The 111,917-nt window shown below is 45.8% G+C and overlaps 3 protein-coding genes across 8 annotated transcripts; 1 reads left to right on the forward strand and 2 right to left on the reverse strand.

Annotated features, from left to right (window-relative positions):
- Positions 1 to 42,506: 42,506 nt before the first annotated feature.
- Positions 42,507 to 45,992, reverse strand: AGTR2 (angiotensin II receptor type 2). Its single transcript, XM_009965934.3, has 2 exons — positions 45,762 to 45,992; positions 42,507 to 44,110 (listed from the first exon to the last, which is right to left on the reverse strand). The coding sequence occupies exon 2, from the start codon at positions 44,035 to 44,037 to the stop codon at positions 42,919 to 42,921; it is 1,119 nt and encodes a 372-aa protein (XP_009964236.3). The 5' UTR covers positions 44,038 to 44,110; positions 45,762 to 45,992; the 3' UTR covers positions 42,507 to 42,918.
- An 8,731-nt stretch (positions 45,993 to 54,723) lies between these two features.
- Positions 54,724 to 56,068, forward strand: LOC104360057 (nyctalopin-like). The gene has a single exon (XM_009965935.3). It carries the CDS (start codon positions 54,724 to 54,726, stop codon positions 55,984 to 55,986), a length of 1,263 nt encoding a protein of 420 aa, XP_009964237.3. The 3' UTR covers positions 55,987 to 56,068.
- A 6,806-nt stretch (positions 56,069 to 62,874) lies between these two features.
- Positions 62,875 to 110,420, reverse strand: PLS3 (plastin 3). Of its 6 annotated transcripts, none has more exons than XM_042807241.1 (16): positions 110,324 to 110,420; positions 85,001 to 85,087; positions 77,412 to 77,575; positions 74,844 to 74,973; positions 74,264 to 74,396; positions 72,868 to 72,949; positions 72,038 to 72,203; positions 70,781 to 70,923; positions 69,226 to 69,321; positions 68,509 to 68,704; positions 67,800 to 67,878; positions 67,015 to 67,129; positions 66,762 to 66,895; positions 65,780 to 65,903; positions 65,074 to 65,198; positions 62,875 to 64,247 (listed from the first exon to the last, which is right to left on the reverse strand). In XM_042807241.1, the coding sequence occupies exons 2-16, from the start codon at positions 85,065 to 85,067 to the stop codon at positions 64,115 to 64,117; spliced, it is 1,887 nt and encodes a 628-aa protein (XP_042663175.1). In that variant the 5' UTR covers positions 85,068 to 85,087; positions 110,324 to 110,420; the 3' UTR covers positions 62,875 to 64,114. The 6 variants fall into 6 exon arrangements, with proteins under 6 accessions (XP_042663175.1, XP_042663172.1, XP_042663174.1 ...); XM_042807238.1 differs by lacking the exon at positions 110,324 to 110,420 and adding an exon at positions 100,889 to 100,992; XM_042807240.1 differs by lacking the exon at positions 110,324 to 110,420 and adding an exon at positions 99,292 to 99,407.
- Between the last annotated feature and the right edge of the window lie 1,497 nt (positions 110,421 to 111,917).

Below are 111,917 nucleotides of genomic sequence, written 5' to 3' on the forward strand. Positions count from 1 at the left end.
CCGCCGCGCACCCGCCCCCTCAGCCCGGGCCCTCCTGGCACCCTTTTTGCCTGCCCACCTCTTTGTCCCCCACCTTCCCCTTCTAAAGTGCCCCCCACCTTCCCCTTCTAAAGTGCCCCCCCACACACTCCTTGCCCCTCTTCCCCCTCAGCCCGTGCCTCTGCCCCTCCTTCCTTCTTAACCCGCTCCACGCTGGAGTCTGGGCTCAGTTGATGCACCGAAGCAAAGGGCACAAGGGGGTTAAACAGTATGGACGTGTCAGCTCCTAAACACACCTTCCACATACAGGACCGGCTCAGAAAGGGCAGGTCATAAAAGCAATGCCATCACTAGCGGAGGAATTTAACGAGCAACGACTTAAAGACCCTTTCTGAAGCACTCCGAGCACTCACCCACCAAAGTGACCTTCCCCAGGCATCCCCTAAGGACATGCAGGAGGACCCTGGCCAGATACGGGCACAAGGGGCCACTGGTTGACTGGCTGCTTAATTGCTCTTCCTCCATTTCTAATTGCTCTCCTCCCTGGCTCTTTCAGAGCCACACCGTGAGAAACACACTTTCTGTCCTCAGGGGGACATTCTGTTGAGTAAAGTGCTACCCAGCATGGCTTGATCTAGCCATGGCTGAGGTATACCAGGAGTAAGAACTGTGTGGGACAGCCTCTGAAAGGTAGGAAGGTGAAATCAGACTGTATTTTAAACAGCACCGGTCCCAATACCACCCCCTCTGGAATGCCACTCATCACTGGGACATCGAGCCGTTGACCACAACTCTCTAGTGCGACCATCCAGCCAATTCCTCACCCACCGAGTGGTCCATCCACCAAATCCACGTCTCTCCGATTCAAAGACAAGGTTGTTGTGTGGGACAGTGTCAGACGCTTTGCACAAGTCCAGGTAGATGACCTCAGCTGCTCTCCCCTTACCCACCAGCGCTGTAACCCCCTCGCAGAAGGCCACCAGATTTGTCAGGCATGATTTGCCCTCAGTGAAGCCATGGTGGCTGTCACCAATCACCTCCTTATTTCCCATGTGCCCTAGCCTAGTTTCCAGGAGGATCTGCTCCATGATCTTACCAGGCACAGAGGTGAGACTGACTGACCTGTAGTTCCCCGGGTCTTCCTTTTTTCTGTTAATGATGGGGGTTATGTTTCCCCTTCTCCAGTCAGCAGGAACTTCACCAGACTGCCATGACTTCTCAGATATGGTGGATAGTGGCTTAGCCATTTCACCTGCCAGTTCCCTCAGGATCTGCAGATGCATCTCATCAGGCCCCACAGACTTGTGCACCTTCAGGTTCTTTAGATGGTCTCAAACTGATCTTCTCCCACAGTGGGCGGTTCTTCCCTCTCCCAGTCCCTGCCTTTGCCTTCTGCATATTGGCTGGTGTGGCTGGAGCCCTTGACAGTGACGTCTGGGGTGAAAAAGTCATTGAGTACCTCAGCCTTCTCCATATCCCGGCTATCCAGGTCTCCCTTTTCCTTCTGCAGAGGGCCCACATTTTCCCTAGTCTTCCTTTTATCACCAATGTACCTACAGAAGCTTTTCTTGTTTCCCTTGATGTCCATGGCCAGATGTAATTCTACCAGGACTTTGGCCTTCCTAACCTGATCCCTGGCCACTCAGACACTTTCTCTGTATTCTTCCCAGGCTACCTGTCCCTGCTGCCACCCTCTCTAGGATTCCTTTTTGTGTTTGAGCTTGTCCAGGAGCATCTTGTTCATCCGTGCAGCCTCCTGGCATTCTTACCTGACTTCCTCTTTGTCAGGATGCATCGCTCCTGAGTTTCAAGGAGGTGATCCTTGAATATCAACCAGATTTCTTGGGTACCTCTTCCCTCTGAGGCTTTATCCCATGGCCCTCTGCCAAGCAGATCCCTGAAGAGGCCAAAGGCTGCTCTCCTGCAGTCCAGGGTAGCGAGCTTGCTGTGCTCTCTCCTCACTGCCCTAAGGACCTTGAACTCCACCAGTTGATGGTCACCGCAGCCAAGGCTGCCCTTGAGCTTCACATTCCTCACCAGCCCTTCCTTGTTGGTGAGGACAAGGTCCATCACAGCACCTCTCCTCCTTGGCTCCTCTATCTTGGAGAAGGAATTTATCATCAATTCATTCTAGGAACCTCCTGGATTGCTTATGCCCTGCTGTGTTGTCCCTCCAACAGATATTGGGGTGGTTGAAGTCCCCCCTGAGGGCCAGGGCTTGTGAACGTGAGGCTGCCCCTGTCTGTCTATAGAGGGCCTTGTCTGCTCCTGGCCGGGTGGCCTGTAGCAGACCCCCACTATAATGTCACCCGTCCCTGCCCTCCCTTTAATCCTGACCCATAAACACTCGGTCGGCTCCTCACCCGTCCCCAGGCAGGGCTCCCTGCGCTCCAGCTGGTCACTGACATAGCGGGAGACCCCCCCTCCCCTTGCCTCCCCCGCCTGTCCTTCCTAAAGAGCCTGTGCCCTTCCATCCCAACACTCCAGTCACAGGAGGCATCCCACCACATCTCCCTGATGCCAATAAGACTGTAGCCCTGCAGGCATGTGCACATCTCTAGCTCCTCTTGTTTATCCCCCATGCTAGGTGTGTTTGCATAGAGGCATTTAAATCAGGCCCCCCCCCCGATGAAGCTGCCTTACTGGCTGGACTATATCTCCCTGTGCAGCAGTTTCTCTAGGAGACTTCTATTTTAGAAACTGAAAGGATACCAGAATACTCTATCTTTGGAACCAAAAGCAAGTCCAAGTGTAGTGTCCTGGCAGGGCACAGGCTTTGGGGAGAATAAATATACATAAATTTGAGAAAAAACTTCTTCACAGGCTGTCTGGGGATTCTGCACTCAAGCAGGCAAGCCCCAATGTCAAACAGAAACCTTCAGACTGGTTCTATATGAAACAATACAAAACCAACCCACACCGAGGACACACTGAGAGATCAGTCAATATTCTTCCAAAGCCTACCCAAACTATACATAAACTAAAATAACCTTTTTGGCAATCCTGATCTGAGTTTAATATTTTAAATAAAATGAGATAGCATGGTTTTGGTTTGGATTCTGGGTTACTTCAGTATCTGTGGGTCACTATCTCCCCACAGGGAAACAAAAATGTTCCTGTAAACAATGCTGGGTCTGACAAAAGCACCGAGTTCTCTTCCAAACTTGTGATTCAGAACTGGTTATCAGCTTGTTTAGAAATGAAATGAGATGAAAAACAACCTGTTAGCCACAGCCTCTCCCTCCTTATTAGGATTAAGCGCATGTTGTAATGTAGCAGAGTCACTGACTGTGGCATTCTCTCTGTGTAACTCAAGATGACTAAGAGTAGAACTATACTGGAGGTACCACTCCTGGGATGCATTCTGTTTATGGCCATGTGAAAGTTTCATTTATAATGCATTTTCTGTAGTTAGAGAGGAAAATAAAAATCACAGCAGTCAAAATTCCAGGGGTGAGCATGGAGAGAGGAGTACCATTAATGAGGGAATTGTGCCTGAAGCAGGGCTATATTTTGCCTTTGTGTTAGCTATGCAGCTGAATAGCACAGCAGTTTGATTTGCATTCACTAGAGGTTGAGTCCATCAGGTTTATCCCTGAAGGCTGGTTCCTCACAGCTAGCAGAGCCACCCATTAGCCAAGCATCCTGCCAGCCACTTACCGCTGGAATGTCTCAGCTAGAAATACAGAGATAACAACCAGCAAGCCAAAGCCAGCTTAGCTCTGCCATAGATGAGATGTCCCATCTCCTGACCATCAGTGCAACTGAAGTATCTAAGTAATCTTTTTTCTTTGGAAAGTACGCCAGATTACTATGAATTCCATTTACTGAACACTCTGTTAATCCAATGGAGGAAAAAAAAAAAAGGAAAAAACCACCAAACCCGACCATTAATGATAACCTTAACATGCTAACAGCAGAGCAAACAATTCTGACATTTCCTAGGAGCAGTGAGATATCCATTTTTCCATTTGGTTGTACCAGTGCTATTATCAGATATTTGGTATTGCCTTTAGCTAACACAAATACAGCTATGGCAATGAAGTAGAAGTCTTTGTTGTGCTTATTTAAGAATATGTTGAGTAAATTCTGTTTCTTAATCTATATCTTCTGTAATAGTAGTGGTTACTAATATTGCACTTGGCACACACATTCAAAACTGATTCAGCAGACAAAGCCAGGACTCATTTCCCTCACCCGTTCCCAGCTGGCAGGAGCTAGAGACCAGAAAACCCACTCTGCAAATGGGAGAAACGGCTTTAGAATAGCACTAATCCTGGCATTAAAGCAATAAAAGGAAATCACTGATGTGTCGACAAGGCAGGCAGTCCTCTCTAGGATAAAGTGATCCAGAAAAGGAGCAAGAATGAATGCAAGAGGTGCCTGCAGCCTTCCCACCACTAACATGCATGAATCCTGGAAAAAGAGTCATGATTCCTAGAATTGGGTCAGAAGGGACCTCAAAGCCCCCCCAGTGCCCCCCCCCGCCCCGGGCAGGGCCCCCTTCCCCCAGCCCAGGGGGCTCCCAGCCCCATCCAACCTGGCCTTGACCCCTCCCAGGGAGGGGGCACCCACAGCTGCTCTGGGCACCCTGGGCCAGCGCCTCACCCCCCGCACAGGGAACAATTTCTGCCTTAGATCTCACCTAAATCTGCCCTCTTTCAGTTTAAAACCGTCACCCCTCGTCCCATCCCCACCCCCTGACCCAGAGTCCCCCCCCCCCCTCTCCTGCCCCCCCTTTAAGCCCTGGGAGGCCGCTCGAAGGGCTCCCCGGAGCCTTCTCTTCTCCAGGCTGAACCCCCCCAACTCTCTCAGCCCGGCCCCCCAGGGGAGCTGCTCCAGCCCCCCCAGCATCTCCGTGGCCTCCTCTGGCCCCGCTCGAGCAGCTCCGGGTCCTTCTGCTGTTGGGGGCCCCCGAGCTGGCCCCAGCACTGCAGTCCCTTGCCCTTGGCCTTGTTGAACCCCATGAGGTTTGCCCGGGCCCCCCTCTCCAGCCTGCCCAGGTCCCTCTGGGTGCCATCCCTGCCCTCCCGCCTGTCCCCCACCACACAGCTCGGGGGCGTGGGTGAACTTGCTGGGGGTGCATCGATCCCACAAAACAAATTAATATCAAAATAAATTAAGTTTTCTCCCATCCAGAGTAGATCAAAGCAGCACTGGCAGCTGCACGTGGAAGTGTTCATCTACCAGCCGTGAATCACGTTGTTCAAAATAACGTTTGCCCTAGCTGAGAGCCCAAAATAAGAGCCCAAGTACAGGAGTAATTATTGGTGTTCTGTCAAGCCCACCATCAGCACACAAGGATGCCACACAAAAAGCTGATGGAGCTGGGCCTGACTGCCTACAGATTAATACATTTTATCTGTGTAGATCCCTGCCACGGGAATCAAACTACACCGAGCTGCCATTCTGGTATTCCTGTGAGCACAGCTGCGACACTTGCCCCATAGTACCCAGTGCGGTGTTATTAACCTGCTCCCCACCTCGGAACAACAAGGCATGTGCCAGTGTGCAGGAGGTGGCCACAACAAGGATGTTGGTACCTTCCCACAAAGCCAGAGATGTCAGTGAGGGACTACATAGCTGTATTTGCTGGCTGACAGAAAGAAGCCTCCTCACATTTTATTGCAACATCAGCACAGCAGCTTCCCTACAGCTACAGACAAACATCAGGTAACCAAATGGCAGTAAACCAAGCAATCAGAATAAAAGAAAAAAAAAAAGGCATGCCCCAAAAACCAACCAACTAAACAAAACCACCACACCATGTTGGCCTTCAGGATCAGAGGAAGATGCCTTACCCCATCTAACCATCCCTCAATAGCCTGCAATTACTCTCACACAGCACTCCATGTTGCACTCTCCCTAGAAGAGATGATCAGAAATCCAGAAGAGACTGCTATAAACTGAGAGATGAAGCAATATAGAAAATTTAGGCTGTTGGCTCCTGCAGCAGCAGGAATTATCCTCTCCTCTACAGGTGAACAGAATCAAGCCCTAGACTTCACATTTAAATTAGTGCTTTCTACTTAAGAAAGCATCAGCCTTGGTTTAAAGACAAAGTGATAAAGAGTAAGCCAGTGTCCTTGGTGGTGAACTGAACTACAGGTGATCTAGAACAAACCTTTACTACTAAACAAAAAAAAAAAAATCCCACAACCACAGGTGATTTAGAACAAACCTTTAGTACTAAACAAAAAAAAAAAATCCCACAACCAAACAACAACAAAATAAATCCTTGGTCACATAACCCATGAAAGCAAGGAATCATTCCCCATCTGCTGAGAAATGTATTATTTCACTGTGCGTCAGATGTAAGCAAGGTGGAAGTGTATCTAGAAGGAAGGCATAGCAAGAAGTGGCCCTCCTGCTCAGAAGACAGGATGGAGAGGCAATGTTGGTATTGTCAAGGGCACAGGCAATGCAAATTACAGAGACAAAGGCAATTGTTTCTTGAAGTAGCCATCTGTGGCTTCAGAGGTACTTATGGAAGCAGACTGTCAGGGTTTATAGCAAAATACAAAGAGGGTGGGAAATAATTACTTAAGAGGCCTCATGACAATACTGGCTTGCCTATTTCTAATGGCATCCATCCAACAGTTTGTTCGGCTCAGACAACTAAGATATGAAGTAGATTCTGCTTCCAACCCTGCTGATCCCTTCATGGTGAGGGGTGACATTTTGCTCATGGGAAAAGGAGATGATCTTTTATACATCCTCCTCCCTGGATCTATTTTCCTTCTTTATCAGTTTTGTGCCTTTTCTGCATAGCTGGGATGTTCATTCCCGCTGTTCAACAGGCCATCAGGAAGCATGCATCTATTCCATGCAGATCTCAAGCCATGAGTTAATTTTCATTAAAGGTTTAATGGAACGGAAATTCCAAGAAATTTTGATTCAGAAACTTAGAAGAGTGTCAATGAAAGTTTTCACTAATGCCTGAAGAGTTTGGTTCACTAGTGTAATACTAAATAGTACACTCTATTACACATTACGTAGTCATATTAAAGACCTGTATCAGCCTAATCTCAATGATTGGTGCTTGACCAGGTTTTGCCCCAATTTCAGCACTTTTGGAGTGATCTATGTGGCCATTTCAGAGGTGAGAAGTGCAGTAAGGTCACTCCTGCTGAGCTGCTTTCCTCTACGGACAGTCTGCTATCATAACCCAAAAGAGGCAGCTGACAGCTCACTCACTCATCTCGTCACAACAGAACAGTTGCAAAAGCACTGTAAATGCAAAATGCATAAGCCAGCTAAGTCATGCTCCTAGGAAAACCCCTTTTTTATATTTGAGGGTGGAGACTTGAAACTACATGGAAAGCAAATTGGCCTTTGGGCATTTTTAGCAGGCTGCAACCTGCAGTTAACACAATACATGCTAATCAAGTTAGTGATGGGGAAGTTTTACATATGCATGTGGGAAAAATTTATAAGGCAGAAATAAACTCGCTCAAATATACCAGTAAAACTGAAAGGTTCTACAGTAGTGTTCTCCTACTACACTGAGTCTGGAAAAAGATTTTACTGTCTCAGCCACAAGTCTCCATCCACAAAATTAATCAAGGTGTTTTCAAGACTAGTTGCAAGATTGTCAGTTTTGTATCTATGGTAGTTGGTCTCCACATTAGTTGATTTTATTATTTGTGACTTATAATTGAAGGGAACCTGAGAAGAGACTCAAGTCTCATCAGGAATTATCGGATGGAATGTGTTTCTCAAATCTTTTGCTCTCTTGAATGGAAGCCCTTTCCAGGATAACACAGCCTTCCTTTTAGTGCTGGCTGTCTTCAGTCCCTGAGAACTTGTCGATTTGTCAGATATTACTGAAGTTACCATATGGGACTATACAATAATTCTCAAACACAGAGCTCCATCTAGAATAAGGAGCAAAGCAACCAAAACATGACTAAGGTGTTCGAAGTAGGATTAAATAGAGACTAGGTGTTTATATCAACTGCACAAACCTCTGAGAAAACTCTGATGAAACACTGACTTGCATGAGGGTTACCAAAGTGCAGTGAACAACTGCATTTGTGGCCCAGGGCTCCTAATTCCTCCAGTTCTGCTTCTGCACGTGGTCCAGAGCATCTAAATTTTCCCTGGACAAAGCAGCCTGGTGCCAAACAGATATCCAAGACTATCCAAGACTCATCAGGCAGGTCTCACTCCACCTGCCCCCTCCCTGACCACCCTCCGAATACATTCAACTTGTCTTTGAGTGCCTGAAACACTGTGTAAGTGCAAAACCTCAGGTATTGTATCATGGAAACTCTATCAACAGATACAACTAATAAAAGGGAAGAGATAAAGTACAGGAGGACTAAAACCTGGGAGCGTGTGATTATCAAAACTTAATGATCGGGAAGTGCATAGGTGTCGGAATATAATGACTTGCCTATTGGGAAATATTTCAGAGGCGTGGCCAGTAGAAACTAAGGAGTCATTTTTAATTGAGTAACATAATGCCTAGGAATGAGTACAATACTATTTTTCAAATATGTTGAACTGAATTCATCAATCCCATTAACAGTATAATTTTCAAATTCTTCCCCAGTATCAAGTGCCAAAATTTGCAGAGTTCAGCAAAGCCAGCATATGATGAAAGGTGATTTTTTTTTTTTTTTTTTAGTTCTATAACTTCTTGCTAGTTACACACAGACAGTTTTTCACAGAGGATGGCATAAATGCGTATTCTTTAGAAACTTTTGACTAAGAGTAAGGCTTTGAAATACAGGCATTGACTACCACATTGCAAAAATAAAACCTTTCAGCTCAGTCCACCTTTCATTGAGGTAATTTTATATATTAACATGCAGTCCTGCCATGTGATCTCCAAGAGAATTATCCTTGTGATTGTCCTCCTTCACAACAGGATAAAAGCCAGGCTGTCAGCCCTACCCGATATCTTAGAAAGGGAAATAAATACCTCTGTCAACACTTCCCTTTGTGTGATACCTTTTCCTGCAGGTTAGAAATTGGTCTCAGAAATAGCTCATCCAAGTCAGTGGGACTTCTCACATAAGCAAAAGCAACCCCACATCAAGTAACAACACTGTAAAATCACCTGTTACAATAGCACAGTTCTAAGTCTAAAAGGAAAAAGCAGGATTTATACATTAATATCCACTGCAATATAGTACTTCTCCATGCCCCGAAGCAAACAATGTTACAGGGACACTAGAACAGCAATTACTTAGATGAACTGCTTCAGAATTAAAACAAACAAAACCACACGCACTAAAAAAGAAAAAAAAAAGGCACAGAAAACAACATGAATGATAAATGTGTTATTGTTATTATTCCTACTACTATCTAGTTCTTCTACAGCTCTTTCATTCTCTAGACTTAAAAAACCTCTCTAACAGAAATTGGTCTTTTTAGACTCTTTTTACAAAGAGAAGAGCAGAGGTAGGGTTGCTCAAGTATTTTGTGCAGCACCTGTTTAGCAAGGTGGTGCAAGGCCTGAACCCCATGAATCCCAGAACCCCAGAACCTAGAATTTCCTTTATCCTCACCACGGGATCTCCTCCTCTCTAAAGCCAGGGAACACACATTTGTATTCCCCTCAAGCAGGGAAAAAAAAAGGCTGAGCACCCTCCAGATAATCCATAATTGATTGGGAAAAGGTTTAACTAGAAACACCACAAGTTATTTTAAAACCCACAATGCACGCTCAGGTTGCCACAAACCTGGCCACTCCCCTGGCTCTCCTCTCCAGGCCACGAGGCTCTCTCCCTCTGGCTCAGGTTCTTCTGAGCAGCCCATCCTCACAGCCCAGCACCTCCTCCAGCAGCATCAGGAACAGCCACATCTGGCCCCAAAAGCCCAGTGAAAGGGCCAGAACCTTAGCTGGGTGAAAAGGGTAAAGGGTGTGAAGGCAGCTCCCCCCTTCACACGGCCATGCCATTAGCAAGGCAGCAGTAGCAATACCTGCTTGGAGGTACAGCCTCTTAGCACAGACCCAGAGCACCTGCCCCAACAGCCAAAGGGATGCCATTTTTCTGATGAAACACTGATTTGAATCAAGCCACTCAGAGCTGCCAGCACTGAGGAACCTCAGGGTCTTCTGGGTTGCCTGACTTCCCATGCTTAAACTCAGGGCCCTCCGTGTTTAAACATGCTAGGGGTAGGCAGCATCCCAGCATGAGGCTTCTAGGATTACAGTTCTGGTTTACAGTTCCACCTAATTGCCACTCTGGGCTGGTAATTTATTTTGGGGAAGGGCTAAACTCTGTATCAGACTTCAAGGAGTCTCAATAGAGAAAGACAAGGGACTGAGTACAGTCTTGGTGTGAGGTCTCAGTGCAGATGTCCATCTGAAAGGCATTTCTCAGAAGATGCTTTGCTATTAGTTATGCAGAGTAAGAATTCATCTTTCCTGGCAGATCAACTCATTTAGGTTTCATTTCAGCATTTCAGTGTCCATGGTTCATATGGGATCAGGGCTCCAGGCGGAACAGTTTTTTCTTTTCTCCCTCCATGGCAAGCATCACTGCACAATGAACAGAGAAAGCTTTTTTTGTCCTTCTTACTTCACATATAAGAAGAGAGTGAAAGATACAGTTCTCCTACAGTTAGCATAAAAAAAATGTATATCTACCATTCCTAATTTTTGGAAAAAGTTTACAAGAATTCTGTCACTTTCTATTCTGCTGAATTGCTAAAAGTATTAGTATACCCGATATTAACAACCTGCTTCCACCAGGTTACAGCTGCTCTGCAGTGTAAAGGATGCCCACTTCTATGGATGTTTCACTCCAGAGTATAAAAAAAACCACACTCCACTTTCCTCAAAGCCAAAGAGGTTTCATTTTCTTCATAATGTGCTGAGTTTTAAAATGTTATTTTTTTATTCTCTACAACCTGCATTTTCTGTAGCTGATGTTAATGTTAAACTGAAAAAAGTGTTATGAAGGCACGTTTTTTCCTTCAAGCTGGGGCAATTACAAAACATCTGATGGCAATCATCCAGCTACTTATGGATTGTGAAGCTTTGCAAACTTTTCTTCAGTCGTGAGTTTCTTTGCATAATCTTGGTCTGGCAATCCTGTGAACTCCTGCATTCCTCATTACAAACCTCTCCCTGATGGGCAAGCAAGGGAGTAAAGTTTGCACGGGAGTGCAGAAATGAGAAGTAAGAAATTGCACCGACTTCCTTTCCATGGGATGAAGCAAGACACAAGAACCTGCGCTTATGCACCTGGCAGGGAGCACCACCAGGACACATCACAGCAGCAACGACTACTGAAGAAAGGGGATTGAGCCGCCCCTGGAAATTTAACATATAATCTGTGATGGATAGTAAATATTGATCCATAGAAGACTAGCTGTGAGAAATGCTCCGATTTATAGTGAAAATCTGGTTGTGATAGATGTACAATGTCCACTTTCATATTGCCAAAGTCTCATCTTCTCTGTGGGTTCTTTTACAGACAGTTGTAAAAGCTGAAGAAGAGAACCAGATTTTCTGTCTGTGGTGGTGAAATCTCCAGGACTGTTTCATGCAGCACTGAGCATATGAAACTGCTTTTAGGACCATATAAAGAGGTCTGTACAGATTTAGTGTGGAGTTCTGGTAGACAGTAAGAAGTTACAAATAGTAACAAGCCTCAGAGTTTACAGAATGGCTACTTCAAAACCAAGAAATGGGCACAGACTGTATTTGTTTGCATATTCAGACACATGCTTTGCAGCTCTACCTACCATGCCAGCATAGGTAGGCATATTTGTCATATTATAGCAGCCTAAGGTATGCAGTTAAAACACATTAGATTTTCAGGCTATGGAAAGGGGAGGACCTGCCTCATTTAAAAAATTTAAATATGTGATGCCAATAGGTGCTTTAATCAAAGCTAGTCCTGCTCTACTGAAAATCACGTAATATGATTGTTTTCCCAATTGTACAATTCAGTGCCAGAAGGCCTGGGAAACCTCCCTCCGTTATTCCATCCAATTCCAAGCACATTTGAGCTGATACTCCAAGACTTAGCACAAACAGTCCTGAGCTGTTGCCAAACAGAGAAATAAGATTAATTTGAAACAATAATGTTTGAGTCTTAATTTTAATTTAAACATTGATGATCCATGTCCACACTGCAAGGTTCTATGTTTACTAATCATAGCTTTGCAGAATTTCATTAACTAATCCCATGTCACTTAATTATACAGATGTTTCAAGTTAACATTTCATTTAAGCCATTCTAGTGCTAGATATCAACCAAATGGTAACCTTACAAGCACTGTTTCCAGCGGTGCTTGTTCTGGTGCCAGCAAACATCTGGTTTTGGAAAGACATGCCAGTCTTGCTTATAACAAGATTCTGTGGGTAGGGGACACCCCCCCGAGGCAGAGCTTTGTCAGTTACGTGAAAAATCGCTTTCTGCTTTGGAATGAGGGGTATTTTTGTTGCTGTTATTTTTTATTTGTTCCCTGGAAAATGAGCTTTGGTGTTGGAATGTGGTTCCAGAAAGAAGGAACTGTTCAGCATGTAACTTGGTCACATCTATTCTGACATGTGTACAAGGAAATAGAACAAGATGTTAACTGAATCTTCCTAAGGTATAAATCATGGTTGCTTTCTTTTATGAGGGTAATGAGGAAGGGCTCCAGGTATGTGTGCAGCATTAAGATGACACTGATATAAAACTAGGCAGTGGTAGTAGAAGGGGCAACACTTGGAGGTGAGTCTTTCCAACAAGGGGTTAATACTGGTTGGCCTTCTTTTGCCCATATATACTGTTGCTTTACAGGCTAAATTACAAAGTTTTGTGTCCAAACTTCTTTAACTATTATCCTTCCTAAGTGAATGTTGAAGGGGCGGGGGAGGAAACATAGTGATAGAAAATAAAGTTAAACAATGAGGGCTGCATTTTCCCACTCAGTTAACTGATAAGAAGACAATCATGTTTTTTGATGTGCATTCAAATGACATTCAATTGGGGCTTATTCTGGGGGGGTGTGAGGTACTGGCTGAGACACTAGGCAAACAGATTTTCTCATTTGTCAGCCTGAACAAGATTACAAGGAAGTTGGCGGTGTTGTGAAAGAAATATTTTCCCGTCAAAGACTATAAAGACTGCTGGTGATACCAATTTAATCAGAAATTCTAGTACATTTATCTTGACTGTTTCCTAAGGCTTTTCAGGGTTCACTGGGTCACTTGACAATGCTTTCTGGATGGGTATGCGTTGGCTGTTGGAGAGGAAACTGAACCCGAGAGAAGAATTCAATCTGCCACACTGGCATACAGATTTACTGCTATACTGCTGGCTGTTTATATAAAGATTGAGGTCCCGTCCTTCCTTATCTGCCTAAATCAAGGCCAGATAACATCTCCACTGGTTTTAATATTTCAAGCACAACATTTAATGACATGGACACCTGTTTTAGGCCTTTCACTTAGATAAAGACTGCAAACAGAAGAATACAGTCACCACGTGGCACTCTGAACAAGGTCAGGGGTTTCACAGGCTCACTAAGGTCACAGATGATAAAACAGACTGAAAATGGATACCTTGCTAGCTTTGCTCCAAAATAGTATAGCTATTTTACCAACTTGGCACTTGGATCTTCTTTACCAAAAGAAGGAATCCTTAGTACAGGGTCAGGGAAAAAAAAAAAAAAAAAAAAACCAAACCCAAATATTTCTATAAAGATTTGTTAGAATGGATGATCTGAAAGGGTTTCCCCTAGTCAGGTCTTTAGTAGGAAGGGTAACTGTGGTGTCAGAAGGCACAAAGCAGGAGTTTTGGGAAGGGCAGATCTAGGACATGCAATCCAATATGCAATGGATAATAGTGTCATTACATTCCCCTCTGAAATCAAACCTCAATTTAACCTCAGTTTCACCAGTTAAATTTTTCACTGTGCTGCTCCAGATAAAGCATTGTTCCACAGTCTTACAGCTCTGAAGATCAAACGTACTTTTTTTGACAAATGTACTTGTGCTTAATTAGCCTTCTTTTCTGCTATCGCCCCCTTCCCCTTCTTTCCTCCCATCTTTCCTTTTGCCCTTGTCTGTTGAGACTTATCATATCTCCTCTCAGTTTTTGGTATTTCTAAGGTAAATAAATGAAATTCCTCTAGTCACATCTCAGTTCCTCTGGTCATTCTGGCATCCCTTCTCTGCATCTCTTCCTGCCTGGATTAAGCTTTTCTGAACATGGGGAACCACAGGCAGGGACAAAGAGCAAGGAGCTTGTCCTCTAAGGTTGCAACCTTTGAAGACAATCTAAGCATCATGTTTACCTGAGAGCCCAAACAGAAGAGGCATATTCTCCAGCCGTTTGTAAAGCTGTTGATCCTAACAGGTTGTTTCTTTGGTTAATGTTTGAAGGTAGTTTCCTGCTGGAGACAAAAAAAGCTAAACCGTATTTGCAGAAGATTAGATCATATTAGTCTGTTGTATAATGAGAAAAGTGTCTGGGGTGAAGTCACTGGAGGTGGGACACATGTCTTTGTTAAATAGCAAATTCATCACAACTGATTTTCAAAAGGACTAAATAGTCTCAAATTCATAAGAAAAGAAAGAAAAAAAAAAGGAAGATGTTGTAACATAATTTTTAAACTTTTATTTTCAAAATTTAAAAAAAAAATTGTTGTAATTACATTTTTTTTCTTTCAACTTAACTTGGGTGTTTTTATTAGTTCTGCCACAGAACTGAGAAATACACTATTTAGAATCACAGAACCACTTAGGCTGGAAGCTACCACTAGCCCAGCCCCCTGCCTATGAGGTGAATGGGCTTTTTGCTTTTTTCATATGAAATGAAGTAAACCTCTGCAGTTGGAATATTGTTATGCCACTGAAGAGGAAGGAGATCTAGGCTAGGAGATCTAGCAAGGACTCAGGTCTTGCTTTATCTGGCCCTTCTGCTGAAACTCTCTTTTCCTTTAAAAGCTAGCCAAGAGGAATAGCTTATCCTTGTCTCAGACTGAACAGAGGCAGTCAGAGGTGGCCTGTTTTAATATTGTTAGTACAAACACCTCTGCTGAAAGTCCTGAGATCTACTTTAATGAACACCAGCAGTAATACAAGTGAGACTCCTGAAAAAGAGAAATTCAGAAAATTTTTCAGTGCTTAAAAAATCAACACCAAAGCAAAAGCCTGCTGGAGATGAGAGAAAGAAACAATAGTGAAATGGAACAACTAAAAGCTTCTTACACCTAAAATAATTTAAAGTTATGGAAAAAATAATTAAAACAAGGCTTGGACAGCCATAGAAAAGCAATTAAACAGGAGAAGGCAGATAAAAGATACTAATGTTTCTGAAGCATGGAGATGCAGTTTGGATCTAGCATGGCACTTCACAGGCTCAGCAGTTAGAAAGCAGTACATGGTTCGTGTCTTCAGGCCTGTGAAACACAAATTCTTGCCAGACTAATGCCAGGAAGATAGAAGATACTTTTTTTCTGAGAAGAAAACAAACCTAATACAGAACCCAAGCATTTCCCCGCCTCATATCTTCTGTTGAGATGACATGGGAAACTGAAGCCTTGACAGGAGCCATTAAAACAAGAAATCACAGCAACTATTAGCTCCAGAGTCACTGCTGTCTATCCCTTGCCTAGACAGTATGGTGAGTCCATCACATACACAAATGTCAAGATGATGCTATGAAACCTTACAATATTGAAATAATAAAGCTCTGTGATGTCATCCAAACCTTGCAGTTGTTCTCTGCAACTATCTCTCTATAAGTCAGTCTGCTGTATCTAGCCTCATTGGATTTAAATATATTTCAAAATCTCTTCTGTGAGATGGCAATTTATAATTTCTCACCTTTATTGAAATCTGTCAGCCCCTAAGGTTTTTGACCACACTATATTTTGTGTCATGAATGAAGAAGAATTTGTAAATGCAGTAGATAAGGTGTGTTTGTGTGTGTGTTGGCTATTTCCTTTACTCTCTTCAACCATTTCTTTGTGCATCTGCTCCTGTTTCTTCCAGTTTGGACCAACTGATATGTAACCCAGACACCATTTAACCAACATACACAAAACTTAAGCCACATGCAATCACAACAGAAATTCCAATTTCATAGCAGGATGGTGAGAAAGAGACAAAGCTCAAGCTTAATTGTGGAAGAAAGATAACAAGTGTAACTTGTTTGTTTAACACTATCTCCATTCCCCACCGCCCTAATGAGATGCCGGGTTTAGCTTGTGTACATGTAAAGCTGAGATGATCATGAGCCTTAGAACCTGTGTCAGTCACGTTGGTCAAAGACACTCAGATGACCTCCAAGCCATTTCTATAAATGCCTACTTCTTCCTCTTCCAGAAGCTCCATGACAACTATTTTCTATAGAAGGATTACTCGTGTTTACAGTTGTTGAAACCGAGCTGTTTTAACAGTACTGAAACACCTCAGGCTGGTTTTCCTGATGATGGGACCAATCCCCATCTTTGGCCAAGTTTTCAAAACTCAGCAGTGATCTGGGGCCTTTTTTCTTGAGCATATGAGTGGAAACACCTTGGGCTGGTTTTCCTGATGATGGGAACAATCCCCATCTTTAGACAAGTTTTCAAACCTCAGCAGTGATCTGGGGCCTTCTTTCTTGAGCATATGAGTTGAAACACCTTGCAAGGGAGTTTGCTTTAAAGATTGCAGTACCCTCCTGCCAATCTAAGCCAAGTATTTCAGGTTGCAAATTGAGAGGCTAATGTCTTCTTGTTTTTCCAAATAATTTTATTCCTGACTCTGTCATCAAGTCCTGAACACAGGAAACCTTAAAAGCCTCCTCCCCTGCAAGTCCATGCTGAGCTAAATGAATCAAAGAATATCTCAAGTTGGAAGGGACCCATAAGGATCATCAAGTCCAACTCTCTACTTCGAGCAGGACTACCTAAAACTAAACCATATGACTAAGAGCATTGTCCAGATGCTCCTTGAATTTTGACGGGCTTAGTGTTATTACTACTTCCCTGGGGAGCCTGTTCCAGTGACCAACCACCCTCTCAGTGAAGAACCTTTTCCTAATGTCCAATCTGAATTTCCCCTGATGCAGCTTCATGCCATTCCCTCGTGCCCTATTGCTGGTCACCAGAGAGGGGAGATCGGCACCTCCCCCTCCTCTGCCCGCCTCGAGGAGGCTGGAGACTGCGATGAGGTCTCCCCTCAGCCTTCTCCAAGCTGAACAAACCAACTGACCTCAGCTGCTCCTCAGAAGTCTTGCCCTGGAGGCCTTTCACCATCTTGGTCACCCTCCTCCGGACACACTCTCACAGTCTGGTGTCCTTCGTATAGTGAGGCGCCCAAAACTCCACACGGTGCTCGAGATGGGGCCGCACCAGTGCAGCGCAGAGCGGGACAGTCTCCTCCCTTGACTGGTCAGTGATGCTCTGCTTGGTGCACTCCAGGACGCAGCTGGCCCTTCTGACTGCCAGGGCTCTCTGTTGGCTCATATTCAACTTGTCATCAACCCAAACCCCCAGATGGCTTTCTGTGTGGCTGCTCTCCAGCCTCTCATCCCCCAGTTTGCATGTCTAACCGGGATTATCATGTCCCAAACAGAGAATCCGGCTCTTGCTCTTGTTAGATTTCACGTGGTTGGTGATTTCCCAGCCCTCTAGTCTATCCAGATCTCCCTGTAAGGCCTCTCTACCCTGGAGAAAGTCCTTTGAGTTTAGTATTGTCAGCAAACTTACATTTGATTCCTGTGTCCAGATCATTTATAAAAACATTAAAGAGCATTGGCCCGAAAACAGCCCTGAGGAACCCCACTGGTGACTGGCTGCCAGCCTGACGTAACTCCATTTACTATACCTCTTTGAGCCTGACCCATCAGCCAATTGCTCACCCAGCATATTATGGACTTGTCTAGCTGTGCGCTGAACAGCTTATCTGGACAGATACTGTGAGAGAAAGTATCAATAATCGTGATCCTCCAAAGCTTTGGTTTTATTTAGGCACATCAGGCATTAACACCTCTCTCAGCTTCATGCTGTCAGGCGGGAGGAGATGGCAGGAGATTGGCGGCATCCAGCATCCCAAATGCACTCCCTGTCCTTGCTCGACCGTGCCTTCTCTGAAATTCAGTACAGCCTCCCGTGCTCCCATCCGCACTTCAGCTATGGCTATCACCTCCACACACACTGCAGTTCTCAGGAGTTAAGATACTCAGAAAATGAAGGGACCGAGGAGCAGGGATGCCTAGTTAGAGAAGTTGATTTCACTATGCCACGAGCTGTATTTGTTCATGCTCACCAACCCATGGAACAAGAGACCCCCCCCCCACAGGAAGGCATTAAATGCATACAGCACACCTCCTGCTGCGGCCCCACTTTGCTTTTCCCTGCTCACAGATTCCCAGAACCACAGATCACGCTGCGAAGCCACGGCAGGTGGAAATGTCGGAGGCTTTAATACCTGTCACGGAGCTCTGTAAAGAGGCAACACCCAGGTATTACCAATTGTTTGTCTCTGTTTTTGTCTTCTGGACAGTTTGTTTCAAAGGCGTGAAGTTTATTTTTTAAACTTTCCTTAAAGTTACTTGGCCTGGCATTGAGGAAGGTAATTTATTTACATAGAAGTGGCTGGAGTTTAGACACAAAGATAACCCAAGATAAACTTCGCTTCTCTGTTTTACTCAAAAGGAGTTTACTCAAAGCCTTTATCTAACCCTCTCCTCCCATACACTCACGAGCAGGAAGACGGCATAAATGGATTAGCGCATAGTTCCACCTGCAGCAGTCACGGAGTAAAGGCCAACCAGTGAAAAGTTCAAGAAAGTAGGTAACTTTGTCATACCACAAAGGTCTGGGGTTCAGGTCAACAGAGTCTTGTGAAACACAGGCACAGCATGGGGCTGGCCCAGCCTTTAAAGTAAAAAGCTGAAAACAAGATTGAGTCTGACACTGCAATGAGAGGAAATACTCAAGCTCAGTAAGGAGAAATGTGCTGTATTGCTAACTGCAAGGGTTTATTGTACAGCTCGCTTCCAGTAAAAGTACAAGTGGGACCCAGGAGGGTTGGGTCTGACCCCACTCTTAGCACAAGAGGCAGCTCAGCCCTTCAGTTCTCTGTCTAAGACTTTGCTGTAGCTCTGAGTGACAGAGGCTGTGAAGAGGTCTGTCCTGTACCTGTTTGTACCATTTTGTACTGCTGGTGACCTTGGACAGGTAAAGAATTTCCAAGTCTCTTCCTAAGGCAAAAATACTGGACATTTGTTTAAAGAAAACACTGAAAAGCTTTAGCATTGAATTGAAATATTATTAAAATTTTATTATTTTTTTTAAGCTAAAAAACCTTATTCAAGCCAACAGACAAAATAAATCAAACGAAATGGCAATGCTAGTTCAACTGGCATTGAAATTTGGCTGGAAATTGTTTTCAGCTCTCCTGTGTGAAAACCAATAAAATGAAATTCTCCACTGAATTTTGAGATGATGTTTTCCATCAGAAAACATCTTCAACTATCTTGGACACTCTCTGAGAAAACCCATATTAAATATCCTTGTTTATTGGTCACTTCCGATGTTAAATAATTTCATGTTTCCTTCTAATGATGATGAAGTTAAAAAAGCGACAACACCTATCTTGCCTTTGTTAGACTTGAACTCTACTTTTATCTGGTAACAAACATCCTGTGGCAAGCTGGTATAAGCATCTGCTTGCAATTTGTAGCACATCTTAAGTTATAGCTTCATTTGTCACATTCATTAATACTTCTACTACTACAGAATTACTAGGCTAGTGTAGTTACTCTGTGTCTTGTTCATCTGACTTTCTTTTTCTTAGCTGACTTTCTATGTAATTATGTTTTCTAATGTTCAACAGAATTTTGTGAGTGCTCAGTTTCAGCTGCTTTTTATTAATGACATTTTCAAAATCATAAAATAGCCCCTTGTTCAAAGGTAGTCTCCTCTTTAATGGGGCATCTTTCTGCAAAAAAGGTACTCTGCAGGTGAAGAACAGTGTCATAGCATCAACAATTACTGCAGAAGGCCATTATTTCACCCCACTCAGAGACAACCTCACCGGGGCTAGGCTGTATTGTAGTAACAAAGTTGAAAGTGTATATGTGTCTCATAGCTCATTCTGTGTCTGTTTATTACTTCAGTCCAAACTTGCTTCTAGTTCTCTGTAGCTTAGTTGTTTTGACTGTTTGATGCATTCTTCTTCAAAAAGGGACAAAGAGATCATGCCTAAATTTGAATCAGATAGAGATTACAGTGCTGAGAATTAGATTCATCTTAGTGTAATTGGAAGATCATACCAGCACTCCAAGTCTGAAAGCAAGACCCCAAACCAGTCATTTTTCCGTTTGGATTCTGCTCAGGAGAATCTAGGCAGACAATCCCACAATATAAATAAAATTTTGACAACATTATAAGCATCTTTAACAACTTTCTACAGCTCTCTATTTCAAACACCAAACTGCAATATGTTCTTGTAATAACTCCCAACTGCCTAAAGTAAAATGTTTCCAGTGTCAACAGGAACATGCTGAAAGATCTGCGAGAAATAGCAATATTTTTTTTTTCAAACAGGATCTGATTGGTGTTTCATGAAGATTCAAGATATAGAAGTCTCACTAACTTCCCACCGGCCTAGAAAATCCTGTGCATTTATGGAAACGACATGCACAGAGAATGGGATACTCTGTTGACTTAAGCAAGGTGGGACTTCACCTGCTGCTCAGGTCTGTCTTCCTTGCAATTTCCTTCTCTTCAGATAAGATGAAGCTCCTGTATTGATTGACACAAGGAATTATGTCCCACATCTGCAAAGAATTCTCTCCTTGCGCTCCCTCCAGCAGCCTCCTCTTCCCACCCAGCACTGTCTTAAAGCCCTGTAATGTTCTTCCATAAACAGCAGGGTTCAACCATTTTTCACTTTCATTTTGGTCTCTTCTCTTCCTGCCTTTTCTATGGCCTGATCTGGCCCTAGGATTTACCACAAGTAAAATCTGTTTCTTTTTTGTAAGTAACTAGCCTACGATATTAACGTAACTATTGCTGCTAGAGAAAGACTGCGTATGGAAAAATGACGTGTCCAAAATCACACTGAACACAAAAAAACTCAGCAGTCACATGCTTTGGGATGCAGACACCACTGAAGCTATCATTTCTCCTTTACAGTCTGCCTGGACTTGGACACCTTGGCAGCGAGTGTGCAGGAGCTGGACTGGACAGCAGCTGCTGCCTGAGAGTGCTGAGAAGCTGGCACCTGGTAGAAGAAATTTAATATCTGGCACAAAACACTCTTTTATCTTGGCCCCAGAGCAGTCGTCCCTTTCCCCGCAGAGCCCTTTATTTGCACAGACAAAAACTTTCCATGCATGTGTTTCTGCAGTGCCTAGAACACTGACCTGAAAAGCTCAACAATATCATGGTGACAACCAGAGCGTGAGAGCATGTAGGAAATGCTGTTTACACCCGACAAAGCACACAGCCATTGCTAGGATCCCTGGAAGGAAAAGGGACCACAAGGTCATGACTAACCAAGGAGCAAGAACCTTTGAAGTACAAAGCATCATCTTCCAAAGTACCCAAATCAGAACAGTGTTAGGTACCACATATGCACACTGAGATGAGAGATCCAAGCCGCACTTCCCTTGCCAGAGCAACACTCATTTATTTAAAGGCTCATTTATTACACTTTCGTGTGCAGCAAACATGTAATAGCTGGAGAAAAATACACAGGACTCTCTCCTGCAGTAGCTCCCTCCCTCTGACATGTCTCCGTCAGAAAGCCTCCCCATCCCGTTCTTCACCTATGCTATTCCCTGCCCTTGTATTTGTCACTAATTCATGCAGGTTGTTAGAAGACTTATATTTAAGTAACTCCAGCTACAAAGATGTATGGGTAGGATTTCACCATTATCATTTTATTGTTATTTGATTGGTATGGTAATGGTGGTTAAAGAGACTCAGCCCATATGCCAGTTGTACTGCAGGATGGTCCTGATCCCCAAGAGCTTGCTGGACATGTTGACTAAAGGCAGACCCCCATACAAAAAACTGATTTTTGGCAGAGCAGGCATTCAGTCAAAGTGGTGGTTCAATTGGCAGAGGGGGAATAAAATTCAGGGGAAGGAGATAAATACTGTTGTAAAGCACTCTAAAAAAAGGAAGGTAATGTACAACTACTGAAGTGCATTACTCCCAGCTCCTTCCAGGTTCTTAAACTAACCAGTAAAAGATACTTTCCACTCAAAAAAAGATGATATCCTGAACTTCTCAAAAGAAAGCTTACTCTCGGAAAAACTGCAGCCAATTATCATCTAAGGATATAGAGACTTTGAAAAGATATAAATGTTTTGGGGTGTTTACTGCCTATTTTTTAGAAAATGCTGATGCATATATCATGCACATCAATTCCTGCATGCTCTTGACAGCTCTGCAGTGACATTGCAGTTGATGAAACAAAAGGCGTTCTTGTAAGGAGAAAAATAGCTCTGTGCTGCTAAAGAAATATGGACATCAGAAGCAGATTCACTACAGAAATACAGAGGTGGAGGGACTGCCTGGCAGTGTTCAGTATCAGCTCACATGGGAGCAGCACCCATTCTTGTACTGCCTTTGATCACCATCACTGTGGCATTCAGGTCAAGGTTGGTATGCATCTCGATCTTGTCTTACGAAATGTTATGTGAGTTTATCTGTTTGCTCTTTTAGTTCCATTTCGGCTTCTGCCATTGATTTTTGTTTGTACTGTATGTACGTGTAGGAGGGAAAGCATTACGTGAATTTCAATGGTGATGTCAGTGCAATACAAAGATTGTGTAAAGTACCCTAAAAATTATATGAGATCACAGAAACACACACTGTTGAGAGTAGAACGTGTAAACAAAAAGCATGCCTTGTATAAGCTGCTATAATGTTCTTATTCAGGAAGTTTTCCTTGCTGTCAAGCTTAGTTAGTCATTAAGTTCACTGTTAATTATAACCCTCCCAAATTTTATTCCATAGGATTCTCAAGATACAGGCTTTCTGACTGGGACAAGCTCTGGCAGCAACACCGTCAGAAATAAACCTCTGAGGTAGAAGACCCTGACCAAATCATGAGGTACATGGAGGTCAGCACATTAGCCAGGTACACATCACTGAGGACCTGGAATCTAGCAGCACGATCAACTTAATAGGTAAAGGCTCCAACAGCTCCTAGTAACTTCAATTTTAATATCTTGTTCTAATGCAAAGGTACTGCTTCATATTATTTGTAAATCTTATTATTTGTAAGACAGATGAAAATTCTCAAGATTTAGTAAAACTTTAAAATGATATTTCACTTTTGCTGCAGGTACAAGGGTCTAGACTAGGAAATGGGACTGGGCATTCACAATACACAATGAACAATTTATTCAAGCAATGATTTACAATCTGTGAAAAACACTAATGAAAACCCCTTCTTTCCTGTGATGCAATGTCTATGCTTCTGCCTAGGTCTTACATACATATAGATCTTTTGCTTGCTGATTACAGGGAAGTCTGCCCATATTTCAGCTTTCAGACTGAAGTGTACTTTGCCACTGAGTACTTGTTCTTCATGTAAATAGAGCGTGATGATTTGTGAGTATGTTGCGAAGACGTTTTATACTCATTATTAATACATCAGTATTTGCATACTTTGAACATCTTCTGAACAGTTTTCTTAGTTAAATGTGTAAAAAAAAAAAAAAAAAAAAATCCATCACTCTTCCAAGATTTATTGAGTACAGAATTTATTATTGCTTATGTACAATGCTCCCTTTTCCTCTCAAAAGCACTCCAATAAATGTCCAGATTCCTTAGAATGGCTGTCTGGACTATAAAGTTAAGCTTTGGATTCAAAAGCTGTTCTTGGGACTGCACACAGAGGAAAGACTGTAAGATCCCTTATTCTCCAAAGGACTGAAATGCTATAGGAAGGCCAGTTTATCTGAACAACAGCTAGGAAACAAGGTCAAGTTCAGAAGTGGAGCCACGGGACAAATTCACAACCAGAGCTCTGAACTGCAACCCAGAGCTTGGGGCTGAATTTCAATATGGTTTAGATAAAATACCATGACCGTCCACAGAATATGTTGATTAGATTAGAAATCTTGTAGGGAATCATATTTGATCAAGAATATTGTATGAAGCCATGTACAGAGTTATGGGCAGAAAGCAGCTGAAAAAAGCCCTGGTAATCACTACTGCCTGCCTAAAGCGCTGCATTGACTAAAGAAATTGTTACTGAACTTGTAAAGAGAATTTGGTGTGGCTTTTGGCAAGGAAATACTTCTAAAGGTCACAGATAATCACAGGACAGATGCCAAAGTCAGGGAGAGAGCAAGGTGAGGGGTTCCAGGAAAGATATGGGGAGAGGACAAGGAATAAATGTCAGGTCAGAACAATTTGTTCTCCTGAGAACTGGAATTCCCTAGTGTAGTAACAACCTGACCTGATTTAGTGGAAATTACTTAAAGGCTGGGGAATGGCAAACAAGAGCACACACCAGAAAGCTGCAAACAGAACTGGCACTGCAGGATCAGGATTTCATCACCTCCAGGAAAAGACAGTCTGAGCGTTCCCACGGGGAATACCAAAACAGTTCCCCTTGCCCTACAGGTGCCTGACTGGATCCAAAGCCATTGCAGAGGACAAGAGAAACCCATCATCTGCCCTTCCCTAAGTGGCACCGTCAGCTCCTGGTAACACCATGCCCCCAGTAGTTTCAGGGGTTGAATTCAGAAACTAATCTAAAAATATTTGTCAGTTGCCAAACAAAATCCTCTGAACTAAATGTTCTGCTTGTTTCATAATTTTATGTTTGTATTTACCACATTGCTATGAAAAGCTGTGGCACTTCTCTTTAAAAGATGCTTGCAATTCTATATTCTTATAAAAATTATTTGCCTTAGAGACTTAGGAATGATGGAAAAAGCCCACCAGTTTCATTCTTGCAATTGCCGTTAGAACTGGCGGGAAATTTACTCACAGAACAATTCTCCAAAAGAGCAGTAACTTGGTATAGTTGTGTAATGGGTCTTTGGCAGCATTAATTTTGTACTCATTCTCTACAGATGTATTTTGTTCGAACTTAAATAAATTCAATTTTAATGTTTCTTTCAGTCCAATAGAATTAAAAATCTTGATCTTAACATTGTTGCAATGATAAAGTCATGAAATGCCTTGATTTAGTAAAAAAAAAATTATTTTAATCAGGTTGTTTTGATCTTTTAGAATTAAAGTCTACTGGAAAAATTTTATTATAGTAAACTAAAAAAATTCAGCTTTTCAAAATGATTCAAAAGAAAAGAATTCTCAGAATTTCTAGGCAGACAAATTTTCCTTTTTTATTACATTGTAAAAGCAGGTGAGATAAATGGAATTACTGTCATCATTTCACTTCCTTGTGGCTTATAGTGCATTCTTACAAATTTTAAAGCAGAGACCCTATAACTTGCCAGACAGAACAGGGAACTCGAAACTCCGAACATCCATCCTGAGTCTGACACAGACTCACTGCTGACCAGCTTCCACCTTCTTTCTGACCCCCAGCTGCCAGGGAGCCTGTGGGAGGCTGGGGTATGCCTGGAATGCAGACACACAGCTTGAGAGGACAATTTCAACTTTCTGTTTCCTCCTATAGAAAACTGGGATAACTACTAAGCTACGCATATAACCTAAGATGATCCTTGCGCATCATTTTGTAGTGCAGAGCAACTCAAGACCTTGTACCTGTTTGATTTATTAGTAGGACTAGTACAGTATTAAAGATAATGTGTGGTTATTCCAAAAAGCTGTGAGTATAGACGTGTGTGTTCCTCAGTCCTGATGGCTGATGTTCCCCAACACGGGCAGAGCCCAGAGCCCTCGCTCCATCCCTTCCAGGATCTGAGTGCAGTGAGGAAAGAGGCAGCTGTTCTCCATCATACGACCAAAAGCTACATCTCTTTAACCTCCCTCCTCCCCTCACCCACCAGCCAATCTGCCTGGGTATTTGTAATTTCAGGCCCAGACTGGGAGCAGATACCCAGTCTGCTCTGAGATGCTGGCACACATTGCAGAACACTGTCTGAAACCAAACCTTGACCAGGTGCCAGCTTGTTCCCTGACGCCTGCTCGAGCATCACACAGGATAAATATATCAAGAACATGTACAAGGGGAATGTCCATGGACTCCACAGCTCTTCAAGACTACAAAGCTGAACTTCTGGCAGCCTCACAGAAGATGATAGCAGACCCAGACTAGACTGGGGAGGAGTACTAGCAAGAGAAGATACTGTTTACTCTTTCATTAAATTATCATGATACCAGCAGGTGACATGCTATTAAGTCTGAGGACAGTGTAGGCTCTAAGGGTTATATTTGGGTGTGGGAGAGAGGTGTTTTTCTCTCTCCTAAAACTCATGTACACATTCCTCAGCTACAGTGACCTCACTGAAAGGGTGGAGGAAGGGGAGGAGGACTTCACCTCAAGATAAAGACGTTTCTGCTTCTCCTGGTTTCGGCTGGGATAGAGTTAATTTTCTTCTTAGTAGCTGGTATAGTGTCGTGGTTTGGATTTAGTATCACAGTAATGTTGGTAGCACACTGATGTTTTCAGTTGTTGCTAAGTACTGTTTATACTAAGTCAAGGCCTTCCCTGCCTCTCAGCCCAACCCACCAGCGAGTGGCTGGGGGGGCACAAGGAGCTGGGAGGGGGTGCAGCTGACCCCAGGGACATCCCAGACCATAGGACATCACACCCAGTATATAAATCTGGGGGGAGAAGAACGAAGGTGGGGACATTTGGGGTGATGGTGTTTGTCTTCCCAAGTCACCGTTACACATGATGGAGCCTGGCAGTCCCGGGGATGGCTGAACCATGGGAAGGGGCGAATGAAATCCTTGTTTTGCTCTGCTTGCGTGCTTGTCTTTTGCTTTCCTTATTAAAATGCTTTTATTAAACTGTGTCAACCCATGATTTCTTTCACTTTTACCCTTTGAATTCTCTCCCCCATCCAACTGTGAGGGGAGTGAGCAAGCGGCTGTGTGGGGCTGAGTTGCCACCTGGGTTTAAACCACAACAGAGCTGAAGCAGAAAGTAGAGATGAGACTGAGATTCCTCCTTCTTCCCAGGCCCCTTTTCCTCCATATTCACACTCTCTCAGGACTCCTCTCTGGCCTGGCACTTCAGGAAAGTTAAAACCCCGGAGCCTGCCTTCACCAGACTGGAGCTCACCCACACAGGCTGCGTCTGATGCCGCGCCGTATGGCTGTGGTGCAGTTTGGCACGGCGTGCACCCCGAGTGCCAAGGCACAGTAACCGCCCCACTGCAACGCAACAGTGAGGACCTGGACAACTGCCAGCCCGCGTAGGGCAGTCCTTCCCCGAAAGGCTTCTCCCCTCAGACTGCTCAACTAATAAGCACCCGTAGGATCTTCTTTGGCTCGCGTATAGCCAAGTGGGAAGAAGCGTTCCCACTCGCCCTGTCTAGGAATCACACCCAGTCTGGTCAGGATGGGCTCTGCTTTCCCAGCACCAGGGCTGGTGAGCACAGCTCTCGTTAACTGGTGTTGGAGACGTCCCAGCTGAGCAGTCAGGCGTGGACGGAGGAGCCAGCCCCTCCACTCTGCTCCGAGCTGGTCTCACTGCGGAACAGCCCCAGGCAGATGTCAGATTTGCAGTCCCCTGCCCTGTGGTTACTCTGTGCTCCAGCTGGACCTATGGGCTCCAGAGGAGGAACAAAACTGTTGCTCAATAGGGAGAGTTTTGTGATTGTTTGAGACAAGGTTTTAAAAGAATTGGAACAAAACCAGGAACCCGTTGGCTGCCAGATCAAAACCAAACACTGACCAGTCCCTCTCCCTCCCTCCATCCAAAAGTAAATACAACAGGGGCCTTTTTTTTTATCACCAAGGTATTCCCAGCAATGGTTTCCATCCCATCAAAAAAAACAAGTGACAGTAAAACCTCTGACCTGCTGCTTGTTGAGAGAAAGAAAAGGAAGCACTGTCACTGACTGTGTTGGATAGTGTCACAAAGTACATGACTGAGAATTAGATAAATACCTGTTTAGAGGATTAAGGCCTGCAGGAAAAAGTTTAGAGGATTACATTGAAGCAGTACTTGACCAGTTCTTCAGAATGTACATCACAGATTTTTTATATCATAATTTTGGGGGACAGTTTTTCTGTGCATAGACCCAGAAGAACATTCAGACATTTACACCTACACAAATAATTGCTTTTTATGACTCACACAAGAAGTTTAGAAGGCTGTGAAAAAAAGAGCTGACCCTTAGAAAGCTATTAATAAGATCAAAAATCTTGGACAAACACCACTAGGCTTCCTACATCAGGCAGTGATTAAAAAAAAAAAAAAAAAAAAAAACCAAACAAAAAACCAACCAAACCCAAAAAACAAGAAACAAAACACTGAAAGACAATTAGGAGGAACTAAAGAAAGATCCTCTGGGAGGTATCTTCTTCTCCAGTACAGAGACTACAACAAATTTAGATTCAGGTATAATTACTGGTTGCTCAATTTAGGGTTTTCCTTAGATTTATCTCAGTGCAGTAGTTTAAAGAAATGTATTTGCTAAAAAGTAAGAAAATTCCCATTGCAAGTCTTTTGGAATGGATCCTCTTCCCTGAGGAAGCTCTGTTATAAGCCCTCTTTGTACATGTTGGAAAAGGGAGAAAGAGGGTTTGATGCTGGATGTCGAAGGCGACTTGACAGCCCACCCACAGCCTTTCTTCTAAAAGAAGACACACTGGCTTTACTGCTGTTAGCAAGCACTCCCAACAGTGAGTAACGTCAGTTTCTGAAGGTGAAATGAAGAGAGGAGCTAAAGGAAAGCAAGAAGTCATAGCTTCCTGCTTTGCAAATCATACAGCAAACTTGAACAGCCAAAAAAGATGAAGTGCTTGTTTATTTAATGGAGTACAAAGCAGGATTCCTGTACTAAGTTCTGTAACAATTACATATGCTAGGAGCATCCCAGCACTACTCTGGTCATTTGTGTAACGGGGTTTGAGGGAAGAAAGAGGACAAGGTCAACAAATTTGGAAGGAACTCAATGTAAACAACCAACACTTGGGTCTGACCGTATGCAACTTGCTACATTAAAAAATAAAAATCACTCGGCAAAACATGTTTTCTATCAGAAGAAAAACAAAATAAAGCTTTACCAGTTCTACTGAAACCAAGGAAAGTCAGGAGAATAAAAGTAACCATGGCATAAGAGACAAAAGACAAGTAAAATCAGACACAAGATCTAACTTCAGCTCTGAGGAATGCAGTGCTAAAGCTCTGTGAGAGCTGTGAGCCAGATAGGAAGGTGTGTGAGTAGAGATGGTTGGAGATTTGCAAAATAGAAAAGGTAAGCTTAGAAAAAGGAAAGTAGAACCCATGAGATCTCTATGAACAAGGATGACTGACTCCAGCCCTACTCAGGGCAAGGACGGTCAGGTTCAGCTCTAAAATGCTGACCTGACAGCTTTTAAAAGACAGCTTCAGTAGGTTTGCACAAAAGCAAAGGGAGAAAAGGGAAAGCAAAGTTAAGTTAAAAAAAAAATCTGGTAGAATCTTGTTAAAAAGAACCTTACGGAAGAATGTTCCCTTTGAGCTGAAACATGGCATTTTTGTCTGTGTGTTCATTCTGTATGCAATTTTTATTTCTGTTATTTCTTCAGGTTTGGAAAGTTAAGACATTAATACTACCAGGTAATTTTGAAGCTCATCAGAAAAGCTCTGGGGCTTTCCTTCAGTTTTTGTATCTTAAGGGTTTATGAATATTTCCTCAGTTGCACGAGACAGAAAACCGTGGAGGGCTGCAGGCAGAAGTTAGTACTCTAAAAGGAAAGAGAGGTGCTGCTAAATCTACCAAGTGGTATTTATTTACTCAAGTAATCATTTTGTTTCAGATAGAAGAGGGAACAGCTTTTGTTAAAGGTACAACAGGACGCAGCAAATCTGCTGCTTGTGACTGCATGTATTGCAAAGAGGACTCCACTATTTAGTTGCAGCCCAGAAGTTCCCCAGAGGGACAACTGACCATTGTAGTGACCACACCATCAAGCACACCATTTGTAGACTCTAGTTATAGTGCACTATTCCAGGTCTGTGTTTGGGGATGGGACATGAAGATACAGTCTGCTGCTGCCTTCAGACCAAGTTAATGAACCACCAACAAGATTTCCTACCAGATAGATCATCACCAGCAAAGAATGCTGTATTTGCCTGAAATATTTTCTGAGACCTTTTGATGACCTCCACTCAGTGAGTGTTTTCCTTCTTCAAGATCAGCCTAACTGGTTTGTAAATAATACTGATATCAATGGCTTATGGGTGGAGGCAGTGCTCTGTAGACATAAGAGGATCAGCATTAGTGCCTATATCTTTTGACTTAAGAGCACGTGAGCTTAAATGTGTATACCTTGGCACATGCACATTTGTTTTCAGCATGTTGAAATTGTATTCAATCACATATGTCATGGTTTTCCAGTCAGTTAGAAAATACAGCTCAGTGGTTTGCAGTTTCTTGTCCCTCATCTCTGCAGACTAGTAGACTACTTCTAGACATCTACAAAGAACAATTATAAAACAACAGCCTGCTAGTATTTTCTTGGGCTTGCACATTTGTAGGACCTTTTTTTTAGGATTCATATATCCAAAGAGATAGAAAACCACTGATTAAGTTCAACTACAAGGCCTAGCTGAAACAAGATTTAATTCACTAGGATCCTGTGCAGGAGATAAGAGTAGAAAATTATAAACATCCTTCCTGTCTTAAAATATTGGAATTTCAAATATTAGACAGGTACAGAGAAAAACCTAAGCTCTCTTTAGCTGACATGAACTGTCCTATTCATGAACAGAAGACATATGTAACAGCACACCTGGAATAGACTTGTTATGAGCCAAATAACTGGGAGGGATTAAAGCCAGCCATTGAGAAACTTATGTTGCTATTAAGTTATGACTAACTTAGATTCCAGCAAATAGAAAACAAACTGCTTTATTCTGAAATTAATTTAATACCCACATAGGTGCCAGACTGAGTTAGAGCTTCTACTGAAATATGTAAAAGGCCTGGAAATGCCACAACCATTTTCTTTCCAAATATATTAAATATTTCATTGAGGTATAAAGTCATTTTCATATCTGTGGAGTTTGTCACATTGAGTCCTCTAAATGCATTTTTTTTCTCCTGAAGTTATGCAACTTTTAAAAAATTATTATTTTTGCTATTCTCATCTAATCTGGAAAACAATTTATGCCTGCAGAAAAATACCTTAAACACAGAACAAAGCTGATTTCATCGGTGTGTAATCTTAGATGGAATCTTACCTTGCCTTCTGTTTTACACTTTATTTCTACGTAGAATTTTTTGGGGAAGTCATGTACACCAGAACTCCACTCTTATTATAGCTATGTGAAAAACAAAACTGACCTTACTGAAATTCCATGCCACCAGGGACCATAATACAGGCAACATATGATAACTTGTGAAGTCCCATGCTAGCATTCCCCGTGCTAGTAAAGTCCTGACATGCATAGTGAATATTTGTAGGAAGGGAGTATTTTCACAATACTTCTTGAATACAATAAAATGGGCACAAGTGCACACAGACATTGATTTGGGGCACCTTCATTTCTAGGTGCGTCAAAGAAGATACTTAGGGTCTAATTTGGATAGTACTAACCTATGAGAAGGTTCCAGCTGCTAGTGACTAACGAGAGAAACTAAGCACCAAAATATGACAAATATAAAATTTAAGAACTTTAATTGTTTCAGCCATCTTTTTGGACAGCACCATGGCTCAGAAGGGAACATGGAAAAGTGGTTTTTATTCTCCCTGGGAAATTTTTTCATGTTGTATGCACAGACTTATTCCAGATGGATACTGGCATTTCCCTACAGTGGTTGTACATATCCAGATTATCCTGAACTCTCTGTAGAGTAGATTGCATTTGAAAGCACGTGTGTCACTGGAAGCCTGGCTGAACACCTAAATCATGCAAGACTGATACTTAACAGAGATGCTTGATACATGCCTTGGAGAACTAGTCACATCATCTACATTAGTCATCCAGGCGAGATTAAGCATAGCCAGCTGAGAGCCCAATTTCCGTGTGCAGACAATGTACAAAAAGCTAAGTATCTCCAGAGAACAACAAAGGGCCATCAAAACCCCCTAAATTTAGTCCCTCCTCCAAACATACCAGTAACTCTACGGACCTTTAAAAGTCAGTGCAGAAAGAGGAGCAATGCCAGCAGGCAACTAAGACTTACAAGACATGAAACAAACTGCTGGGGCACCTTTTTTAGCACTGAATATAAAGGAAGGCAGAGGTCCTGCTGCGCCAGTGGTACCTCTGCTCACAGATGAGAGCAGCCCACAGGGATTTTCTGTAGTGCCCTATAGCAGCTGGTCTGGCACCATCTGTTACCTTTCATGAACCTGTGTTCAATTATCCTTCACCTCTCCCAGCTTTGATAGTATTCTGTGGGGTAGGGTGGGTTTCACAAATATGTCAGTATAGTTACCAAACAGAGTGGCACTCTTCTTCTTCTGAGTGCTGCAGTGAACTTTCAGTAACTTAAAGACTTCCAAATCTCACTCTTTTTAATGATAAGCAGTAGATGCACCTGTAAAATAGGCATGATGAACTTTCTAAAGTACAGCTGATTTTCAATGTCTAACTCTATTTTTTACAAAAAACCCCACCAAAATAAAACAAAAAACCCCAAAAAAACAAAACAAACCAAACAAACAAACAAAACAAAACAAAACAAAACAAAACAAAACAAAACAAAACAAAACACGAATAGTATTTTTATTACACTGGATTTATGTTTTCATACCTTCCAAGCAGACAGCTTTCTGCATCAGCCTATAATTTGGCACTAGGTGGCCTCTTTCATCTTTCAGAGAAGGTCTGATATGTCATTATATCACTTAGGGACCTACCCAAAAGTAAAAAAAAAAATCATTAAGCCAATCTACAGAACTTTGTTCAGTAGGGTTTTAAGATTAATATTGCAAACCAGCTCATTGTTTCTTAGCTGGAATGCATTCATGGTAACTCAGAACACAGAACTGAGTATCTGTAACTTGGCTTGCAGCCTGAATCTTGAACAATGTTTTAGCCACACAACAACCTCCAAGGAGGTACACATATTATTTTATTCCTGAAAAAAACCCCACGGTGTCCCTTCATCCAACATATAGATGCAAGAGCATACAGAAGGGAAGAGAATGGGAAGCTAGAATAGTTACTTTTCTCTACTCTGCTTAGGTTTTCCCAAGTGAGATCCAAAAAAGCAATCAGAGCCTCACTTCCCTCTTTAGAACAAAGCTCATGCACTCCCGTAGTGTGTCCTCTTGCTGTCAAGGGGGCTGCAGAAGCAGAAAATGCTGATGAATCATGGAGCATTTAAGACACTTTCATGGATGGTAAAAAATCTAATGGGATTGAGGTTTCTAACACAGAGACCAGCACATAATAATTGAATTGGATCATTTAGCTTTCTTGAAGAGGCTAACGAGGAAATGATGCATTGCCTACAGCAATCGAGCACTCTGGCAGCATGGCTTCAGGACAGGGGTTCTTAATTTGCCTTTCAGTATTTCCCAACCACAGAAAGCACGATCACTTTATTGCAAAACCACGGTGCTTCTGCCGGATAAGCTTTGTGCTGAACCAATGCCTGCAAGCACGTTCAGCCTTTAGGGCAGTATGTGCTGTTATGTGAGATCATATGAGGAAATAAAGCATGTTTTGCCATGGTGTGGCTGAGCAGCAACTTCCTCCATCAGTAGAAATGGGCTCAACTTGTTTACAGAGCAGGTAACTGCTTCATGCTAGGCAGAGAATGAAGACTGGAGCCTGCAGGGCCACGAAGTGAGAGCCAGCACAAGGGTGATCTACAGCAGGCTGCTTTTCTGGGGAGTCCTGTGGACCCCCCTGTGAAGAAGAAGGTGGTTCATGTCTTCTTTTGGTCACCGCATGAAGGAGAACACATAGCTCTCCTTTTGTCCTGCTGTACCTCTGACTTAACTCCACTGCTTCTTTGGAGTATTTTCTTTCTTGAACCAGTGACAGGGAGGGTTTAAGACGCCAATGAAGCTGAAGACAGGTTTCCTCTATGTGCTCTCATTAACTATTGAGTCTATAAAGAGCTTGGAGACACAAAGGGAGCAAGGGCAAAGGAAATGCTTTGTACGACAACTGTAAATGTTAACTGTCAGCATTACTCTGCGTTGTTATGAGCTGTTCAGGGAGGACGATAAATGTTACTGAATTTACTGTTATATTCTCAGCTAGTCTAACATGTGGAGCTACAGTAATGCTATGACAAAGATTATAGGACAGGCACAGGCGGCAACGTGAACACAACAAAGATTTATGACAGAACCCACAGTAGGAGGGAGCTCTGGGAACAACCTCGCAATTCTTCATGTGTCTCCACCCGCATCGAGCTTGGTTCACTGGGACATGTGTTACCGGTGTCTCAAGGCACCAGCACAAGCCCTCGGCGCTGTCACCTGCTCTGCGACCCAAGGAAAACTTGTGAACATTCCTCAGTAATTATTCAGAGGCTTTCAACAGCCCCTCATGCTGAATCCACCCTGTTCGTTCCACATGAACCTCTGACATTTTTTCAAATGGCAGATTTTTTTTTTTTTTCCAATGGTGTGCCTTAGAAGAGTGTTGCTTAACCCAAGTGCTGTCTTAGAAATCAACAAGATGATTTCCCACCCAGTTTGGGTATGGATAAAATCTGCTCCTGCCTTCAGCATGAAGTCTGCTCTGGGTACTCTTGCATCTGAATTAGCTACAGGATAGCCAAACATTAAGAACTTTCCTATCTGTTTTTATTACCTGTTCATTTTTTCCTGTTCATCCTAGAGAGAGTTACCTACAAATTATCAAATCTCAGCAGAAAAGTAGCTAATATCTAGAAAAGCAGCTGATTGTCTTGTAGTTCAGAACCATATTGGACTCAGACCTGAAGGAATAAATATTCCTGAGTTTTCTGGGTAATTTTTTTTGGGGGGGTGTTTCAGTGAATGAAATAAAGATCTCTGCATTCCTGCAGGGGATGAAAATCAAAATAAAGTCAGATGAAAGACTGCCAGATCCCAGGCTGAGAGCCAGTGATGTCCACATGGCTCTCCCAAGTTAATGCAGCACACTTAGTATCATATCTAAAGTCTTTTTTCCTGGGCTTGTCCTTGAAAACTACTCCCTTGGGTTGTATCATTTCCCTAATAAAAGCCCATGTGTTCCAAACTCCAGCAGTCTATTACCGCAAATTTGAAAAAAAAAAACAACAAATCTTTTTACTATTAAACACGTTGATTACATTACAAAGTCTATCTGGGTCAGAAAGTACATTCTTAAATAGATCTTTGTCAAACATATTTACTGCATACTGCACATGGAGGAATCCTCTTCCAAAGAAGTACAAGAACTTTGAAGAACAAATTCTGCACATCATACTCATCTAAAATGAGACAGTTAATACAGTAAAACAAGGACATTCAGCACTTTATGATAAAAAGGGATTCATGATGCTCTAAAACCCTGGAGTTCACAAGGGTAGAGATTTGTATAGAGTCAAATTGCGCTGTCCTCACTTTGGAAGAAGCCTTGCAGTGTGTGGTCCGTGGAGGTATTTTCCTGGTAAGATGCTAGCAACATGAGGATCGTGAGATCTATTTCATTATGTGTAAAATTCCTTAAAGCACTTACCAGAGCAAGTCAAACAATACAGAGTAATGCTGCTCAGCATCTGCAAAGAAAACCTACCATGTTCCCCTGCAAGCGAAGACCCTAAACAGTTGCATGCCACATAAACATCAGCTCATCAGAGATTTTGGGAAGCAACAGATTTTAAGACTACAGATGAAGCTCTTCGTTTTTCTCCAGAGAGAGTGGTGGTTGCTACATTTTTCTACTCTGTCATGACACAGCTGCGTGCCTAGCACATGCTGTATTCATAATTTTCGCTTTCCTGTCATTGCGAAAGAGCTGCATGTTTGGATGATCTCCCAACACTTAATGCAGATGTTTTGCTGTGTTTTTTGAAGGAGGCTGTGCATTTCATATGGCACTGCAGCCCAGCTAGCGGGTGAAGTGGTTTAACCCCGGCCAGCAACTAAGCACCATGCAGCCACTCGCTCGCTCCTCCCCACCAACCCTGGTGGGGTGGGAAGGAGAACTGAAAGCAAGTAAAACTTGTGGGTTGAGATAATAAAAGTTTAATAATAGAAATAAAAATAAAATATAATAACAACAATAAAAAATATAATAATAATTGTAACGAAAAGGCATCTAATAAAAAAGAGAGAGAGAAATAAAACCCAAGAAAAGACTAAGGATGCACAAAGCAGTTGCTCACCACCCGCTGACCGATGCCCAAGGAGTGACCAGCCCCAGTTTCCATACTGGCCATGACACCCTATGGGATGGAACAGCCCTTTGGCCAGTTCGGGTCAGCTCTCCTGGCCACGCTCCCTCCCAGCCTCCTGTGTACCCGCTCGCTGGCAGAGCACGGGGAACTGAAAAGTCCTTGGTTTAGGATAAGTGCTACTTAGACACATCAGTATGCTACTGATGACATTATTCTCACACTAAATCCAAAACACAGAACTGTACCAGCTACTAGGAAGAAAACTAACTCTGTCCCAGCCGAAACCAGGGCAGCAGGGCACCCCAGAGTGCCTGGGGCGGTGACGGCGTCGGCTCCCCACTGCCCAGCCCCAGGGCTCTGAGCCAGCTGCCCGCGTGCCATCTTGCAGCAAAGCACAAAGGGGCAAGTTATTTCAGAGCTCAGCCCAATGCTTCCAGCTCAGCAAACACCTTTACATGCATGTACTTCCTCCACAAAGAATGAACTGCATTATGTGTGGGCAGATAGCTTCAGAGCACAGCCTCAGAAGCATCCCTAGGGAATGCAGGAGACACTGTTAAACCAAAAATTAAACAGCAATAACAATGTGCTGTTTCTGCTTCCTTATGGATATGTTATATGAATGCGACATCTTTCTGTTTCATTGCATTAAGTCTCAGCAAGCTCTCCCACACATAATTCAATGGTAATCGTATCTTACATATCAAATAAATCTCTGTCTAAATGCGTTTAACGATTATACCATTTTTCTTCCTGCTAGAAAGGCTTCTTACATTTGTTACAAGGTGAATCTGGTTTCTAGAGACAGACTTGTCCTCTGTTTCATTTTAGCTGTCTGTCATGTTGACTTGGCAGCTGTGTTGGATAATTCGCATTTGCACTGGTGCAGTTCATTGGGTTGGGTATTGCTGATTTCCTTATTTGATGTAAAAATAATAAAATATTTAAATTTTCAGTTCTTAAAGCCAAAACTCACACTGGAGCCTGGCTTCCTGTAACTGTCTTATAGGCATGGAGTGGAGCTTCACAAGCTTATGTTTGCTTAAACTGAAGAGCTACTGGTTGTCATCAGGGGAGAGAGAATAAGTTCAGAGGTATCTCATGGCAGAGAAATTAATGTCTTGACCCTCATCCACTTCCATATTATTCTGCTTTGTGAAATATTTTGGGGATTAACAGAGTTCTATTCAGAGTTTATAGTGTCAAATTCAGATTCTGCCTCAACTGAAGAGGAAGTGGAAAGTAAACATTTGAAAGCGGCAATGAGAGAGGCTGGCTTGTTCCCCGTCCCAGGGCTCTCCATTCCAAGACCAAAGTCCAGAAACGTTTTAGCCAGGCCTGGGCAATTGCCTGCTGGCTTCTTGCCCCACATCAGACCCAGAGGCAGACATAAAAGCTAAAAAAGCTGATTTTGGAAGCTGAAGGAGTTACACCACCATCTATGGTCTTTTACAGATGTAAGGGCTGACATTGGAAGTGGGCAGGATTACAGCTTGGGCACAGAGAGGGAGGGATAGAGGGATGGATGGACGGATGGACGGATGGATGGATGGATGGATGGATGGATGGATGGATGGATGGATGGATGGATGGGTGGATGGATGTATGGCCTATGGGTTATCAAGGACAGGAGTGCTGTGGGGAGGTGCCTCTGGGCTTCCCGTGCAGAAGAGGCGTAGGGCCCCCTGGTTCCCATCGTTACTGTCCCTGGCAGCGGGTGTGCCCCCATTGAAACACAGGGCTGGCACCCACAGCCCTGCATATCAGTGACAGCAAAGCTGAGGGCACCGCAGTACTGCAAAGTGGTGATTACAGATGTGGAAATTCCCATGTAAGAAAAGGTCTGCAAGCACCTCTTTAGGTGAGGTGAAGGCACACAGGCTTGCCACTGGCAGCTGGGTATCCCACAGGGTTAGGCATTACTTCCCTTTAAACAAACACACACAAACCTGCTGTTTTCAATAAACAAATCTCAATTTTTACTCCAGAGTTTGTTTAGTTTTTGATTTGTTGGTTTTTGTTTGTTTGTTTGTTTTATCTTTCCTCTTTTGATTCTAATGAAACCTATCATAGAGAGGATAACGTTGGCTCTCAGACGGGTACCTCACTGGATGCTCTGTCAAACAGCAAGGTGATCATCAGCTGACTGCCATACCCAGACCAGAGCATATGTGATGTTGACAGCAGCCCTGGGCTCCTTCTGTAGACACATATCTGGTAAGACAAAGCCATAGGAGGTTCACAAAGCCTTCCTGGCAGAGCCTGTGGGCTGGAGCAGCAGGTCCCTCTCTGCTGCACCACAGCAGGCAATCCTGAGGAAGGCACATCCCAGGACCTTTTGCTGAATGGAGCAGCCCTGCCCAACAACAGCAGTCATTTTCCTCCAAGGGAAGGAGATTTGAGATGAGAGAAGCAAGCCTGCCAGCGTGGAGGAAAGGCTGCCAGACCACCTCCATCCCCACACTTCAGGTTTCCTGCGTTCCTGCCAGGACTACTCAAATACAGTATTCAAAAGGCCTCATTTCCATGGGGAAATGTGAGCAGTTCACGTGCTCCATGGCACCTCCTCACCCTTCAGCCAGGACAAGGGGCTGTGTTGTGCAGGGCAGCCAAGTTGTGGCAGTCGGCTGCAGGGTGGCAAGATGATAGTCCTGCCCAAAATCTGGCCGGAGGAACAGGACAAGTGTGCTGAGTCGGTGCCAGCACAGGCTCAGGCTGTGTTGACTTCTCAGGGAGAACATGCTGTACCAAACATTTCTTATTGTATATCTTACATAAACAAAGCATTTAGCTCACCACCCAGCACTAGCTCATGCTAATAAATGCCAGTGACTTTCTCTGCTTCATATGTTAAGGTTGCGTATTCAAGTCAGCTCAGGGACACACACAGGATGCTCAGTTTGGACTGAGACTCTCTGCAATTCATTTAAACTGAGAGTAATCAACTACAGCTAGAAAAGGAAGCCAGAAACAGAATTTACTGTGTGAATATGACAGAGACCAACCAACCCTTGCAGGAAACCATCCCTTCCATCCATCTTTGGGAAAAGACCCACTGGCAGGCCCAGAAGGGCTCCTGGACATTCCCCTCTCCAAAGAAACCCTGCTACCACTCTTAGTTTTGACTCCAAACCATCAACCCTTCCACCTGGTAGATCACAACCCACGCCTTCCTCTCCTCCGACGCTGCCTGCACCGCGGCAAGGCAGAGCTGGCACGCAGCCCCAGCCAAAAATCCAGCTGTGGCTCATAAATTCGTCTCGCTGTATTCGCAGAGTGGGCAAGGGCCTGAGCAGCCCCACGCACTCCCCGTGTCCCTGTCCCTGCCGAAACTGCACGAATGGCTCTGGGGCACAGCCCGAGGGCCGGCGCAGGGGGCTGCGGGGTGGCAAGGCTGGCCTGAGCTGGGCTCCCGGGCTTGTGAGCTCTGCCAAAAGGCTGCAGGGTCCCTGCCTTAGGCGGGCTGGCTGCTTTTTCTAGGGGTGCCGAAGGGAACAGGGGGCTCGCAGAGGGCCAGGGGAATTGGGGTCTGCCAGAGAGAGGCTGTAGCACTGCACAGCTATTAGAATTGTTTGCAACTATCAGCAACGTGTTGGAAAGGAAAAAAGGAAAAGGAAAAGGAAAAGGGGAAAAGGAAAAGGGGAAAAGGAAAAGAGGAAAAGGGGAAAAGGAAAAGGGGAAAAGGAAAAGGGGAAAAGGAAAAGGGGAAAAGGAAAAGGGGAAAAGGAAAAGGGGAAAAGGAAAAGGGGAAAAGGAAAAGGAAAAGGAAAAGGAAAAGGAAAAGGAAAAGGAAAAGGAAAAGGAAAAGGAAAAGGAAAAGGAAAAGGAAAAGGAAAAGGAAAAGGAAAAGGAAAAGGAAAAGGAAAAGGAAAAGGAAAAGGAAAGAAAAAAAGAAAAAAAAAGTGGCTTCTAGATTTGCAAGGAAAAAAACCTTAAATTTTTGTCACATTCTTTTGCGGAAAACCTTGAAAAAATAAACACAACACACTGAAACTGTGAAAAAACCCACATTTTCCATTAAAAATCCCTGAGAAACTTGAGCATCATGGAAGAAATTCATAGAGCTCAACATTATTCGATTTGCTCTAAAAATAAAACAAACCCCTTGATACACACCTCCCCCACTTCCATCTCAGGTTCCTCTCCAGACAGAGTTTTTTGGGTGTTTGTTTAACCACGCTACTCAAATTCATGACCTATTAGATGTACAAGGCAGATCTGGCAAACAGAAATGTCACACTGCCAAGCTCACGGGGGCACTTGGTTTGTCACTCTTGCAGAATATGACCTTCAGGGTAGACTTCTTTTGAAACTGCATTTTGAAAGAAGGAATTTTCCTCCCCCTTTCAGTTTAGTCTCCCATTTGATCCTCTTTTCTGTTTCCCTGTTTCCAGGAGAGTGAGCACAGCTGCCTCAGCCCTGGCAAGCAGTCATTAATTCCTGCCCTCCAGCTGCAGCAGTGGGAAACGCTGCATCGCTGCTCTCCCCTCGGGAAAAGCTTTGTCCTCATTTTCTCTAGCCTCTCCTCAGAGGTGTAAATGCAGCTGGAGCTGGGTTTCAGATTCCTTCAGTATTTCCCTCTCTCTGTAGGTCTGCACACCGGGCAGAAGGCACTGCACTTTTTAAAAGCTGTTCTTTTTGAGTAGGTCCAAACTGATGTGTAGAAACCGTGCTGACACTCAGGATGGGTACAGCTGAAGCGCAGGTACCACTGGCGTCAGATGATGTAGCTTAGTTTTTGTTTTGAGGCTACAGGGATGCCAATTAATGGTACAGTTGCGTTCATTACTGACCTGTATTGCAGCAAAGGTAAAAAGCCTCCACAACCTCTTATTACTCCTCTGAGCCTGCCGATTTGAATACCTAGTAATTATCTTAGTATGATGATTTGTTTTGCTGTAGCATGACTGCATTGTTCTGCTCATTGCTAAGCAATTAATAGTTTATCCTTCCAGAAACATCCAATGCCTCAGACACTATTAGCTCCTCGGAACATTTTCAACAAAAACATTCCAAGGGAGACATATTAGTGGCTCTTCCACTTTCTGGGACAAGCATCTCTCCAGCTACATACTCCATTACAAAACACTAGACCAAGATGAGGAGAAGGGCTTGTTTGTGGCCAAGCCCCTGTTTTGCCAAGTTCTGCACCAACTTTTCCTCTCACATCGCTCCGAGACTGGCACATTTCTTGCATAATCTCATTTTCATGGGCACCAGTGAAGAAACTTACCCCAGCCCTAACAATGAAGGATGGTGTCTGGACCAGATTCCCACAGCTTTCAGGCACCAGCCAGTGTTGGGACTTCCAGGGAGGCCAGGCTCCTGGTTACCCAACCAGCAGGTAAAATTGCTGACCCATGGTCCCAGAACTGCTAATGCAAGCCTCAAGAGTAACTTGTCAGAGAGAATTCCCTGAAGCTAACAGTCTTTCAGTCACTCTGCATCACCCAGCCTGGGGACAACCTGCTGGCAATTCAGCAAAGTGCTAACAGAGCCCTTTTTGCAATTGAGCCTATCAAACATAATCCTTCCTGAAGGGTCCAAAAGGACCGGTATTTCTCCAGCAAAAGAAAAGTTTATATAATCATCAAAAGCAACCTCAGGATAGAATCAGTATTTGCCAAATATTTTTTTTTCCTTCCCCTTTCTTTTATTTACAAATGAGTAAACTCCCATACTGAGATATGGGTAAGTCCTAGGAGTCACACCATGATTCTTCTTCTGGATGTCAAGACAGAATCACTTAGGTTTTCTGTACACAGTACCCCAAAATTACAGTAGCAATCAACATTTAAAATGCAAAAAGTCTAAACAATCAGGAAGTCCTTTCACCAAAGGCTGCTGGGCAGCGTGTGGGACTCAGCATGCCCATGAAACAGTGGAACATAGCATGTCCAGTTCCCGGAGCATTACTGTCAAAAGTGACCACACTGAATTAAAGCAAAGGAGCATCTGGCCTGCGAACCTGTTACCTACTGTGAGAAAGGTATCAAAACATGCGTATGCTTGTGCTTTCCCCCAAGAATATTGTCCTGCCTCCAGCAGCTTGCAGAACCACGTCTCTACCTGTTCTCAGGATCCCAGCCCTAAGCAAGCAGGAGGTATATTTGATGCATTTTACGTACGACACCTCTAGCCATATATTTTTTTTAAAAATAATATATATATAAAATAAAGGTAAAAATATTTTCTTATGGATAGGTACAGAAGTATTTGCACTGCTTTATTTACACATTCTCTATCGAGAATCTCTTTTAGAAAATGAGCTTAGGGTATAATGCTCAGCACCTATGCAATTGTAGCTATTGTGCAATGGCCCTTTGGTATATTTTGTCATTTTGTGTTACCCTAAACACTGATCTCAGCCACACACAAGCTGGTATTTAAAATGCCATCAATATAGTTATTTGCCAGAATCTTCTCTCTGTGTAAAACTTGAGTACTCATTGCGGAAAGGAAGGAAGAATAAATCCCCATGTACGAATAAAACAGATTCTCCTTCAAACAGCTGATGCATGAATGGGCACAAAACAAAGGGAACAGAAGAGAGGAGTGTCAGCACTGCAGGGACACTGCTGCACTGACATGGACCCACAGCATGCCCCAGTGCCTACAGCAAGGACTCGGGCCCCCCTTCCCTGCCCACGGGCGTCTCAGTGTCCCTGAAACAGCTCCCTTTCCTCAAAGAAGAGCTCTCTCGATGGCTGTTGAACTGATAAACCCGTCGCTTAAACAAGCGATGGAGCTTCTCCTGGAACTGGTTCCCAATAAAGCAGTACAGCAAAGGGTTGATGCAGCTGTTGGTGAATGCCATGCAGATGCCAAACGGCAGCGCTGTGTCGATGATCCCCGTCACATCGCAGCTGCTAATGATGTTCATGTGAGCCAAGGCATCTAAAAATGTTAAAACGTGGAATGGGAGCCAGGAAATTAAGAAGGCCACAACAACAGCAGCCACCAGCTTTAGGACTTTGTCCCTCTTCTGCTTGTTTTTCCCAAACTCCTGTGCTTTGAGCAAGTGTCTCCTGATCCCGATGTAGCACGTGGTGATCACAGTCAAGGGGATGAAGAAGCCGAGTGCATTTTTCAGGAAGGCTGTTGCCACAGACCATTTTGCATAATTCTCACGAGGAAAGGCCATAATACAAGCATTGACTCCCAAGCTTTCAATGTAGTGAGTGTCACGGAAATAAAAAGTTGGAAGAGAGGACAAACAAGCAAGGCCCCACACAACCAATGCTATAAAATAAGCCTGTTGGGGAGTTCTTCTTTGAGAACGAATAGGATAGACAATAGCGTGGTACCGGTCCACGCTCATGCATGTAATGAAAAATATACTTGCAAACATGTTCAAGCAGAGGACTGAACTGGAGATTTTGCACATGAGAGACCCAAAGAGCCAGTTGTACCCCTGGGCGTAGTACGTAGCCCAGAAGGGAAGGGTGGCGAGGCACAGCAAATCCGCCATGGCCAGGTTGAAAATGTAGATATTAGCAACTGTTTTGGGGCCACTCTGACGACAAAGAACCACAACCACCACGCTGTTACCAACCAACCCCAGAAGAAAAACCACAGAGAAGAGTGCTGGGATCAGTGAAAACTGATAATCTGAAGAGGTAAGTGGGCAGGGAGGGGGCGAGCGTAATGCAGCCGATGAGTTTGTCAATGCTGTATAGAGGACTTGGAGAGTTTCTCTGGTGGTGACGACCAGGGAGTAGTTGCTCTGCATGTTGACACTGGTGGAAAAGGAGGTTCTGCAGGAAATTCATGTGCTAGCAGCACTTTTCTGTCCCATCACTCACCTGCAGATCAGAAACTCTGCATTAGACATGCAGTCTGCACACAGTCACAATAAAATAGAAAATGTTTAAAATTATGTCAGTAAGCTGAGTGCTGAAATACCAGGCAACCCTGCTGGACTCTTTTCCTCTGTCCCACTGACAGGACACAATTAGCCCTAGGGAGGTCACAGCACTTTTTAATTAGTCCGGCAGAGAAGCGAGCAGCTGGGTTTTTTCTGTGATTACAGATGGTGCTTTATGTGTCCAGCAGAGCAGAAAGACTTTGACTCAGGACCTGGAGATACTTCGGGAACTTCTGTGACCAAAGGCAGCACCGACGCTCCTTGTGATCCTTTTCTCAGCTTTCTCATGCTATTTCCAACACTGCGCAGTTAAAATAACATAGACAGGCAGCGCTTGCCAGTGGGGTTCAGGTGCTTCACACCTGAGGGTCTCCTGGGACTTCACAAGCATGAAAGCAGCCTTTAAAGCAGCCTTTTGACAAGGCTATTAGGAAAGCAAGCTTTGACTTTTTTTTTTTTTTTTTTTTTTTTCAAAATGTCATTTACTGTCAGAGACCTTCTCAAAGCAAATGTGTATCCCCTGCCCTCATGATGACTTTTAATCAGAAGAGTAAAAGAAATATTTTCAATGTAGATACAAGCAACAGACAGTTTAGCACTCAGTCCTTGCAGACATTGGATTTAACAGTAATATTTGCCATTCATTTAGAAAGATCAGAACAGGGTTTCAGTAGGGGAAAATGTAGATACAAAATAGCTAAAATAGGAGAGTTAATTGACAGGTCTGCCTTTGTTCCAGTTCAAGAGCTTGTGTCTGCACTCTAAGCAGGGCTTTTTTTAAGCTTTAAGGCTTTATGGTCAATAAAGATATCATACTCAAATATTTTATTTTATATAATAGAAAGAGACAATTTCTTTTTAATCAAGTCCTTACGGACCCGGTCAGGCAATTAAGAATTCTCAAGGGGCCCTAAAAATGACAGAAATTTTGACTAAGACAAGACAACAGAGTTGGGTAATGATGTGTCATTTAACAGAAGGCAACTGATAATTTCAAACATATTTTTCTGTATTAACAGTTTAGTTAAAGCTTATAATTTGCTCAGTGCAAAATATGCAATATGCTACTTTGAACGTACTGATAAAAATTTAATTTTAGCTATATTGTCTCAACAGTGAAAATTCAACAGGAGATTATTAATGCACATTTCTGCAAAGTCCTGGTATTTAAAGTCCCAAATAGTGGATCACGAGCCCAGACTGTAATCAAACAGCTCTTAAACAAGAGTAAAGCTTTCTGTTCAGGGATGACAGATTCGGGAGAGGGTCTGGAGCCTCATTTTGCCCTTAATTCTTATGTCCTGAACCCCTCACTTTAACCTACTGAAATATCAGAACTAGTCACAAAGCATTCCACGTCTGGCTTACTCCTAATACAGAGACCATAACATAACTAATTTTAGCTACGTTACTGAGAACAAGGTTTCATTGATAAATACGCTCCCCCCTCTGCACATGAACAACTGGTGGCTTAGAATCTGCTTCTAAACTAGCCATTCCTACAACTATTTAAGACATAACGAGGCATTTTATCACAAACTGAATCAAATCAATGGAAATTCTGTTCTAACAGCAGATAGAAAACATACCTCTCAAACCTCACATTCGTCTGGATGCAGCTCTAGCATAATGTGCTCCTTTTTTCTGTTTTTCTTCTAGCGAGTATCACCACCAGCAATCTGCTCTCTCATATCTTCCATTTTCCCACTGGGAGACTTTAACCTACATAACTTGAGAACTGAAATATGAATGCCTGCCAGCTTCTTTTCCTTTTGGAAGCAAAACAGTTTGAGAACCCCCCTTTCCAAGGCCACGTGAGCACATGCACTAAATCAGGAGAGAGGAACAAGACAACCAAAAAAAAAAAAAAAAAAAAAAGGCAAGCAAGAAAGAAAGAAAAAGGAAATTCACACAAATAGTTCTGCATGCAGTTTTCTACTTCAGCTCTTGGCCCAGGAGGATACATCCACGTGCAACACCCCTCTGCCCCTCAGGTGTACATGCAACATGTGTGAGCCTCCATGCAAGGATTCGTGCATCTCTGAGGGCAGGGGGATTCCCATGCACTCTGTGGAGTCCCAGCACTTGTTAGCACATCTGAGAGTGGAATAGGCTGTTAGTTCTGTCAGAGCTGGCCGTAATGTGAACACACGGAGACAGAAAGTGGAGGAACATCACAGCATTCGCACCAGCATTGCCTGCGTAAGGGGACTAATCCCGTCTCCCAATTAATAGGACGTGAAAGCTGCTGCTCAAGTCCTTGCAAAGACATGCACGCTGCTCAAACCGAGGAGGGCAGCAGGACAAATTCACGTGGCAGAGAGCAGGCTTGGCTCTGAGGCTGTCCCGGGGTAGCACACGAACAAAGCAAGCAGAACAGCAAGGCTGCATGCTCGCCTCGACTTCCCATTCACACAAAATTGGGTTTTTACATCTGCTTATTCCTCATGTCACACACTCTACCTGGCCCCAGCTTTCTCTCCCTGGAAGGAGCTTCAAGGGGGCTCCTGAAGAATAAGCACCGTGCAAAGTAAGCGTCTGTAAGCCTTAAATATCTTGCCCTGATACCCTGAGCGTGATCTCCTCTGCAGCAGCAGCCGTGTGTGCCGTGCTCCCCAGGCGAGGCTGCACGTGCCAGACAAAAAGCAGCCACAGCAGTCCGTGCCAGTGGCATGTCCCTTTGCCCCAGCCAGGTGCTGCTGGCTGCCCGTCCATCACCGGCCAGGGCTGGACCCGAGCTCCTCCCGTTCTTTGAACACCAGAGCAGCTTTGCAGTGGGGGGTGCCCGACCGTGGCGGCTTGGCGGAGCCCCAGCGCCTGCCCTTGCTCCGGCACTGCGCAGCACACCGCAGGCAACAGGCATCACAGGCTCTATAGCCAGCCCAGCTTACACCAACGTGACCCAGAAGAGAGGTGAAACACAGAAAATAGCCTTTTACCAGCACCTTCAGGGGAACAAAGGGCTAGGCAGGCTGTGGAGAACAAACTCACCTCTCTGCCCAGTTGTGTCTTGGAGCCAGAGCCGCAGAGAATGCCAGAAAAGTTGACCAGCAAACATACATCCCCCTGGACGAGATCACTACTTCTCAAGTCAGGGAGAGGAGTCCTTGGTAGCTTTTGGCTTTATCTGCCTCATATTAAGAGTCCAGCTCTTGACCTTTTCTGTACAGAAGGAGACTGGGTTATTTAAAGAAGGGGAATCCCACACAGCATTTCTATTTACCACGGTGCAGCTGATTTACTGCTTCATGGACACAACAAAGCAGCCACTGGTCAGGACTGTCAGGCTGCAAGCATACACAGTGCCTGTGCTTGGAGCAAATGCTGGAAGGGAAGGAAAGCTGAAATAGCTCAGTGAAATGACATGCTGAGAGCAGATAAAACAGAAACAGACACAAACATCACAGGTATTTTGAAGAACAGTAATACCAAATCATTGCACAGGATGGGAGACCTCATTTTTCCCAAAGGCTCAAGCACTGTGTGTCACAGCCAGTGTTAGACAACATACATGTCAGCACAGCCTTGTTATCTCAAGATATATATATATGAACCTCCCCAATGCACACATTCATCGATTCCATTAATGTTTAATTTGATTCTGGGGCATCCTTTCCACTTCCTTTTCCATACTCGTTCCTCCCCACCCTCATCTGAGATTGTCGTGGAAAAGGCAGAGGAGGAAGGGGGACACCCTGGAACCACTGAAATTTGAATTACTCAACAAAAAATAAAGAAAATTTGTAAAATAAACAGTAATATCCATAATAGCTTGGGGGATGAAAAAGCCGAGAGTTAACCAAAAAGCTTTAAGATGAAGTTTTTAAATTCAGTTCCCACATACTACAATCACTGCAAGACACTTATTTTGTTCAAGAGGCCTTAAACAGATGATACACCTTTCAGAGACACGCTGCAAGAACTCTGCCCTTTCTTCAAACCAAACATCTACCAAGCAGCTCAGTAGGAGCACGTGGAACGTGCGAGTGCAGAGGTCACCTGTCCTACTGCAAAGGAGAAGAAAAGCACCTTTTGCCACCAATCCCCCCCTGTACATAACCTGCCTTGGGTCTGGAGGACTGTTGGCTCTCAGTTGAGTGACCTGAGATGTCAGCACTCACTCTGACCCATATCCATTCAATTTTTTACTCATGGTATGTGACAGGACACCCTCAGCCAAGAATTTTTGCTGCTAGTTGCTTTCCACACAAACAACCAGCGAAAGATCTTGCTTCACCCTTCATCAAACATCCAGCGCGCTTTGTAAGCAGAGTAAAAAGTCAAATGCATGAGAATGTTTTCTTTGCAAAGACAACAAACACAGATTGTTTAGATTTAAATATAAAGTTTTCCTTTCCAGATGCACTTTTGATCCTCACAGATAGGGGCTGTGTCTATTCGGTTCTACCCCCAAAACTGTTTGAAACTTTGTGCTGGGTTCATACCTCCTCGTAGACGAGAGATGGGCCTGATGTACTTGGTGCAATTGGGTCAAACCTTGGGCTGCCTGTTGCCAAATCCTGCTCTCATTCTTCCTTCCTGCCAACCCCCCAGTGCTCAATGCATCAATTCCTTGTCTGATCCCAAGCTCTCACTCCAAAGCTCCATTTAGCCAATGTACAAAACCCCTCCCTCTTCTCTGCCTCCCACTGTTTCTGAGCGTTGCCTGTACATGAACAGTGGCTGTGAAATAGCAGATACACACGATGCAGACACCCAGGCTGGCCGTCCACAAAGCCATGCAGTGCTGCAGCTGAGCTAATGCCTCCTGGGCTTGCAGGACGTTTGTCCAGCTCCACAGCCAGGCTGGTAAATCCAGCACATGGATCTGCTGCGTCAGAGCCCAGCACACAGCTCAGCACAGGGGCAGAGTCTTTGGCCTTTTTACTCTTCATCTGGCTGCAAAGTTACAAAAGCTGGGAGTTTTCACCACAAGGTGATCTGTTTGCTGTTAAAAGGTGAGGAGTTAGTGCTTTTTCCGGGGCATGTGTTTGGGGAAGGATTTTATGCATGTCTTTTATACCAAGAAAAGAAGATAAATCACAATTCAATAGAAGCAAGAAATTTTGCTGTGTGTTGACACGCAGCGCTCAGGTTTACCTTTCTATCCTCAAGCCCATGCAGCAAAAGAGGTCACTGGGAATGTTCAAAAAAGAACACAAACCAAACCCAAGAAAAAACACAAACCCAAAATAACCACCCACACAAAACCACCCACACACTTCCCATTCAAATAGTAACTTCTAATCAATTGTGCAAATTAAAAAAAAAAAAAAAAAAAAGGTATTCACGCACTCCAAGTCCTGGATCTTGGTTTTTGCAGGGAAATGCTGCTGCCAGGAATGGAATATTTCAAACAGCCAGCATATCCGACTGCACCAGCAGACTGTCAGAGCCAGCTCTTGAGGTTAAACCTTGCCAGCCTGCCAAGTCCTCAAAGCAGTGTGGGATCCAGATGCAGACTGTATCCACGGGCTTGATTTGTTCCTTTTGGAGAAAGCAAGAGGGGAAAAAAAAAAAAAATCTCTCACAAACGTGCTCCCCAGGATGCATAAGCCAAGGTCGGTTAATATGGCCCTGACCCCTTTGGTGCTGATTTACAGCAGGATGCCCTGACTCCCTGGTCCCAGGGCTGGCAGCAGGAGCTGGAAATCCAGCACTCACACGCTGCATCGTGCCCAACGACAGGCCCTGTGCACACACTCGCTGAAACCATCCCGCCTGCAGCTAGGTTCTCCCAGCTCTCCATAAACTTTTACGTGCATTCCTCCTTCCCCCCTTTGTTTGCTTAAGGGTTTCTTTAGGCATTAATTGCTCAATCCTGCAAGTCAGATTGGAGTATCTAACCTCGTCCTCCCCCAGCCCCAGAGCACTCCTGCAGGGAAGGCTGTTTTCTTCCATCCTTTTTAGGGCCTTAAGGAGAAGTTGTGAGCAGCGACCAGTTGAAAATTGATGGCCGAGGCAGTGAGCCCTGCTCACACCCAGCATCTGTGGTTCTTGCCTTGGCATGCTGGGTCTCAATGCTCTCTCACGTACCTCTGAAGCATGATCAGTTCGGCCAGTGGGTGTCTGCAAACCCAGTGTTGTGGCCAGGAGGGAGAACTACCCGCATTTTTAAAGGGAAGGCCTTGGTCAGTGCATCGACTCTCCCTCCTGAGGTCACAATTTCATGTGGAAGCACTGAGCAAGCCTGGGGAAAGCCCTGCTTTTCCACTTTGCAGCAGCCCAGCTGTGAACACAAGGGCCACCCAGCCAGGAGCCATCAGAGGACGGTATCAGAAAGCTCTGGTCCCATTCAACGGACCTTGCATGTTGGAAGTCAGTTTTTGAAGCAATTCAGTGTCCAGAGGGTGGCAGAGGCAGTTTGGAGGGAGGAGGGATGCCCTTTCCACCTCCAGCACGCAGAAAACTTTCCCAAAGCATTTCTTTTATGCAATGTTTGTGTCCAGCCGATAGCGCTGCCAAGACTAAGATTACCCTCCGTGACATTGTTTGTTCAAATAATTGGCCGTAAGCATTTTACAAGTTACTAAAAGTAGTAAAGAAAACAAGCACACAGTGACTTTTGAAAACATTCTGCACCCGTTGCTATTAGAGGCAGCGAGTGGACATGCGCCCTGGCAGCGCTGCCCGCTCCCGGGGGGAGCGCCCCAGCACGCCCGGCCGCGCTGAAGGCAGCAGCACTCGGCCAGAGCTCCATTCCCGAGTGCTGCACCGCTCCGAGCCGTGACCCCAGGTAAAGACAGACCACCAGGCACCCGGGCTTGCCCACAGCGGGCACAGAGCCTGAATCCCTCACACACTGCTATGGCAGAAGCACGGCCGGATCGCGACAGGAACCTCCATTCAGCTTGAATGAAGAACAATTTTCATCACAGGTAGTTTTCTCCTGTTCGCTTCTCCCAGGGCAGTTGCTGTGATGAGCAGCAGAATTCCAGACGTTGATGCTCACAGCTTGTGGGAGAGAGCTCCCTCCTGTCCAACTTCTGCTTGATTAGTATTAATATATCTGTATATAACTTGGCATTTAAAGGATGTTGGAACATGTTTCACATTTCTTTTTAGGGTCTCAAAGTGATTTTTTTAGGAAGAGCTAGGACTCTGTGGCCAGTTTTATAGAGTTACGGAGTACCCAGGGGGTCTCTTTCCAGACATCCTTTAAAAATAAAAATCTTCCTTCCTTTGCTGTTTTAAACTATACTCACTGCAAGCATCATTTCCCGCTTTTTAAGTGTTTCTGTCAGGAATTTCTCTTAGGTACCAAAAATGCTGAGATAGATACACATCAGAGAGAGTTCACCAACTAGATAAAGCTTTGAGGAAGTCAGAATATTCCTGACGCTTGGGTATTCCAACTTATTTAATCCTTCTTTTAATCAACAAAGCTATGAAGCGATTCTGCTCACCCTGCCTTTGCCCACCATAAAGTTTAAAGAAAACAAATCTTTCCCCTTTAACTCATGAGACCAGCAAGACCATCCCAAAGTAGGTGTTTGGACTGTTTGGATCAAACCTCAGTCCCGTAGAGAATACAGCTCCTTAAAATCTACAGTATTAGGCAAGGCTCTTGACATCAGCTACAAACAATTTCTGAAGTGGGTGTGCTGGGCTGTAAATCCCAAATGTCAGATAAATCAATGACTGAAGACAAAACACAATCATGGTCATGCAATGGGCGGAATACGTTTTAACAGGCGACTTGCAGTGGCCCAGCCTTTCCATCAAAGCCAGGAGGATGAGCCACCTCAGCCAAAACACGTGATGCAACCCCGAAAACCCTCCTAGCAGATGGAGCGAGACAACCAAAACCCCTGCATGTGGAGCACAAAGAGCTGAGCCTGGAAAAGACCGCCCAAGAGCTGAATGCTCATAACCAAATGGACTTTTTGTTAAAAAAATAGCTAGAGAGAAAAATCATGTGGTGGGTCTTCTCAAGGACCATGTCTTTACCTTGTCTCTGCAGCGTCTGATGTGGTAGTGACGCTGGCTGCTGCTGGCTGCCGTGATGGTGCTCGGGAAGCTGAAGCTGGACAGGCAATATTGAGAGCTGCTTGCAAAGGAGCACTGGGCACTGCAGCACACACTGGATGTACCTCTGATCATTATCTTGGATCAACACTTAGCCAAAGGTTCAGCTCTCCACGGTGTTGAGCGATGGCACATCACTGCCTTGCTTCCACCCCAAGGGCAGCTCCATCCAGAGCTGCCATCAGGAAGCGTGGCCCAGGCAGCAGCCATGGTCAAAATCCTGGCAAGGCATAAAAAACTGGTCATTTTGATACTTACAGGTTTCCTTGGGCCTACAAGCTCCGAAGCAAGCCCGCATTCTGCAGCTATGTGGTCCTGTTTCACCACTATGCTTTAGTCCAGTTAAGCAACATCTGGCAATGATAAGCTTTAAGAGCTGCATGCTTTTGGTCTCTGAAAATTTCCAGTATGAAATCAAGGAGAATTAGAGAGAGCACTAGGCTTAAATAAGGGCTAGAACATGACAACACTGCTGGAACTACAACCAGAAATTCTACAGCCTGTGTAGAATAAAAAGGATACCAGAGCGAGCGATCCGTCTTCTTCAGCCTGAGCTACAAAATTTCACCTAGAGGTGACACCTTTCTTAGCAGACACAGAGCAGCTCACTCATCTTGCAGAGGCCAGCAGGAACCTGTCTCCTTCACAGGGATGCACAGGCAAAGTCATGGAGCAACAGATACTCATAGCTGTGCTGCAGGTGGAGGTAAGAGAAGCCATGGAGATGCCAGCAGTGGGACACCCCTCCAAAGTGACGGCCTTGAAGGAGCAGTCCTAGCTGAGCCAGGAACACAGAAAACATTCACCCTCCCAAACCTTCGGCATGGCCCCAGATGTAACTGGATGGGGTGAGCAGCACACATTTCCACCTTCCCTCCAAGGCTCCCAGGACAAGCCCCTTGGCAAGGTGCCGTCACCGATGCTCTCAGAGTGAAAACCAGCTTTTGGGTCCTAGTAACGCTGTGGAAAAGCCTGTCTAACTAAATAAATGATGTTGTTTACAGCTGGAAGATGGTCACCATTACACAACACGGCCATCCCCGCCAAGCTTCCAGGGAGAAGCTGTTCTTTGGGGGGTTGTTACTTGAAAAAATTAAGAAGAAAACAGAACTAGCTGAGGCCAACACAGCGATCTAACAGCACAGAAAACATAATCTGCTTTTGCCAAGAAAACGATGGATCTGCAAACTTGCCCAATTAACACTTACCATTGGGCACATCATATATTTGGGCTTTTAGCCACTGTCTGAACAGAGCTGGCAGAGCAGGGGAGAGAAAGGAAAGTCAAACATGAAAAAGAAAAAAGCTGAGACAGACCAAGAATTTAAGAGCAGGGAAATGCACCTGAAGGGAGGGGACTGAGAGAAGGTGCTTTGAACACATCAAAGACATGAGAACTCCAGTAGAGCAAAGCGAGGGGGAAAACAAGAGAGTGAGAAAAAAACAAAAGCAGCAACCGTGTCACTGGTTGTCCTGCTGACACATCAGCTGCAAGGCCAGGGTCTAGTCCTCTTGGCAACATAATCAAAATAATCAGCCTGCAGACTGCTGATCCCTGGCTGCCAGGTGCCTCCGTCAGCCCCATGATCGCACTTTTCCTTTGAACTCTGGATATAGGATAAAAACCAGGGGGGAGCCCAAGGACATCAGTTCTGAGGGTCCCAAGCCCTGCTCCAGCTGCTCAGTGGCACCTTCAGACCTGCTGGACACAGGCAGTGCCCTGGGAAGGGCAGCACGCCCTTGGGGTGCTCTGTGTTTCACCCACAGGGATCATCTTTTTTACAACTCATAGATGGCTCAGGGCTTATCCCGAGAAGAGGCTCTGCCAGGACACAGCTCTCCCTCCCACGATGCCGGCTGCGGGGAGCATGAGGCTTGCACAGCTCCTGGCAGCCTCCTGTTTTACCGCAGAGGAGCCCCAGGGCTGTGCTCAGGGCTCAGTCACAGCTCCACTTTCCTTGGCATCTGGATCCCGACCTGAGCCCAGGACATCTGCCAACGTGTGCAGCCATGCCAGGGGGAGAGCCTCTCATCTCACATCCGGATGGCAGACCCGCTCTCAGGTAAAACCCTAACCGGAGAAAAGTAAAAAAAATCTCCCCCCAAAACAGAGTGGTTTTGAGCCAAGCAGATCCTGAGAACCTTGACCAACCCAGGAGCGGGCGCCTCTCCCAGACAGATCCCAAGGGAATTCTGTTACCTGCGGCTGTTTGCAGAGGGCAGGAGTTGGGAAAAACCACTGTCAGAGCGTGATGCTCGACTGAGAAATCTCCCCGCCTCTCGGTAATACTCTTCACAGCAGGGCAAGCACTTAATCAGCTTTTATCTGCCTAAAGACTTGATCCCCATTGGTCTGCAGCAGGAAGAACCAGGTAATTTATTTTTCACTGTGCACTAAAAGCACAGCCCAACTGACTCTTCAATGCTCGCGGTTCACCTATCCAAAAGGTACATGCTCTTTTTCTTGACTTCTTCTCTACTACCTATCAGGTATTAGATGTGGTAGCTGACTTGTGGCTGGTCATGTTCTTTTTTGTTATATTTGTATTTACCTGTGCAGCAAAGGCTGGACACAGTCTGCATATCTCTGATTCATGCCCAAGCATGTGCAAATGTGCACCCGAAGAGATTACCCACTGTAACAGAGCTGGACTGAGAGCCCTCCCTGGAGAAATAGCAGCATCCACCACCTCTTTAAACCTCTCCAATAATTATTTGTGGATTCTCACCACCAACACCTTCAGAAACCTGACTTTCCTCCACAGCCTCTGGCTAGATGGAAACAATCTGACTTTCCTGGCCCCGGGGACCTTCCACACTCTCAGCAAGCTGCGAGAGCTGCACCTCAGCAGGAACTCACGTCTCACCTACCTGCACGCCAACACTTTCAGAGGACTATTAAACCTCATCAGCTTGGATTTGTCCCACTGCAATATCTTCGAAATCCACCCACTTCTATTTTCACACCTGCCTTCCTTAAAAAGACTTAATTTAGCCTCCAATAACATGCGGTACGTCCCACAAGCCTTTAGGAACCTCTCCAACCTCACGAGGCTGTCCCTGGAGGGCAACCACATAGAAGCCATTGGCAGAGATTCCCTGAAAGATCTGGAAACCCTGTACGATCTGAATCTCAGGAAGAATCGGATATGGACCATTCAAAGTGGCGCTTTTGCAAAGCTTCTCAGATTGGGCACGTTAAATTTAGGACACAACTTCATCGCTGATTTGCCTAATCAGCTTTTCGATGGGTTGATCCAGGTCAAGACCATACACCTTGCAGCCAACAGAATCACTGCTGTTGACTGCACCTTCAGACATCTGGTGAACTTGAGAAACTTGTACCTGAACAACAACCAGATCTCCTTGATCTCAGACTCTGCATTCTGGTACTTAAACAAGCTGCACTTCCTCCACCTGAGCAAGAACAACCTCAGCTCCCTCCCCGTCCGCTTGGTCGCTGAACTGCCAAAGCTGAAGTACCTGTTTTTATCCCACAACCCCTGGAAATGCGACTGTAAGATGCTTTGGTTCTGGCGGTGGACCGCAACACGCGGAGGAGTGGTCGAGGGGCTGCACTGTGCCTCGCCGGGCCCTCACAACCCGGTGGCACTCGATGTCCCCCGTGCAGGGGACCTGACAGGCTGCACGGTGCCGCCTGAGCCGGCAAGCGAAGCCGAGTGCAGGATGGTTGGTGGCAGCGTGGCTCCCGGCCCCCCCGCTCTCCTCAGCAAGGTCGCCCTGCTTGCATTTTTCTGCCACGCGTGGTATTTTGCAAGGGGATGAGACAACCTCTGTGGGCTCGTTTTGACAGTGTTTAAATTACGCGGTGTTTGTGAACGATGATTTTCACTACAGGTGGGTTTTATATGGAAGTAGAGGGATGTTAATACATAGGAATAAATGCTTTCATTCATGGGCAATGCTCAAATCTGAAGGGCTAAAATCAAAATTCTGTGTAAAAGTTCACGTGCAGAGGAGAAGGGTCACATTATCAAGGGCTGGGGCTTGTGCTGGGTGATGCAGGGCTGGGAAGCATGGCCCCACCACCGCCTCTGTCCTCCCTGTTTCCCGCCTGACCACAGCCAGGTGTGATCTCTCGGGGGAGGTTTGCCTTCCTGTGCTCAGCCTGCACTGGGGATATTGTGAGTACTGCTGAAGGAGGAATAAATTGCATGTGTTCCAGCACATCTGGAGTCCCTAGAAAAGGCTCAGTCCATCAGCATCTCTGTGAGTGTGCAGGAGCTTCCCACAGCTGGCACGAGAGGTGCTTTGGTGTTAGAATATAAGATAGTGTTGGAGGAGTGGGCGAAAACGTCACCAACTAAAACTTTTTATCGCTGAGCTGCTCCTCACAGTATTGAGCCTTAGGCAGTGCAACTGCATTTACCCCTGCCAATAGCTCATTTGTCTCAGGGATGGTCTGTATGACTTGTGTCTCCTTGCATTTTGTCAATGAGCTCAGGCACATCATCACACCAGTGCCAAACCCTTGAGCCACCTCCAGCTGCTGGGAGACACTGACGGGTCATCATGATGCCTCCATCACAGCAGCACTCACCTTTCTTCCCTCCCTCACAAGGATTAGCCTTCTCCATCTTCCCAAAGGGAGTTTTCCATTGCTGCAGGTATATTGAAAACAGCCCAAATCCTGCTGTGGACTATGTGATGCTCCATTAGAAACCTCTTATGCCATCTGTGTGCTGCATCAGAGCCGCGAGCAGCCACATGGCCAGGGATGAACTTCATTTACAGTACTAGTAGTAGTATAAGAGCCAAGGTTAAACTACACCCCTTTCTCTTTGGAGATTTAACACTGATCTGCATCCTCACCCTCCCCTTCCTCCTCACCATCCCCTGCACAGCCACTCCAAACATCCCACTCAGTTCTGTTGAACTGACAAATAAGCATCCTGTGGTGGCACAACAATGGAGAGAAGTCATGCGAGCTTCAGCAGAACAGGCTCAAAGACACAGCCTTCCTCAAGCTGGTGCAGAATCAGAGCATCATAGAATAGTTTGGGTTAGAAGGGATCTTTAAAGGTCATCTAGTCCAACCCCCTCTGCAATGACCAGAGCCATCTTCAACTAGATCAGGCTGCTCAGAGCCCCGTCCAACCTGGCCTTGAACCCTTCCAGGGAGGGGGCATCTGCCACCTCTCTGGGCAACATGTTCCAGTGTTTCAACCACCCTCATCATAAGAAATTTCTTCCTTTTATCTAACCTAAATCTACCCTCTCTGAGTTTAAAACCATTACCCTTGTCCTATTACAACAGGCCCTACTGAAAAGTTTGTCCCCATCTTTCTTATAAGCCCCCTTCAAGTATGGAAAGGCTGCAATAAGGTCCCCCCGGAGCCTTCTCTTCTCCAGGCTGAACCCCCCCAACTCTCTCAGCCCGGCCCCCCAGGGGAGCTGCTCCAGCCCCCCCAGCATCTCCGTGGCCTCCTCTGGCCCCGCTCGAGCAGCTCCGGGTCCTTCTGCTGTTGGGGGCCCCCGAGCTGGCCCCAGCACTGCAGGCCCTTGCCCTTGGCCTTGTTGAACCCCATGAGGTTTGCCCGGGCCCCCCTCTCCAGCCTGCCCAGGTCCCTCTGGGTGCCATCCCTGCCCTCCCGCCTGTCCCCCACCACACAGCTCGGGGGCGTGGGTGAACTTGCTGGGGGTGCATCGATCCCACTCTCTGTGTCACTGATGAAGATATTAAAGAGTACTGGTCCCAGTACAGTCCCCTGAGGGACACCACTCAACACAGATCTCCGTTTGGACATTGAGCTGTTGGCCACTACCCTCTGGATGCGACCATCCAACCAATTCCTCACCCACTGAACAGTCCATCCATCAAACCCGCATCTCTCCAATTTAGAGAGAAGGATGCTGTGGGGAACCACGTCAAAGGCCTTAGAGAAGTCCACATAGGTGACAGCCATAGCTCTTCCCTTGCCCACTGATGCAGTCACAGCCAGAAATATTAAGCATTTTTCATTGCTTTTTCCTTTGCAAGCTTATTGACTTGCAACATGTTCCTGGTCAGATAGTGTACCTCGCTGGGTTAAACCCCAGCCCCTTGAAAGGGGAAACTCATCTGCTCTGCAGGTCGCAGGAGCAGCCCCACAACCTCCAGAACCAGCAGCACCATTTGCTGGTGCTCAACCAAGGTGCCTGGTGCTCACAGTAACAGCGATGGCAAATCCTGTCCTTCAGGCACCAGGCACAGTCAATGCTGGCTATTTGCACTCATCAGATCTGGATTTCCTGCAGAGATTAAACTGTGCCAGAGGTAGAGTGAGGGAATCTGCCTACAGAGACCTGTCCTGCAGAAATAACTTGGTCTTCCCTTGGCTTTGGCTGCTAGAGCGCAAAAGACTCGATCCACACAGACAGCATGTGTGCCTCACGATGTCTCTTTGTTTTCCACCTTTGGGAGACTTCAGGAATTGAGTAATTCCTAAAGCCACCGTGACAGAGCTGCCACTGACCATGGTTGCCTCCCTTGCTCTGACCTTATCATCGGTTTTGCAGGCTGGTGGCAGCACAGGTCTGAGGAACTTTGTTCTTTACAGCTCTTTGGCTTTTTCTCCAAGATGTTTTCAGTGATTATTTCTCATCAGACTTCTAAAAGCAAGAATACCTAGACAACATTGCAGAGAGATGCCCAAATTTTCAGCAATTATCACTCTATAAACACTTGCCACAAGACATGCCCGGTGGTTAGTGAGCTCTCACAGAAGGAACCAGCCGAACACGTGGCAGACACCCCACAGCTTGCCTGTCCTTAGAGGAATTATCCTGAGCTGATAACAGTTAAGAGAGAAATAAGCCTTTGCTTAGTGCTGAAAACACACAAACCAGCACATTTTGACAAGGGAAACTTGTGGAGGGCAGAGTAAGACCAACCGTTGCTGTTGCACCAGTGAAGGGACAAAATGGGGCTGCACAACAAACCCACATATGCTTTGTCTTCCTGGTTATCAGATTTGTGATTGCACTTGTGCAAAGTATTCAATGGTCAATACATTTTTGCTTACGTTTTGTTTGTGTATTCAGCACCATCTTCACTTTCCTCAGCTTCACACACTTTGGGAAATAGTAGAAAAAAAACTCCGCTTTGCTTCTTGCTTTTGCAATCCTCTCTGCTATCTATCTGCAATAGAAAAAGGCAGAAGTAAAAAACAAGCAAATAAAATCCACCTGAGCAATTTTTTAAAGTCCCTACAAAATTAGATTTTTTCCACTGAAAAGTATCAGTTGGTGAATAGTTTGTATGAAGGAGAGCCTTGTCTCCTCTGGTGCTTGCAGAAAATATTCCTTCCACTTTTACGCCACCACCTGGTTAAACACTGAACAAGAACACAACTAAATTTGCTTCTGTGCTAAAATGAAGCAGCAATAGAAATATTTAACAAGTTGTTCAGAGCACACTCAGGAAGAACCTATGGCTATGTTTTTTATCCACAAAAAAATGAAATTTGCAAGGAATACAAGAAAAACTTCCATCAAAAAACACAGGCCCCGAAGATTCAGTCTGGGATTGGAAAGACATTTGAAAGAGATCCTCAAGGACAACATGCACTCATGAAGGTAGCAGCAAGTTCAGCTCTTTAAAAAAAAATAAATTTCAGCATGAATAAAGTTGACACTGCTAAAAAACCTTGGAAACAAAAGCATGTAATTTAATAAATGAAACCAAGTAATTTCATTAATAAAACCAAATAAATTGAATATTAAAGAGCAAAAAGACTTGCAGGAACAATGAAACGTGCTAAAGCTTACATCTCTGGCTCCTCTCAAACTTTTAGGAGTCTTTGACAAAAAAGAAACTGTTTTGGAAGCTTGCTTGCCAGGGGCTTTCTTTTGAGAAAGCACTGGGATTTATCCTGTCTGCCTTACCTTCACTGTCAGATCTCTGCTTTCCTTTGACCCAAAATCTCTTTGAGTTAGCCTGTTTCTTAAATACACCCAGCAGAAGGAGTTGCTTTCCCATGCAGTAATTGTGAGAGTATCCAATTTTCCCAATTTTCCCCCTTTAACCAAATACCAAGAGGCAAAAGAGGCAAGAAAGGGCAGATGCACGGGGTCACTTCCAAACTCTGAGAATTTTGAGCTTAATTATTCCATACCTCCAGCCAGTGCTATAAATCACTAGACCCCTGTTTCAGTGGGATGGATGTGACTCTACTTATGGTATATCTCTCCATCTTCAGTGAAAACACAGGCGATTTCCTGTGGGAAGCTTTGGTTACATATTTTCTTATTAAACATTTGTACCAGTGGAAAGTTCCCAGCCAACTGTACGTGAGGCTTCATGCAGTAAACCGCTGAGAGGGTTTGCTGCTGCCGGCGCTCTCCGAGCAGCCCGTGCTCCCAGCCGGCGCCAGCGCATCCCGTGCCCTGACCGCTGCATGTCTCCTCGCAGCTGCACCAGCCCCTCTCCAGCTCCCTGCCAAATTCCTCCCTTTCCCCAGCTCTGTTTCCATCTCCTACACACAGAAAAGTTAAGCCCCTATCACTCAACTAGCCCCCATATAAACTTTCACCCCTGAAGCCCACATGAGGCATGATGATACAGAAGCAGCTGCCGCTTCAAATAAACACGTCCCTCCTTTGCTTTTAGCAGAGCGGTCCCTGCTGTTCCCCCAGCAACCTCTCGCCATACTTTGAAGGACCAGCACCTAGTAGCAGATTTGCCTCTGTCCGTTAAAGATGAGGAAAGATGGCACGTGGCATTGCAGCCCAGAAGCAGCGGGAGGGGCAGAGGAAGATTTCTGATTCCAGAAGCGAGGCTGAGGCGGCGGCATCTCACTCCGACCACGGTTCTCAAACCAAGCAAGGAAAATTGATAAATATTTCAAGCACCAAACCCCAAAGTTTCTCGAAAAGCAGCATCTCCACACTCTCCTGTCCCAAACTTGCGATTCCCAAAGCAGCACAGCCCTCCACGTTCTCAGGCATTAGCGATTCCTCATCCTCCGCGCTGCAAACGGCCCCCCCCGCGCTCTCCTGGCCTCCCGCCCCTCCGCAGGTCACCCTGCACCCCGGCACCCACGCCCGGCCGGGGTGTGGGTGCAGTGGGCTGGAGCACAGAGCGCTTGCCCCTGGATGGCATGCCAGCCCCAGGCTGACTCTCTGTCGCTCTGACGTTGGAGCCACATTCGCTGCCCGCTGCTGCTGCACCGGGGACCCGCGCATCTGGCTGCCAAAAAAAAAAAAAAAAAAAAAAAAAAATCCAGAAAAAAAACCTGGGAGGTTCTACGGCACGACCTGTGTGATCGCAGTGCATCACCCGGCACTCATCCAGCACAGACACCCACATCACCCCACCGCGCTACCAAGGCAGAGCCTCGTGGGTCCCAGATAACCTCGCTCATATGATTACACTTAATTACCTGAAAAATCCAAAGAAGAAAACAAAAGGAAACCATGCAATTCTTACCGTGGGCTTCAGATGATCTGCTTCAACAGACATCTCTTTCCAGCAGGATCTGCTTCTGCAGCAATCTCTCATGAAGGACAAGGTCACAATAAAAGGGACTTGTTTTTTTTCCCTTTTTTTCCCCCTTATTGCTTTAGAAAACAAGGACACAACCACGTGCGTGGTTCAGGAGCACTGACAGCAGCACTGGAACAGAGCTCCTTCGCACCAGCACCTTCACACCGTAGGACGGTTTGGAGCATGGATGGGGAATGAGATTTGGCAGCTGGGTTCACCACGCTCATCCAAGCGTTTGGCTTGTGGGAGTTTTGAAGTGGCTTAAGCCCACGGCTGTGCCACCTTGTTTGCCCAAGACGGTGCCCAGAGAGAAGGCCGGGCACCTAACTGTATTCTGGGTTAACGCACAAACGCATCCCCATTCCATCAGCAGACGAGCTGCAACATGCCTCTTGCACAAAACGTACCTACCTGTTTTCACCGCTGAAAACAAACAAAAAAAATCATTCCAGACAGGTCAGGGACAACCCAGACCAGGTTGATGAAGTTAAGGCCAAAGAAGTTTGTTTGCATGACACCAGGCTCACGCAAATTGTTCTTGGTTTTCATCAGAGCCACGGGTGGTTCTGGGAACTTCTGAGCTGTCAGCTGGTTTTGGCAAAGCTCACCAGACACTGATGCTCTCGCCCATGGGTTGCCCGAGTGAAGGAATTGGTGCATTGGGATCACCACGTCCCTCCAGCGCCCTTCCAGCCTCGCTGGACACAGCAAGTAGGCAAATCCCCGCCAGGAGCCGGGGGCCACTGGGCATCCCCTCTCCCACCACAGCATGCCCAGACTCAAATCACACCAGACTCGTGTCGGCTGTCACTATGCCCCCAGAGCCATGGTTTCTGGGAATGAGCCCAGGTTGGCACGTTCCTGACACAGGGAACAACTTTTCTTCCTCCCCTTCTGGGTTTTGCCCTAACAGGGCTCTTCCCCTACACCCACAGACATCATCTCTGGGCACACAGTAAGACTTCAAGAGCAAGGTTTTACAGAAAGTACCATAAAGGCAAAACCTCACTAAAACACAGTTTGAGAATAACTGCACTGCCAGCACCCGTTTTAAAAAACAAGAGCTCCTCAGGCACAGCCCAGTCCCAATGGACCTGGCACAAAACGAGAAGATCAACCAAAGCAAAGCTAGAAGCAACTGAGGACAGACTGCCACGCTGGGTCACTGGCAAATAAGGAAAGAAGCATGTATTTAAATGTTTTTATTTCAACTAATGCTTTGCCACCATATTACATCACTTTGAATAGCTTGGAATAGCAGTATGATCTCAAAATATAGCAAACAGCTTGCCAAAGCAAGATAATATTAAATCCTATGGATACAGCATCTTCCTTCTTTGGCGACAATGCTTCCTTTTATCTGTAAAAATAGTTTTAGTTTCCAGCACATTTGCTGTTCAGTTTACTGAACCCTGCTGCTTATAATATTTGCCTCTTCCCTGCACAAAACCTCCCCACAATGTAGTATGGTTTTATATCCAACAGCATTTTAAATAAAAAAGTTATAGTTTTCATGCAGATTTTTGTAAAAATTATTTTCTAGGTGCACAGAACTGAACCAAGATGCATACAAAAATGCATTCACTTCCATTCTCAGGTGTAACCGTGCCAACAGCAACATGGTATCATATGTTATAGCAACAGGTCCAAGGATGGTGGTATTCTCATATATAGTGTAACTTTAAAAAAAAAAAAACAAACAAAATAACCAAAAAACCCCTTTTTATAAGCAGCAAGAGAAAAGACTGCCATGCTTTATTTGTAAAGTAATCAAAACAGTTAGATGTGTAAAAAAAGCACCATGTACAGAGAATACCAGAGGAAGATCCATCTTCCTAATTACACATTTCTCATTTAGCATTGTGAGCTGGCCTGCAGGTCCCAACTTGTACTGTCGCTTTATTTGCAAAGTTAAGGAAGTGCTCAAACCTAGAATATGCTTGGGCCATACGACAGAAATTAAACTGGATTGCAGATAGAAATTAGATGTGTTTCCATTACAACTTACACCAACCACCTTGTAGCCCTTTACTTGTAGGGTAAAACAAAAAAAAAAAAAAAAAAAACAAAAAAACAAACAAAACCATGCACCAAGTATCTGAGAAATAATGGAATGAAAACAGCTCCAGAGCAGTGTTACAAGATGCAGGTCTGTTATGAATGCATTTCTGTGAGCTCTTGGTAAGTTAAACTTTCCTTTGGGAAAAGAGCACGTCTGTTGGTTAAAACTCCTCTCCCTGAGTATTTTGGTCAGAGTTTGTCTTGCAAAGCAAAACAAAGTCCTTTGAACTTCAACATTTCCTAGGACAACGGCATTTCAACATGGTCACAGCTGATCTGCTACTCATGCACCCAGGGTGGCAGGTTGGGTTTTTGTTGCATTTTGGTTTGGTTTTTTTGTTTTTTCCTTTACATGGATCAACCCTTTTATACTCGTTTCATTCCTCTGCCCATCAAGCAGGCAAACACGGTCATGACCATCTTCGGTTTCACCTCCACAAGATCTTCTGGAAGAGCATAAACTCTGGCACCAATTCTTCTTGCCATGGACACAGCATACCTATTCACCATGGAAAGATGAGTGGGTCAGCACTGAGACTGTTAACAGTAAATGACAAGTCAGCTCCTGCCCCATCCAACCCAGTTTCACCTATTACCCTCTTTATTAAGATTCAAGATGTACAACAGTCTGATCACACCACATGTGTTTGTTTTGTAAATGCTCTTTTGATCTTTTTCTGCATTCCTTTTCCACAGTAGAGGAAACTGTCTTTAATGCATAAATTGACCTTTGGGTGCCAAGTCCCCTGTACCAACAGTTCAAAAAATTGCAATTATTTGTTAGGGCTAATAGATAGCGTGCATAACCAAGGATTAATCAACAGTTACACTTCCCCTTCTGTTTGCTCTTTAAAAATAATCAAGCAAGACTTATCTGCAAGAAACTGCTGTCATTCTGTCACTGCAGAACAGTCACAGAACACACATTTCAAAGGCATGTTTTAATAGGCATACTTTAAACTCGACAACCTACTGTGATTCAACAAGACATGAGACATACAAGGGTTCAATTTCAAAACCCTGAGCCCCTGGCTGAGCACCTCATACGCCTGAGCAGGTGAGAAACGGGACATCATTGCTAAGAAATGCTTGGGCTGCTCTGCATTTCTCTCAACAAGCAAGAGGGTCTGGCCCACTACTCCCTCCAACGTTATGGGCAAGGACAGCAATTAGATTTCAGGAAGTGCTGCCTGTCTAAAAGGTAGAGTGTTAAAAGAGGTTGAAAACCACAGTAATAAACTGTGTAAAAACACTTACAGCTTGAGGCCAATGCATAGAAGGAACACTCTTTCAATGCAAAACAGCTTTTGAGATAGCAAACTTACTTAGCATTATTTTGTTTGTCATCTTCCGATAGATGACCAGTCTTTACAAGGTCATAGTTGATACAACCAGGCTGTATAGCATCAATTAAATCCACAACCGCCAAGCTCGTGCTGATAGTCTTGTCCTAAAGAATACAGGAACAGACAAGTAAAGATGAATGTCTAATCCTTAAGGTGTAAATCTCACCTCAATTCAGCTGCTCTGCAACAAGCAACCCAACAAGCTTTAAACAAGCCATTTCAAAGCAGCAGTGTTAGTGATTATTCCCAGGCTGGACCAGAGGGAAACCCAAACTGCTGCTGCTTCTTGTAATGATCCTGCAAGATCATGACCCCAATTTACTGCAAGTGCTCTGAAAATACTACGGAGTAACCGGTGTGCAGGCAGCAGGTCTGCCCCACTGACCAGACCCCCAGGGACAACGCTCACCAGCTCCCACCCCTGTGCTTACCAGCATCCCGGGCCCCACCTCGTCCCCGGAGCCCGACCACCCCCCCTCCTCTGCCCCCCCATCGGCTCTCATCCCCCACCGTGGGCAGTCCTAACAAGTCTCCTCTCTGCTAGTTCGAAGCCACTTTGTTCCCATCACAGACTGAATCCTGTTCTGTTTAAACCCCTTTCTACAATGCCCCTGCTGTTTCTCCAGCCAGGGAAATATTTTTCGGGGCACCCTTCTCCTTTGGGATGAAAGAAGAGAACCTGTACCTTGAAGTTCTGGATGGAGGTGGACTTGCCAGCTTCTTTCAGGGTCTGGTTTACCCAGCTGACTATAATGTCATCATTAGCTTTCTGACCATCACCCAGGTCCTCGAGGACATTCAGCGTGTACCTGAGAACCAGCAGAGAGAATAAGATTAGGCACAGAGCCTGGGCAAAGCCCTGGTGAGAGTGCAGCCAGGATGCAATGTGAGCCCATGGCAGCTTGGAAAGTATTCACGGAAGCAGAGCTGAGACTTTTTTTTTTTTTTTTCCTTAAAAAAAACTCCTTTAGCAAAAAGGAATAATCATCTATCTTATCTGAAGTGTGATTTCTGTTGAAGCATTTAGTCTTTCTGGACTCAGGACACTTGTTGAACTGTTTCACCATTGACCATGTGCTCCATAGGGGTAACACATTACTCAGAAAGTGTGCATCAACTCACAGGATAGCATTCTGACCTCTAATGCCAAATAAGGAGCTACCATGCAGCTATTTTGCAGCTATGTATTTGCATCATCTTATAACTCTTCAGAAATAGGTAAGAAAAAGGACGGTCAACTTTATTTGGTATTAAGTTTCTTCTTCTCCCCATTTCAATGCAGAAAGGGGTTATAAAGCAGCCCTGGAATGTTTCTCTCTCAATTTCCAGTTAAAAATTAGATCATAAAAGTTGTGTAAATGTTCCTGCCTAGGGTTTCTGGATGTGGACCAGACTTAGGCAGGCAAGAGAAAGAGGTGATCGTGGTCAGCAGGATGTTCATAGATCCACCAGTGGGTTCTCTGGAAGTCTCTGCTCCAGCCTCCCGTGTTCAGCAGGATCAGCTCTGCCGCAGTTTTCTCCAGCTGTTTCTCAGAACCCCCCCAAGGGCAGAGGCTTTACAGTCTTTCTGGGTGACCTGTTCCACTGCTGCAGTGCTCTCATAACAAAAAAACTTCCCCAACTCTGTACTCCATTCACAAGTTTTACATGTTTGAGATGGGTCCTACCTTCTCATCAACTGCCAGACTAAGGCTAGTGTCAGCGTTGGGTTCCCATCATTCAGATCCTGTCCTCCGATGCCAACCAGGGAGAATTTAGCTGGATGCTTTCCCAAGTCTACAGCATAGTTACAGTTTTCTAGCTGCACAGTAAAAAGAGTTTAAACAGAAAATCACTCACAAATACATTCACCTGACTGTAAGCCTCAAATAGGAAATTTTAGCATCCAGGGCTTCTTTTAAAGTCTTTTGAAACGTTTACCTTTTTCATATTTGCTCCAAGCTTAGGGTACGGAGGCTTGTTAACCTTATTCCAGTCAACAGGAACTTTGATCTTTTCATATAACTGTAGTATTACCAATGCATCTTGGAGATCGCTAAAGTGGAAAACATTGATTAAGCCTAATGTTTCAAGGTTTAAATGCACTCTAATTGTATCACATCACAAAAAATTACTGCTCTTTATGGGTTGTTGCAATTTCAACAACCCTAAAGAAAAAAGAAATTCAAAACATTTTGTAGTTTTCTAGTCAGGAGAAATGCTCCATGCTTAACATCAGCTAGCTACTGATCTAGAGCAAGTTTTAGCATGGTAATCAGCAACAGATCCATGGACAAATTTTGCTACGTAAAATGCAAAGGTAGCCACCTCTCTCCACAGACTACAGGGACCCAGAGTATCTTGCCTCCCAACTGTCATGTCTTGGTTAAGCCTTAAAATTAGGTGACAGGGAATTTAGTTCTAGTTGCTTTAATGCAGTTGGACAGGCAGATCTAAATGTACTGGGATCGCAGGGTGCCAACTGGCACAAGATAGGGGAAAATAAACCAACTGTCTTCAGCCCTCAAAGCCAACTGCTGGTGTGCCAAGTCCTAGCTCAGAAATCCCTAAGCTACAGGCTGCAGGAATGGTATGGTGAGCGTCTCCCACTCCCTACCATCACCATCTCTCAAGTTCTTTGCTCGGCACTGTGGGCAACAGCACGCTGGTGTGGGCACATCTCTACTTCGATGTAGTCGGGTCTCCCCCAAGAGCCTCATGCTTACCCGTAGAGGTGATTTACATGGGGGTTCACACCAAGGGAATTCATCCAGTTGCGGAAGGTCCGTTCCTCACGTGTCTCTCCTAGATGAGAGAAAACAGGTTCATGCAATTTCTGCAAGCTCAAAGCTGCACAGGGTTTTTCACCTGGCAAGGCTGAGAGCTTTAAGCAGCATAGTTCATCAATTAGGTTTCCGAGGAGAAAACAGGGTATTATTGCTACTGTAATTTTTTCGAAGGAAGAGGGTTGCCAGGCCTCAGAAGAGCATGCCTTCTGCACTTTCTGCAAGAAAAAGTAGTAGAGAAAGGTCTTTCACATGGGAGTTAGCTGCCTGGCTCCCAGGCAGCTACAGCTCTAATCCCAGTTCTGCCAACAATTAGTGCTCCCAATAACGTCTTGCTGCACTAATGAGGTGCTCCTGCCCATCACAGGAAATGGCAGAACCAACTTCCCAGCCCTGGCACGGGGACTGACGGGCTGCTGGCAGAGCTCCTACAGGTTCAGGCTCCACATCAAGGTCCGAGCAGCTGAACAGGGTGTCAAGTACCCTTCTCATCTGCCCCAAGTCAATAAACAACCACTGCAGCAATGATGCCTCAAACCACAGGTGTTATTTCAATGGAGATACCTCTGTTGGGCACAGCCTCTTGTGACACAAGTGTTTACTTTAGATATTTCCCTCCTGCTAATTTTGTGACTGATACTGCCATCACCTTCCAGTAGGGTCCAGTCAATGTCCTGGTTTTCAGGCTTGGTAAGTGCTGGGTACTTGTTGAACAGGTTGGCAACGAAGGCCAGGTTCAGTTTGGGATTGCCACTGACCACATCAGCCGGCGTGACGAACTGCCGGCAGCCCAGCCGATCTGCCTGCTGAAGCATGTACTCCGCTCTCCGCAAGTCATCCTTTTCCTGCCAGGGATGCAAGGCAAGAGCTGTCATGGAAGAGATAGGGCTGCAGAGCAGATGGGAAGCTCCTGACTGCAACCTGGGGCAACGTCACAACTCCACCCACCTTCATTAGGCATCAGTTGTTAAGCAAAGGGCCGAAGCATGTACGCTAATCCCTGCTGCTGCAGATGCACTCGTCCCAGTTTGTCTTGGTATCCTTGCTAGCATGGTGCTTTCCAAGCTTTCCACACTTTTCGACTTTTCTGCTTTTTGAACTTGGTGGTTCAAAAGCAGAAATCAGCATGCTCCCAAATGGAGCAAATCCACTAGTGATTTCTTAATCATATATGTTAATTGGCAGGTAGTGATCAGGCCTGCAACAGCCACTCATTTAGCACATAACTGAGGTGCACACACACCCACTGATACTTTACACGCTCTAGAAATTAAGATACCATGTTACCTAGATGTCATGGGGCAATTACAGGGTGCAGGTAGTTCACAATTGTACAGCATGAGGACACAACAGCCTGAACACTTACATTGAAACCCGACATATTAATATTGATCTGAGGCTCTCCTTCTTTCTGCCCTTTAGGTGCAATTTGATTGAGGAGGTGGAAATAAGCTCTGGAATCCTGAAATGTATGAAAAAGAAAATTCAAGTCTCCCGCGCAGCAGTGAATACACCAAAACAATTCATTTCAAGCTCATCTTTAACAAGTCACTGTGCACAATTGGCTTATGTACCTTTACTGAATTACCAAAATCTGTAAGCTTAAAAGAGAGCATAATGGCATAAATCCAGGCAGCAGAAAAGGAAACAGAAAGGGAAAAGGTTAGAAACACTGAAGATTCACATTCTGGGTTTTAACTGTTTGAAAGCTGCAAGCTCTGGTGTCACAGCCTCCTCTCCAACGGCTGGAGGAGGAGGTGGCCCCGTGCTGCTCGCTCTCACGGCCCCCACAGCCAGATGCCCCAAGGCAGCCCTAACCCCTAAACAAGGCAGCCATTCCTACTGCTGCAGCAATGATGAAAATGACACAGCGAAGACAAAGTCCAGGCAGAAAGCTCATTATAAAACGTCTGAATGTTTCCTCCTGTGCCTGCCCAGTAGCTAGAATAGCTTAGAGGCGGGAAGCCAGGGACGGTCACAAACTAGGAGGAGCAAACAGCTGCAGTAATTATTTATCAACTACAAGTCCTTCTAGTCCTCAGCACTAAGAAGGACATCAGCACGTCCTGGCAGTCTATGGGTTGCACCAGACAAGCCAACAGCTATCAGCAAAGCTGTAAGTCATTTTGAAGTTGGAAATAAGAATGACCATGTGTGTGTGCTGGGCTCCCCAGGCACCTCAATTATAATTTTTTTTTTTTTTTTTCACCCCAACAGTCCTTTAATCTGGAATCCGCTTCAGTCCTCTTTCTCCTCCTGGAAAGTGCTGGCCATGTGAATAAGCTCCAGAAACCTGCTGAGACCAGTTTCCAGAAACCCCACACTGACCAGGAGTCACCATCCTCTATTTCTCACTAGTTCTGAGAAAAAGCCACCCCCTCAGATCTGAAAAACAGCTGTAAGACCCCCTGTTCCCATTTCTACTCAGCCCAGTGTAGAGAATAAGGCGTCTTGTTTCCCTTCCTCCCTCCAACTGATGATGTTCTGGATGAAATACCATCACCTGCCAAGACTGTGTGGAAGTCATGCTGTCCAGGGATGCAGCTAAGCCTTTTACCCTGCCTGAGCAAGCTGCATACCCTTGAATATGTTATTTCCATCAAAAAAGATGGATTAAGAACTTTAGAAAACACATGAATAATACCAGTTTCCTACTCAATTAAAAGAAGCAACAGCTTTGCGGCGGGATAGCACTAGCACTGGAAGAAACACTCAGACAATTCAACCTCACGGCAAGAGAGAACAGCATTGCAGTACCTTAAATATGCCGTCCATACAACCCCTGTTAAGCCCGCTCAGTGTATTAAGGTTAAGAAAGGTCCTGTCTACAGGTGAAGGGCCTCATTTACACATGCAAACATGGCCCTGGCCTGCTCCCAGCCTTCTCCCGGGCACGTGCAGGCCAGGAGAGCTCTCGGTACCTTGATATCTGAGCTGAAGTTATTGATTTTGTGCCAGCCTGCGTTTTCCAAGTGGAAGTTGGCCCATCTTAGCAGCAGCTCTTCTGGGGATAGTTTCATAAGGTCCTCCAGATTTTCACCATCACGGAGTAAGGCAGCCAGTGCTAGAACAAAAATGCTTGTGAGGGGAAGGAAGGAGTTTTCAAGAGGCAAACCTGCATGTCAGAATTAAAGCTGCAGCAACATTTCAGGGGGAGAAGAGGGGGGACAATACTAACTACTGATTAGATCAAAATAATCTGCATATTAGTGGAGTTTTCCTGAGTTGGTTGTTACATAGAGAATAGTATGAATGATCTAGAAAACTGTGTGTAAAAAATACTTTCTAAATTCTTGTGTAACAGTATTCTCTGGATTTTACACACAGTCTTTCAAGCTGATGACAGCAAGCTAAATGTAAATGTACTTCTATCTCAATGAAAAAGTGTTTCCAAGCAGTTTCATAGGCACTGTTATAAAAAGCCAGAGAAGCCAAGATAACCACCCTTTCAGCTGGCCAGTGCTTCCCTTGCCATGAATTTTCAATCTAAGCCAATGTTACCACTTCATGACTGGGAAGTTAAAATAAAAGACACTGAAGCCCCTCCATCATCTAGGTGCTCGGATAGCCCGTGCAGGAATAACAGAGCTCTTTGAATGATTTGAAAAGTTTAAATTTTGGAGCCTGTCATGCAGGACTGAGCAAGCACAGGGGGGAGACCCGCAGCACCCACTGCTCTCCCACTGCCAAGAACAAAGCAAGAGCTCAGCTGCCCCACTGACAGTAGCAAGGAGGATTTCAGGAGAACCAGGTCACTGCAAACATTCCTCAAAGGCCGAAGCCCTCCTTTTTAAGGAAGATGTGCAGTTGTCTATAATCCTAAAGGGATGCAAGCAGCTTTTGCCACCTCCCAGCAGCCTGCCCAGCCCGAAGAGCAGATGTGCCCCATCGCACCGCAAGGCGTGAGCCAAGATGCCTCTTGGCTTACAGCCTTGTGCCCAGCCAGCTCTCCAGGGGTGACACATGTCAGCAGGACGGCACAACCCACCCGCCTGAACCTGCTTCACCGCTACCAACAGGCTGGAGAGCACTCAGCTTGGCCCATGCCCTGATGAACCCGCAGGCGAGCACCCCCCTTTCAGCAGAGAGGAGGGAAGAGGCAGCGGCGGGGCTGGAGATGACAGCACAAGCGATGCAGTGTTCACGCTTTAAAAGCACCCACTTATAGTTTCATTTACCTTCATTTCTGCTGAGCTCAATGTCGGCGAACAAGCCGATCTTAATGATCTGCCAGAGAAGCCCAAGGACCAGGTGGGGTTTCCCTTCCCTCAAGTCCTCTGCGCCAATATTGACAACATGACACCCGATGGCAGATGCAGAATTCAATGCCAGGTTCAGGTTCTCCTGCAAACGGCACGGCCAAGTGAGACGCAGCCAGGGGAGATGCTGCTTTGCCTTTCATCCAGCACCACCAAGGAGATTCTCCCCTCGTCCTCGCTCCAACAGCAGCAGCTCGCAGGAAACGCTCCCGGCTGCTTTCCAGCTGAAGTTTTAACAGAGCTGTGGTGGCAGCGGGCTGAATCTATAAGAACTGAACTAGGCACCAGGGTTTAATTTCAGCCTCCGGTATCTAGTTTCAGCCTCTGAGTGAGTCGCATCTAGTGACATCAAGAACAAGGCTAGAGAAGTGTTAAGTTATACACACACGCACGCACAGGCATCCAAGCAAAAACAACCTGGCGTACTATGGAATGACTCCGGGAGCCAACGCCAATGACCACACTGTTTTAAAAAGACAGCGCTGTATATAATCACTGCATCACTATCAGGTGTGCACAGCATTTCAGCCATTTTACCCGGCTGGTCATCAAATTAGCATTTTTGTCTTTTGAACTGCACACACAGCACTGTCAATTATGCGCAGTACAAAACTGCCTTTAATAATTAAATGCAAGTTATAAAACTCGCTCCTTTCCAGAGTTCCACAACAATGCCTCTAGCCGCTACGCTGTTTTCTTTAATTTTATCAAAATATGAATTTCAGCAAAAATACAGGAAGATATTATACCTGAATTATGAATGGTGTGAGTTTCTTCTTGTTAATTGCCCTTTCATCAATTGTGTCCGGAACAGAAAGATTGATCATTTTGCTGGTAGGAAGAAAAACAATAGTATTTGAACAATATTTAGTATTTAATCTCAGCAAAGCTCAATGCACTGTTACAATACACACCACAGTGCACTTCGTCTGTTTGGTTTTATGTTTTTTGTTTTTTTTTTTTTTTAAAATCAAGGTTGTGTAAATCACAAGTTAATATTTACGTTATCAAGAATGTATTTGTAACTAATAGCTAAAACTGAAACCGTAAACATGCTACTGGCCACTACTGATCTCAGCTGCTGGAGCACAAGGAGCACATGAATTATTCACACCGCAGTCACTGAACTAGTGAAGACTTACTGCGCCACTGACATCCACTGCAGATTCTAGTAAGACAACACACTTCCTCCTATTGTAAAAGTGTACTACTGCTGGCAAGAAAACACTGCCCTAAAAAAGCACAAACACTCAGAGCTCAGTGAGGAGGCACATGAGTGCGATGAATTTTTAGTCAACGGAAAACATGGCAAGTTTTTACTTTATATTATGAACTACTTCCTACTCAGTTCTGACTTTGCCTAAAGACATGAATTACTTGAAACCGGGGAAATAATAAAAAAAAAAAAAACACACACAAGCTAAAGAAAACAAAGAAAAAGAAAATAAATTAAAGGCAATGGGCATCCCACTAAACATCTTTTGCATATTGATACAGAGTTACTGAAATTCCAGGCTGATCCAGTTCTCCACTATATTAATTCACTTACATTTAAAAAACAAACCAAACCCACAAAAATAAAAGAAACCCCATACATCGAAGGCAGCCAGTGTTTAGAAGTACAGGATGCTTTCTGTTTTCAGCAGGCAGCTAATAAGTTACTTTACTATCTTAGTGAAGCTGTTATCAAAAGCAACAAGAGGATTCCCAGAAAATCTATTTTGGATTTAATTCATAAGGTTACTAACGTTCCCATACAGGTTACCATCTGCCTAAACGTGCAAGAAAATGGGCTGTTTAACACACCTGCCCTCCCCCAAGCTACCTAGCATCAGGCTGAGTTTTCACCAGGACAACTTCTGCTCCCGCATCCCCTTCAGCAAACTGAGTCTCAAGCCTAAACAAAAACACTAGACAAAAATACCAGCTTGTGAAGCTGGCATCAAAGCTGAAACATCATGCAATGACAATGAAATCCTGGGTGACTGAGCCCCTTTTTATACATGCAAAACATTATGCACACACACTAGTCACAAAAACAGCCTAGCATAGGATGAAAATTCCCCATAGGATAGTTTTGGTAAGTTATTTTGGTGATTTTTCCAAATTATTTTTTTTTTATTTCAATGAGCCATCATGACTTACCATAGTACAATCCCATCTCCCACAGCTTTGAACAGGTCATCTGTATTTGGGTTCATTGGAATAACGTGCCTACAGTCGGGATCATTTTCCAGGGCTTTGTTTATCCAGTTTACAAACGCATATTTTTCTTCCTCTAAAGATAACCAATTGCAAATTTAATACAGGCTTTTTCATTATATAGCAAAGATTTTCCCAAAAGAATCAGCGTACAATAGCCCAGGGAAATAGAAGCCCCACTATTATTACCACATTTTTTTATTATCCACACCAAGTTTTAAGAAATATCACCTTCACTTCCAATTACCAGAATGTTCCTGTTATTTACCGGTTTCTCAACAACTTGAATATAACGAAGTGTGACACAAGGACTTCTTCAGCAAGCACAGTTAACAAAACAAACAAGCAGACGTTTAATTTACGCACTGCTGATCTCGCATCACCCTCTGACTCTGTCCTGCTCACTCCTTGACGCGAGAGCACTGAGCGGCCGGAGCACAGAAGGGCAGCACACAGCGATCCGCTACTTGGGGGCGCAGGGCTGCCCCGCGCCCAGGCCAGGAGCCGAAAGGCAGAGCAATACCTGAGTAGGAGTGCTGCGTCCCCTCGCTGGAGAGCTCCGAGGTCCCCCCGATCGCACAGATTCCCTCCTTCCTGTTAATGGCTTTTCTGAACGTTTTAGCGATATCGCTGCTCTTCACCTCTTGGAAAATCTACAATTTAAAGCGCTCTGTTAGACAGGACAAGAAAAACTTGTCTTCGTAGAATGAAAGGACCACGGAAGAAGCTCTTTCTTCTTGGCTTTAAAGCAAACTTTGTAGTAAAATCAGCAAATGTGAAGAGCCCGTCTAGGGTGTAGTGGTATTAAATTTAACACAGATAGTGGGCAGGGAGGCGTCCCACTCTCTCAAACACGTATTGCAAGTACCTATTGAAACAGAAGCATTCAGCATGAAGTACCTCGCATACATTTACCTTTTGAAGTAGATTTCAAGAGACCATAAGAAAAAGAACGTGAAACCTTTGCAGTCTGAGAGCAGGTACACATGCAGCAGTTTCTGCAGGACCAAAGTTGAGAAAGCTGTTGTGCAATTTTAACCTTTCTGTGTAAGCCAGGTGCTCATGTGAATGTGACTTTAGTTCACACAAAAGACTTTGTCCACAACCCGAGAAACAATTCTCTTTTCAGTGTGTAACAGTGAAATCTGAAATAACGTGTAACAACGAGCGCTCCAGGTAAGGATTCCTCCTCCCACAACAGCAGGCTTGGGCTGACAAAACACCCTCATGTTTTGAGATGCTTTAGCGCAGAAAGATTACACGTGGCATTTGTGCAGGTTGTATGTTACTATTAGTGGCCCTGAGGTCCTACAGAACTGAGCAACTATTTGGAAAAAAAAAAATAATAATAGTAAAAAAGAAATACGCTTAATGCCTAGAAAGCCTACTGTAACTCCCCCAAAACTTAACCAAATTAGTTTCAACCATGCTGAAAACACAAATTAAACGTATGCACGTTCTCTAAACACTACCCAGAAAAAGGCAATGAAACAGCCCTGTAAAGCAGAACAACAAAGTGCTTCTGTTAAAAAGAGAGGAGGGGACTTGCCCACCTGGCTGCAGAGGTGCCACTGCAGGGCCAGCCTGCTGGCTCTCGCGCCTTACCTTCCCCGGCCCTTAAACACAGGGAAAGCAGCCAGTCACCACGATGGTGTAAGCGCAGTTACACCACCTCCTGATGGCAGGCAGAGGTTTTGCTCACTCCAGTGATCAGGTAGAGCCAAGGGAAAACTCAAAAGCCCAAAAGTTTGGGGTTTTCTGGCTGGTTGGTTTTAAACATAAGGATTTTGATACAAAAATTTGCTGAACTAATTATTGGTATTGCATAGCTTATTTGAAAACATGTGCCTTAATGCTGACGTACCACTAAGTCACTTGGCCCCAACCTCAACTGAGTTCATGTCATCCTTTGTACCATAAACTCCAGCGAAAGTGCTCAGAGCTAGAGAACAATTCTGTTTGTAAAAAGTCCTACAACTAACCATTGTTTCTCCTGCATAGCTAAGTTGCCCATAAGACATTTGATGTTTACTCAATCATTGGTACCATTCAAATGTGACAGAAGAGATTTATTTCTTCCTTCCTAGTGCAAAGTTAAGAGTTACGGAACAGCTCAAACCAACAGCTGAAACATGCACCCAGCATGCAAGCGTTCACAAACTGCAAACAAACTTCCACTTACTAGTTGACTCCGAACTCAAAAGTTCAGAGGGTCTGAAAACAATTAAGGAACAGAAGGTGAAGATAAATGAAGAAATATCAAGAAAAACAGTTGGCATGAAAACAGCTCCCTCAGTGTACTGCACATAGTTTTATTACTCTTTCAACATTCAGTTATCAGAATATAAAAAGGATGAAGGGATGGATATTGAACCGGTATCTCAGAAGTGCTGTGCTTTTCTAAAAAATTTTTTAAAAATTTAAACTTCTGACCTATTTCTACGTTAAAAGGCCTGCCCTCTAGCTTCTCCTATCTCCTCACTCCTGTTCTTCCCTTTTAAGGCAACAAATGGACTTAGATCAAATTTTCTTAGATCAAATTTTTAGATCAATATCTAGGACTAATCTTCAAGTGTGTCTTGAAATGCCCTCTCAAGTCTTCAGCAAATATTTGTAGTCTTACTAAATTGAGAAAGGAAATTATACTGCTTCACTGCAAAAACAAGCATTCATCTATGAGCCTGGAAAAACTGAGTAGCTTCCAGTCAATACTGTAAGCTTGGAGAACTGGAAGTCTTTTTTTCCAGTTATCACCTCATGTGGAAATGGTCTTTTGGTCTCTCCAATGATCTTTTCAAATAGGAAAAGCATGTGGATTCTTTTTGATTTTTGTTTAAAAAAACCCAATGTATTTCCCCTCTGTCCAAATCTAAAGGCTGGCAGTGACAGTACAAAAGACTGATCATATGCAGAGATCTGTACAAAGAACCTATTTTTATATGGCAAATCCTCAAAAGCATTCAGTTTGTAAAAAGAAAACTAGGATTAAGGTAGGTGGCTGAGAAGCCAGGTTCAACCCCTCTACCTGCTTCCTTAGCTTTGTCTAAAAGGGGTCCCCCCAGGCTGATGGAAATTCAGAAATACCACTTACATAGACAAACTCTTCAAAACTTATCTTCCCATCTTTATTCTTGTCACTGTCGATCATGAGCTTCTGGATGATCTCTCTCACTTTGTACCCAGGGAGAGGCAGGTTGGCTTCCTTGAAGAGCTCGTGCAACTCATAGTCGCAGATGAACCCATTGCTGTTGAGATCTGAGGAAAAGAAGGGGCAGGAGAAAATTTTAGAAACATGCCAGTCCCTTGACAGGACCAGCCCCAGATATCAGGGCCCCATACTCAGAAAAGCTTTAAGGAGAGCAAGCTGTGCACGGGACATCTACAAGACATGGAGGTAAGGAGGAATCTCCTAGCGTGGCCCATCACAGCATACCTGCTTTGGGGCCACACTGCACAGAACATTCATCTGTGCTGAAAGCAAGGTCCACGTAGGACACAGACACACAGCATGATGCCCACACCAAAAATACCAAGCCCAAGTAGTAACTATGCAATGGATACCATCGAGAATACACCAGGAATCAAAGGGACACGATAAATACACATGGCACATCCTCAGAGAGGGTCCCAGCACAAGCCATGAGATCTCTCCGGCTTTGGGCAACAGCAGCTTCGAAGCACAGCTGACCAGGATGGCTGTCAGCACACACGAGAGAGTGTGGTGTAAAAGTTTCACAACAGAGCATCTGTATTTTCATAACTGATCTCCAGAACGTTTCTTTTTACATCTAACTGCAGCTGGCTTTGCATGGTAAAAATAGATCGTAATCAAACACAGCCGTTCTTACTTTCTGAACTGAAAACGCAAAGTCAGCTCTGCATTTACATTTTTTATCATGTTGATAACGATATTATCCTTTTATTGCTAACAGAAAATTGCAGCCAGATATTTTAATGCTGCCCAAGAATGCTCTGCAAGGACATTTGCTTTGACAGTCAACCACCAAGCCACAGCAGCACGGCAGGCTTAGCGAAACGTCGCCTACTGGATTTGGTAAGAAAGAAAACAAGAATCTCGTGTGAATCTGGAGCTTTTCACACCAACAGATCCCAACCGCTTTGGGGGATGTCATCACACCTACTGAGTGCACTGGGCAAATCCAGCAGCCCTCGCCTTTCTTCAGGCAGGTGAGGTGCTGCTGCCACCGTGGACAGGCACAGGCTGGGTGCTTCCTCCCTCAGGCTAACCAGGAGGAGCAGACAGTGTGGTTCACAGCCTGGCTGGTACCTGGGCTTCAGCAGAGCTGGGTCCACCAACAGCCAGAGCATCTGAAGCAGTCGGATGGCCCGGATTCCCATCCCAAGACATAAGCATGACCCTCCAGCATGCTCAGAGAGACAGGGATTCGGGGCATGTTGCGTCATTCTCGGCGAAGTAGCGACGTTAAAATACCTTTGCTGTGGGCAAGTGGTACAGACAGCCCAGGGAAGTTACGGCAGAGCCTGAGCTGCCATCTTCTCCCCAGGGCCGGGGCTGTGGGGAGACACCAACGCTGGAGTGGTGCTGCTGGGCAATACGCCCGGACGGGCTGAGGAGGTGGGGATTTGGCAGCCTCCTACAGCCACCGTTCAACCATGGGCTCTGCAAAGTCGACACACTGCCTGTACTGGAGACATCAGCCGAGCCCTTGAAGGCTGAATGAGAGCAGTCTCTGCATTTAAGCAGCTGCGTTACCTCCTCCTGCAACCCCAAAACAGCACCCGGCCCTGCCCGGCTTCACCCACCCACCGGTCTGCCCGTCTCCCACACGGGAGGATTTTTCTGCTCCTTATAACCCAGCAGCCTCTCCCCAAGGCCACAGAGTTAAATTCCACTCCAGGGAGAGCTTCTGCTGCCCCAACACCCTGGCAGACTGCGATGGAAGGGCTGCATCAGCCCCGGTATTTGGTTTTCTTCAAGAGGAAATCCCACACCGCAGCCACTGCTGGGGTCAGTATTTATGCTTAAAGGGAGATACTTTCAAGAATAAAAGAAAACAATCAGGATAGCTCTGCAGCCTTTTTTTTTTTTTTTTTTTAAAAAAAGCAGATTTTGAAAGTCAATTTACTTTTAACGAGGTGTCGGTTGTGGTTTTTAGGTTTTATTTCACACCAATGTTCCAGCAAGCAGCATGTCCACACCACCACTCCAACCTTCCTCATTTTCTAGATCCATGTGGGATTTTAAAATTGTTTTTATAAGTTAGCAAGAAAGTGAAATTCAAATGCTTAGTGGCAAACATCCAGAGCAACACAGAACAAACCTGTACTCCCTCCTACACCCCAGTCCCTAGGCCTCAAACTAATGAGGAGCATCAATTCCAGTGGATTAATAAATACATTAAACTACTTTATGAAATGTCAGTGTTTACAATAATGCTGATGAAATAAAGTGGTTTGGGCCAGTGATTAATGATAGCAACGTACTACTGTCTGGCCTTCAATTTTAGAATTTTAGTCCAAAAGAATATAAGCTTACAAAGGCAAGCTTTATTAAACAGTCCAGCCTGAGATGTCATCAGCAAACTATTTCCCCTCTAGATAAATCACAGCTTCTTCTGTTACAGTTTTCTTATTACTAAATCTAACTCCACAATATACCTCTTTTCCCTGCCACACAGACAGTGAAGAAGAATCAGACAAGAAGGGATTTGATAATCTCCAGGGCCGATGGACCCGAAACCAAACTCTGCTTTCACCCTCAGCAAGCCTACAGCCAACACCCATTGCTTTAGCCTGTGCTTGACTGAATTGACCACAATCCTTTGCCATCCTGCCAAATTAAGCAGGTAAATCCAGAATCACCCGTTTATCACTTCTTCCAATCAACCCACCACCTAAAAAACTAAGTTTTATACCTACCCGAATGTTAGTAGGCAAAGGACAGAGAAAAACAGGACTTCAAAATACATGCTGTATTCTTGAGAGGATCATGGGTGTGATTTTGATTCAGATTTGGTAAAGGTTTTCTTCTTGACATGTCTAGCTTAAGCATTCAGAAGTGTTTCTGAACCAGGCTTGCACGTGCCATGTCTGAGTCTACTCAAAAGTGAAAAGGAAAAACACAATATATGGTATTTCATGAGGCAGAAGCCTGTTGGGTGGGACAGCAGGGAACCAAGCCCCGAAGTCCCCATCTCTAACACACTGGAGGGATGCATGGGTAAAAGGATGCTTAAACCTGGTTAAAGCTCAGTCCTACATATGAAGGCCTGCATGTCTTTTAAGGGTCCTTTTCAAGGAATTAATCTCCAGCCTTGCATTTATATTGGTTTGCTTGCAGAACAGAAACTGTAATTTAACAACACTGATTGAAATGAAACCAAATAGCAGGCCATTGTCTGGTCCATCCACATTTGCTCAGTAGACCTCAATTTCAGCCTGAAAGCATCAAACCTGACTGCAGTGCCAGCATCAGGAATTTACAGCAGTCTAGGTCAACACTGTTCACCCCTGCAAAGCAGCATCTTCCCAGTCTTCTGGATATGGGTAGTTCAAAGATTTACCCTTGTTCACTGAAAAAAAAAATAAAAAATTAGCAGCTCTGCCACATGAAGAGCCATCCGATACATACACCCACATGTGAGCACACACGGCTGCGGAGCATGACACCTGGAAAGACGCTGCCCGTCAGGAGGGGCTGCACACCAGTGGTTCTCAGCACCTGCGCGGGGCTCAGGCAGGCAGCACGTAATCAAATGTGAAGGACACACACTGCTGAGTAATGCACCTTAACTCACCCAGAACCCTTGGGTCTCAGGACCTAAGTTCACCTAACTCTTAAAAACATCCCAAACACCCATCTGTAAGAGTTATTCTTCCATAGTACCCTGGGAAAAAAATTAATCGCCGATTTTCTCCACAGATTAAAAGGGCATCTACATCCCAGACACTTTGGGAGTGGGATTTCCAAGCAAGACAGGTCTGTTGGTTCAACTGCAAGACCCCACACCAAGTTACTGGTTTTGCAATAAAGATGCTCTAATTTCAAGTTTTAGCTTCTTGGCCACAGAAGGGCAGATTTAAGTGTTAAGGCCTGGTGGATGTGCTAGCCTGCATGGTTTTGGCTTGGTTGCAGAGTCAGGTAACCTTAACAAGTGATTGAGTATGTGGTGGAATATGGACTCATTCTTCTCTTAACATGTGAAAATGCCTTTAGCTCTGTAAACATGACAAACAGGCCTGAGATCCCTATCCCACAGGGCAGCTGCTTCCCTCCCTGCTGTCTCTGTTCCTCCTCTGGCATCACAGTCAAATGTACGAAAAAGCAGCATTAAAAAAAAAAAAAAAGTGGTCACCTTTGCAGCACCAGCAAGTTACAGAATTATTTCCAGCATTACTGCAGGTCTACCATATGGTACCTTGCTGGACGTCCTGCTACAGGGCTAGACTTCAGATGGAAGGTGGTCTAAAATCCCTCTCTAACGAAATCTGAAATGGTATTCAACAGTCGAAGAGGCTGTCAAAATAGAAGCTATCCCAAATTAAATCCTTCGGCATACAGCCCAGAATTACTAATGGAAGAAAGTGAAATTGGTTTAACAGACAAGCTACAGCCTGGATTCATTATAATCTGCCTGATGGAAAGGAAACTACAGCACATCTGAAGTTTCCTATTTCTACTGAAAGATGCATACATGCCAGCATACTAAACCTGGGAAAGGTCACCGCAGTGATGTACGGCACCATCTTCTGCCCATATGCAGGTGGCGCAGCAAAGCCGCAATAAATAAAACCCAAAAGCTGCTTCAAGCTCTGGCTCAGCTTCCTCCCGACAAGTACTTAAAATAGCTTAAATAACAGGATGCAAGAGGGGAAAGTAACCCACACGTTTCCTTTTAAGGATATATGCTCGGCAGGACACACTCTAGCAGGATCACAGATCCCTATTTGCCTCGAGCTAACATTTCAGAGCATTGTTTTACCACCTTGCAGCAGCGAACAAAGTGTTCAGTTGGGTTACGATTTTTACGTACTTCGTGTTTCCAGAAAAGATGCTTATGTCTGCTATTAGAAGCGGGGAGAGGGAAGAAAAATAAACAGAGCAAGTTTGCCAATTTTGTTCTGCTCTGCCTCTGCTGTGAAGGGCCGCTGTTTGGCCAAGTACATACACACACACACCTGTTCTACAGAACAAATTCAGAGATCAGCTGAGATTTGGAGCAACCTGCTGTTCTCCCACTAACCTGCGGGTCATTCAAAGCCTAGACAGTTCTTATGTCGGACTTAATTACCTTTTTCAGCTGTTGAAATGCCTTTTTCCCCACTGCTGTTTACTGCTTGGATCACTTCCAATACAAATACCTGGTTATAGGACGCTGGGAGCTGCTTGTCTGAGCTGGAGCTGACTTTAGCGCTAACCTTAAACCACGGTTTCTCACCCGTGGACTGCTTCTCGTAAGCAGTAGGTAGTCTGTGGGAATCTTGCCTTTTGGTGGCTGTCAGAGACCAGCCTAACAGCTGCCTGGGACAGAAGGGATACCTTCAAGTGACATGGAAGGCAAGCGGTGACAGAGTATGTAGTAACACACCTCACTGCCCTCCAGCATCACCAGATGCCTCGATCCTGTCCATCTGCATACAGAAAAGCTGGTCAAACACACACCTTTAAAAGTCCCATCAACCTACACATCCAGAGCAGCAACTTGCCCCATGCTAGAGTTAAAGCAGGGCTCCAGGAAGCCCATGCAGCTGTGCACTGGAGAGGGGCACGTCTTGGTGAGCAGAAACCACCCCGTGAGACACTTCCTCCTCCTCCTCCCCACATGTCCTTTACGACATCCTAGAAGCCAACCAGCTGAGCTTTGCTATAACCATGCTCCTCAGGTGCGTGCCAAGTCTTCCAGGTAGCTGGGAGATGAAAGAAAAGCTTCATTTTAAATAGCGGCCTTAGTACAACTTTTCTTCACATTCACTAGAGATGGCATTAGAAGTTCCCAGTGAAAGTCAGTCACCCAGTTAGTGACCAGTTCCATATCCCAGAGCAAAATATAGCTCCTTTAGGCAAGAATAAAAGGAATGAGAGAGTTAAAGACACTCCTGACAGGCATGTCCCACAGCAATGCTTGCGGGTTGTACCATGCCTAAAGCACACAAAGCAGAAGGCAGCTGAAAAGGACTGGCAGATCCCATCTCACTTGTGGGTATGTCCAGGCTAATTATCACATTTCGCAGTAATACCTAAGTTTTGACACTACTTTTGTAATTTAAAATGAAACAGGGACCCACTTCCTGAGCAGGGTGAGCTGGTTTCCTAAAACAAACCAGGATCTGACTTGGGTTTCTCTGTGTTTCCGGTGCAAAGGCAGCCAGTCAACCTGATCTTGATAATTTCCCCCCACACTAATGACAAAAAGCCACCACATTCCAGCCAGGTTAATCATTTTAAGTTTATCTAAGGACAGAACAGGCTGCCTGCATCCCAGCCTTATTAAGGTTTGCACTATGAAGAGGCACATTAGGCAGCGAGAAGTGCGATGGCAGCTCGTCTCTCTCTGCAGCCGCTCACTTCCACCTGCTGGAAAAGTCCCGGGAGGAGCGAGACAGGAGAGGGAACTGCCCAAAATGCACCTTGCTTCAAGTCCCAACAGGGAATACTGCTCCATGAGAATCAGTTGTCTTTGCAATTCGTATGTCTCTCTGCAGATTGCAAATTTAGAGCAAGTGAGAGTTTTAAGAGCCACCCTGCTCTAGAGGGCAGCTTACCTACCCGATACAAATGCAAGGCAAATAGCAATTTGTATTTACAACCAGTGCTCAAGAGATGCCGATCTCCAGTTAGGAAAATGAAACCCTGGCTCTGACCACTTGTGTAACTCATTCCCAGTTAGTGCCAGTCCCGGGTGCGGCTGCCCAGCTGCATGTACTGACCTCAGCCCACACTGCTATGGTCCAGCTCCCGTCCCGCCCTTCCCCGGCGCTTCTCTCAGCCTCCAGTAAGCCATATCAGGAAACTGAACCAGCAGAAAACAATTTTCTCCGTGATGTCAGTTTTCTGCCCGTTTCAGCTTCCCGAAGCAGCCTGCCAGAGGCTTCTGTAATGCCAGCACAGGAGGAAAGCTGGAAGGCAGGCAGAGCAGTGTGGGCTGTGCAACCCCTCAAGCATCGCGGGCTCTCAGGGAGGTGAGATCCAGCAAAGAAACAGAGCCATCAGAGAGCAATGCACAATTATCACCCCACGTTGCTCTGTAATGGCCAGGTAAACAGACACTAATTAGGTTTTGCCTACACGTTCACCAAACGCTACCTCGTAGCATCTACATTTACCACCTGCACAGCTCAGCCAATCTGCCAAAACCAACATCATCAGAACCAAGCACCTTGCAAGCCCTGAAGTGCTACCTGGGCCAAAGCAATGCGATACCTGTTTGGATATTTCTTCCCTCATCAGGAACCAACAAAGACCACCCTGGAGCAACAGGGCAAGGCTGTCTGCCAGTGCTCACTGACAGCCAGACAGCCCATGTCCCTCCCTTTGTGCTCCTTAGCTAGAAGTGAGAGCCAGAAGCAACAAGGCTGTCAAGGGCCTCCTTGGCATGGAGGAGATCACATCCTGCTGGCACTGCTGCTCACAGGGGTGGGATAAATCCATTTCAAATGTAGAGCAGACAGGAGCGAGGTGCCCTCCTCACTGTGACTTACCAACTTTGTCAAAGGCCTCCTTGAGTTCCTCCAGCTCATCTTTGGAGATTTGTGTGGTGTTGGCCATCTCATGAATTCAGTGAGCACCTAAAGAGAGAAAAAGGACACTGTGTGAAACCGGGCTGCATTCAAATGCATGCAGTTTTCAACAGCAGTATAGCAACAATCAGTACTAAGATCACTACAGTTCTCGAAGCCACGTTTGTGTTTCCACTAAGAAAACAGATGTGTGAAACTCAGAAGATGGGAAATGCACTCCTTAACAAGTCAAAAATCCTATCAGCCTTGTTAATGTTTAGCTCTGTGTATTTATTTCATGGGCTATGCTGTTCCGCACGCATTAAGGTACCTGCTACCAGTGTGTTCTGTCGGTCAGAAAAGCTCACATCTCCAGGGATTGTCCACAACTTTGTTCAAAGTCAGAATCCAGAGTTAACATCTTAATGCAAGAGACACTGAATGCGCTGCCTGCCTGCCTGTCTGTCCCCCGAGAGTACACAGCTACTAAGTCCAAATAATAAAGATTCTGAGCAGGACCTGAAAAAGGTCTTTTTGCACACCTGGTATTTTCAAAAAGGAAATAGTCTGCTTTTCTACAAGAAAACACTTTGAATAAAAACCTGCTTATTTCCCCACAGTCAGTATCTGTATACATCATGTAAGCAAGGGGCTGTTTGCACTGCCACTGACCCCCTCCGCCCTCCCCAGCAAGGCACTGCAGGAACAGGGCAGCAAGTGCAGGGCAGCAGGCACCAGCCACGCTCAAACGCCAAGTACACAGAAACTCCGTGTTGATCAGATCTGCTTGGTGTTTAAGAAACAGAGGGGATGAAGCGTACAGTTCCTACACCCATCTGCTACAACCCTCCCTTCCAAGCCCTGATCAGGTGCCACCCAGCCAGCCTGGACAGGAGGTACCTCCGTAAGGATGGGAAAGGCCAGTGACCTGCCCACCTCCCCTTCCCAGGACACTGGCGACAGCAGCATCAGATGCAGCGTTGCCACTTTGGCTAACAGGACCAAGAGAGATCAGTGATTGATGGAACAATGCAAACAGGGTAACCCCTGTGCCTGAACAAAAAGGTAGGCACATTCTAGCACACGTGCTAGCTCTAGCTCAGAGCCTTTAAAAACAGGGATCTGGGCAGGCTCAGTGCAACTTCGAATGAGGTTTGCATCGCAAGGTTCTCCATCTCCCACTTTGTTAGCTACAATCGCTGGAAGTTGAGAAATAAAAGGTTCCTCCTCTGCCTATGGGAACAGACACAGCAGCCTCCTCCTCTGTAAGCAAAAGGATGAGGAGTGAATTCAGGTTTACAGACCGTCAGAAGGCAGGGTCCTGAACAGGCTGCCTCACTGCTCGAGAGACAAGAGGCTCGGTTTCACAAATGCCTGTGCCCTGCTTAGCAAGCCCCTTTTGTCTGAGGCTCCCAGCTGCCTTCACAGGCACTTGTTAGCTTAAGAACACAAGTTTGCCTGTAGCTGTAAGTACCTATTTTCTGTAACGCTTCACTCAGCCTGGAAAGAAGGAAGCCGTTGGAGATGAGAGCGATGAGCAGGTGTGGCAGCCTGGGAAAGCAGCTCAGACAGGTGCTAGCAGCAGAGAAAGTCAACAAGAAGTTGCATCACTGCAGAGACATGAAGGGAAGCTCATCAGACCCCACCTCGCAGCACCTGCAGAGCTGCCAGCAGACACGACAAGATGTTTAACAGTCAGTAAAAGCCACCAAGATGGCCAACTTCATCATTGGGCTCGTACTGCAAGAACGGGGCAGGGGGAGGAAGCGCAGCAAAGCTGCATCAGGGGGAAAAAAAAAAAAAATAAAAAATGCACCACAGTAAATTTTTTTATGCTGTTTCACAGATTACAAGTTAGGCTCATCGACCAAGGAAATGCTGCTGTGCAGGTCCCTGCAAGATGCAGGAATGCTGTGTGCAGCACTGACCGTCTTGCTGGGTGCCCCATCTGGGACCTTCCCCCCCTCCTGAAGCCCCTTCCCTGCGACGCTCCCATGGGTGCTCCAGCGGCCCGAGCCCCAGTGCCACCAAAACCTGGCTGCTATTTCCAGGTGATAAAGGAGTTGCTCAGCAAGAAAATCAGCTTTGAGCAAGCTTGGTGCATGCTGTAAGAGGTGGATTTCACCACAGGCAGAAACACTTGGGGAACAGTATCGGAAACGGAGATGGTTTTGGCTTACAAAGGCAGGCAGGCAGCATGAGCTGCCAGGCAGGAGAGGCCAAGCTACAAGACCAAAAATTCAGCCAACCCTCCTTCACAAATTCTGCCTTCGTCCTAATCCTCATCTGCACCAATTCATTGTCAAACCATGAGGATTTCCACTGAAAAGGGATTTCCAAAAGCAACATTATCTAACCACTTCACTGGAATTTAATTTGCTGCTGACTATCATCTTTAACAACAAAACAAGCAGCAAACACCATCATAACCTGAGAGCTTTTTAAAAAGCTGCTCTGTTTGACTTTATCAGGGAAATATCATGCTCTGGATATGCCCTGCAGTAGTTCGTGTGGGTCTTCACTTAAAAAAAAAATAAAATTCCCTTCCAGCCCCTATGCTGTTCAACTCAGTCAGTAAGTAAGTCTATAAAACAAGTTTACCTCTTTTCATATTGCTTTTACCTCTCAGTTTTCATATTGCTTCTACCTTCCTTGTTTCTCTAACTGAGAAAAGAGGGAATTTGAACCAACAGAGAAAAAGCAGACACCAGACCTTGTTATAGCTGTCTGGAAAGGGGAAACTATGTTATAACAAAACAGTATGTGAAAAGGTTAGTGGGCCGCAAAATTACAAGTTGACAGGGACAAGCTCCAAAACCGATTTTACAGAGGATTTTCTGCAATGGAGAGGTATTACACCATTGGCACACTGGGCTGGGGGGCAGGGGAGCTTTTCATTTTTTTGTTGTGTGGGTTTTGTTTGTTTGTTTGTTTTTAATAGCTGAGTCTACAGCATTCAGAATCATGTTTTTCATTCAGTTGCATTTTTAAACAAGAGGCTTTGTCTTCATGGACATAAAAAGCCCTTTTATCACACTGGCATAGGGATCACACATCAGCTGCCTCACTCGGAGCCCTGTGAGGACGCAGCACCACGCTGCTCACGCCTCACCGTGTCACATTCACTTCTGGCCCGAGCAAAGTCTCTGCCAGGGCACGCAGAGACAGCCAAAGCCACATTTAAAGACCCATTTTAGAGGGAGGAAGAGAGAAGGAGGGAAGAAGAGGAAACAGAAGTGAGCTGGCGATCCTGTACACATTTTACACCTTGGTGACAGACGGTACATCAGTTATTGCACATATAAAGTGCATAAGGACGCAGATCCGGCTCCTGATCCCTTCTGCTCATGCCTTCATCCCTCACCCCACAGCATAAAAGCAAAGGCAGCCCCGTAACACACAGATGCACAAAAGCAGCTTCGGAGAGGAGTGGCTGGCAGATGGTGCAGCCCATTTCTGTCCCCTGAAGACAAGACTTTGTGCTGCAGATCAGAGCTGCATCAAGTGCATCTCAGGTTTTCAGACACCAGCTCCCTGCCCAGAGAGGGGCTGTACGAAGTTTCTGTGCAGACAAGTGGCATAGCTTCTGAGCACGCTGCGGTCACTGAATCGGGGTTACTTTATTTGCTCTCTGGACAGAACTGAAACATGGGCAGATCGGATAAAGCTGCCCCAGCCTGCGTGTTTTAACAGCTGTAACCCACCCGGAGACACGCCGTTACAGCGGGGACTGCCACCCCAGGGACGCCTCCCCCGCAGGGCTCCGCGCTGACAGCACAAGTGCCAGAAGCTCACCAGGACTTTTGTGTGGATTAACTGCTCAGACAGCAACTTAAAAGCACTCAAGCCCAGAGAAAATGTCCCCAAGACTCTTCCCCAAGAGGGCAAGCCCTGGGAGCTGCATCCTGCACAGAGGACCAGTGGAAAATGACAGGGGGGGAAGGGGCATTGAGGCATTTGCACAGCTCTTTGAAAGCTGGCGGATTAATTCAATTTTGAAAGCACACGACAACCAAATATTTCCTGACAGTCACTTGAACACTTCCAACAGAAACAGAGCTGGAATTTGCTGCTGATCCAAAGGGAAGAATTTGATTTCTTAGCAGCCCCGCATTAGTTTGAAAACGGAGCCGCTTTGTCCCTCCTAGACACACCCTGTTTTAATATCTCTACAACTGACTGATTAACAGCATCAATTTGTTTACTTAAACTGGAAAATGCAGAGACACATTGAAGTGTCAACAATTCCATCTGATTAAAAAAAAAAAAAAAAAAAAAAAAAAAAAAGCACGCTAGGCCTAGTCTGGAGTACTGACTCACCCCGTACGTATTCCCCTTTTCTGAGGAACCTGTGGTTTTGCTGCCTTTTCATGACAAAGGCTCCAGACGTGAGAAGGCAAGTCAGTCAGCATTAGCTAATTAAAAATACTTCAAAACCCACATATATCTGACCACTAACCCAGCACATATCAGTCTTGGTTTAGGAATAACAAGCTGGACAGCCAGGCACTTGGTCCCCCCCCGAAACCCACAGCAAGTGCCAGAGCCCCCGGGCTCGCAGCACAGGGCACTGACGCAGCTGCCTCACTAATTTGGAGCTAATTTGGAGGGAATCCTGGTGATTCAGCTGACATAGGATCCTGGCCCCAGGCTTCCTGTGGCTCACCCCATCCTCCTCTTCCTCCCTGTTTAGCAGGTAGGGCTGGGCCCTGCCAAGAGCCGCATCACAGATTGGGGTGGCTGTCTGCACTCCCCTCCTTCCCTTGCCCCACTGCCCTGCCCACCGGCTCCTTTTGCAAGATGTGTGCATCTTGGTCACCACAAAGTCCTTTCCAGCCATCTGTTGCAAGGGCTTCCCCCAGCCCAGCACCACTGTGCCCATCCCAGCAGGGCCACGCAAGCTCCAGAGCTGCTGGACCAGCCCAGGGCAGCCACCCTGCTCCGGGCAAAGCAGTGAAGGAAGCGAGTCACTGGTGAGGGCTGAAAGCCTGAGTTTTCTTTGCATCCCTTCCCAGGTGATTGGGATGCTGTAAAGGATGCTGCAGGGATCTCCTGACAGCAGGCACCGGCCAGCCCTAGGCTCATGCTGCAATTTGGAAATGCTTGCAGGCAGGAGAGGGCACACATACCCCCCTGCACCCCACTGTCCGGCGCACCCAGCAGATTTGCTGGCTCCTTTTTCTGGTCCAGTCCAAGCAAAGACATCTTCAAACCTGACAGCAACAGAAGGAGGTGAAAGCTTGCAGTACACAGACTTGGTCTGATGAGTCCTCCAAGATAAACACTTACTGCTGCTTTGGGGGGAGACAGAGAAACTTAGGGATTGATGGCGTGTGAATGAAAACCTATCATGCAATCCATCTTCTCCTGCTCATAATCACTTGTGTCTTTCAAACAATGTTTTGTTCATCAAATTCCTCCGAGACAGCACCCACTCATTACGTGGGGTTATTAGCAAATACCAGGCTGCTGGAAGCACATGAACTTTTATTTGGCAATTACCTTCCAGACAGTCACCGGTCAGAGGCAGAGGCTGAAACCAGACCTTCACCATGCTTTTTGTCTTTCCACACAGCCATAGGTGTCACCCTGGCAAGAGCAGTGATTCGGAGAGGCTGCCCCATCTGCAGGGACTGCACCGCTGCGGTGTCTGACACCTTACCAACAGCATGACGCTGTTACAAACCACTGCCCCCCAGAAATGACTTTGCTGTTACTCTTTGCATGAACGTGGTACTCACGCACGCAAAACACAGAGGTGTTCCTGTTGACTCTGTTCGCTGCTTCCCCTGCCTCGGGAGGAAAGAGGCACATGAAGCTTTGCGTAGGTATTGCTTTGCAGAGCCAGACTTGGCCAAGTAGCTGCATCTCCCACCTGTGGCTCTTCCCTTCAACCAAGCTTTCCTAGCCCCATGGGGCACAACACTGATGAAACTACAGCTCTGCTCTCAAGGTCTGTAATGCTTTAACTATTTATTGAACAGCACTGGGCTGTCACAGCTGCAAAGCAACCACCCAAGCTCAGCTTTATTTCAGTATTAATCCAGCTTTCCTCATCCATACACAGCACCAAACAACTCACCTCAACAGGCCAAGGACCAACTACACACAGATTCAGTTTTAATACTGAATTTCTTTAAGCTTGTCTTGATGTTTGAATTGACTACCTCCCAGTTCTCCAGCTTCCTCAGGCTACTGCCTTCACACACAGCCCATCCCGTACACACAGACTACACGCTTTGAGTTGTCCATTCTGGTTGTGTATCTCACCAGCTGTTATACAGCCACTTGCTGCATCTCAGGGAAAGGACACAAGACCACAGATAGCGATTTCCACTGCACAGGCACCTTGCAGCTCACTTCTTCCCAATCCCATATAGAGAGTACCTCCAGTTGCTGTTTTTGAAGCATCTCTAAATCAGCAAAAGTCCCATTAGAGGGTTTTGCTTTATATTCTTTCAAATCCCTGAAACTGTCATGCTGGGAGAGACAGGCTCCCCTTCTACGCTTATTTTCACCTGGGAGCAGACTGTGAGACTTTGCTCCTGTTGTTACACAACTCACTGCTGCTGCGGGGGAAAAAAATCTGTCAAATCCATCAGGAGCAGAGACACATGCTGGAGTTAGTCACTGCACTTGGCTTGCCAGTGGCTCTCTCCAGATTTGGAGGCATGTCTCTACGGGGTATCCACCTCTGGACATGCATATTCCTCCAAAAGGTCCATATTAAAACCACAATTTCTCCTAGCTAGACCTGCCTAGAACAATGCCAGGGATTTTTCTGAGCAGCACTTGGGGAGATGCACAGCAGGGATCTGGGCTGCACAGAGCCAGGATCACTCCAACAGTACAGGAACAACTGCAGCAAACCAGTTTTCCTATGCCTTCTGCTTAGACTTTAACCGCTGCCGCAACATCCATGGACAGCCTGGACAACCTGATCCTTCACTTGCATGCTAGTCAAAGTGTTTTCTCTCCCTTTAAGGCAGAACCAGATTCACTACCTTTAATCATCTTAAAACCTTATTAAAAACTACTGCTGACCCATCAGCCAATTCACATGCCTCTGACTCCCCTGCACAGCCAGGGAGGTTTTTTGGGGAGCAGCCAGGACCAGGTAACAGCCAGCACGTTCAGCACCCTGACCCAGAACCGAGATGTAGCCGGTACCTGCAGAAAACCCAAAAACCAGCATCAAAACCACTCACAGCATCAAACAGTAATCAGCCCCTTGCTAAAAGTGCAGGGAAGCCATGTCCTTCAGGGAAGCACCCAGAATACTGAAAGCTGGGAATATGACATAGAAATTTGTAGGAATTCGAGTACACAAATCCCTCTGTCTCACAGATACAGAAAACAGAAGGATAGCCAGCAGCTGAGGACGCTCGGCCACGTGATACCCAATTGCCCAAAGGCTGGAGGGGAGCACAAGTCAGTGACACAAATGCCTCCGCTCCAGCTGCACATGGGTGGGGAAAAAAAAGGTTCCCCAGTCCTCAGTGCAGTCACCCCGACCCCTTCCCCATCCAGCCCCAAAGGACTATGAGCCAGAGCTGCCTCTGATGCACATTAAGCGGTGACATGCAATCCTGGAGTAGAATAGATGGATGCTTGCTTACTATTGTGACCCAGCATTTACTATGAGGAGGCTGAACTGGCAGAAACATAAAAATGGTTTGAGACCGAAATGGAAGGGAGAAGCACAGAAAGCTTTCTGCAGATCTACGCTCTCCTCTGAAGGCTCCTGACGTGGAAGACCAGGGCCAGCTGAATTGGATGGACGGTCAAAGCAGGGGCTGTGCTGGCTTTCAAGGGGGGAGACCAGCTGCCTGCTAGACCTCGCAGCTGCGCTCGCACACACCCATCATGCTGCAGGCTCCCAGCTACAGCATACCAGTCCCTGCACTGCTCCAGCCCTATTACGTGTATCTACAGAGTACTTATAATCTGCAGGGCACAGTAGAAACCAGATAAAACACTGCTCGAGGCACCAAAGAATCAGTCCTTAAAAGCCTCTCTGCCAAACACTTCCAAACATCGCATTCTGGCGCACCTCCGGTTTTAGCAGAGCAACTACTCCATGATTAGAGCACATTTGAGATCATAACCCACTGGATTGGTTTAACTCACTTGAATTTCAATAGCTTGTTCACATCACTGGAAACAGAACAGCAATATTCTCTGTTAACTAATTAGTATAACATGAAACAGGTGATCCTTTCAAGACCTCTCAGGAAAGGAAGAGCTGAACAGTCATCCTGCCTGGAACTTGCAAAAGCAAGTAACATTCAGAGATAATTTAAACCTAAATGCAAGAAGGTAAATGAGCGGGGGGCAGGGGTCAGATGTCAGCTAATGGACTGAGCCTGAGAAGGCTTAATTTAAATTCCTGGCTCAGGCACAGAAAAATCATGCTAGTCTCTCAGGAAATTCTTATGCTGACAGTCATTCTTATTTCTTGCATAGTCCCCCAAATAAAGAGCAGCACTAAACACTTCCTTCTGCTTATTCTGTATCTTAACCATAAATGACTCCAAGACTTGTCATGAGGGATGCCTTATGCCCAGACTCTCAGGGAGACGGTGGGACATCCAACAGGTTCCCTGCCTGCACGAGCGAGGAGGGATGAGGCTCACAAGGCTGAATCAGTGCAAATTTCCTTCCCCAGAAGCGACTGGGGCCTGCTTGCTGAGACCTGCAGGTTGCCCTCAACATGCTTCAAGCATGTGTCTCTCCATTTCCCAATAACCAGCCCCAAAGGAGCCCAGTTCCTTACAAGGGTGAGCGGCAGCCCTCAGCCTGTGCCCTGGCCCCCCAGCAGCTGGATAAAGCCCTTCAAAGGCTGAAGTGAGCGGAGACCACACAGCCCTGACCCACCTCCATCCCCCCGGCACCTCCAGCAGCGCCCCTGCTTGGCAGGTAAAGCAACTGATATTCAATACGCCATGATAAAGCAAGAAGCATTACTCAGTCTGTTAAACTTCCCATCCGCCCAGGCGGAGGAATCGACTTGATCCCTAAATTAAATCACAGCACAGTCACCGCTTTTTCAATGCCAGCAAACAAGCTCCTGCAAGCCAAACACCCGGTGTGACGGTGCCGATCCCTAGCGAGCTGGACAATAGGGAGTTTCAGCAATTAAATTTGGGAGGGTGGGTTTCATGCCACCTTTTAGAAGGTACAGCTGCAGTCGAGGGATTCTGCAGACTGTTCTATCAGTCTGAAGGTAAACAGAGCTGTCCTGAAATGGCACAGCCAGGGCTGAAATCCAGCAGCCCAGTGACTGCTGCGCAGATGATAAACATTCCGAGAAGTGTGTCAATGATTGTTTTCTTAAATAAGAAACAAAACACTAGGAACTATAAACCACATTCTAAGCATTGGAATTATGTTTCAAAAGTCTCTTAAAAATCAGGAATTTCAGCAACTGGTCTCTTACTAGAAAGAGCTACTGATAAGAAAAAGTTTTTTTCCATCCTTCCCCTGCTGCCTGTAATCTTGTTTAGAAATCACTTGGGAAAAAGGGAAAGAAGTCAAAATAATTTGATACAGAGCAAGAAAGCAACACTAGACTACAATAAATCAGTGCCGCTACGAAGCCACCCTAGAGCCTCTGTTAGTAGGAAAAAGCCCTGTAAATTCAACACTTATTTTCTCTAGAGAAGATGGTACAGATCCTATCTACCCTTAACAAAAGCAGAAACATTAACCTCAAAGATTAATGTGAAGCAGCTAGAAGAGTGGGAGAGCTGCTGTCTTTGCCTCCCAGGAGGCTGCCATGACAGTGAAATCACATTTACCCTGACAGCAGGGTGTTCCCCACACTTCTCTGTAATTTAACTTAATATGGGGAGGAGCAATGGGGAGCAAAAGGTAGCAGTCACCAGCCCAGGATCAGGCAAGCTCTACTCCATGACTCTTGGATTTTGTATAAGCATTAATAATCTCTGCAAAACGCATCCTAATTAGCAGGTTTCAGGGCCAGGCAGGATCTCCAAGATGCACCCAGCAGTCTTCCAGCTGAGTACTAACGTCTTGTTGGGTCCCTTCAAGCTGCTTTGCCTCCTCCTCCCTCGATTTAGCAGCTCAGCCAGTGCCCAACACCCCTAGGACAAATGTAGTGGTTGAAGAGATGTGTGCACTGTAAACAGCACGCAACCTCAGCGTTACTTGGAATTTCAGGAGGGTGTGAGAGTCCTGCAGCTGTGGAAATCATTCTTTACAGCCAGATGTTTTGCAGAATAAATGCAGGGTAAGAGTAAAATATAACTAAGCAAAACCTCAGAGCAACACATTCAGTATAAGCAAAATCAGGACGTGAAGAAGCCACACTAGGTGTGTTTTACAGGTTTTCAGACATGTTAAGTCTAAGTTTTTCAGCACAAAAAACTCAGCGCTTCAGTCCCACACTTAAAAGCATTTGACATGGAAGTGTTTTAGCCAGTAGTGACTACTAAAGCATTTGGAAAGGGTCTGTGCTGGCTTCCAGCATCATGAATAGCCAGCCTCCACCAGAAAACATAGCAAGCAAGACAAACTCAGTTTAGAAACAAACTCCTGCCAGGCTGCGATGCCACATGCCATTCCCACCAAACAACAAAGCAGCACTCGGAGCCCAGCCTCTGCAGGTGAAAGACCCCAAAAAATTAGGTAGTCACCACAGCCAGCAGCCTCCAGCCATTTCCCAGAAGTATTGGGAGATCCTCACACTTTCTGCAATGCAAAGGTTTAAATACTTAACACTAACATGAAAGTTTAAGCGGTTCTGCTTCTTAAATGCCTGCTGCAGACTGAGATGGGGTAAGATGTGCCCCAGACTGAGATTTCTGGGAGGGCACACCCTTCAGTCCTCACTTGAAAAATTAAATACTCGGTGATGCAAAGTCAGTCGCAGCACTTGCTGCTGCTCTGCTTGCACGTGTTGCTCAGTCAGGTGCGCAGATAAATCCCAAACCGAAAACGCATTAAAAACCTGAAATTATTCACTTCGTTCTGCCTACAGCTATTTCCCTTTATCTGCTACGGCATTAGGAATCACTAGACATTTCGTAGGGAAAATAAAAGCAAAACCAGGCATTGCAGGGCCATCTCTGGCAGATGCTAGCTGTCGGGAGCCCCGAGCAGCTCCAGCCAGGACCCTGCACCACAACCCCCGAGTAACACCAGCTAGGACCCCGCGCTGGGACCCCGAGCATCCCCAGCCGGGACCCCCAAGCCCCAACCCCGAGCGGGGACCCCCGAGCAGCCCCAGCTGGGACCCTGTGCTGGGACCCTGAGTATCCCCAGCCAGGATCCTGAGCATCCCCAGCCAGGATCCCCGAGCAGGGACCCCCGAGCAGCCCCAGCCGGGACCCCGCGCTGGGACCCCGAGCATCCCCAGCCGGGACCCCCAAGCCCCAACCCCAAGCGGGGACCCCTGAGCAGCCCCAGCCGGGACCCTGTGCTGGGACCCTGAGTATCCCCAGCCAGGATCCTGAGCATCCCCAGCCAGGATCCCCAAGCAGGGACCCCCGAGCAGCCCCAGCCGGGACCCCCAAGCCCCAACCCCGAGCGGGGACCCCCGAGCAGCCCCAGCCGGGACCCTGTGCTGGGACCCTGAGTATCCCCAGCCAGGATCCTGAGCATCCCCAGCCAGGATCCCCGAGCAGGGACCCCCGAGCATCCCCAGCCGGGACCCTGTGCTGGGACCCCCGAGCATCCCCAGCCGGGACCCTGTGCTGGGACCCCCGAGCATCCCCAGCCGGGACCCCCGAGCGGGGACCCCCCGAGCAGCCCCAGCCGGGACCCAGCCACCCTTACCTGTCCTCCGCGGCCGCGGAAAGCGAAGCGCGGCCGCGCCGGGCGCCGTGGGTGCCCCACGCCCAGAGCAGGGGAGGGTCAGGCCGCGTCCCGCCCCCCGCCCCGCCAGCGGGAGGGCGCAGCCCGGGGGCCGCGGGGGGGGGCGGTCGCGCCGCAAGGAGATGCCCGTGGGAAGAATGAGAGCCGGGGGGCTCGAAGCATCACAGGCGAACGGAGCGGGGAGTGGGGGGGGGGGCCTCCCCCAACGACTGGCTTTTGTTCTTGGCACTTGGAACAGGAGGCGGTAAGAGACAAAGCTTTTAGGTAGAGCAAATTGGGGTTTTTTAAAATTTTAAAAAATAAACCTCACAGGTTTACCGTTAACGTATTCAATTAAACGCGTTTTGCTTTGCTAGCCCTTGGCTTGTCCAGCCAAACAGCAACAGGGAGTTTATATTTTGGTTCATGTACTTATCCTATGGACTTTAAAAGCACGAGAAGCTCACAAGCAACGAGCAAGATCCAGACCTATTTTGGCTTCAGTCCACACTTAAGGAGGAGGATGCCTGCCATTTCACCCCACAGTTCCTCAAAAAAAAAAAACCAACCCAAAACCAAACAAAAATCCAAAACCCAACAAACAAACAAAAAAAAAAACAAACAAAAAACAACCAACCAAAAAAAAAAAAACAACCCAAACAAAAAAATCAAACAAAAAACCCCAAACAAACAAACAAAAAAACCAAACAAAACAAACAAACAAACAAAAAAACCAAACACCCCCCCCAAAAAAAAACCCAAAACAATTAAAAAAAAAAACATCCAACCACAAACTTGTCTGAATGGTTGGTAAATACACAGACTTCAGAGCTGCTCCATATTGTAATATATTGCATTACCTCAAAAATTAATCCCTGTCTGTGCCAGACGAAACAGAGAACAGGCATCTGCTACCAACCAGGAAGACACAAGCAACAAAAACATCATGTACCGGGTTGTTCCTGATGCAATGCACAGGAGCAAAATCAGTCACCAAAAAGGTTAAGAGGGATTTCCAAACTATAATCACATATTTCAGAAGTTTCTATTCCTGTTAAGGCCATAATGTTAGAGCCCCTCCATAGCTAAAAGGAGAGGATATCACTTACTAATAAACACAATACTAGAATTAGTGAAGAATTTTAAGAACCCATGACTGTCCTAAAAATTAAAAATACTTGACTAATAGGGTCATTGTGTTTTTTGTTTCTTTTTTAAAATTACATCAGCCAGGAAAGTAAGTCATCGCCCAATCCCATTTCTTGGGTGTTACCTGAAAATTTAGCTTCCAGCTGTAAAGTTTCAAAAGAGGTATCAAAAAAAACCCAACAAAACAAAACAACCCAACCCCAAACCCACAACCTGCCAGCTTCCTCAGGATGGTAAATATAATGGAAACAAAAATAGAGGGTTTTATGCCCAGAACTGCAGCTGCAGCTTAAAAGGAAAGAAGCTGGCTTGAAAAACTCTTTTGCACTCCACCAGGATCAGGTTGCCTGTGCATCAGACCGGGTTTAGGGGAGAGCAGCCTTGACTCTGCTCTGACTTGCATCAGCAACCGGCTTCAGCCCCTGTGTGCGAGGAGCCCATCATCCAGCCTGCAAAGTCTTGGGGCAAACACCCAACAAAACTGAAGAAAATCTTTTTTCAGGAAGTTTAGTCCCTCCACTTTTTGCTCTATGTGTGAGCACACTGCACGGTATAAATTCATCCTAAAAAGTTTAGGAAGTGCTGATGCTTTGGGGCTTGACAGGTCCTGGGGAGAGCACGCCAAAGCCCAGCTCCCAAACTCGGTTGTGACTCCTTCTATCATTGCAGGAGCAACGTCTGCTTTGGGGAGGGAAAAGAAAAACCTCCTCCCCTTGTCTCTGGCATCCGCGTTGCTCGGACAGAAAAGCCGCACTCGCAGGTGTGCAAGGGGCAGGTTCACGCTGCAGAGGCAGACACCTAAAACCCACCAGCCCATGGGCCTTCAAACCTCTACTTACTGACTTATTTTCAGGTAAGTGTAATGCATCCTACAAGGCTAACAATCATTACCGTTCCCTCTGCCAGGAAGGGCAAGGGCATTGCTGCCCACTGTCGTCACAGATCCTCCGTGGCTCCACCGTGAGCTCAGCCGATGCACACGCAGTACACATTAAATATTTCACATTTGCAAAGGATCGGCGACAGCCAGTTTTTCCACAGCTTTAAAGAGCACTCTGCTCCCCGAATACTCCGAATCCAGTCCCGTCAGGCCAACCGGCAGTTACACTCAAGCCTAAAATAGCACTTTGGCAGCGCCAGCACCACTCGCCTCCGCGCCGTGCCCCCAGACTCGCCGTGCCGGGGTGCGGTGGTGGCAGGCGGAGGACACGCAGCTCCCCGGGCACTCCCGGCCCACCTCCTCAAGCACACGGCTGGTCACACACTGCTCTTCCAAAATAGGAAGTTTGAGGGTCAAGCCAGCATACCAGTGTATTTTCCTCTTCCTCCCTCTTCAAGAAAGCCTTTTAGGGAAGCACAGGATGCCCAAGGTGCTCGGAAGTCACTCCGGTGATGTTCCTGCTCCCCTGCGTGAAGCACTGGGATGGAGGTTTACACACAGGGAGGACTTGCGGCACAGACAGGCTCCCTCCAGCGCATCCTTGCGCAAGGCCACGTGCCCGCCCCATCTCCAGCTGCCAAGTTTCACTGGGAGGCCACTAATACCTGTTTGCCCTCCAGAGGTTACTCAACAAGAGTTGTGGGAGCAGCAGCTGCTGCCTTTTGGGTGACGAGGGAGCAGAGAGGGTAAATCCAGGAGTCACCTTGTGCCTCTGCTCTCTAGCCCTCAAGAACACACCCTCTGGCAAAGCTCTGGAGGAGGAAGGGAGCACATCCAACGCACTGGCCTGCGGCTACAGTGGGCTGTGCAGCCCCACTGCTCTCTGCCGTGAGTCCCACCGCCCAGGAGAAGACAACCACCTGGTCCCGGACACCCCGCTTTCCTGCCCGCTCCAGCAGCAGTCTTTTCCACCCCTAGTTAGCAATGCCGAGAGATGCCATGCTAATATTGGAAGCTGTACAAGACAATTTATGAAGCCCGTGGCGACGCACAAGTCCCTGGGCGTGCTACACCAGTCCTAGTGATTTTTGGGAATGGTTTTACCTGCAGGCACCTATAGCTCCTGTCTAAGAAAGAGGTTTGCTGGGATGTAGCCAGCTTCACTGTCATCTGGCCAAAGTGGTGTAGGGCATGCTGGCCCCTGCTAGAGAAACCCCCCCTGGCCAAAGGGCTGGGTCACACCAGACCCCGGAGACCCCAGAGCCAGCAGACCTTGGTGGGCCTCCAGGAACAGCAAAGGTAGCTCAACCTCCTGCCCATGCCTGGCCCTGCCTGCTCTGGTGCTGCACATCAAGCGTTTTCAGGAGCATCCCTCTCCAAAAAAAGAGAGGTGATAGGGCCAAAAGAGTAACTAGCTGGAAGATAAACCAGGTGACCTGAAGAATCTACTCCATCAGAAAGAAAACACCACACTTTATGAGGCAGGGCTTTAGAGAGCAAAGCTGAATGGCCAGCCACCATCTCATTTTAGACTAGGATCCATGACCATTTACCACGTGCCAGACACTCCCCTCCTCCAGTTCCGTCCACGTTCTCTTTTAAAGATAAGGATTTTAATTAAATGATGCACAGATGAATAGAAGCTCTCTCCTCTGTGCTTTTTAATACCAACTGAGGTTTTATGCACGTCTTGCCTTCACTTTCAAGTTGCAACCAACTGCACAGTACATTCCATCAATGTAAACTGCTATGGATGGATTTGACCATAACTCCTCAATTTATCAGTCTTTTTAAAGAAAAAAAGATCCATCTTTGCTAGATTTCCCCCCACTAAGCCTCCTGAGCTGCTCTTTCGGCGAGCCTGTCATCAGTAAGAAAGCAAGACATTAGTCAGGCTCATGCTTATTTAATAAAAAACTTGCATATGCAGTAGGGACTGAAAGTTAGTCTTTATTTAAAAAACACTTGCGAGCTAGAGTACGATTTTGCAGTGCAAAACAGATCTGAGGACTCACCCAACTTACCCTGTGCTCCAACAGCGCTCAGCTTAGTAATTGTTATTCACAGCTTAGAGCAGGGAGCCATGCACTCACCAAAGAAGTCAGCAAGTATGCCCAGAACACCGTGCAAAGGATATCTCATGTCTCGCTATTTTATAAGGAAATCGGAGGCTCCACTGATGTCAGCTCCAGGAAATGAGCCACAGGCAGATGATGCCGGAAGCAGGCTTTATATTTAGTACTGAGTCACCCACTTTATTAAATTTGAAAGACACAAAAGGTGGGTGTGGAGAGGGGATACGTGGAAAAAAAAAAAAAAAAAAAAAAAGAGAACAAGTTATTCCCTTGAGATCGGGGGCAGTGGGGACTCTAGGGTTGGGTGGGGATTTTTGTAAAGGGAGAGAGAAACTAAAGATGACCTGGGAACCCTTTCTGCACTTTCACTGGAAAAACAGTTGGCAGATCTGCTGCACTTCCCCAGGCAGAAGCCAGCGCCAAAAATGCTGCAAGGGTTCACAGTACCATTGGGGTTTGCTCCAGTCAGTCCCACAGGCAGGTCTCAGGCCTGAACAGGGCCCCACCAGTTCTGAGGCACTTTCCCATCCTTTCTGCTACACCTTCTTTGAGCCAAAACAGAGGCTGCTGGAAAGAACTTGGAGCAGAGACTATTTTTAAGCCAGTTTTGCAGCTCCACCTAACCCATTATGAAGTACATCTTGCACCCATCATGCCCCAAAGAGAATGCTTTCCTTTGGGTGATTACAATGGCATGAGGTGAAGGCTGATGAAGACCAAAGCACGCAAAGAGGAGCTGACCTGGACACACAGTAAAACTGCACCCAAGTAGGGCAGACATCACTGCAGGCTGCCATCTAAAGGTGACCCTGTCCCTCTCCACCTCCCCAGCATTTCAGTTCCCCCATCCCAGCTCACTGAGGGGGTCAAATGGACATCAGCACAGAGGAGAAGGGGCAGAGCAGAGAGGGACCACCCTTGCACAGCACCCCAGTTAGACCAGCTCAGCCACACCACAGACCAGGTCACTGGAGAAAGGGTGGCAGTAGGTCTGGTAGGATGGTCTTACAGGCACAAACGTATTTTTCCATCTTTCACCTCAGCTGCCAGGTCTGTCCATCGCCCAAGGTAGTCCTTGACATGGCTTAGACAATCCTCTGCTCACCTGGAGAAAATATTGTAGACAACTATCCACCTTAAATCACTGCTCAAGGAAATAGTGGTTTATGCTAGAATTGCACTACTGTGGAACAGAAGTTCCTGTTTGCCCAAGATTTCTGAACAGGGAAGCTGTTCTGATCCATTTTCTGGCAACAACCAGATTAGACACATTTACAGCTGAGAAGTGTAAAGCACTTGCATGGACTGCATCCTCATGGAAGAAACTTCAGATTAATTTGCAAATGCAAATTTAATAGGAATGTAGGTCTTTGTACTAAAGTCTTTAGACATGCAGAAAAGCGAAAGTTTTAAGAGACACCAAAAAACCCTCATTTTCAGGTTGTACCACAATACAAATGTCAGGAGTACAGATCTGTTCACAAGAGGTTCATATTTTCATACAAGTCCATCATACGCCTTTTCACTTTCTGTCAACGATAAATACCCTGCAGCCTGAGCAGCAGCAACAGCTTTGCAAAGTTTTCAGCTACTTGAGCCAAGACTTTTCCCCTGAGAAGCCTCACTTCCCAAATACTAAAACATAAATACTGTTACCAAAGTCAAGCACTGTACCTCATTTTGATTTAAAAAGTCAACAACAAGAGCCATCTCTAGTGCCAAGCACCACCAGCGACTTGCCTATAGAAGCAGCCTATTAGACTACTAATAAAATTGGTGTAATCTTCAAAATAAGATTACAACAGCAAAAAGGATGTGGCTCGACAAATCAACCTGTGGACTGTAGCAAGACTGGCAATTATGCAGAACCAGAGGTCAGGGACAGCTTAGTGTCTTCCACCTATACACAAGAAGAGGTTATACCACTGCAGTCACAGCCTGCTCCGACGAGTAAATTGGCCAGTTGTTGACCACTGTCCAGACCAGCCTGCTGCTACCCACTACAGGCTATCGGGGAGGCTGGGGGAGGCTGCCACTGGGTGGCTCTTCAGTCCCACAGAACGCACCCGTGGGTGACCTCCCGCTGTCGGAAAGGTTTCGGTACTGGGGAGCCAAGGCAAAGCTGGTACAGTCACAGCCCAACCTGGGCAGCAGCCCAGACGCCCAGCCCAACCTAACAGGATCTTTAAGGAGTCACTGGTATCTCATCTGGACGTCCTGCCAGATGCTGGAGGTAGAAGATTTTGGCACACGGCTCATCATGTTGTGCAAGTGGGCCTACAAATTCAGCTGTGTTAAACTAGTCCAGAATCTCATCTCAAGGGACCTTGAGGCTTTTCCTGGTATTCAGCTCATGCCTGTATTTATTGGCTTCCCCCCTAACTGCTCTTTTTGTCTCAGACCCCAACAGAAAATCTTCTGTAGGATGGACCTGTTAGAGAGACTAACTTCAGGGGCTCCCATGACTTTTGCACTCTTTCCAGGTGTGTAGAAAGGGGAGGTAGAGCTGGATTACCACTCACACATATACTGCAAGTTGTCACCCACAGCCTTCAGGTCCCTAGAGTGCAATCTTCACCATACAGCTCATTACACTGTTAATTAGTAAGCTGTCTCACATTTTCCAGCCCATAAAAAACAGCTACTAGTAGCAGACTGATCTCTATGCTGCAAAGCCAGTCTTCACAGATTTCTTATACTCTCATGTCTGTTGCTGCTGCTGAGTTTAATGCTTTAGTAATTAGTATGAAAAAAACCAAACAACTTCATCCTTCCAAATTAAAAAAAAAAAAAAAGAAAATAAAAATCTAAGGGTCCTACATAAAGCCAAGACCAAGCAAGGCATGTTATTTGACAGAAAGCACGAAACAACTTTACAGCTCAGGTAGGAGGGGAATATCTGTACCTGGGAGCTACAATATGGATTACACCAAAGAAGTCCAAATGCTGATCAAGAATATTAGCTACGAGTGTTACCCGTGAAAGGGCAATGCACTAAAAGAAAGTACAATACCTTGCTATGTGCCAAGTTGGTATCAACCCAATGTACAAAGCCATAATTGCTAAAGTGAATTATTGACCAGTACTGGTTGTAAAGGCTCTTGCATAACAGAGGTTTCAAGGCCATTAGTACAAGGGCAGAATCTTACTCCATTTCATGGCTTCTCAAGACCTCTTTATATAGACCTTTAGAAGATGGGGAGCAAAGAGACTGACTAAAACAACCTTACATAACCCAGAAAAAGGGTACATACCCCTTAGAAAAGGGGGAAGGAGGCATAAAAGGTCTTGCCATTAGCGATGGATCTAACTAAAGTGGGCTGGGCACTGCCATAACCATCCATCCAGGAGAGCTATGGTAACTTCCAGGAGCTTCTTTCTTGGCAGAAGCAATGTAAGTTTTTCAAGTTTTCAACAAGAAGTCTGACTATGCTGCCTTTGCTCAAGCATTTGGTTTATATAAAACAGTGGCAAGAGCCCAGCTGGAAAATAGATCAACAATAACATTACAAAAGGGTGGGCAACAGAAGGGCAGGAGCAGGATTGCACTGGAACCTCCCATCCGTGTCCCCAAGGAAAGCTTAGTCCGGACCTTGGACAAACAGTGCAGAAAGGAACAGGCTAAAGTTTAGGTCAGACATTAAGGCCACTTACTCAAAATATTTTAAGTTTTCAGAAAGCCCAGCTTCCCCTCTCTCTTTATGGAAAGGTGAATTCTACCGAAGTGAGGATTCAGAAACTTGCTTATTGCTTCCAGGAGCACTGAGAAACATGAACACTTTTGTAGATGTATTTCCATTTGTTCTCTGCTGTCCTCCTTCAAAGTGTTGCTACCTCAGAAACAGTTCTTAAAAGCAGGGGCTAACCTTCTCCCTGTTTGTCTGCACAATACCAATCATAACTCTGCATACACGTACAACACCCTATGTATTCCCTAAAATAAAGCCCTCACAATCCCTTCTTGAAGGCAAAACATTCTGTGCAGAATTCAGGAAGAAAAAGCTTAATTGCAATATTGGTTTGAAACTCATTTCCTTTATTTCCGTGACCACCTGGAGACAAGCACTTTGTTCTATGCTGGGTCAAGGAAACGTTTAACTACAGGATTTACAGTGAAATATACATATATATATATATATATATATGCATATACCACCACAGCTCTGCAGCTGCTCAGCAGTTATAGCAGAAGCCAAACACTATTTTAACCCAAGGAAAACAGCAACAGGCTGGAGCATCAGCCTGCTCGTTAGCGTCCTGCTGCAGAGGATCCAAGGCAGGAGAGCATCCAAGCCTGTCCCGGGGATGAGACTCAGCATCCTGGAATCTTAAAACCACAGCCCTGCTCCAAACCCAAACAACGCTCCACAGACCCTTCCCGGCTGATTAGCAGGAAGGAGCACAAGATTGCGATGGCAGCATAAACAAGGACCCAGGATTTATGATCTTTCAGACGTTGTTTAGCAAGTGATCCAGATGAAGCACTGCTTCACAAAGTATGAATGCCGATTACAGGGATGGATAGTTTAAATTCAAGTTTCCACTTGGTTAGCACTGCTCTGGACACACTGAGAACTCTGGTGCTCGCAGCGCAGTTTCGCTTGCCAGGAGGGGCTGTGCTGAGCTCTCCCCAAAAAAACGGAGACAATGACTGTGAAAACACATGGGACCTCATCCACTGTCCTCGTCCTTCCCAGGAGGGCAGAGTCACGGCCAGCAAGTTCAGTCCTACTGTTTGTGAAAGTAGAGCAAGACAGTCTTCTACCTTGTAGCACTGGAGAGACAGTGGGAGAAGCAGGTCATTACTTTGTTATTTTGATAGTTACTTTGAGCACGGCCTATCCAGCAGAAGTCTTGTCACTGTGGCCTCCTGTGGCCAGGGCTGGGGCAAAGACTATTATAAACATTAAAAAAAAAAAAAACAAACCCCAATCAAATTTAGGAAGAAACACACACTTTGCTTCGAATAGGGTAACCCAAAGCGCTCCAGACTTCAGTTTCTGTTGGAAGCTAATGGGTACATCAGAGGTGGGATGCTCTCATGAAACAAAAACACTCATCTCGCCACTCGGTGTTGACACAAACTGCACCACTCGTAGCCACTGTTTCTGGCACTAACAATGCCGAGCGTTACGTGCTACTTCCGACATGCAGGAGCACCATCACACCTCTCTCGCTCAGTCAGCTCCTGTGATGCCCAGCTGCAAAAATACTTGGGAGGGAAAGAGCATATAGAAAAGCAGGACTTTAGCTATCGTTTTCAGATTCCAACTCCACAGGTATAGAAGGAAATGTAAATGGCACACAGGTGACCATGAAACCTTGTTTCAGTAACAACCCACTGCACATCACATTCCATCTAATCCAGAGAGGGTACAAGGTTCTGTTACCCAAGGTCTTCAACCCACATTTTGGGCATTCAGCTCTGGAGAGCCCTAATTTAATCCCTAACATAGTGGCATAATATCAGTCCCATATATATAAATTGAGTGCAGAATCACATGTGTTCCAATTTTCCTTCTGGTATCAAAATACTTCTCACATGATGATCTTCAGAAAAAAAAAGGGAGAACAAAGGGGATTTTTCTTAAGCTTCATTTCCCACCTCAGTGAGACACAACAATTTCAGTAGGAATTCAAGAGGATGTCCCTAGAGCTCTGCAATTAATTCTGCTTTTTTCCCCCCTAGCAAGACAGTCATCTGGAGCCAAGGCAACAGAATCAGTTCTAGCAAACAAAGCTCTGGCAGGAGCTGCACTAACAGGATTACCCACTGCATGCCAGAGGTGAGCCCTCTCCAGCTACTGCACCAGCAGTCACTGATACCTCCAGCAAGACACAGCATCTCGCGGAAGCACAGCCCCATTCAGCACCTGATATTGGAAACACTGATACAGGACAGCAGCACTTTTGATGTTATTCAGCCTCTCTCATCTCCCAGAGATTCAGATTTTCTTCTTTATGTTTTTTCCCAAATTGGTGTTTTGCGGGTTTTCCCTTGTCTTGACCTGTCCCTGCAGTAGGCAACAGTTCACATTGCCTTGTTTAAGTTCCTGTATTTATAGAGTTTTGAAAAACAGTCTAGCTGGCATTTTTTTCAAGAAAAAAATCAGTTTCCTCTAGCAAAAAAATGTCTGTAGTAAAGACATAACTGCAGGAGTCAGTTTTTCCACTTTAAGAATTTGGGATATAAACAAATAGCCCCTTGACTCGCAGCTAAAGTAAAAACATGCAACTGAGTTAGACAAAAGCTGAAGGCTCTGTCCCTAGGCTTTGGGAGAAACAAAATCCCTCTAGTGTCCTTCTACAGCCAGTTTCATGACTGTTTACAAAGGTTTTATGAGAGACACAATATTTCACATTTTACAGTCTAGTCTAGAATAGACGAACTAGAAACAGGACAGGCCAAGGTGGAGTCTAACAAAAACTGAAGGGGAAAAGGCATTTTGGAGAGGCATCAGTTCAACAAGGTCGCTTAAACCGTTCCAGGCCCACAGAGCATGCTGGTCATAAATAGTCATGGAACAGGCAACGGGCAGAGTCTCCCTGCCTTCCTCCCATCGCGCTCCTCTGCTCATTTATTCCCACCCCAGCCCTAAACAACCGCAGAGGTTTATGGCAAAGCTGGAGGCTTCCATTGCTAGGCACCACCGCCTGCTTCCACATCCCCGAGGGGCCGCACGCTGCCTTCCCCACCAGAGTGGGCAGGAGCCTGCAAGTAGCTGGCACTCGCTACCACCCTGTAAAACAACTCGCTGCCTCACACAAGCATGGCCAAGGGCAGTGGAAAACAAATTAAACAACGCAAGAAGTCAACAGCTGAGGTTCACGAGGCAGAGAACAGATGCCCAGAGCAAGGAGACACTCGACTCTTCCCTCCTGCCATCCCGTGGCCAACCATTCAGGCTTGCCTGAGAAATCTTGGTTTTAAGGCCTTCCTTTTCCAAAAGGCACTGGGGGGATGAGATCACCACACCAGATACCAGTCAACCTCTTGCCCTTAATGTTTTTCTTCTGTTTTATGAGAAGAGGGAGGAGTGTGCAGCTGAGGTCTGGACATGCAGGACTGAGCTGGAGGCTGTAGGACCAGAGCAATCTCCTGGCCCTCATACTTCCCCGCAACCCTTGAGCTGAGACATACCAGCCTAATGCCTAGTACAGCCCAAAAACGTTGCTGTTCTTGTCGGGCATCAAAACACTGGTCAACATGAAGGCAAGATAGTAAAAAGATGAGGTTTTAGGCCCAGATTGCTATCTCCCCTTGAATGCATGTCCTCCAGCCATCAGACCAGCACACATGCCATTTCTCACCCAACTCCCCGCCAAGCTCATATAACCAGGTAGCAGAGCAGTTGTAGGAAGCACTTGTCTTCAACTGCAGCTGGCCAAAGCTCTGTCCTTCCTTCCTAGAGCTAGTGACCTGTGAGTCTGATGGACCTTCCTCTGTGAAAGCACCTCCCCATCCAGGAGCCTCTTCCACTCCTAAACACTTCCCCAAGAGTGGAGCCTCAGGGTCCTCCTGCCACCTATGAGGCAGACACCTTGCTACCACACTAAGATGTTACCATCACAGGTAATGAAGCATAAGAGCTTCTGCTAGTGTTTTCTGAACAACTGCATAAGCCAAGATAGGCATTTAAGGAATCAAAAAAGGCCTTGACTGTTTCCTGCCCCTGAGGCTCAGCAATACTGCATCCATTCACCTCTATCCCATCCACCCAACTCTCTCCACTAACAAGGATGGACCAGGGGCTCTTTCCAGGCTGCTGGGCTACAGAGCCTGCCGTCTACAGTTTTCAACCCTCAGGTCCTACAAGAAACATGGCTAAAACTTTACTCAATAGCTACAATAACTACATGGCTGGCAGTCAGAGACTTGGCTTTATACCTCCCCCAACACTGTCACCGTAGCACTTCTGGATGAATTCACAGCAAACATATTTTCTGAGGTATTTTACAGCTGAAGGGCTTCCCATGGCTGCCAGTGCCCCAGAAACCAAGATGTGAACATGTGTACAGTTTTCAGCCTGCTGAAAAGAAAGGCTATTTTTAATCCAAGCCTACATAGGGTGGGGCTCAGTCTCCAACCAGGCCAAAAAGCCACTATAATCCACAAGACCAACGTCTGGCAACCTTTGCTTGCAGGCTGATGTCTGTTCTATTTTGAGGATGGGAGGAATTTAGAATAAAAAGATATATAAACTAAAAACAAAGGAGGCTATGAAAAGTGAATAGAGGGAAGGGCCAGACTTATCCTGTGTATTTTGGTCCAAAGAACAGGGCTTTAAAAGAACACAAATCAGAATGATTTTCTTTTCCATTTCCTACTCCAGTTTATGAAGTATCATTTATAACACGGGCTGAGAAAAGTACAGCCCTAGTATCTTTTGTACAGGAGGAAAGTCCAGCCTGTGGCTCCTTGCACAGCAGTGAGACCCTTGGGAGGATGAGGCAGGAAAACGGCCACCAGCCATGGACATACCACCAGGATCCTATACAAGGTTTCCTATCTCAGACACCAGTACAACAGCTCTTGGGACACCTTGTTTTCTGATGTCAGAACTGCAAGGCAAAGCAGAGCCACCGAAGTGACCTGAGGATTGGAAAATAAGAGAAGGTTTGTTTATTTAGGGTTCATGGCCAACGGGCAACCAACCCACTAGGAGCACGTTCTGTATTCTCTCAGCACCTAAACAAACCCAAGATCACATAGACTTCCTCCATAAACTTAACACTACGTTTTATTTGTTACAGGCACTGTCTCAACTTGGTATTTAAGCCAACTCAACATTGCCATTTACTTCGCTGTATTAAACCCACTTTCCTTGCAGTACACCGGTCATTTGTCTAAAAGAGAGTACATATAACTTCTCTCACTGTCTTCAGATGCTCCTTTAACATCCATCCATAAACTGTAAAACACTCACATAGACATCAGCATCTCTAGAGCTCCTTCCTCACCTGGCAAGGGCTGGATTATTAACCCCACTACAGAATTCTGCAATTACTTCTCTTGGCAGAATGCAAAAAAGTGCCTAAGAGAAGAGACAGTACACTGGGCTAAGTGGAGGACCAGCAATGATGAGCCTCATGCACTGCTGTCATTTCGGTCACGGACTTAGGAAAAAAGCCAACACCTAAGCGACACTGTGAAGTTCAATCCAGATTTTATAAGCACAGCAGCAAGAATGGATGCTGAGTGCCTCTTAACACTGGATAATATGTTCATGGCCAACATCACTTCTTCCTTGTTCCACTCATAAGCGACAGCACCAACTACCTGCTCTCTCACTTCCATCACTAAGGGCAGTATGTGATGGGGCAACAGTGAACGAGACAGCAAACTCTCTGCTCTTAAAAGAAAAAAAAAACAAAAAAGCTTACTTCAAAACCTTCTCTTCTCTTGAAGATCACAGTAATAGTCTCTCTTCCCAGCTATGCAGTGGGGACTCCCAACAGCATCTGTGAGCTGTCACTCTTATTACAGGAACAAAAAACCTACTGAAGAGGCAGGAAAAACAGCTGTAAGCATTTCAGAGAAGGAAATGAGACAAGGAGACTGGTTAGAAGCATATGGCCCATATGGATTGACATGAGCGATCGGCAGCAGTCCTAACCAGAGCTTCCCATTTCAGTTGTCCTGCGCCCCACATCCTCAGATGCATGTCAAACCAATAATTATTTTATTTCTTCCACACTGATTCCCAAATGTCAGTAGTGCGCAGGCTGCCGTGCCCCACAGGGACAGTCTAGGTGTTGCAGGAGGGACCAGTTCACCCCCTGGAATGTGCCCATCAGCCTGCAGCACAGGGTATTGGAGGGCACGGACCAGGTGGCACAGGGGGACACGAGGAAGGGGACCCAAGGCAAGCAGCCTGCCTGCCAGGGATGCTGCCTTCCCACGGGTAGCTGAAAGGCTCACAGCTGCTGAAAGGTGGAGACAAACTGACAGGAATCAACTGGCAAAATAAGCAAAAGGGAAAGAACAGCCCTCGATAGCTCTGTCTCTGCTGATAGCAACTCTCCTGGGGACACAGAGGCTACATCTTCCTCATCATGCCACTCACAAACCCAGTGACAAAACTAGCTTTGAATAGCCCAACCCACAAAACCCAGATGTGAAACACTAGCTGTTAGAGGAGCACACATGATATAATTCTTCCAAGTGGGCCAGACAGGACTTGCTTGTCGTTCTTGGCATTTTTAATCTATTATCAAAAAAACCCAACCGATGACAGATTCCCAGGAGACTGGCAGATGCCACAGCAACCGAGTGCACTGGCCATCACAGCTCAGCACCCTGCCCAGGGAGGTGCACACCCTTCTGATGGGAACAGACCTGCCAGGAGAAGGTAGCCTGGGCCAAGCGGGCAGTCCTGCTGTGGGGCAGCTGCCTGTGAGCAGCACCAGCAGCAGACGTGCCCACCACAGCGAAGAGCTCAATTACCTCCGGTGCCACCACCTCTAGACCAAACAGCGTGGTATTATCAGAGGGCAGATGGGCATGTCCTCTCCTCCCACCCTGCTCTCCAGCCCCTTTAAGTGGAGACTTCTGTCTCCCAGCTCCATCAATTCATCATGTTATCTTGCTCAGCTGGTAGGAGGAGACAGGTTGTTCCTTACGTGCCTAGTAGATGACACAGGGTACACCAACGCCTAATCACGCAGGGTCACACCAAATACCTGAACTCTCAAACACAGCGCCTGCTGCCCAGGTTTGGGATCTGCAGCCACAAACACTCATGACTCCTATCTTTTGGCTGTAATCAAATCATCTCTTCGATCGTCAGTTAAAAGGGTGGGCATCCACCACCCTCCACAGGCAGCACGTACTCAGTGCCGCCGCAGACCCACCCCGGGAGGTGTACGAGGTGTACTGGTGTGATGTGCCAAGGGTGACTGGGTAGGCTGGGGCCCACGGCACAGTGAGATGGGGCAGGAAGATTTCTGACAGATGGGATTCCTTGTCCCCAAGCCA

The sequence above is a fragment of the Tyto alba genome, unplaced genomic scaffold, assembly GCF_018691265.1.
Source record: "Tyto alba isolate M040663 unplaced genomic scaffold, T.alba_DEE_v4.0 Super-Scaffold_5, whole genome shotgun sequence".
NCBI classification, from domain to species: Eukaryota; Metazoa; Chordata; class Aves; order Strigiformes; family Tytonidae; genus Tyto; species Tyto alba.

Coding starts and splice junctions, on each gene's coding strand:
- AGTR2 (XM_009965934.3), bottom strand. CDS start 44,037: ATGCAGAGCAACTACTCCCTGGTCGTCACCACCAGAGAAACTCTCCAA.
- LOC104360057 (XM_009965935.3), top strand. CDS start 54,724: ATGTTCTTTTTTGTTATATTTGTATTTACCTGTGCAGCAAAGGCTGGA.
- PLS3 (XM_042807241.1), bottom strand. CDS start 85,067: ATGGCCAACACCACACAAATCTCCAAAGATGAGCTGGAGGAACTCAAG. Junction 77,576..85,000: donor GGAGGCCTTTGACAAAGTTG/GTAAGTCACAGT, acceptor TCTTTTCCTCAG/ATCTCAACAGCAATGGGTTC. Junction 72,950..74,263: donor GGAGATGGGATTGTACTATG/GTAAGTCATGAT, acceptor TCTTCCTACCAG/CAAAATGATCAATCTTTCTG.